The sequence below is a fragment of the Drosophila takahashii genome, chromosome X (assembly GCF_030179915.1).
Source record: "Drosophila takahashii strain IR98-3 E-12201 chromosome X, DtakHiC1v2, whole genome shotgun sequence".
Taxonomy (NCBI): domain Eukaryota; kingdom Metazoa; phylum Arthropoda; class Insecta; order Diptera; family Drosophilidae; genus Drosophila; species Drosophila takahashii.
Genome location: NC_091683.1, coordinates 21178728 through 21314988, shown reverse-complemented (window position 1 = coordinate 21314988; position 136261 = coordinate 21178728). Strand labels below are relative to the sequence as shown.

At 36.7% G+C, this 136261-nt stretch overlaps 7 protein-coding genes across 8 annotated transcripts; 3 read left to right on the top strand and 4 right to left on the bottom strand.

Moving 5' to 3' along the window:
- The first annotated feature begins 4739 nt into the window (after positions 1-4739).
- Positions 4740-8875, top strand: LOC108065466 (uncharacterized). Its single transcript, XM_044396161.1, has 2 exons — positions 4740-5298; positions 8772-8875. The coding sequence occupies exons 1-2, from the start codon at positions 4740-4742 to the stop codon at positions 8873-8875; spliced, it is 663 nt and encodes a 220-aa protein (XP_044252096.1).
- A 17031-nt stretch (positions 8876-25906) lies between these two features.
- LOC108065521 (accessory gland protein Acp29AB-like) lies at positions 25907-26822 on the bottom strand. The gene has a single exon (XM_017153527.2). It carries the CDS (start codon positions 26707-26709, stop codon positions 25927-25929), a length of 783 nt encoding a protein of 260 aa, XP_017009016.2. The 5' UTR covers positions 26710-26822; the 3' UTR covers positions 25907-25926.
- Positions 26823-40286: 13464 nt separating this feature from the next.
- LOC108065467 (C-type lectin domain family 4 member G-like) lies at positions 40287-41495 on the bottom strand. Its single transcript, XM_017153466.2, has one exon. The coding sequence runs from the start codon at positions 41493-41495 to the stop codon at positions 40287-40289; it is 1209 nt and encodes a 402-aa protein (XP_017008955.2).
- Positions 41496-44917: 3422 nt separating this feature from the next.
- Positions 44918-54749, bottom strand: LOC108065665 (transmembrane protein 120 homolog). 2 transcript variants are annotated; one of them, XM_070218855.1, is made up of 8 exons: positions 54402-54749; positions 53311-53497; positions 52382-52500; positions 47546-47675; positions 47087-47226; positions 46811-47028; positions 45987-46366; positions 44918-45358 (listed from the first exon to the last, which is right to left on the bottom strand). In XM_070218855.1, the coding sequence occupies exons 2-8, from the start codon at positions 53371-53373 to the stop codon at positions 45245-45247; spliced, it is 1164 nt and encodes a 387-aa protein (XP_070074956.1). In that variant the 5' UTR covers positions 53374-53497; positions 54402-54749; the 3' UTR covers positions 44918-45244. The 2 variants fall into 2 exon arrangements, with proteins under 2 accessions (XP_070074956.1, XP_017009242.1); XM_017153753.3 differs by lacking the exon at positions 54402-54749 and adding an exon at positions 53821-53967.
- A 345-nt stretch (positions 54750-55094) lies between these two features.
- On the bottom strand, positions 55095-64467 carry w (eye pigment precursor family transporter white). Its single transcript, XM_017153752.3, has 6 exons — positions 64244-64467; positions 59069-59342; positions 57638-58292; positions 56744-57059; positions 56335-56466; positions 55095-55847 (listed from the first exon to the last, which is right to left on the bottom strand). Exons 1-6 carry the CDS (start codon positions 64313-64315, stop codon positions 55233-55235), a joined length of 2064 nt encoding a protein of 687 aa, XP_017009241.2. The 5' UTR covers positions 64316-64467; the 3' UTR covers positions 55095-55232.
- Positions 64468-81368: 16901 nt separating this feature from the next.
- LOC108065506 (low affinity immunoglobulin epsilon Fc receptor-like) lies at positions 81369-82908 on the top strand. The gene has a single exon (XM_017153506.3). The coding sequence runs from the start codon at positions 81400-81402 to the stop codon at positions 82480-82482; it is 1083 nt and encodes a 360-aa protein (XP_017008995.2). The 5' UTR covers positions 81369-81399; the 3' UTR covers positions 82483-82908.
- Positions 82909-84494: 1586 nt separating this feature from the next.
- On the top strand, positions 84495-85559 carry LOC108065507 (RNA polymerase-associated protein RTF1 homolog). The gene has a single exon (XM_017153507.3). It carries the CDS (start codon positions 84622-84624, stop codon positions 85438-85440), a length of 819 nt encoding a protein of 272 aa, XP_017008996.2. The 5' UTR covers positions 84495-84621; the 3' UTR covers positions 85441-85559.
- The last annotated feature ends 50702 nt before the right edge of the window (positions 85560-136261 follow it).

Sequence of the window (136261 nt, the reverse complement as noted above, 5' to 3'; positions counted from 1 at the left end):
GCATTTTCCTTGCACATTTTCCCACAGGCAACACACAGAGAACCCCCTCCCCGCACACACACACAAATACACAGATGGAAGGACATAGATGTCAACACCCACATTTGCTGCAGGCCATCTTCAATAGTTTTGCTCCTTGTCCAGAATGGATGCACTGGAAAAAAAGCAAAGTTACCTACTCCAATTTCAGTTAAATATTTTTCTTAGAATTTTATAATTGAAATCTCTTATAACGGTGTCTAAATGTAGGCAAACATTTTTTTAAGTCCGCTTTCATTTTTTCCTGCATGCTTTTCATCATCCCAATATTTAAATGTGCATTATAATCGATAAATTGTTTTTAATAATAAGTAACGATCTGAGTTTTTATCTTTTATCATTAAATAAATATTAAAAACTGTTTAAAAATACCTAAAAATATTTTACCTTTAATTTTCATTTAAATTTAGCAAACAAAAATAGATATCAAAATATTATTTTTAAATAACCCTAAATATGCTCAAAAAAAATAAAAAATAAATATAACAAATGTAAGCCTTAAAATAAATCTTCAGTGCAGGAAAAGAGAGATGGCTAGAGAAAGAGAGAGCGAGGGAGAGCATTGCATTTAATGGCCAGCTGTGTCCAGAAAATTTTTAGAAGGCCAAAGGGGGACGTTCTATGGATCCGGAAACAAGCTGGGAAGTTGGAAAGTTTCTCCGAAAAATGTTCGATTTCGAAACGGAAGTTTTGCGCCTTTTTAGCTGCAAACATATGTCCTTTGCCGCAATTCAAAAGGATTTAAGTGCCTGCCTGCGAGTGCCAAAAATCCGAGTATGTCCATGTTCATTGATAATCTGCCGCACTTCTCCGGTATCTCTGTAGTTCATACATATATTGCGGGGACTCGGAGCTAGCGTAAATCAATATTTATGATTTATCACTGGCTTGCCAAATTGAATTTAAAGTGCATGTTTCAATAAGGCACTGGCCAAAATAATAATTTGATAACGTTGATTGATTAGATAAACGATGCAAGGCACAAATTCATTTTAAATTAATCCCAGTTTGTGTAACGCACATACAATGTGTGTGTTACATATTTTATATTATTCATTAGGCAAATGCATAACTAACCGATTATAAAACCAATTGGGATGCCATAACAGGTAATTAGGTAAACAGATGAAGGAGAAAGCTAATTTTTAAAACACATTCCCCAGATAATAGACTTCGAATTCGGCACTTAAACGGCCCACTTTATGAGCACTTGGCATTCTGTGGGCCAATCGTCCTGCCATTTGATCCTTTTCACATTCACTTAATCACCTTTCACCGGTGCTCCGTTTATCAATCGCTTTGTGTGTGTGTGTAACATCTAAAAATCAATGTTTGATGATTCCGCAGGCATTTTGCACTTAATTCTAAGGGGAACTTTAAACCGAAAGCTAAAGCTGAGGCTGAATATATATCGAGATGCGGGAACAAAGGCCTCGGGACAGACATTCGACTCGGGTTTTCCCAGCTCCTCCTGCCTTTCCATTTCCCATTCCTTTTCATTTCGCCTTCCATCTCTCGACTTGTTCATTTTTGGTAAAATTCCAAAATCATATCCCACTCACACACACACAAAAACCCAGAGATGTGCACACATATCCGAGCCATTTGGACATTTGGTAGTCTCTATAGGTCGCATTGCATTTTAGTCACGTACCGACGGAAAAGTTATCGAAGATTTAAACGCACGTACATGGGGCGAAGGAAAACTCAGACAGTGCGTTTCATAAGATTCCCAGGCTGATTTGGGAAATCTTTAAAAGGGAAATACCATTTAAGAGACAGGAAAAATTATAAACCAGTAGGGCTTAAAAATCACTTAAAAATGGGATGTCAAAAACACTACTCCCAAAAAAAACTTGATCTGAAGCGATGATCAATTAGATATTATGTGGGATCAATTTTGTTTGCGTGTAGAAATTTCTGTGTTAATTTATAGTAAATAACTCAAAATATATTGTTTAAACTTATTTTTTATTTTTATTATGGACACGTTAACATTTTTACCAATTTCAAGCCTTATTTTCCCGTTCCGCACCTTACAGTGATAAAGAAAGATAGGGAATACCAGAAGACGTCATCAAATGCCGTGAGTTATTGTAAAACGTCGAGTTCTTCAATTGCGACTCTAATGCGGACGGGAATATATCGGCGATGGGCGAAAGGCGGGAAAAGCGGGGAAAAGCGGGAAAAGGCGGATGGAGGAAAAGGAAAACTCCCCAGACTTCCGAAACGATTTGCACGTAGTCGAAGAGAGAGAAAAAGTGCCAACTGTTTTGCTTGTCAAATTGAAATTAAAAGCCAAAATGCCTCAACTTGGCTGCCCCCATTTTTCCCCATCTCCTGTTTATACATGTATATATAAGTATATATACATATATGCGGCCCGATCAACCAGCGTTCCCTGTTGGAGTCATAGATATAACCTTTTTATAAAATCAATAAAACCAAATAAAATATATAGAGGAGTATCTGCAGTCGGGCGGCAAAGGCACATTCAGAGAATTTCCAAGTGAAAATGCTTATTTAATTTTAATTTTGTTTGAAGCATATAAGTATTTTCTTAAACTATAATCCTTCTTTTAGTTTGATGTTTTATTTCCAGACAATAAATAATATATAACAATAACAATATATATTTTCTTTAATATAATATAATAATTTATAATATATAATATATTTTCTTTAACACTGTCTATATTTTCTATAAATTCATTTGTCAAATATTTTGGTGAACGATCAGTCCTCTTTACTTTAAATTAAATTATGCTTATGTATATTTTACTTATGTTTTAATTGGTCTTAAGTATAACGAAATCTGTTAAATAATTTTAATTAAATTATACAATTTTGGAAATCAAGAAAAATGGATTAGTTACGTTGTAATTTTGGGACTGATGTGTCTATTTTTTCGAATAGTTTTGTATAGTTTCTTCGAGTGCACGATGTGGGCACGTAGTCAGTTGTGGATTCCTTTTCCCAGGGATGGGGGCATGTCCCCGGAGTCAGACGCAGAACCAGACCGAACCAGAAACCGTTGCTGCGGTCAGCTTTTGGGAGATTGTGATACTTCTGCGGTCGCGTGACCTTTGCCCTCCGCCCTCAGCCCAAAAAAAGTGGCAACAAATTCCAAAAGAATGCGGCAACAACTTGAGGTGCCAGTGGGGGATTTTTCGTGTCTGGGTCAGTAGTTAGCAGTCAGTGGTCCACTTGGTCACTAGCCAGTTGGTCAGTAGTTCCTCTACTTTATTCATTTCATTCGAAGTCTGCGTGTATTTCCAGCATTTAACTTGGCACTTCTTCCACATTTTACCTTAAACTTCTTTTATTTATCGGTTTAAACCATTTTTGTAGATCTATTGAATTTTTATATAAATCAAAACCTATATATTTCTAAGTTCAGCAGTTAATCATTAGTTTTAATTTGCATCCAAAAATTCTGTACTTTTTCCATTAATGTGTTACTTAAATTTTCCTTATTTGCAAAAGCCTTCTTTTCGCAATCCTGAGAATTGTCCAATAATTCTTTAAAATGTCAAAAATGGCAAATAAAATAGGAAGCGAACTGAGAACCACTTAACACAACCGATTTTGGCATACTAAAATTATTTATTTAAAAAAAACGCACAAAACATATATTTGATAGTCATACTAAAGATAAGTGCATTTTAAATTGTTTTTTATTTTTGTGTGCATATTTTTGTGGTTTGCCAAAATATTTCTTTGTTTCGAAATGTTACTGGTTAGTTGCATTAAATATTGATTAGCATTACACTGACAATTACACTTTCCTAACATTTCTTTAATTTAAAGAATTATCAGGAGGAAATCCTGCTCGCTCATTTGGCCAATTGCCTTTCATTGCTCCGCATTTCATTTTCCCCTCATTCACTCGCTCACTCGTTCATTTGTTCATTCGTTCATTCATTGATGATTTAAGTGCCGTTTCGACTTTCGGCAATCCTGTGGGATCCTGCGGCCCCCGCAGCCCCTGAAGCCCCATCGTATTCCCCTCCGTATATCCTTCCAGTCCCCCAGTAAAATGCACCTCGCGGCCTGCGAAGCCAGTTTGGCAATTATTCATGCAGCCTAAACACAAAACAGAAGCTGCCTATGTGTATGTGTGTGAGTGAGATAGTGTGTGTGCGTGTGAGGGAGTCCATGTGGGTGCAATTAAACCAAACTGCCTGTCTGTCCATCTGGCAACCTCATCTCATCTCCGTTTCCGCCATTAAACACTGCAAAAAATAAGAAATATTACAAAATTCCTGCCAAGGACCGTTTTTAAACTAATATTGGAAATTTCCATATCTAAAATTGTTTAAACACCCAATTTATAAATGGTAAAATTAATTATTTTCCCAATTCATATTTTGTGGTTCCCACAATATAGGTTTTCTTTGTTTTTTTTTTGTTAATAACCATACAAGAATATTTATAATAAATAAATAAAATAAATATATTTATAAAAGCATTTTCAGTACTGTTTAAAAACTGCGCAATATTTTTGAAACAAAGGCTTACAATTAAACAAAGAAATATTTTGGCAAAGCCGCAAAAACATGCGATTAAAACACTGATTATATTCCATTATAAAAGCGCGTTTGTTAATTGGAATGTTTATTCCTCTTTTTATACCATAAGGTGATTACCTTTAGTTAGTTGGCAATATTCGCCCTGAGTGGTTAGAGAATTTGACGAGAATGCTGCAGTTTGCATCCTATTTTTTGGGCGTCCTTATAATCCTTAATTTGCGTCCATCCTTGGCCGCTTTCCAGGAACCCGAAATCCAGGATAAATTGGATGGTATTAAAGAGTCCCTCAAGACGATGATAACGAAGGAGGACTTCGAGACAAAACTGCAGGACCTTCAGAACCAGCTGGATGACCAGTTTTTGGCGCTGCAGAACAGTTCACAGGATATTTTGAACAAACTGCCGCAGAAGAAGCTCTCTAGGAATAATCTAAAACATATACCACCAAAGTTCGAGCAAATCGATTCGAGATACTTTTATATTGAAAACAACGAAATTCAGGATTGGCCCACAGCTGGAGAGACCTGTCGCCAGATGGGCGGCTATTTGGCAGCGATCCAAAACGAATCGGAACTGAATGCACTCAAAGTGAGACTCGCCACAAACTCATATTACTGGCTGGGCATTCACGATCGCGAGGAGAAGGGCGAATTTGTATCATTGGCCACCGGAAAGGCAGCCAAATTTCTGAAATGGCACATCGGATATCCCAGAAATTACACACAAGGTGTGAGCTGCGTTTGGCTTGCGAACGGAGAAATGCATGATTTCTATTGTAATTATAAAACACACTTCATTTGCCAGGCAGACAGGGAAATTTAAATAGAAAATATGTGTAATTTTTGATCATCCTAATAAATACGAAATGTAATGTTATTAAAGGTTTAGAAACAGAATATTGTGTTTTGTTACTTTCTTTAAAGTATATAAATATTTTGCCAAAAAGTCAAAGAAATTTTTTAAACAATTAAATTGAGTTTATCAATTGAATGTTATTACTAAGAAAACCTTGAAGTAAATTGCATTTTTATTAAACTATTTTTTGTCTTTTCTAAACACAAATTTAGAAATTTATTTCAGTGCGAGTTGTGTCGTCTTGCGTTTCTGTTGTTTAGTTGCGTTCGCGCAATTTTCCCATTTCCCGTTCGCTTATTAATGAATTTTCCAATAATTTCTGCCGCCAAAGGGAAGAGGGGAGGAGGGGGTCTCACAGATTGGGATTCGGTGAATGAAGGGGGGCTCGAGGACTCCACGTCCATGTGCTGCCGGAATTTTAGTCGCACTTAGACTTATTGTTCGGGCCTAGGCCATTAAATCATTTTATTCCGACGGCAGACAGATGGTGAGCATAAGGCAAAACACAGCTAGAAGTCTGCAGAAGTCTAGCTACACGTTTTCATATTGGATACATGTTAAGGAACATTTTTAAACCGTAAAGGAAAATGTTATAGAGTCTTAAATTAAATTAAATAAAGTGTTAAATGAACATATAAATAAACTAGAGAAAACTAGGGTTGGTAAAACGAAATACCATTATCGATAATATCGATGGTTTTAAAATTTAGGAAATTATGAAAAAACGGTATCTGTAAAGTTTAAGCTAAGTTAAACTATGTTTATTTTATTTTTATTGTTTTTATACAAATTTAGTTTCCTTTTTGCTGTTTATTATAATAGATTTTCATTTAATTTTCGATCTGAACGAGAGAGAGACCTGCATCCTGCATCTACACTATCCATTATCCCGAGGAGCTATAGCTCCAACTCAATCAGCGACCAACAACAGCTCGAGGCAATGTGTGCTTTTCTTTTCGCCACGCTTTTCCGAACCCGCTTTTCCACATTTTCCACAACCCTGCCAGGCGCAGCATCTGGGCAACTTTCAATTGTTTGGGGAATTCGCAGTGAACGTTTTCTGCCATTAGTTAAGGTTGAGGTCGATTGTTGGCCGGAAAAGGGCACACGCGGAAAAATAAATATTAAATCACAAGAAACTAAATCAACAAAACAGACTGCGAAATACTTTATTTTTTAGGAAACATCTAAAATATTCTTTTTAAATTGTTTAATGAATTCCTTCTAAATGCTAAAGATTGCAATAAAAAACATAAATTTAAACTGTAATGCGCATGCTATATGAATTCTTCAAGGCAATAAATACATTATACATTTACCAATATTTACTGTGTAAAATATATAAGAAAAGAGGTGTAGAAAGTGGGGAATCCCCACTTGAGTTCTTGGTTGTGTGTGTTAACGTTAATGCTGTTAAATGTTAACTCTGGGTCGGTAATGTATGTTTGATAAGTTAATTTTCGTCCTTAGAAGGGGGAAAGGGGCGGGAGAGTCGAAGGGATAGCCGGGAAAACTGCCAGCTTATCATTAAAGGCATTGGAAACGATTCTTTGGCTTGAGCACACAGCCAAAAGGACTCCCACGGCAACAAAGCCATTAAAGCGCTTTGTGTGGATGGTTCAAAGGGGGGAAAAACCGGGGGAAAACTGCGGGAAAACTGGGGAAGAACTGGGGGCATTCAAAGTTACAAAGACGCAACCTTCGCCCCCCTCTGATCTCCAAAAAATAACCCCCATTTCAGTCACTCATCGTCATTGATCCAATCATTCATTTTCTGTAAGGGGTCGAAAGGGCAGGACATTTTGATTGCCCAGTAAGTGGGTGGAGTGGGGGCAGTGGGGAAAAGTATGGGAAAGTCACCAGACAGACAAAGGCTGACAGTCAGTCATCCATTCGTTTAATACAGTATTTTTAAAAATATTTTAATATTACGAGTACATTTTCTAAAACAAATTTAAAGTAACAACATTTTTAATCAAAAGGCATTAAAATCAATAATTCCTTCAAAATGTGAATATTAATAAGGGGGTAAAATTCATAAAAATAGTATAAGTGTATTATAATTATATGTGTATCTAAAAATATGCAGTGAGTAAAGGTAAGTCGTCTTCCTGTATGAATTCATACAACTTTTGGGTTACAAATATATTGTACCATACTCTTAGACAACTTTTTTGACTTTTAAAAGAGATTTGAAAAAATCTAACTAATTTTGTGGCACCCCTATAAATTGCTTTTCATTATATTTTTAAAATCAATTTGAATAATTTTTAAACAAAAATGTGTAATTCAGATATTTTCCCAATACGAAAATATACATTTTATTTCGTGAAAATCATAATTTAAAACGCAATGAACAAATTATCAGAATGTGTAAGATTTATACTCAAAATATTAAATGATTTATTCACAACCTTATGCCAATGTGCGGGTTTCTATTGAAGTGTATAGATGATTTGTTTTATTTTTATTTGATTTACTTAAGAAATCGAACGCTTTACGATTTTGATTTGCGCTCGTTGTGTTTGCTTATGAAAGTGCTACTTACAGCGCAACAATGGATGCCATATCGGCATCCCCGACCATTCCGGAATAACCGCAGTGCTGGAACCCTCTCCAATATGCCAATGCCAGGACCAAAACGAGAGTCAGGATGAGCAGGAAGGACGAGGAGGAGGAAGAACCAGGACGAGGACCACGACCAGGACCAATATCCATTCCCCCGCCAAATCCCAAGTGGCTGGTGTCGTTGCTCGCTTCGCTTCTGTTTGGGTTCGGTTTGGTTATGGCTTGGCTTTTGGCTGATTACACTGCTCGAAAAAACGGCAATAAAGATGGAATTTTAATTTTAATTAGTAAAAAAATGTTTAAAATAAAATTGTATTATAAACAATTATTTAAGTCCACGATTCAAAACGTACAAAATGGTAATGCTAAACAATCTAATCATCTGTAAATAAAAATGTGTATACAATAGTAATAAAAAAACTTTTAGAATAATAAAAAATATATATTTTATATATCAAGATAATGGACCAAAGTAGCAGTCTTTTCCGATTAATTCAAATAATTTAAAGAAAAAGTTTAGTATGTTAATTGGTTTATTAATTTAATATACAGATCAACTTTTTAGTTCAATAATTCATTTATTTATCTAATAATATTTTATTATCGTTTAAGAACTGAGAAATCAAGAATTTGTATTTTGACTAATTATATTTTTATTTCGATATTTTATTAGCTTAAAATGTATTCAACAGTGTAGATCTTTCGTTTGGTAGCTGGCTTGGCTTGTTATCCTTTCTGCGCGAGGACTCGCTGGTAATCAATGAAATTACTTTTTAGTTCAAGGCGAGCCAATAGTGTTGCAAAATGAAATTATTGAGGAGCTGGATGAGAGCGAGGAGGAGGAGAAGGAGGTCCTGGCGCTTTTTTCCGGAGCTTGCTAATGAAGTGTTGCCAAGATTGGGGGGCGGGATCGGGCGTGAGATATTGGCGGGACATGCCAGCTCACATTTTTCAGTTATTTCAGCTTCAGTTTCAGTTCCAGCTCCTCTTTTTTTCCGGTTGGCTTGGGTGTTGCATACATTTGCGCTTAATGGCTTTGGGGAATTCCGATGACGTTTATAGTCGACGGCAGTCGGAGCTCCGGCTCCTTGGATCCTCGGGGAAATTTGCTTTTGAAAGTTTCCCGCCTCCCCCAACTGCTCCTCCTTCTCCTCCTCCTCGAACACTTAAAGCCCGGCTCAGAATAAATGGCAAAGAAATGGCCTGGACATAAAGCAAGGCACAATCTCTGCCCGGACAATAACTCCTTGATGGTCAATGATTTGCTGATGGATGATCTTCATTTTATCCCCGGTCTGGATGATGGGATAGCACAAAGCCAGAGCGGAGATTGTCAACTTGTCGAGCTGGATAAATGACAGCGGGGGTGGGGGTGGGAAAAAAAGGATACATCTATTTAGTTGCCTTAAAAGGGGGAATAATTTGGAATTATTACAAACCAAATATATTTATTTGGGAATTGCTGTTAAATTTACTTAACTGAATCTAAGATGGAAGTAATGAATTCCTTTAATCAAGTAGCATATTTATTTATTTCTAATTTCGAAAATATTATCGAGGCAAATTGTAACTACTTTTGTCTTAAATTAAAATAAATAAAAGTTAAGAACTTATTGATTTTTCTTCCTTTTTTGTTGCTTCAGTAAGCTGTTGCATTTAATTTAGCTTTACATTTTGCTTTAAATAAAGCTTAAGTGCTATGCTTGAAAAATATTTATTTTTAAGGTAAAGAAACTGTTATTTTTTCTATAATTTTCTTGCCTGCCTTGCTTGGCTATAGTTATTTCTATATTCCCTATTTTTATTTACACTTTTCTCTAGAATATCACCCATACGTACTGTGGACCGTTGGCCATAATTACTACGTTCCGTCGGTGGTTCACTGTACTAAAAACCGTGATGCCTGCCTGTCCGGATGATTGACTCCGGCCGCGGGGATTTCCGTGGAAGGATGGCGGAAGGATGCCTGCCAGGCAGGCGGCTGGGTTGACAGGATGCTTGACAGGAGGCGGATGGAGATGAGGATGAGGAGGCAGGCAGTCAAGGGTTAAGCGGGTCACAGCCGGTTGACAGTTGCAATTAATGCGGCAATTGCAGTTGAGTTTTTGTGCCAAAGATGATGCAGCATCATCAGTAGATGGATGCAGCAGGAGGAGGAGCAGGGAGAGCCGGCTGGCTTCATGTCCATGATGGTTATTCCCAGTTTACAGCTCCTCCTGCTAATTGGCATGCATCAATGCATCGATGACGTTTATTAGCAGTGCTCAGACACACTCGAGGGCGGATGGAATGGGAAAATGGGATGGCTCTGGGATGGGATGGCACTCTCTGATGACGTTATTGTGTGCGCAGTGCGGCAAATTAACTTAATTTGATTTAATGGGCAACGCGAGCCCCGGCCGACGGATGATAATAATAATAATAACAGCGATCTGGGGTTTGAGTTTTGAGTGGCCAAGTCGAGCACTTCGAGGACCCAAATGCCAACAATGCAGCTCAATTAAATCCCGGCCTAATTGCCAGCGACTTCTATTTCGAGAACCATTCACTTTAATTCTCAATCCCTCTTCACATCACATGCTCCATATATTTTTGCAAAACTTTCCATTGGCCATTTTACGCTTTAAAAGTAGTGGTTTAATATTTTTTTAAGTCTGTTAAAGATTTTTATGGCGAAATAATCATTATGGTAAAAAGGTGTCTAAAAGTATGCAGTGAAAATAGAACGACGTTTTCGAAATGAACCATTAGACTTTCGTATTGATAATAATTATTGCATACTTTTTGACACCTTTACAAGTTATTTCTTTGACACCTTCGAATAATTTATTTTGAGGCAAATAAAAGTAAAGTAAATTTCGCTTTAGTCATAAATATTTTTTGACTTTTGTAATCTTTAGTTTTTTTGGTATAACTATTTGTTATTTGATATTTATGCTAGGTCTGCTAGTCTAGATATTATCACATATTATGGTTAATTTAGCCATTTATTCCGTTTCTTGGCACTTTGCAAAAATTCCATCAATTGACACAACATACGATGCCCTGCAAAACGAGGATGAGGATTCATTAGCCCGCGAGATGTAAACACTGGCTCAGATTTCGCCCTCCTCCGCCTCAAAGGTCCTCATCTTGTCGGGGTTATGTAGATGTGGAAATGCTTACATGTCGTATTCTTTGGGCACTGATTTAGCTGCTGTCGCTTCTTGTTCCACTCGTTGTCGTCATCGGGTCGAGTGGCAGCATTTAATGAGGTGCAAATGAGCTTGTCCTGGCATCAGCATCAACATCAGTGGCAGCATCATCACACCGTGTAGCCCAAGGAGCCAGAGTCGCGCACTTTAAAAAGAAATTAGCTGCCAGGAGTAGGCCAAGTGGCAGAGGACCCAAGGAGCGCCCGGCTCAAAAGTACACTGTAAAAAAAGAGTGAAAGAAATTCCTGGACCTGCAGTATTTTTAGATTCTTCAAGATGGAATTTTTTAGATTTTTAAAAGCAACTTAAATTTAAAATACCACTTTGTCATGTCAATATTTTTCCTTGCTCTGAACTTCTTTATGTTTCTTTTTTTGTATTTATTAATAAGAATTTTCATCTCTTCCAAAGAATTTCCATTGTCGTTCATTAATACTTTACCAATAAATTTGTTGTTTTTATAATTTTTTATTGGCCATTAACTTATGTGGATGTTAACACATATATTTTTCTTAAGTAAAGAAAACATTTTTAAAATATTTATACAATTTTAGAGACAAAGTTAACAGTTTAAATTTTACAGCAGTACAAATATTTTTTAAAATTCCATGATTTTTAATTAAGTTATGAGATATTAAACATACCTTTTCATAAGGCCTTTTTGATTCGATTTGTTTTTTCTCAGTGTTCTTTGTATCGAGATGAGTGGCAAATGTTGTTGCTAATTTCCCCACTTGCTCTGCTCTTGTTTTTTTGTTTTTCTTTAACTGTCTGTCTGTCTGTGTGTCTTGGAAATTTTACATATTTTCTATGAAAATTACCATAGACACATGGCCGCCGTGCCGCCCCCTTTGAGGGGTAGGGGGGAGGATATGGGGGTTCCCGTTCCCGCTACCGTTCCCCACATGCCGGGCACGTAGTCGTGGGTGCACCCACTTAACATGATAAGCGACAAGACACCTAACATGTTCAACACGACACCTTCACGACAGCGTCGACGGAGCACCCGAGATCCCGGGATCCTTGGGGGGCTTGCGATGGAACGGGTATGCCGGGGTGGTTCTGGCCCCACAAGGGGGGCCATGACGCTGCAGGAGATGTGGGTGCTGAGTACTCAGCTCGTTTATGGCCAAGACTTTGATTTGATGGCTTACATTCACCACGTTTCTAGATATGCGAAAGTAATAGCAACAGATGAAAGCTATTCAAGGGGAAATTGTTTGATTTTTAAGATATTTTATTCACCTAAAAATTTAAAATATTACCAAATTTATGTTTTTGCTTGGCTGAAGGACATTCGTTTCCAGGATCATTTTCTTTCCATTAAATGAAGTCTTATATAATAGTTTTAAATTGAAAAAACAATAAAAATGTATTTGTAAGCCAGAATTTAAAAAAAAATAAAAAAATAAAATAAATGTGTTTTTTCTCGAATAAAAATTATATCTATTGAATACAATTTAAATTAAACTTTTATAGTATTTCCTTACAATCCTTAATAAATTATATTTAAACAGTTTATGATATTTTTGATGGGAAAATCCAGTTTGTATAGTACTTAGAATAAATGAACCAAAATATTATAATAATTGTGGCACTTTAAATTTACTTTGCAATATTTTAAAATGGGAAATTCAGCTTGTATAATATTTTCCAGCCCCCTAATAATAATATTCATTAATGTTTTTAAACAAATTTAAATCAATTGGTGGAAGTTAAAATGTAACCTGCATATGACAACTATGAGACAACTCTATTTACGTGGAAAAATCCAGGCTATCTCAGCGGGAAACTTGAGATTGGAGGCGATGAATGGGGTGTAGAGTGTTTGTGGGTGGGAAAGCCGCACGCAAAGGTGTCCTTCTACTCCATTCCACCCACCACCCCTTTGCTGTTGCCGACTTGCGGCTTCTCTGTCTGCGGCAGGACTTCTGCGGAACAAACCCGCCCACATGTCATATTAAGCCAGTGTCCTGGCGAACGTGTGCGGTATAAGTTGCCACAGCATTTACACTCGAAACCCTCGAAGCCCCCCGAAAACACCGCAGCTGCAATTATCTATTTGCTACAAACATTTGCCAACAATTTTTGTCTTTGACTAATTAGCGGGCTTAGTATTTTGCCACATTTTCGTCTTCGTTTGCAAGCGAATGGCATAAACGGCTGAGGAATAAAAAGGTTGTAGCTAATAAATGTAAAGTAATATTTGAATTTAAATGATTGCTGATTTAAATTATTGTTTTGGCATTATTTCGTTTACAAGAATAGATTACTGGAGTTTTTTTCTTTTAAAATTGTACACTTTATGCATTTCCTGATTTTCTGTATCCTTTGTTCTTTTTGTTTTTAAGACTCAAGTCTGCCTGACTGCAGATTTTGTTTTTTGAAATTGCCAAGGCAATGGAAAACAATTTAATTGTTTCGATTGAAATATTACACATACGCCTCGTTGGCGCATTTGTGCTTTGGAAATTATTTTCAACATATTTTGGCCATCTGTGGGCTTTCATGGACATACATACACTAAATAAAATGCATTGACACACAATTTTGTGGGCCTGCAAGACGATTTTCTAATTATTTTCGCAATGCAAATTTTCCTCAACTCGAATTTTTTTCCACATTTTTTTTGGTTGGGTGGAAAATGTATGGTCAGCTCCATAAATTGTCAAACCACAATGTGGGCGGTGCAGTGGATAACACAAACCAAACCACAAAACGATTGAATGCAACCGCGTAACGTTTTGCCACTTTTTACACTTGTCTACAGTATTTTAAATATACTTTTGCGGTCACTCGGGGGGGAGGGGCGAAAAACAAGAGCAATAAAAATATAAAAACAAAAAAATTAACTTTAAATATAAACAAAGAAATTTTACCCATTGTAACAGGGAAAATTCAAGAAAAGTAATAAAAATATTGTAACGTTTTGCTATTTATTTAAATTTTGTATTCCAATTTATTTTTTAAATATTAAGAAGTTTGAAAAATGTTTACTTATATTTTTTTTATATAATTATACCATTAAATCAAATGTTTTATAAATGAAAATTTGGTCATGAAAAATGTATATTTAGTAGACCCCATAGACCCCATAGACCCTTGATATCCTGTAGTTCGTAAAACATAACCACAGTGATATGTACAGATCGAAAGGCATAAAAACCATGTTACCTCCATTTATTTACCTCTTTTTTCCCGCCGTCGGTGACATTGTTTTTTTTCTGTGTGTGGTTTTTTTTTGTAGCTTTAAGCTACACAAATTGCATAAGGTCGGGGATTTTGGGGAGGGTGTGGAAATGGGCGGGGAAGCTGACGAGTCAATGACTCGGAATGAACACCTTTAAGCCGCTTAGAAAATTGCAATGCCCAAAAATCACATCACAGCGAAGCGGAGCAGCCAGCAACAACAATGGTTAGACATTTTTCCAGTTGTCAAGGGAGATGACATTGCATAGCCTCCACACTGAGAGAAAGTAGTGGTTGAATTGGAAAGTTAATACCAACCATAGGGGGTTTTCTTTATATTATTTTTTTAACATAGTCTTAATATTAAAAGAACATCCTCTAAAATAAAGAATTCAATGATTACAACTTGAAGAAATAAATTATTTAGGTAGGTACAAAATATAGAATACAATTTATTATAATTAAAATTATTTTAGGAAAAATACAACGTTTAAAGAAGACTATATTAAAATAAAAAGTATAAGTAAATAATAATAGCATAAATATATAATAAAAATTATTATTTATATTAATAACAAAAATAATAATCAAACTTAAGAATAAAGGAATCATACAGAAAATCCCAAATAAAATATTTTAAAATATATCATAATAAATTTAAAGAATATAAAGAAAATTCAAAAGTAATATATTCAATAAAATCTGATAATAAAATACGAATATAAGGTTTTCCCAGTGCATTTCCTCAGTATATCACCGCCCACCGACTCCATTTTTGCGACTCCTTTTCTCTGTTGCACTCGCTGCTGTCCAAAAGGATTTCCAAATCAATTTGATTTGCCAGGGGTTAGAGTGTGTGTGAGTGTCGGTGTGCTGGGAAAGCGGGGGGAAATTGTGAAAAAATGGGGGACAAGGGGAAGTTTCAGGTCTGCTGCCGTTCGCAATCAATATGCAATACTGTTGCCCATTGTCTCTCGCTTTTTGATTTCGTTTGCTTTTGTCAATTTCCACGGGCGGCCTCTTGGTCTTCTTTTTTTTTCTATTTTCTTTTTTTTCTGATCCCCCTGGTCCTAACTCCTTCTTTTTTGTTGTTGTATTTTTGTTGATTTTGTTTGCTGCAGAGATTTCATTGCTTGGTCCTGCTTTGTTTGCCTGAGCCCCAGTGCCACTCCCATTCCAATTTCCATTCGCCCAGCGAAATCACATTTGACTTGGCATTTTAATGACGTTGACAGGAGCGGAATTCCAATCGTAACAAGCCAAATTAATAGTATTTTTCGGACATAAGTTATCTCTGAGGAATCAGAACGCCAGAGCAATCAAATTATTTAATTGACTTTGAGTTTAGACAATTTTGCAAATATCTCGAACGATTTCACAAATTAAAGATATTTTAATTATTAATGTATATCGATAAAAATCTTGAAATGAAACGATGATAATTTGATGTTATGTGTTATTTAATATGCGGCATATCAATTCGAAATGTAAACAACTTGTTCTCAGTGGGACAGTTGGAATTTTGAATGTGTCTTTCTCCCTTCCACTCATGCAACTTTATGCGCTATCCCACTCTATTTCGAATTTTAAATATATCTTGATGTTTTAAGATGCTGGCTCATCTGTTAAACTACATAAAAATATACAATAAAAAATATTTCAATAAGCCCCAGCTGGTCAGAAACTTTATTAAATACATTTCCTATCTTGTCCTTAAAAGCTATAGATTCGCAGTAAAGCAATTTATTTTTCCCTGTTGCTCCTTTCTTCGGGGAGAATTTCCACAAATTATTCGATAATAGAAAATCAAATTGCAACAAATTCTCACACAATTGCAACACAAAATGGAACAAGTAGAGGACACAATGAAAAAACACAAAATAAAATAAAAAAAAAAACAGATGAAAACGATGTGAGATCGAAAATAAAGTGAATGCCATCAGCAAGACGCCATTGCGTCAGTTCGATTTTCCCCATTTTCACTTGAGGCGGCGGGAAAATGCTGGGGAAAGTCTGGCTTAGTCCAAAGGGCAACAATGTTGTCGCATTTTGTAACTGTCTTGCACCGGCCCCTTAACCCTTACCCTCCTTCCCCCTTAACCCTCAGACAGCCCGGAAAAGCGGTAGGGGCTTTTCCGAGCACATGCAGCGAGTTAAAGAATTCCAATCAGCAGGACCATTGTTCTTGAGACATTCGCCCAGCAAAATTGAAGATAATTGAAGTGTAAAACGTTGCAAGCGGAAGTGCAGCAGTCAGCAAGGGGTTTCCCCGAGAAAATGCCCCCACATTTTCCCCACCACCCCACCCACATTTTCCCACCTCCCTTGGCTGAGGTTGTGAGGTTGTGTTTGTGCTGCTGATGTCAAGGCATATTATGCAATACAATTTTGGCAACAGCAGATTTCCCTTCTCAAACATTTTTGAGTCACGTCGACTGTCGAATGCGGAAATGATGAGACAAAAGGTTGATGCCGCAGCAAGATGAGAGAAAGAGAAGGCTATAAAGGGCAAGAAAGAGAGGGCTTTATATGCGGAAGAGAGAGACGAGAGACCACAGCGCAAATGGAGGCCAGCAATAAAACTGTTTGCTGCATGGACAGCAACAACATTGACTGCCCCGAGTGCACTGAAAAAAAATTACTTGCACTCAAAAGTAAAGTATATTATTAAGAGAAATAAGTGATCAAAAATGTGAAATTTTTATATTGATTATTTCTATTAAAACTATTAAAAACCATTATAAAGTAAATATTAAACAGAGCCTCAAGTAATAATTAATAATTATTTGTTCAGTATTTTTTAAATAGTAATAATAGATACATTTTTATTTTTTATACGTTCTTATAAAATATGTGCAATCTCTCAAAATATTTGCAGTACTATTTAATTAGTAATAAAAGAGAATCGACTATTTATAAATAATTTCGTATCAGACAATTTATATCTTTGTATAAATTCTTACAAAATATTGTTGCAGTGCCACAAGTAAAATAAGAATCCGAACAATGGCAGCAATATGAAGTGGAGGTATAAGAACAAAAAGTGCAATAACAAAACAACGATATGCAAATCGCTGACAACGAAGTGAGCAAACAATCCTTGCACCGAATCCTTTTGTCCTGCCAATGCAATTGCCAAATTGCCAACGTAATAAGAAACAAGAAAAAGATTTTGGGGACAGGACTGGAGAAAAAAAATGGGTGGGACAATGCGAACAGCGATAGAGCAGAATGAAAACTTGGGCTATTTTCGTAGGCAATTTTCTAGTGGATATTGCCCACGAGTCGAGTTTTTATTTCCAGAGCCTTTTTTTTGGGATTTTAAACAGGAAGACCAAGGACACTCGTCTATTATTATTTTAAATTTTATTATTTATTATTTTATTCATGAATACATTTCCTTAAAAAACTAAAAACATCAACAAAATATGGTTCTTTAAACGTTTTCAGTTTTCAAAAGCAGAATTATCGGAAAATGCAACAAAAATATGCCGAAAATGGAATGTAAACGAAAATTGAAAGTAAATCAAAACAAGACACGACGAAAATCGCACAACGACATGGCATAAAAAGTTGCTTTGCTTTTGTGATTGAAGCGAATGCCATGGGTGGCCGGATGGTAAAAAGGGGGGTTACGTTTCGCTTTGGGCGGAAATGTCATTGGCAACGCGACTCAGATTGGCAACAGTTGTATAAACGATTGGGATGTTTACTTCATAATATGTAGAGGGGGGCTTGGGGGGCCAAACAGCCCGCCTGTTAACTCATGACGTTGTTGTTCCTCTGCAAGTGTAGGCAGAGCCGGAAAATCACAAAAAAAGGAGCTTGATTCAGGGATGGAGGATAATTAAGAAAAGATTGAACATATGTATGATCTAAAAGATATGGAAAATAGCATTTATAATTTAACTTTTACTGTTTTTATAAGAGAATTAATAAAGTAAAATCAGAAACTTAGCTTATATATTTTTAATAACATTTAATTTTTTTCTGGTCTCTTCATTTTATACGATTTAGATGTATTTTGACTTTCTGCAGCCCTGTAAATTACACTACACTAAATTACAATTAAACACTAAAATAGGGGAATCACAGCGTGGAGTTTTCGGTAGAGTTGGGGAAAATTGGCATCCATCACCTGGAGCGCATTACCAGCGGTAAAACCGAAAACGAATAAATGAAATTCCGAATGCATGTGAAATTGCATTTGTGCATGCAGATGAGCGGGGAAAATGGATGGAAATGTTGTGGAAAACTGGGCCGTGGAGTAGAGGCTCAAGTGGGCGGGGGGCAATGGGCTTAGAAAAGGTAGGCGTGTCAGTGGCCCTCCCTTGTTATTTAATAATTGGATGAAACATTTAGAAATTTACTCATGAAGAGTCTTATAATTCTTAGTATAAATAATTTTAACTTATACATAAAAACCAAGTTTTATTTATTTAAATATATTTTATAAACTTAATAATTGCAAATATCACAATGTTATATATACAACGTAAAAGATATACTTAAATATATTCCGAATATATTTATAAAATTTAATAAAACAAAAAATGCACACAGTAAATAACAATCTCAATTCTTTTTTCACTATTTTGTAAATATTCAATGATGCTTTTCATTTCTCTGCAGTTTTCTCAGTCTAATTTAATTCTTTAAATTTTCCTTTCGTATCTCTCTAGCTTTCCTGATATTTTCCCCTATATTCCGGAGCCACCTTTTTCTGTTTCTGCTGTGTTTTCCTTCAGCCGCCGGCAAATACCTCCAACATCTGTCACTCTCGATTGCTCCCAACCATCGCCCCTTAAATTGTGTCGAGCGTGTTATCCACTTTTGGGCGCTTGACGCCGCCTCCCCCTTTTTTTGGAGGAATTTTTCCCGCCTTCCTGAATTTACCCACCCATTCCCGCTTATCCGCCTTCCGCTCTTCCTTTTTATTTTTATTTGTATTTTTTTTCCTGACCATTTAAAGTCAACGATGCGTTGATGCTGCAAAGGATTCCCGCTGCACACAGGCTGCTGTCAGCAGGTGACTGCCCAAAGGGGCGTGGCACATCGGGACTCATGGACTCGCTGCACAGACAATTCGCTGACTGGCAGCCGAAAAACAGAAACCGAAATAAACACAAAAGGAAAAAATACGAAAAACAGTGAAATAAGCGTACTGTTTTCACTTTTTCCAACCCACTCCACAAATAAACAGCTGGGCTCAAAATAATAGTGCAAGGCCACCAAAAAACATTAAAAGCCCTATTTAACATAGTTATAAATTAAAATAACTGAACCCTCGCACTCTTTTTCTAAGTCAGAGAATCTTCGAGAGAGCGAAATCGGCAAAATTATATTTTTAAAATAAATTTTATAAGTGTTGCATGGTAAAAACAATATGGGTAAAAGTACCAGAAATTTACCATTCGCTTATCGATTTGATCTCGGCGTACTAATTTGTATGTTCTTATTTTATGTAGTATAATAAATAAGTAGACTACTAATATCCTCAACACATCTGTATACATGTATGTATGTACAGAAATAGTTATACCCGTTACTCGTAGAGTAAAAGGGTATATTAGATTCGTGCAAAAGTATGTAACAGGTAGAAGGAAGCGTTTCCGACCCTATAAACTATATATATTCTTGATCAGGATCACTAGCCGAGTCGATCTAGCCATGTCCGTCTGTCCGTCTGTCCGTCTGTCCGTCTGTCCGTCTGTCTGTCTGTATGAACGCTGAGATCTCGGAAACTACAAAAGCTAGAAGGTTGAGATTTTCCACGCATATTCTTGGGCTTCCTACGCAGCGCAAGTTTATTTTAGCCGAGTGCCACGCCCCCTCTAACGCCCACAATCGCCCACTAACGATTTTGAAATGTGTCTGGCGCCCACACCTTTTAAGATTTCCGAGAAGTATAAATGCAATTTTGTTGTGCATATTTATACCTATCGAAATGTAGAAGACATTTTTCAAATCGGACCATTCATTAAAAAGTTATACGCAATCAAAATTTCTATATCTATCTCCCTCGCACTCCCTTTAGCTGAGTTACTATTATTAGTCGCGACACCAACCCGACTACTGAGTGACGGGTATTAGATAGTCGGGACACGAACCCGACTATAGCGTTCTCTCTTGTTTTATATGCACTTGATTGTTTTGGCTTTATTTTTGATCAGCTTTTGTACTGCGGCTGTTTGTGGCAGCAAAGCGGAAATGCGATTTAAATTATTTGATTTCCGTTTTTGTGGGCGAGCTATTTATTTTCCTCTCTGGCGTTTTGTATTGCCTATTTTTTGGCGACATTTTTTCCCCATATGCAAAACTGTATACATATATGCATAGCTTGTTTTCTTTATTTTAAACATCTTATTTTGTGTTCGCTTAGCATTTATTCTGTTTAATACTGGTAAGCGAAACCACAATGAAATTGGCAAGAAAAACAAGCTTTTAGATATTAAGCCGGATTTTAAATTGACATTTTTGCCAGAGAATTGCACATATTTAATGCAAAACGATTTATAAATTTATATTAAAATTAAAAAGGGTTTTAAGCTCGATTGAAAAGAAAATCAAGTTCTTTCTTAGTTCTTCTCTAACTTGTAAGTCGTAATCTCAGTTCTTTATATAGTTCGCTTTTGTAAAGCGATAAGATATTCAATTGTAAATTCCTCAACTTCGATAGCGTATTACTGAATTCGATTTTTAACACAAACTTTTCGCTGTTTTTCACTTTACCTTCCTGTTTTTGTTCCCTTTTTCGGTGCCTTCTAATGATGGCCACTTCAGTGTTTCCGCCTGCCAGCGATGGTAAAGCGCAAAGGCTGGGAAAATGGGAAAAGCCAAAAGGAAAGCCATCGGCATTGGCAGCATCATCAGGGGCGTGCCGGGGGCGGTGGCTAGAGGGACGGGGGGTTGGCTGGTCTGGCGTGAATGTAGCTCGTAAATTTGTTAGTTTATTAGCGCAATTTCCGTTGCTAATTAATTTCCAGGCCACACACACAAATACACCAAAGAAAACGGAGCGGGCACTTGGAAAAAAACTCTAGAGCTTAAGAAATATTACAAATTTTCAAGCCCAATCAAAATGTTATTTAAATATTTACAAAATCTGTAATTGTAATAATTTTATATAAATCGATTCGACAATGAAAATTCTTGAAACATAAATGTTTTAATGTTTATTTGTATTTTTATTTATTATTATACCCGTTACTCGTAGAGTAAAAGGGTATATTAGATTCGTGCAAAAGTATGTAACAGGTAGAAGGAAGCGTTTCCGACCCTATAAACTATATATATTCTTGATCGGGATCACTAGCCGAGTCGATCTAGCCATGTCCGTCTTTCCGTCTGTCTGTCCGTCTGTCTGTCTGTCTGTCTGTCTGTATGTCTGTCTGTCTGTCTGTATGAACGCTGAGATCTCGGAAACTATAAAAGCTAGAAGATTGACATTTTGCATGCAGATTCTAGGAATTCCTACGCAGCGCAAGTTTGTTTCAAAAGGGTGCCACGCCCCCTCTAACGCCCACAATCGCAAATATACGATTTTAAAAATTTCAATATTTTGGAAAAGTAAAAATTCAGTTTTATTGTGTTTATCAATACCTATCGAAATGTAGAAGAAATTTTTTAAATCGGACCATTCGTTAAAAAGTTACGGCGGATCAAAGTTTTTCTCCATCTCTTTCGCACTCCCTTTAGCTGAGTAACGGGTATCTGATAGTCGGGGCACCCGACTATAGCGTTCTCTCTTGTTTTTGAATTATTTTTTAACACATATTCTTTTTTAATTTTTTTAAGCAGATTTAAACTAAAATGTCATTAAACATCCGAGAATTACTTTATTAAGACTTTAAATACTGTTTCATGATTTATTTAATTTTTTTGCTTATCTACTTAGTTATTAACACCTAAAACTTTATATTATTTATTTAAAATTTACGTTTTAAAGCTGCTTTTGTCAGTGTATTTTACGGTCATCTCGCTCTAACGCTAGAAGAGATATTAGTGACATGCAGCTTGCAGTTTTTAAAATGCCGGAAAATGGGGGAAAGTGAAGGGGTGGTTGCGCGGGGGTTGGAAGGACGCTTCAAGGATGCTGTGGTTTTGTTCTTGTGCCAGGCAATCTGCTGAGCTGCATATTTCTAATTAATTAACCTGCATGCTGGAGTGTACATACTTACATATATAAATATGTGTCTATATATATAAATAAATTCGTGTAAATATACTGCCACACACATATAGCCACCACTTATGCAAATTTTCAATTTCCGGCCATGTCTTAAGTAGAAGAACTGCTAAAAGGAGCTAGTTATCTTGATGATGCTCTCTGAAAGTAATTGTAAACATTTTTCTTTTCATATTCATTTATAACTCACTATGAAATTAAAACAAAAAGTTGCAAGTCGTTTTATTGGTTACCTAACAATTAACCTTAACTTTTATTAATTTCTTTTCCATAAACCTCTGTTTATTTATTATTTTTTAAAAAATAATATTGAGGGCCATTTTCCATTATTTAACTTCAGATATAAAGCTATCGAAACCAGAAATCTTAAACAAGTCTAACACAATATTATAATATTATAATAAAAAATAAGGAATAAAAATAAAAAAAAATTGTAAATAAAAAAATACTTTAATAAAAAATATTTATTTATTGGGTACTTATTCTATGGTTATAAATTAAATTATAAATTACCTATACCTTAGTTTGCTTTAAAACAAATTCAATTTTGGTCGTCTTAGCTAATTTCCTGTGCCTTTATAGTTTTTTATGTTAGAGTATTCTGCTCTATAAAAATAAAATCAGACTAAAAGCCGCTCCGAAGGAGGCCAGCGACAAGCTATAAATTATAATTTCCAAGACATGTTTTCGGCACATAGCGTGGGTTAGGGGTGCAAAAGGGGGGTATTGGGTGGGTGGGCCATGGGTTCAGGGGTCGGTGTGTGACTTTGACAAGTTTTGATGATGTGTGCCCCGACATAACCCCCTGCATACCCCCCAAATCTCCACCCATCCCCCCTTTGTGCCCAAAACCCACACCCTCTCGTGTAGGCAACATTTTTCAATTAACAAACGAACGAAAAATGTATGACATGCCACACATAGATACTCACTAATACTTCCATGGTAGCCACTCGACATGAGAAACGGTGCCAGGCACCTCCCAACCACCCCCTAACCACCCCCTTCCCGCCCATTTTCAACCTGATATACATCATTTTTCATAGGCTTTCAGCCATTTCCCTTGCTTTTTCCTCCACCGCAGCGCTTCGAATCAAAGCGCCAAAAACGTCCTGTCAAATGGGGAAAGGGGGGAATGCGGGGTGGGGGGTGCCAAACAGAGGTGTAGAGGGGGGCGAACCGGATCAGAGGGTAACTAACTAGCTAACTAACTAACAGTCAACGGACGAAGACAAGGGAAAATCACATCGAACGCAGATCGATTAGGAAAATACCCTATAAAAATATATAAAAATATACTTATAGAAATAAAAAGCAAGTAAGCATTAAATAAAAAATATATTTTAAAATCGCTAGTTTAACGCTTATTTTAAAATCAATTTTTTTAGAGTTTAAAATTATTTTTTGTAGAAGAATTACAAATTTTTAAATATATTATATTCCACAAAAATAAGTTTTAGAGATATAAATTTAAAATTCAAAGTAAATTACATAAAAAAAAAAGATTTTTTAACAAATTCGTTAAATATCATATACAGGGTATCAAAAGGATAGATTATGTACATACATATATATTTGTCTATATATCACCACATATAAATATATGCATGGGGATTTGTCGGGGCGCCTGTGTGATGTACTTGTGTCATTCGTTTCGCCTTGGCAAAATGACAAGCGAAATGTTTGCTGCCACAAAATTTCATTTAGAAAAAGGGTTATTAATAATATCAAATTTGACGCTGGGCGGCCATTACATGGAGGACCTCTCACTCGGCTCCTTCTGCTTCTCCTCCTCCTTCTCGTCCTTTGTCTCTATTTCGGGGCCGTGTCCTGGGTTGTCCTTTTGGGCGTTTTGTGGCGCGCTAAACACCTGCTATTTTATGATTTTATTAGGCACTCAACACGCCACACGAAAAGGGGGATCCTTTTTCGCAACAGGGGCGGGGACTCCAGGGGGGCTGATGGTCTAACTTGACGTGTGGAAAACGAACTACACTCGATGTTTACAGGGGAAAAAGAGTGCCAATAAAAATATATTGAAAAGCTCACATAAAAATTTGTTTAACTTTAAAGTAGTTTGAATTTTCGAGTTTGCACATTGAAAATCAACTAAAACTATTTATTAATACGTAGTTTCATTTTTAGTTTGTTTTATAAAAGTATTCAACGGACGCAGAACAAATTAAAAGTAAATTAATATTTATTTTTTAACTAAACACAATTTTATTTATGCTCTAAAATGTTTATATAAAGTTTTTACTCTTTATACATTTTTTGGTTTTTTTAAATGAATAAAAATCGTATTTATTTTAAATACGAATTACATTTAATAAGAAACTTCTCCGCAGTTTAATTGTTATTTCTAATACATGTATGCATTTTCATAGTACACAACAGTTTTCTTTTCTTTTCCCAACTTTTACTTTACTCTCTTCTGCCCCCAGAATTTCAACCTCAAAATCACTTTCCAAAAAGTGACAGGAAAAGCAACGGTCAAGTGTTTTAAAGGCCAAAAGTGTCACTATGCCCATGTCCTTTTGTGTACAATTTCCCAAGGGGGGGGCAGAGGAGAGGGCGTGGCAGGGGCGGGCACTAGCCAGCGGTTGTATAAACGTTTTCTCATAAATAAACTGCCAAACATAAAATATGCATATGAATGCTGGCCTCACTCACTCACACAAAAGGCGCAGCACTTACACAGGCACATGAATTTAAATTGATTCAACTCACACAGACACAATGCACTGAGCGAAATTGAAATAAAAGAATCAGAGCCTTAAAAGGAGGATTATAAGGCATTATTATTATGATTTATTATTGTTTATTATTTGTTTGTTTTAATTAAATTATCTTTTAGATCACTGTATACAATTTGTATACCCGTTACTTGGGTATATTGTATTCGGGAAAAAGTATGTAACAGGTAGAAGGAAGTGTTGCCGACCCTATAAAGTATAGTCGAGTCGATCTAGCCATGTCCGTCTGTCCGCCTGTCTGTCCGTATGAGCGCTGTGATCTCAGCAACTATAAAAGCAATGGAGTGGGCGTTTTAGATTTTAATTTCATAGCTTCGCAATCAGCGTAGTTTTGCGTTATGCCACGCCCACTCTAACGCCCGATAGATAGAGATAGTTTGAATGAATCTGTTGCTTTAGGAACCTCATTAAAAATAAAGGGCCAACACTCATCCTAATTGTTCAAATCGGATCATTTATTAAAAAGTTATGCGCTACCGACTATAGCGTTCTCTCTTGTTTTTTTCATAGTTTTTTTTATTGGATCATAGAATTCCTTATCATTAAGGTAGGACATTAATATCAATGCATTAAACAAATTCGGGATGTAAGTAATTTCTCTTGATCTATATTTTGTTATCTGCCTGGCACAGGAATACATGTTCTCTGCTGCAAAATAAGTCATTCATTTCTCCGTTGTAAAGATGAATGCATTCCTCAGCTCCGTCGAAATCATTGGGCTCGTCGGGCTTCCACTTTAAAAATGGAGCTCGTCTTCCAGAGGCAACAGATACATACTGGCCTTCACTTGCCGAATCGTTAATGCCAAGCCAGTAATCAGTATCCTTTCTGAGCTTTGCTGTGATGGCATTCAGTTCATCTTGGTTTTGAATCGCCGCTAAATAACCTCCCATCTGTCTACATTTTATTTCAGCTTCAGCCCATGTCTTTTTAGTATTATTTTCTATGTAAAAGTACCTAGTGCCGATTTTCTGGAACTTCTCGGGAATATTTAAAACGTCTCTTTTTAGCTGGTCTTGCATATCTCTAAGTCCTGACTGAAGTTTTGCCGCAAAGTCTTTCTGCATTTCGGTACGCTGTTTTTCCATTGTTGTCTGAAGACTCCGAAGTTGGTTCCGTACTTCGGAATTGACAGCTTTTAATTTCGCATCGAACTCTTCTTTTGTGATTGCCTTTTTGCCATATTCCTCGATCACATCCAACCTGTTTAGGATTTTATCGTTGTCGTCAAACAGCGGGTGCAATGCGGACAAACAGAAGGCGCCACATTGTGTTGGGGCATCATGCAGAATGCACACGGTCCCTCCATTTTCCTGCGAATGAGCCGAGGATCCCCTCAAATTTAGTACAATAAGGGAGCAGCAGAAAAATATTGCCAGCCTCAACATTTCGGATAATTAGAACCACTCAAAGGGAAGTTTGATATCGCACTAGAAATTAAATATAATGGGAACAACAACTGAAAGGGATGTATATTATTGAAACAAAAACAACCTTCTCAGTTGAGTTCTGTATTGAAACTGAATTTTATTTTCGAAGTCCCTGCTTAGGAAACTAACATGAAATTCTTATTCCGGTCTTATCTGTGGCCTACGCAGAGTCCGCGTCTGCCTGAGCGGGAGAGTTATCATTTGACCCCGCACAGTAACCCTTGGTGCAGTGTGAGAAACATCTCAACTGATTATTTTCGATAAGGCTCAAGTGGCCTGCACTTAAAGATTACAAGTGCTAGCACCGCTCCCTTGTGAGGTTTAAAATTACAGATCATAGTTTATGGCGCTAGATCGATTTACAACTGTCACATGACATGCACAGAGCTCATAAAGTATTCTATTTTATTTTTAGTAGTGTTCGTCTGAACAACAACGAAGCCTCAATTATTATGAAAAGAAACCGAAGTTCGTCATATTGCTGATAAGGGGGGCAGAGCACATGTATCATTTATTAGGTTGTCTAGAAACCAGGAATTAAAAAGAACTGTTTTTATACCCTTGCAGAGGGTATTATAATTTCAGTCAGATATTTGTAAGGCAGCGAAGGAGGCGTTTCCGACCACATAAAGTATATATATTCCTGATCAGCACCAATAGCGGAGTCCATCTAGCCAGGTCCAGTTTTTTATTGTAGGTAGTACATATGTATGTAAGAGCGAGGCGGATCGGACCACTATATCTTAAGGCTCCCATAGGAATAATCAAACAAATATAAGAAAATTCATTGTAACTTTGTAGGCTGGAAGTAGGCGTTTTGATTTTTGACAACTTAAAAACAAAATTTCAAATAGCCAAGCAGAAGAGTCTGAAAATATGTATAAATACACCAATATTTTTGTTAGCTATCGTCACTTACATATTTGCAATGATTTTTAACTGTATATTGTTAAGTTTTATAATAAATGTCGAGAAGTAAAAGTTACCACACCAAATACAAACCGCCAAATCTCGAATAGCGAGGCGCCTATTTGGTCGGCTTAAGGTGGCAAAGTGGAGTGTTAGTGCTTCGAGGACCGTTGACCGAGGATCTTCATGTCCTGTTGAATGCTATTTCGACTGGCCCCTTGAAGTATGCTATGTTGGCAAAGTCCTGACATGGTCGCCAAGGGGGTGGAAAACGGGCTGGAAAATGGCACGGGGCATGGAAAATGGTGACGGGAAGAGGGGGGATATGTTCTGTGGCAGATTCAACGAGCCAACGAGGACAGGCGGCAAAGCAAACAAACAAACCAGCCAAGCAAAATGAAAACAAAAACAAGACGACGGCAAACAGAAGCAACAACTGGGATCTCACACACACACACATGTACAGAGAGACCCGCATTTTCCTGAAATGGCATTTGATGGACGGGGAAATTTTGGTGAGAGAGGGAGGGAGTGGGGGGGCGCTGGAAAAGCAACTCCAAGTCCCTGGCATTCTCCATATCCTTGTTCAGGTGACAGCCGCCTCTCGCACAAATGATAATAACTGGGCAAGCAAAATAATGTACGAAACAAGTTGGCAAATAAAAGGCAGAGGGGCGAAAAAGAAATGCAAAAGAAAGGTAAAGGGAAATGGCCAGTGGGCATGGGCACTGCAAGAAAATAATTAGCCTCTTTTAAATCCAAGACCTTTATTTGGCCTCACTGCGTATGAGTAATATTATACCAGGCAGACATTACGCATACGCAGTATGGAACTTCACTCTTATTTTAAGAATAAATAATGGCTGATTTATTTGCACTATTTTTATTTATTTTTTCTTAATCTTAATATTTTTATTTATTTTTAATGTTAATATATTTTTTATAATTTTTTTTCTTTTGAACATTTTTAAATCTCACCATTTTCCATACCTTTTTCTTTTCGAGTGTTCCCAAAAAATAAATATGTTCCACGGCTTTACGCCATTTTTATACACTCTCCTCTAGGATTCACTTCCTATTTCTCCTTCTAATCCTTTGCACCTCACTTCCTTTTATCCCCCCTCCCTTCTTTGTATGTTTCTGTGTGTTTTTTTTTAATATTTTTTTCGGCTTTGTCGCGTCGTGTGTTTTCTATGTGTTTGTGTCATGCAGTTGACGTGCGCTTATTTTCTATTCCGCTCCATATGTCACACTCACACTTGTGCGCACACATGTACGGACAAGGAGAAAGCGGGGAGAAAGTGGGGAGAAAGAGAGCGGGGTGAGGAAAATGCAGAAGCGGCGGCGCTTTTGTTGTGCATCGCTTCAATTTTTCGTGTTCACTTCTTTCTTCGGCTTTTTACTTCTTTATTTCTGTACTCAGTTTTTGTTTGCCTTTAAAAAATATGCTCTATAGAAAAATCCCTATCATAATAGTTAAAGTATGAGCTATTCTCATAGAATTAGATAAAAAATATTATAACATAATTTCTTGATTTATAATAATGTATGGTAATTTTAAAAATTATTAAAACAATTTAATCATTCCAGTTTCTAGCATTTAAATTTTAAAATATTTAAATTCTAAGAATTATAATATTTGTGAACGAAACTCCCCAAAAAAAAAATATATTCAATTAGTAAGAGTATTTCAGGTGCATCTTAAAGTTTCTATTTTTAGCTTTTTTGGTCGCTGAGCGAGTGTGAGTGTGAATTGCATATGTGTGGATTGCATTTGTGTGCGACTGTGTCTGAAATTTTGTTGTATAAATTGCGTTGGGAATAAGAATTGAGTTCTAAAGAGATTTAATGGCACATTCTGTCTTACTCCCTTGCTCCCGCCATCTCTTTCCGTCGCCATATAACGCTCTCTTTCTGCCTTTCATCTTCTGTCTCTATCAGTTGGCTGTGGAACATCTTACTTGACTTCTGCTTCTTCTCCATCGCAAATGGGTCTAAACAATATGTGCTTATATAAAGCATTTTGGCTTTGTCAATTTTGCATTTTCATTCTAAGAGTTTGCGGAAAAGGGGAGGCTGGAAAAAAGGGGGAAAGGAGGGGCCGTTGGTCAGGGGATTTGAGAAGCATGCAATTCTGGTCAAATCACTCGAGTCCCCATTTCCGTGTCCTATTAATGCAATGTGTTTGCGAATCGTTTCATCTTTGTGCCAATATTGGAAGTATCTCTAAATTTAATTGCATAAGTATTGCAAAAGGTCTTTAAATAAATAAGTTAATTTAAAGGATAAATAAAAGTAATAAAAATATAAGTATAATTTGGAATAGGTTGAACTATTCAACTATTTCTTGCTTTGTTTTGAACAAAATACTACATTTTTTTAATATTAAGATTAGGTTTAAGAAATAAAACTAAATACAAGAAATTACAATATTTAATATTTTGATATCTATTTTTACACAATATATTCAAATTGGAACTAATAATCCAACAATTTAATGGACTTTAAATAAACCTTCTTTTGTACATTTTATACAAACTTCAAAAAGAATTTTTAAATATCTATATAAGTTTTGTTTTTAGGACTAGTACAGTAGTACAGAAAAGAACCAGGAAATTGTTGTAAGAATCTCCGCCAGACCAAAAGCTATGTGTGCTAGCTATAATCTGAAACCAAATCGTGTTAAGAACATTTCCCCCTTTCACATACAGCGTTCGATGGAGCCTCTTTAAACCATTTTTTCCCCCCGCTCGAAATGCGTTCAACGAACTCTGTGTGCCAACAAAGGGTTAAGGGGGGCGGGCGGAGGGGCGAAGGGGCGTGACCGGGGTCGGTTAAAATCGCCTGCAGTTTTTCGAAAGCCTGGTAATATGAAAATTGCACTGGCTGTTAACCCTATTTGCTGTTGCTTTTGTGCCATAAACGCAGTCCTTCCACACCCCTTCTTCTTTTTTTCGTACCCTTCTTGGCACTACGCCCCTGGAGCTCCTGCTCCTCTTGTTGTTGTTGTTTATGCTGATTTCGTATCATCAGAGATTTCAGCTTGATGGCCTGTCAGGCTCCTGGCTTTGAAATGCAAGCTGGCAGAGCGTAAAGGAGCGAGAGGAAGCTATTTCTGCATTGAAAAAAATATTTTAATATAATCTGGTTTAAGAAGCAATAGCAAGGAATTTACACTTTACAAATGAAATAATTTTATTTAAAAATAACGGTTATAAAACACATAAATAAATATCTACTTTTAATAAATAATGTTTATTATTAAATGGATTTTTAATAACTTATTTTCTAATACAGATTTTACGGTTACAAAATAAATAAATGCTTTTTCTGAAAGGCTTTAACTTACTTTTACTTTACTTTTACTTTTATTTTGTTTCTAAAAAATGTCTAAAAAATCAATCGAGTTGCACAAGTTGTTTGCGATTTTAATCACTTTATTTTTACAACCATTTGGAATCATTAAAAATAAGCAAATTGTATTTACCTCTACTGAGAGGACATTTTGGTGAGTGTAGTCATTGGGGGCAAAAAGTGTAGCATACTTTTCAGCGCTGCCTGATTATATGAAGCAGAGCCTCGCTGGCGGGCACTAAAAGGGGGTTGGGTGAGCCAGTGGGGTGTAGGGGGTGGGGGGGGGATGTTGCAGCAAGTGTGGAAGAATGTGGTGCAGCTGAGGGGCTAAAAGGTGGGGGGTGGAGTGCAACTGCTAGCCAAGCACAAAAACTGGGCTGCTATCTGCTACTGCCACCAGAGGTAAAGGGAAGGGGGTGAAAAAGGGGGGTGGAGGTGCTTTCCAAGGGGGTGGCACACATGCGTGCATCCTTAGACCCCATCCTCGTCCCATCCAGCACTCGTATTATCTTTGGCCAGCGGCGTGTAAATCATTTTGTATGCATTAAATCGTCTTCCACCTGTTAAGCCCCCCTTCTCAACCCCCTCTCAACCCACGCCCTTGAGCCAACTCATTTATATACATGGATTCCTCTTCTTCCATACATGTATTTTTATTTTTTTGCACCCATTTTTTGTCTACATTTTTCGAGTTCTCATCTCTGGTTAGTTTTTAAGCAAACCAAATTAGTTACGCATGTGTGCCACAAAAGGCGAATTTCCGCTAATTTACTGAGCTGCATTACAAAAACCCCCCAGCGATGTCAGAAGCAGTGTATTTTTAGAGAATATTAATAAATGGAAATTCTAAACGGGAACATTTTTCCACATATTTTTACTTGACGTTGATCAGTAAGTTAAAACCTGTTAGAAATGTACCTTTTATGGCATTAATTGAAAAATAGTTTTTTGTCTATAATCCTTTTATGCATAATAATTTTTTTTTATTTAATAGATATTTCGTTCATGGATAGGTATTATATTTCAAATTAACTATACTTTAGGTTATTTTAAGCACCGTATTTATTTAAAATACATTTAAACTGCAAATGCTAAATTTTACCCATACTGATCAAATTCCAAACCCCTGGCTACGAACTTCTCACTACTTTTGGGTGAAAAGAAAAGATTTCCACACACACTCGCACGGACACTTTAATAAAGACAAATGCCAAATTGCCTGCGGGCACATTTTTGGCCCGAGGAAAACTCCCAGTGTTGGCAAGTTTATTAATGTTTGACCAAGGGAACCGGAAGAAAAGCCCCGAAAAAACATTTGCGGTGTGTGCGTGTGTCAACTGCTTTCTGCTAATTTGTCTCCAAGGAAATCATCGCTGGGTTCGCGGAACTTTTTTTTATTAGGTTTGTTTTGAATATGCTCACTTTTTATGACCCGGAAATTTTCACCAGCAAAAATCATTATAATTTCCAGCGAAATTTGTTGGAAAAGTTGGAAATTAATTAGGTGAAAGGAACGGCAGGAGGAGAACACTTATTCCGTGTCGTTGGCCATGGATTCCAGTTGTTTTGTTTGTGATGTTTTTAAAAACTCCTGTGTTCCTTGAAATGTAAACAGAACACAAAAAGTATAGTAGTATATTAAGTAATTATGGGACTTAAAAAGATATGCATAATATTTGTCATTAAAATAATTAACAATGGGTACAAAATAAATGTAATGAAAATTCAGCTATACAATATGCGCGGTTGGCGTTCTTATAAGGTTTTTACTTTTTGGTGTATGTTATATATATTTTTATAAGAGATATATTTATGGTTCCTTCTACCTGTCGCAGGTACTTTTATCAAAAATACGTTGTATTCTTCACGTAACGGGTATAAAAATACTACAGGTGCTTATCTTTCGTATGTGATTAATTTTATTTGTTCGTAATAAATGATAAATGTGCTTATAATTTAGGTTCTCAGAACAAGAAATTATAGTCTCCAGTTTAATCAAACATACTTAATCTCTTTGAATCGTTGTAAAATTAGTGCAAATAGACGTCCCCTCTTATCTGCAATATGGCGAACTTCGGTTTCTTTTTGTAATAATTAAGGCTCTGTTGTTTGTTCTCATTATATTTCATTTCTAGTGCGATTTCAACCTTCCCTTCGAGTGGTTCTAATTATCCGAAATGCTGAGGTTGGCTTTCTTTTTCTGCTGCTCCCTTATTGTACTAAATTTGAGAGGATCCTCTGCTGATTCGCAGGAAAATGAAAGGGCCGTGTGCATTTTGCACGATCCCCCAACACAATGTGGCGCCTTCTGTTTGTCCGCATTGCACCCGCTATTTGACCACAACCGTAAAATGCGAAACAGGTTGGATGTGATCGAGGAATATAACAAAAAGGCAGTCACAAAAGAAGACTTTGATGCGAAATTGAAAGCTGCCAATTCCGAAATACGGTACCAACTTCGGAGTCTTCGGGCAGGACTTACAGAAATACAAACCAAAATGCTAAATCATGAGGAACTACTTGAGCGAGCCGCTTTTAATATTCCCCCGGAGTTCGAGAAAATAAGCAATAGGTTCTTTTATATAGAACGAACAACTAAGCTAACCTGGATAGAGGCTAAAGTCAAATGTCGTGAGATGGGAGGTTATTTGGCAGCGATTCAAAACCAACATGAATTTAATGCCATCAAAGTGAAACTCAGCCACGATACGCAATACTGGCTTGGAATCAACGATATACAAAAGGAAGGGGAGTTTGTATCTGTTGCCTCTGGAAGACGAGCTCCATTTTTAAAGTGGAGGGAAGGAGAGCCGAATAATAGTGGGGACGGCGAGGATTTCGTTATTCTGAATAACGGAAAAATGAATGATTGTTGGCGTGAAAGTAAAGAATTTTTCATTTGCCAATCAGATGACAAAATCTAAATGAAAACAAAAAACTATTATTTCAGCGAATGAGGCTCACGATAAATGAATAAAAAATTGTATACAGTGATCTATTTCAATAAAAACCAGAAAGTAAGCCCTTTCTCATTCCTATTAAATTAAAAATAAGAAAATGTTAAATTTCGTTTTATTTTGTTATTAATTTATCTATGTCAGCTATATTATACAGAAACTGAAATAATTTTTCGATAATGAAATTAAATTAAAAATGCAGAAATTAAAAAAAATGTAATCCGCAATCGTAGAAAGTTAGGTGTATATCAACAAACACTAACGCAATAATTTTTAAAACAAATATTTTCCGATCATTCCTATGGGAGCTATATGATATAGTTGTCCGATCAGCCTGGCTCCGACTTACCAGGAAAAAAAAGAAGGCTTTTGGGAAAATTTTAGCTCGATAACTTCATAACTGAGAGACTAGTTGGCAAGGGAATACAAATATATAATAGATATCCAACGAATAATGCTTATTTTAAAAAGATAAAATATAATATATATAAGTATAAAAAAAAATGTTACCATAAAATAAGAAAGTTAAGTATAATACTACTGTTTTTTGTCTTTGTTCAGCCTCAGGATCCTTAAAGCTCCCCCGTACGAAACCCAACTCTCCATCCTTTCGGCCTGTGGCAGGGAATTAATTTCTGTGCATATATCTCAAGGCTTTAACACATTTTTCACCAAATCTTGTTAGTTTGGGTTGAGCCTCATTGGATTGGGGATTGGGGGGCGGGCCCCAAATGAGGGGGCGTGGCGAACAGTGGCGCGTCAACATGATTAACGCTTTATTATGAAATTGTGTGCGCGGCTGCCGTTCGTATATACAAAAAAATATATATATATTTATATGTATTTATCCTGGCACATCCTTGCGCCAGCCGCTTCCTTCTGTTTGTTTTTCTTTGCTCCACTCCCATGGCGCTGGAATAAATGTGAATACTTTTTTATAATTAATTGACACATGTGTGCAGTGGCTCCTTTATCCTTTATCCTCGGGTTAAACTGCACAAATAATTAAACTAAAGGCGTCTGCTCAGCAACGGAAATCGCTGTCAATTCATTTTGCCGCATTTTAAATGCTCGAAAGTAATTTAAAAAAAAGGGGGAGAAAAGGGAAAAAAGACGCCCCGAAATAACGAAATGTATACAAGGATCGAAGGGATATCGATGGGATGGCTGGCTACTGGCTGTTGGATGCTGGATGGCTGGAAATTTATTGTTTTTGCCATTAGCGCTGCGCAAATGCGTGGAAAGTCGGAAAAGCGGAGGTGGAAAAGCGGAGGTGCCACGAAAGGGTCTTTTGCCAGAATTGATGTCGATGAGTTTTCGTTAATGTGCGAATATTTATTAAACGGAATTGGCGTCGGGCGAAAACCCCACCGAATGGCCACAGACGCGATCGTTGTGGGTTAATTGAAATGCGTAAGGAAGGGCTAAAAAGTCTTAAAGTTTAAGGTGCAAAGCAGTAAAAAATTGAAGATTTTTTAAACATGATAATTAAAATCAATTTGTATGTATTTTAATGAAATAAATTTAACCATTCAATATATATTAGGTATATTATTATATATATTTATTATAAATGCCAAAGGAAAAAATGATTACATTTGCAACAAAAATAGGCTTTTTGGAATTTAATAGCGATAATTATATATATTAAAATTTGCTACATATAATCTGCTAAAATAAATATAGCTATTTAATTTATTTCACTTCAATCAAATAACATGTTTTATTTGTTTTGAATGCCAAAGAAAATTATAATTAAATCAAAAATATTTCGTAAGTTTTCGTGGAATTCAATTATGTTAGCTTAAACAACTTGAACAAAAACATACTTCTGATTCGCATTATACATTAAATACCAAGCACCATTTTTTCAGCTTTTCAAGCATCCTTTTTTCATTTGAGGCAACTGTACTTTTTCCCCATTATTTTTCCCCCAGTTTTTAGTGTCTGCCTGGCATAATTTTTTTGTTCTTTGCTTTTTTATTGCATATTTGTGTATAAATTTGTTCGCCCAACTCTTTGGCGGCTGCTCATTAGCCGCTTGTCCAGTTTGCTCATTTGCCTGGCCATTAACCGGCTTCAACTTCAACTGCAGTTGGGTCGAAACGAAACCCTTAACCCTTTGACGCCCCCAGCTGACCCAAAAACTTTTGCCACTTGCCGGCCATTGTTGTCGTTTTAAAAATCCAGAAAGAGTGTGAAAGAGTGCGGAGAAAGGCGGCAAATATCGGGGGAAACTACAGCAATTAAATGCTGGGCGTGCGAAAACTTTAAGGCGGTCCAGGGGGGCGTGGCAACTGGGAGAAAAATATTGTAAGAAATTTAATATGTTTTCATTTTTAATATGTTGAATAATTTAAATATTTTTTTATATTTTTTTATGTTAAATATTTTGTAAATATATTATAGATATTTATAGTAATAAGCTATTTAATATAATTTTTAATTACCTAAACATTTCTTATTTAAATCAGATCCAATTTATTTTCTTCATATGGAAAATTCTAAATCAAATTTTTATTTTTATATTTCAATACTATGTAAATGTTTTAAGCATATTTATAATAAATAGCTATTTAATAAGTTTTGTAAATACCTAAACTTCTTTAGTACTTAAATCAGATAAGCTGACTATGAAGATTTGTTTTTGATTTGTTTTGATTTATTTTTGAATTTAAAAATATTTTATTATCTTTATGTTGAACACAAAAATTGATTTCGATAAATGCATTTTTCCAGTGCCCTTGCCTTCAGTTTGAGTTGAGGTGAGTTGACCAACAACCGTCGAAGTTCGTTGGCGGCGACAATCAATTTACCTGACGCCAGTGAAGAGCTGGGTGGAGGTGGGTGGTGGGTGGTTAGTGGGGGCTGTTATCCATGGCCATATAAAGGGAGAAGGTGGTCCGCAGGTCCCTCCATCGCGTGATAAATGAGAAAAGTTTTTAACGCCGCCCGCTCAGGTCGGCTCATTGGCATTTTTACGATGTCCCTGCGAAAGGGAAAAGGGGAGTGGAGAAAGGGAAAGCCCAGGGAAAACGCTGGGAAAACCAGGGGAGCCATGGACAAATAGGCAACAAATGAGACGAGCCTGGGATGCTTAATAGAAAAACTGAAGCGTATGGGAAAGCGAAGGGGGCATTGTTCGGTTAAGAACGTGGGGAGTGGTGAAAATCGGGTGGAAAATCGCTTGGAAAATCGGGTGGAAAAGCGACGTGCAATGAGTGGTGGGTGTTGGCTGGTCGAGCGGGGCACTTAAAACTTTTTAGCATGCAACCGCGAAACGTTGCAGCTGGCAAACTTTTTTCGGGTACCCTCAAAAAAAAAAGATGGAGAAAGCACAACCCAAAATTGTGTGTGTGACGGGGGGGCATTGTAAAAGGTGGTCCCCAATGGGTTGTCCCTGGTCATGACCAAAGCCTGTCAGCAATTAAAAGTACAGAGCCAAGTTATCGCCCTCCATTGACGACAATAAAAGTACTCTATTGGCGAAAATATTTTACTGACTTTTGGGAATAGCTATGCACACGAAATAATGAAGAATCATGATATATATATATATATGGTACCAATATTATTAAAAACCATTCTTTTTGGATTTTAAGTTAGTTTTAATAAGTTAGATTTCAATATGTTAGATGGATTTAAAAATTGTAAATTAAAAAATATATATTATTTTAGGTAGGAACTATTTGCAAAAGCTAGTTGTACAAATTGCAGATTAAAAATACTATAAAATCAAAGACTACATCGACAGAAATATTTTACTGCTCTTTAGGAAAATCTATGCACGAAAAAAACATTTAAAACCATTCTGTTTTGATTTTTGTAATTTATAAATATTGCTTAAATTAAATTTTGCCTAAAGGATTAAGCAATAAATGATTTTTTATAACTCTATATTTTCCTGGTTTAAGCAAAAATTATAAATAATAAAATACTATAAACCCAAAAACCAATCAGTTAAAAAGTAGTTATAAATTTGATTGTGGGCCCTAAGTGCATTTTATGGCCTTAATTAAAATGTTTAATTTTTAAAAGGCTAATTCAATTAGAATAAATAAGTTCCTCAGAATAAATTAAAATTATATGGAGTTAATATTAATATTAACAAATAGTTTTATACCATCAGGTCTCTATAAAATGGCAGAGAGTTCTGACAACTGACGATGGGAGCCGCAGAGTTGTCGTTAGATGCCTCCAACTGCGACAAAAGGCAAAAAAAGAAGCTGAATAAAACTAAAAAAAAAAGAAGGGAGAGGGGAAAGCGTCTGACTTTTGACCGCGGGCAGCAAAAGCGTGACAAAAAGCGTGACCCGAACTTTATTTTTTTTGTTAGAAGAAAAAAAGAGAGGAAAATAGACGGGGAGGAGTGGTTCAGTGGTGCAGAGGAGCTGCGGTCTTTTGTGGCTGGTTTTGTGTCTGCTAACAAATTTCAATAAATTACAGTTACATTTGCCAAAGTCCGAGTGGCCTTGGGTGGGCGGTATAGGACCACCCCCACCCCCTGATGCTTGTCTGTCTCTTTCGCTCCTTCAACCCTTTCTCCCAAAAAGTGTCCTTTGTGTCTGCGACTGGCGACTGCATAATTCAATTTGTGTGAAAGTTTGGCGAGTGCGTGGTGGAGAGTTTTTAGAACCAGAACTCCACCGCCTCCCCCTTTTTTTTTTACCACCCCCTCATTACAGACGCCACCCAGACCATTTTCCGCCAAAAAGGAGCAACTAATGCGGCACATAATTCAAACCAAAGCTAGGAATTGCGGGTTTTGTAAAAGGGGCCAAATGTTTGGCAGTCAGGGGTTAAGAGTCACGTGGGCGGAGACACCAGCGAGTGTAAACCGTAATTATAATTGGTTTTTGCAATGCCATCCAGTGATTTCAGAGACTCAAAGAGGTGAGAGGTTAGTTGCCAGCATTGCTCAAAATATTGTGCCCCTAAGGGTATAGAAATTTAAAATTAAAACATATAAAAGTAATATAATACGTTTTATAGGGGAATTCTTTTAAATTTAATTTTAAATTTAATTTGAAGTATGTGGATGTTATTACCTGTTTTGAATGGGGTTAACATGGTGGGGTTAACCCAATCCTAACCCCACCCTAACCCCTCCCTAACCCCTTTCGTAGACCTCCCTCGATCCTTTCGAAACTCTTGTATCTCGGTGCATTGATCTGATTTTCAATTGTTGCCGGCGGGCCAAAGGCGAAGAAATGCTGCAAACATTTTGTTGGCAACCGAAAATCGTGTGTCGGCTATAAATCAGGCTCAAACAGGGGCGGCGGGCCAAGGGGGTGGCCAAGGGGGTGGCCAAGAGGGGGTTAAGGGCAGAAAGGCGACTGATTACGTGGTTTAAAGTCCCGACCGGGCCAAAACGAAACTAACGATTTCACGCTACATTTGCTGCTCGAAGGAAGCAAAAAAAAATAGAAGACGAAGTGGGGGTTTTTAGGGGGAGACAATGTCTGACCAGGGACATTCCAAAAACACACACCACCCCCTTTTGTTGTTGGCCATATTACATAGTTGAGTGCATTTATTTATTTGCTTGTATGTCAACCTGTTTGTCTCCTTTTCAATTTTCCAAGGGAAAAGGATAACAAAAAATACAACAACAAAAAAAAGCAAGAAAAATGGAAGGGCCAGAAACTGACCCCATTGATCCTGGCCAAGTTCTTGATTAACTTATTATGCTCATTTGATTGCTCGATTTAATTTGCCATTTCTTTCATCTCTTTCCATTTTTCTCCTCTCTCTCTCTTTCTCTCCTTTGCCGGGCGGCAAAAGTTTTTCGGCTCTTTGGAAAATTGAATTTTCTTTTGATGACTTTTTCCGGCCTTCCCATTGTCGTTGTCCACTGCCGCTGCTGCCTAAATTCATTTCCATTGTTGGCAAAAATTTAATTTCAAAATTAATTTCATTTTTTATTCCGTTCAATTGTTAATAGCCCGCATATGCATGCGTTTGTATTCATATTTCAAACGGACACAAATTGCCTTTGCCTCTATTTTATTATTGTTTATTGTGCTCGTTTGATTTGATTTGGAAATTTTCAATTTCATTTTGCGATTTTTTTTTGTTTTGTTGTGTTTTTGTTTGAGGACAATTTTTTGTCAGTGGATAAAGGAGAATATAAATAAACCACATACTTTTCAAAGAAACATTTAGTTGTTGACACATTTTCTTTATTCAAAAATAATATAAATCATATGTAAGTATAAATATATAAGTATACATTTTCAAAATGCTATGGTTTTAAAATATTATAAACGTGTTGGTTTAAAATATATATTAAAAATTCTATGAGTTTCCTTTAATCTACATTTCGCTGTCAAATTTGCAAACAAACATATACAGGGGTGTCACAGAAATCTCTTCCAACCGAAGACGGTTGGATTTTGCATTGATGCACGTACGAACTTTAACGGATTTCGGTTGGAAATAATTTCTGTGACACCTCCGATAACTATTGGAACATGTAGTTTCGTTTATAAATCCCTCATTCGTTAATACAACGCAATCCTCATTATTGTCTTTGTTATTGGGTTCATCCTTATCCCAGATCATAAATATTTCCCCCCATCCGGTGGCCTCAGATTTGTAATAGCCCTCGTCTTCCTGATCGCTGGAGCCAATCCAGTAAGGACTATGTAATAGTCTCCCTTTGACGGCATCAACTTCCTCTTTATTCCGGAATGAAGCAAGATAGCCACCCATTTGACGACATGTGGATGAAGCATTGTCCCAAGTTTGATAATGAGTTTTTTCGATGTAATAGTACTCTTTGCCAATTTTCTCGAACTTTGGCGGAATGATGTTTACTTTGGTAGTGGAAAGCGTTTCACGAAAGGCAGCTTGAAACTCTTCTCCTTGGCTCCCCAGTTTGTCCTTTAGGTCCTGTAGAGTTGACTGTATTTTCAGATGCTGGTCCTCCATTCTCCACAGTCTCGAATCGAATTGTTTTTGACATTTTTCAATATCTTGCCGGAGTTCTCCATTCGTTTCGGTTTGAAAAGATTCATAAGAACCTGTATGCTGACCACTCAGCATTGTTTGCACCACCTCAAGGACATCCATGATTAACTTCAACTGGTTTTCCAGGCTGCTCTGTAGAATCTGATGTTGGCTCTGCATTTCTAACTTAATGGCCATTAGTTCTGCCTGAGTTTCCGTATGTTGGTCTTCGATTCTTGATTCCAACGCCTGCAATTGACCATCGGTTCTATTTAATCCAGACTCGAAATCCTCTTTCGTGGGCATCCTTTCAAAGGAGTTCTGGATTTGTATTTTCTGGGCCTCCAGCCTGGACTGCATTGCCAGGAGTTTCGTCTGTGTAGACCGCTGCTCGCCTTGGATTCCATCCAACTTAATCTTTGTTTCACTAATTAAATCGATCATCGGATGGAGTTTGGTGAGGCAGTAATGGCCACACTGACTAGCAGGATCGTTCAGTTGACAATCAGCCAATAATCCTTGCAAGTTAAGCAGAATAAAGGAACACGAGATGAGAAATGCAAGCTTTAGCATTTTTAAGAGTTATTACTACTTGAAAACAGGTCTTAAAGTACAATGAATTGGTTTTTTTTTTTTAATAAATAACGAAGACTCTGTTTTTACTGATAAGGCACCATGGCTATTCAAAAACTACACACAAAAAAATTTGCTTGGTAAAATTGACCAAAAAAGATAGTTACGTAACTATTAAAATAGTTACGTGTATTTTGTTTTTGCTTTGGGTTTGTGTCTTTGCTAATTGTGTGTATTTTGTTGTTGTGAAATGACTATTTGCTTAGTAGAATTGACAATTTTGCTGGTTGGGGACTGTTTGACAATTATTACAGTTGATTTTACCAAGTTTTTTTTTTGTGTGTACGTGGCCTTATAAAAAACGGGCTAGACTTTAAAGAATGAAGAATATTTGATTCCACGAAAAATAACGAACGAAAAATTTAATTATACAGAACGCTAAATAATAAAACAAATGGATTATTTTAATCCGTTGATCGAAGAATCAGGGTATTCTTGTGCTAGAATCCATAAAAATGATTTTTCATAAGAAAAATGATAATAGCTCTTTTATGTTTAGGAGAACTTTGGGTGCGTTATATTGAATATTAAATATTTGTAATTTTTATATTTTACGATTTTATTAGTAATCCAATGAATGAGTCTAATTTCATTTAAAAATCAATAAACATTTTTGTTAAGGAGAAAAATGAAAAAAAAAATGATTTGGAAAATGTGATCAAAAATTGAAAGTAAGTATAATATAAATAAATCATTTTTATTATCCTAAGAATTACTTTAATATTAAAAATGATCCTATTAATATGGTAAAACAGCCGTTGAAAATTCCTTACTTATATTTGACTCATCAATAATTTGTATACTTCAAATGAATAAAAGCAAAAATAACCAAATTAAATTATTTCAAACAGGTAAAAAAGTATCGAAATGTTAAATACAACATTAAGCTTAATATTAAAAATTACAAACAAATTTTTTAGCATGCTCTAGTTCTGCTTTTTATACGCCGTACGATGCGTAAATCAAATGCTGATTAAGTGCGATTTTTCGCGCATAAATTAAATCAGAATTATTGGCCGAAAGCGGACTGTCAGCGCCCACGCGTCCTGTGGTTTGGGCCAATGCGAATTGCTTTCGGCCAATTCGGGCCGACGCGTTGTCATGGCGTTCCAAGGACCACAAAAGTGCGAAAAGTTCAGCAGCGACGCTAGGATGTTTTTTCAAAAATTTCCATTTAACAAATAGGCTTTTTTCCCAGAGGCGAAAAACCTCAACTAATAATATATTTTATATTGTTTTTTTTTTAACCAAATTTAAATGGTTCCTTATATTATATATCAATAATTATTATTTTTTTTTAAAATAATAATTTAATTTATCTAATGTTAAAATCTATTAATTGTTAATTAAAATGAATATAATAAATTTGGATAGAAAAATTGCCAAACTTGTCAATCAACCCACTGGTGTCCAGGAATTGGTATTATCAATTTTCTGCTACTCATTTGGCATTATTTTGCTTTTTTCCCCATTTTGGTGCTGCGTGATTTTCAATCGGTGGCGGTGCAACATGGCGTATGCTTATCAAATTAACGAATTACCCACTTTTACAATGGCCCCCGTCCGGCATTTTCCGCTTTCCGCGAGCGTATGCGGTTGCAATAAATGATAATCGTGCTGGGGACTCCCCTTAACCCTCGTGCGCCCCCCACTGCCCGCCTTAACCCTTGCCGCTTCCTTTTTGATGGTCGCTGCGGCTGCGTTGACCAAAAGTCGTAAATTCCGTTGTTGCCATTTGCCGCAGAAAAACAGTGGGTGGTGGTGGTGGTGGCTCAGTGGGTTGGTAACAACAATGCAAACAGTGCCACAAATGCACAAAATACGAGGAGAGCCACCCAACCACCCACCACCCACTGGGCCAAGCCCACCGCTCAACGTTCGACATAATTAAAAGCGCGCGCCGTTTACGCAATTAATGAACTCTCGCCAAATTAGGCTGCGGCAGAGCGCAGACAAGCAAAATGGCCAGGATCCCGGGATCCTGGATCCGGGACTCGGAACTCACTGCACGGACCCACATGCACTGCGCGAAAATATGCCCTATCTTTGAAAGCAATCAAGCAGTTTTATAGTTCAATTCGATGGGAGAACTGTCTTGGGTTTTTTTTTTTTTATTTTAATTTTATTAGTTGCACAAAATATGAATAATTTAATTTAAAGATTTTTAAAAATGATTAATCAATTTATTTAGTTAGATTTGATTTCATTTGGTAAATAAATAAATAATATTTGTAAGAAATATGTATTTTTATATTTTTGTATAAAAACCTAAAAATGTTTAATAAGAAATTGTTATATTCAGTATTAAATATATTTGTATTTTAAAAAATATATAATATGCCTAACATTATTGATAAGAAATACATGTTTTAATTTGAAAAACCTAAAAATGTTCGATTACAAAATTTTAAATTATTAAATTTATTTGTTTTAGTCCAAAAATGGCTCCATAAGTTCCTGTAATAAATAATTCTCCGAATCGTGATTGAGTTGCAAAAACCAATGGATACTCGCTAGCCTTTTTTCTCTCTGTAGGAACGCACTCATACAGAGACACTGGGCTTGCGGTTTTCGCGGTCGAGGCGGGCGATGGCAAAATGGAGCTGCAAAAACCGCGCCGCTTTTTGCCGCATTGCAGGAGGCGAACCTTTGTTGCACCAAATGTGAGGGGGTGTGGAAAAGCCAGGGGGATCCCCCTACCCGGAAGAGGGTAGGGAAACCCGGGGAGGCGGCCAACAGGGAGCCGCATTAATGGTCGCCAGTAAAACAAGGCGACATCACCTAAGCCTTGTCACCACCACATCGCCTGCCACTTTTTGGTAACATTTTCACCCCAGGGAAACCGCTTAAATTCTACATTTTATTTTATCCAACTAAAAACAAATTCATTTGTTAATTTTGAGGCATTACAAAAGCAATAGCTACCAAATTAAAAAAAAAAAATGGTTCATAAAAACACTAAAGTAATGTGAATAAAAAAATATTTAACGCTATTTACATACATTTAATATTCAGTATTTTTTGCTCACTTCCGAAAAAAAGGAATTTAATATTATCAATTAAAAAAGCTAGAAAATTATAAATTACAACTTGTGAAATATTTTAATCTTTTAATTATTATGAAACAAAACCGAAGAGTTAAATATTTCCGATACAAATGAGCTACTTATTAAAATGCATATTTTCTACTATTTTTTTTCGGATCCTTGCGCTTTTTTTTAAGAACTTTTCCCAATAATACACATCCGCAATTTTAATAAATACAAACAAAAGTCATGTTTATTTACCACTTGTTCATTTATTTGTCTTTTTTAGCTTCCATTTCAATCTTAGTCTACGCATAAAAAATAAACAAAAACGGGTCACTTCAATTCCATTTAATATTTCATCTTCTCACTTTTCATACTTACAATTAGGCGAAAAAAAATGTGTACTATGACTATATATATTGTTGTTTTTCTGCTTATGTTGTGTTTTTGCTTCAAATGTACATCAGTTTTACATTATGTGTATGAAATGGAAAAATCATAGTTCAAAGTCGTTTTTTGGGGGAAAGGGGTGGAGAGTGGGGGGAAGAGTGGAACAAAACCAAAAGGGGAAAAGTTAATAAATAGGAAAAAAAAAATAGTAAAAACAGTAAATATATATGTATAATTGAAATGCCAGGCTAAACAGAACCATTGATTTGTTTAAATTTCCTTCTTATCGGCGGGTGTTTGCGTCGCAGTCGCAATGGAAGTAGTCGTAACGGCAGTCGGCGAAAGTTTCGATCCACTGGACAGATCCAAGTCACTGGCACTATTCTGTAATGAAAAAGGGAAATAAAAAATAGGGGTTGTTCAAAAGAGCAAGCGATATTTTCGATATTCTGCCAATATTGATTCGATAACGTCGATGTTTTGAAGGGAAACGCACAAATTAAATATCGAAAAATAGCAAACTGTCGATACTTTGTCAAGCTCTAGTTAATATGCCTGCGTCTTTGCTCTTTAATACATTTTATTACTTTATTATTTTGTTGCCCTGAGCAATAATAACAAAATACTTGAAGCGAATGCATTTGTTTATGGCAAATAAATTGCTGTTAATTTAGCAACAAAATATGCAGAAAAAATCAAAGGAGTGCCTCTAACATGCACAATTACAAAACTCATATACAATTTATATCAAATGTAAAATATATATATATTACTAAAACCTGTACTTAAACCAAGCCATCCGAATATTTAAGCCTCGCCTTTGCAATTTATCATACTTTGTAGGTTTTTATAGAGGTTTTTAAAGGGCATATTTTAAAATATAAATTTAAAAATATAAGTTTAAAAACGCTTCGAAGTTGATTTTCCTCATTACTACTTTCTAAACGACATATGAATATTTTCTTAATAAGTTATCCGGCTAGAACCGAGGTCATAGGTTCAGAATGCTCACCTTCATCTCCTTGCGCAGCTTCATCGACTTGCCCATGCTCTGGAGGCGGTAGCGCTCCTTGGCCCGCTCGCGGATCTTCTCGGGCACCACCCACAGCGTGGTGGCCATGTTGCCCACGAAGAGCAGCAGGAACAGTCCGCTCATCACGGACACGTGCCACGGCGCATCCGCCGGGCTGTAGGCCAGCTTGTAGAGCGTCCAGGCGTTGTACGCCTGAAAGCCGTAGCCGATGAACAGGAAGGGCAGCAGGAAGCTCAGGCCGCGCCACATCCACGAGTGGAAGCCCTCGATTGTGATGTCCATGTTGTGGCGCTCGCCGAGGGCCTTTAGCCGGTAGAGCAGGCCCTTCTGGTAGCCAAACTGCAGGTATTGGACGATGCCTGTAATGGAGAGTGGGCGGTTAAAAGGCCGATTACTTATAATGAACTCAAAATAAAAGGATTTTTGGAGAATAAATCATAATAAAATCTGTGAAAATTGATTTTATATATATTTTATACCACGTTCATATAAATTATATTGGCCGAAAGCCACGCAGCTATGGCTGTCATTTATAACGGTAGCTTAATTTTTGTATAAATAAATATTTATAATTATTAATATAAAATGTATTTTTTTATTCTCTGGCGGCGTTATGACACTTTCATGTGTCAATTAATATAATTATTTTAATATATCATTATTTTAATAATAATTAATATTATTTTTTAATGTTTATTTTCTGTGGGCGTTATGACACTTTCATGTGTGCCATAAGGCCCACAAAAAAAGTGATAAGAAATCACTCCATATATATATTAAAATACTATTATAGAATAACTCACTGATGTAGACGTTGAAGTACATGAACTGCATCCGGAAGATCTGCCAATGTTCGCCCTGTGGCCAAACCAAAAGAACGCCGGCGGCCACCGTGGAGATGAAGTGATGCGCCCGCCACCAGCCCTTGATCCTCGAGCCGTTCACCTTCAGGATGGACTCGCGGATGGTCAGGGTGCAGTAGTACCAGACCAGCAAGAATATGAATGCCAACTCCAGGGCCCTGCGGAAACAGAAATAAGGAGGAAAACTCATTGGAATTTCTGGGGGCAGCCACTTACCTGTAGTTGAATATCAAATTGAAGAAGGCCATTATCAGTCCAATTACGTTGAGTATTAATTTAAACTTTTCATAGTCATCTTTATAGCGAACTTTGTCGTTTCTGTTCAGAATCGAGACATTCACATCGCCCAGGATTATCTGCAAAGGAATGCGGAGAGCAGAGGTCGCCGGTGAATTTCAGTGGGTCAACTTCAAGTCAAGTCGAGTTGAGTTGAGACGACTCGAGTGGAGTGAAGTCCAAGTGAAATACCAGGACCAAGAACAAGTCTCAAGTCCCGGAGTCCATAACAAGACGCGCAAATTGTCGCGAAGGAAAAAACTTTTTACTTTTTACTTTACTTATTTCCCGTTTCCACTTGGAGGCAAAAGTTGTCGTTTTTTATGGCGTGGGCGTACATTTATATGAGGGACCTGGGACTTGGGACTGTGGACTTCGGAATGGGGGACTGGGACTCACCTGCAAATAGCGGCCGGATTTCGCTGGCAAGGATTGCTCAATTTCGTGCAGTTGCGCCTTGCGCTTCAAGGTCATCTTTTGCAGGTCATCGACCTTCTCCTTGTCCTCCGCCGGAACGGGACCTTTGAACCTGCAAATATACCATAGATAGGGGTTAGTATATAACTAAATCGTGTAACAAAAAATTACATATGACTCTTAAAGCTTTCACTATGATCAATAATAATTTATTATATCTTTAAAATATTGAATACTTAGTTGGTTTCTATCGCATTATTATGACTTTATAAGTTTAATCACCAAATAAAACTATTTCATTTCATATTTTATTCTATTTAATTGTCTTAATTTATCTACATATTATTGATAAATATCATATACAGATTTCTTACTAAAAATTATATTATTGTAAAAATAATATATAAATCTATCTATCTATATCTATCAATATCTATCTAAACATCTACTAAATAACTCTGTTGTAAATTAAATATTTAGTTAGGTGGAAAGCACAGAAGTCAAAATATACTTGAAAGTTTTTAAACCTCTGTAGATTAGATAATATTCTCTTGAACTCATAGTCCAATCGTAGGATTACAAAATCACATAAAACTTTAGCTTGTAAATTATTATAAAATACATATTTTTATAGATTAGATTATTTAGTTTTTAAGTTGTAAGTTCTCAAAATCATATGTTATTTAGTAACTAAAATTTATTGCCAATGTTCTATTTATCTATAAATTTAAAGCCATAACAATCTTTTACTCGTGGTTTGGATAGACTCAAGGCGATTAGATAACGTATTAATAACGCACTTAAACTATCGTTTTTAGTTAGATTCCCATAAATTAACATATAATAATATTTCGGACTTTGTTCGAATTTATGTTTATTGTTTTATTGATTGACGCACGCTTGATTTTTAGCCATATTTTTGTAATTTATTCGCTTATAATTATTTGTTTATGGCGGGGCAAAAAAGGGGAAAAATGGGGGTGGAATAGTATGGCAATTTCCAGCGTCAAAGTTCAATTTAGATGCACATAATTGATGGCCAAAGTGGGCGGGGTTTATGCGGTCAATTAACGGTAACCATAAACGTGGGTTCCGCTTTCAGTATATAGGTATTCAGTATAGTACATCTATATGGCGCTTCAAAGGTAGATTTATTATGGCACTGGCCTGGCTGGTCATTTATCAGGCCGCCTCCATAGTTCATGTTTTATTTTTAAACACCTCTAATACCCCGTTGAAGCCGATGGATAGATAACGATTCCCCATAGCCACGGCGATACGGTATAGTGGTACAATGGAGGTGACCATACAAAGTGGTACGATTATATTAGTTTCCGCTCCATTTGCTTATGAGAACGCTACCCCTCTTTCCACCAATCTCGCCCGGGATGATGACTTGCCAATCTCCTCCAGATTATTTTGTGCCAGATAATGGGAAATTTCCATAGCAAAGAGTCCAAAAACTTTGGGAGTACAAACCTTTTCAACGATTTCCGATTAATCTTTTCGCATTGGAAAAATTCCAAAATTACTTAAAAAATATTTACATTGATATCGTAAACTAAATTACCTAAAATATAACAGAGTAATATAAAGCAAACATTCTTTAAATTATTGAACAAAAGGAATTATTCCTATTTTAGAAATAGAAATAATAAAAAATTACTAAAGTCAGTCAAAACGTGGCATAAAGCACACCCAGAAGTGAAAAAATAAATTATAGAAAATCAAAATACTGTAGTATTCCAAGTTGCCACTCACAAATTCATAGAGCAATGAAAACAAAAAACACTTAAAAATGCAAACAAATTAAAGGCTTCTTTATGTACACACACCCAACTCTACAATTACAATTAACTGAGATATCTGGCCAACAAAATCGTTACAAAACGAGCTTACCCAACTCTATTTGATCATTAGTGTATAAACAACATTTGAGTTTTCGGTGAAGCTTGGCAAATGATGATACTAAATGCATTTGTCATGTTTGCCATTGTTTGCATTCGAACCTTTTTTTTGCGACAAACACAAAAAAAAGGAGGGAATTCCGTAACTCCGACACCCAATTTGCATGTCTCAATTAAAATTCATTTGACTTGGACAAAAATACGGAAAAAAGCATAAAGCAGCGCGAAAAAAACAGGTTTTTCGTAAAACACACCTGGAAAATTCTAAATTTTATAAAATAAAAAGTGACATGAGTTCTAGATATTGTAGCTTTAATTCAGAAAACAAAACCATAAATTATAACTCTAATAGTATATAAGTACACAAATTTCATATTCATCTTTAGTTTTATAAAACAAAATATTAATATCAATACTAAAAAATAAAATAAATAACTAAATACTAAAATTTAGATTGGGAATTATCAAAAAACATTTTTAAATCCAGCCTTGAGATGAAACAGGTCACCAACAATCATAATAACTTGGAAATAATATTTACAAATTATATTTTTTTAAATATTTATTTTGCGCTGTAAAGCTTAGGTTACATAGGTTTTTTTTTAAGTGCATGGCCTCTCGGTTCAAAATGGTAATCAGTCGATTTTAGCTATTACTCCGCGAATCGCATAATTTATGTGACCGACTGAATGCGTTCACGAGGTTGCAGGGTTCATCAAACGACTGCAACGTGATGCTTAACACGCGACATTAAAATACAAAACAAAAACCAAACCAAAAAAAGTAACAAATAAAAACATGAGGAAATAAAAGCGCGCGCGATAAGCAATTATATAAAAATCAAATAAACAAAAAGGCGCTCAATAAAAGTGTCAAGAATCTGATGTTTCATCATCGCGTAGATTGTGTATTTGTACACCCCACATTCACATTCGAGAGCGTTTAAAAACGCGCCAATGCAAGCGATTTCTACTCTACTCTACTCACTGCGAAACCGCGCTCAAAACAAATAAACAAATAAAAAAGCAAAAGCGAAAAGCCTTGGCCGCACAGTGGGTCAAAGTTGAGGCGGCGATTTGCATGCGAAGCAAAAGCAATTCACGATGAGTTAATTTTCACCCCGGGGTTATTTAACTCTTGCTCTTGGTAATTTCAAAGGAAAATTTATAATGTATAAAAAGATTTCATTTCGAAGAAAATACATTTTAGTTAATTGACTTTTACATATACAATTTATTATTTATTTAATTTATGTCATATACATATGTAAGCTATTTGCACATTTCTAACTTCTTGGCGGAAATTACTAACCAGTGAATCATCAAGTTTAAACAGTGACTTGACAATTAAAATTCTAAAATATTTACGAGTGTTAGTTGTTTAGAAATAAATAAACCATTTTTAAAAGTTCTTAAGTTTTGCTTAAAAAAGTCTATATATTTTTTTGAAATGAAAAAGTTTTAGTTAGCGACTCCTAATAAATCGTAAAAAAAACTTATAATTTTTAAAAAATTCTTTGTAAATACAAAAACATTTTATTTATCCCCGGAAATTCTTGGTTTAGCCTAATAGTATAAACCAACTTTTTATTAAGTCACATTTTAATTTATCTGGAGATATTTCCTTAATTAAAATTTCTCTTGCGTGGCGCACACCCTTTGCCCCACGGTGGCCCCACAATTGTGTTATTGTATTTGCTGGGATTGCGTGTTGCGCAGGTGAGTGTGTCAGTTTCTCTGTCTGTGCGATTACGACGGAGGGTCAAGGGCAGCTGGTCAGCTGGGCAGTTTTTGGTTTAATTTGCAGTCCGGCAAAATAGCTCCACTCCCCCTTTTTTTATACCCACATTCTGTGTATTTACTCGTACCTATTTTTTCCCGAGCGTATCGGCCAAACAGTTATTTTTATGAGGCAACCATAAAACGGAAACCGTATAGTCGTAGTCGTAGTCGTAGGTGGACGGAGAGCAAAGTCTAGGGGCTCTGGGGCTGTGGCTCTGGTTTATCAGAAGTTTTATCATGGCCAAGAAAAAAAAAAACAGTTGTAAAAACACTGTTTCCGAGCGATCCAACCAACTGTTGCCAGTTCCCCGATAAGAACTGATTACCGCCTGACTAATTGCCGCAAGACCTGTGTTCCCTGTTCCATCCACTTATCGACGCAAGTGCTTGAGTGCTGAAATGCGTGTGTTCGCCTGATTAGACGGCTCTAATTGATTGAAAGTCAAATTCCAATCGGGCAAACATACACTGAAAATCCCCGCGAAAGGGGTGGGAAAATGCCCCCGATTTTCAAGGTGCCAAGCGATTCGAAGCCACTGCTCAAAAGTCATATATGGTTTTTAAGGAAAATATGTAATACCAAATTATTAAAACATAATAATCATAAAATAATATAATAATAATATGTCTTGTTATAATAATGGTCTAGTCTTATTTTATAACATAAACCTGATTTGCAATAAAGCACAATTAACTAACTTTATTTTTAACAAATTATTTCAGAAATGTTTCACAATTTTTTTATTCTTTAAAGAAATTTCAAGCTTTTACTTTCATTGGGTTCGGTTAATAATTTCCTAAGAATATTCAATTTATGCTAGTAATCTTATCTTATATTTTTTTTACAATGCCTTGGAAAATGTACTTTGACGTATTTCAAATAAATAAAAATAAATAACTCCTTTAAAAAATTAATATAATAATATTACATAACATAATTATAAGCTGTCTTAAGTATCACATTTATCAACTGTCTTATGCTTATGCTTATTTATGAAACCCATTAAATGTTAAATAGTTAATTTTATAAAACAAAAAAAATCTAACAGATGTCTTAAGATTTATATAAGAGAATACCTCTCCAAAGAGGCTTTTTAAAATATTCAGGGTTGATGACCTGCAGTACTCACTGTCGCAGAGACGCCGTTATCTGGTTCATGCGGTACCGTTGATGCTTGATCTCATTGAAGCAGATTTGTTGGTGGCTGTGCAGCTGTTCCAGCAGCTCAATGTACCGCCTGTTGCAACTCTGCGATCGGTGGGAATAAAAAAAGGGGTAGGAAAAGTATAAATAAAACCACTCAGAACACGGAATATCAAAGAAAATAAATGGGGTGGCGCTTCGGAACACCGAAGTATGAAATAACTTTACAAATGTTATAATATCTTTGCAATTTTTAAGATAAAGTAACCACAACTCCAAAGTTCGATTTTAGATTAACTTTACATGCTTATCATAAAACATGTTCAATGATATAATATTTGAAACTGACCAAAGTTGTTCATGGCCGTAATAAACAGCCCCATATACCAACTTTGGGTTCAATAATCTTTGAAATCAGGCGATCGTTTCTATTACTGATATCAGATATGGGGGTTTGATATGACCAATCTTGAAAGATAAAACAGCTGCACAACATTTTATTACTTTGTTCTACGTTTCAAAATATTTGAAAATAAATTTTTTTTATAAAAATTTGTTTTGTTATGTGTAAAAATATATAATTTGAAATTGGATATATATAAAGCAGAATTAAAAAAAAAAATATGTATGAATAATTATGAAATGTTTAATTTAATGTAATAATGTAAGACTATTTTTTCCATAAATAGTTTTAATGGTTTGTTTTTTTTCGTTTTGAGTTCCAATACGCAGTCGGCAAGGGTATTTATAAGAAAAAAAGCAGCTGTTTTTTTTTCAAGGTGAAAGCGACACAGACACGCGCGTGGGTGTGTGTGTGCGTGTGTCACTTTCGTGTTTTCGGATATTTTGTTTTGATATACATAAGTAAAAGAATTTATTTTGAATTTTACTACTCGATATTTGTTGTATATTTACCTCCAGTTCGGCATACTCCTTATTGAGTTCCTCCCACTCGTTTTTCAGTGAATCGATATTCATGTTTATTGTTTTTACTTTTTGCGGCTTTTCTCGCCGATTTTTCCCGTTTTTACTCTGCTTTTTTTCGGTGTGCTTTTGTTTTGTTATTTCTTTTTGTTGTTGTTGTTATTGTTGGATGCAACAGCTGGCGAAGAAGAGGAAGAAGTTGAGATTTGAGGTTAGGTTCGGAAATAAACCGGTGAAAAATCAATTAAATATTATTCTGCGATTTCCCAACAAACAAACACGCACGCACCGACACACATGCACAAACTGACGCACACACACAGACACACACACACACGTTGCCACGTTGGAAAAGCGAGTGGGCAAAACAAAAAACAACCGCAATTTGCTTTTGCAATTGGGAAATTAACAAACAAAATGCCAAAAAACAAAAAAAACAACAGAACTTGTGCCGCGTTCTCTGGGGTCTCGCTTGAAATTCTTTTAAAAATAAACTCGTACCCGCGGAGAGGACGCAGAAAACCGCACCGCCACCGTCGACTAATATTTTGTTATTAACTATTTCCGCTGCACTTTTGTTTTAAATACTTCGGCCAAATCTAAAGTACACAAAATACAAGCGCAAAACAACAAAAAACACAGCTCACACGGGCAAAAGCGTGAGAGAGCTAAAGAGCGGCAAGAGAGAGGCCGCGAACTAGTTCCGCAGAAATCACAAGCATATTCAACAATAAATGGGCTTCGAGAGTAAATTAATTCAATTTATAGAGTCCCATAAAAATAAAATTAAAATTAAAAAATTATAAATATGTTTTTAAAAATGAATAGAAACTTTACCTTTAAATTATGTATATTAACAAATTATCACACAGAACCAAAATATTAAAAAAAATTAAACTTAAAGCACATGTAAATATTTTATTTGAAAATAATTAATAACTAAACTTTAAAACCTAAGGTGTCCAAATAAAATAATGGTTTCAGTTCGAAAACTTAACGGTTAGATAATAAGAAAAAATAATTCTTTAGAGCATCCAATGAATTTTCATAAAGCTGATTGTTATTATATTTGCTGCACTCACCTCTTTAAACACTAGTGCCACAAATAAATACGGCAATAAAACAAACAAATTTAAAAAAGAAAATCCATCTTCGAACCAAAAGAACCACTGGGAACTATTTACGCGAACCGAATCGTGCGGAACTAAAGAGCGCCGCTCCAAGGTCGTCGAACAAACGAAAGACGGTGGGGGAGGAGAGCGAAAGAGAGAGCCCGTACGAAACGTGGTGTGGTGAAGGTAAGTTCACGTGGCGCCAAGGTGAACTTCGTGCCTATGGTGAGACCACAAAGCGCGCGCAATTTAAATATTTTGTATTTTTTTGTTGTGTTTGGTGTGAAAACTGCTTTGTATTTGACGTGGAATGACTGGAATTGGAAGTGAGCTGAGTCGAAGTAAATCCTTTGGTTTAAAAATTTAGGTTTTAGCTAAAAGCTCTGAAAGCGCAGATTTGGGTCACCTTTTTTCTTAAAATCGAAAAAAGGCATCTGTAAAATTAATAATTAGCATACTAATTAAAAGGGAATTAAGCCATGATAATTTTCAAATATCTTACTATAAAATCAAGATCCAATTGTTCAATTTATGATATTAGAAGTAGAGTTTTGGGTCACCTTTCTAAGTGCTGTTAAAAACTAAAAACGTTAGGAGACCAAATCGATCCAAATTTTAAGACCAATTCACTAGACTTATCAAAATGTAATAGGCCCCCAACGCTAATATAAGTCATATCTTGTTTTTATTGACACAAATTGAATTACAATGGCTTTTGTGGGGGGCAATAAACAATAAACACGATGGTAATTATGGTAAAAAAAAATATGAATTAACTATGGGATATGAATGCTTGGGGATCTACTCCTTGCGCCTGGCCCGAAGTCGAAGGGCCAGATAGGCGAACACCCGGAAGCTAACGATGAGGATGGCCAGACCCACGTAGTCCAGCGGCAAATCGGCGGCGGAGAAGTTGAGGGTCTCCAGGATGACCTTGCCGGAACTGGGGCACGTGGTGTTCGACGAGGTGCAGCTGATCTCGCCCGGCTCCACGTCCGCCCACTGGTTGATCAGCAGGCCCTCGTTGGCGTACCGGAACCAGGAGAGATACGACAGCCACTTGAGGTAAACCGGCACCGATCCCGAGTTCAGGAAGAAGCCGCCGAACAGCAGGAAGGGTATGATGACCGGCGGACCCACCGACAAAGCCATCGAGGTCGAGGAGCTGGCGCAGGATATCAGGTAGCCGAAGGAGGTGGACACGTTGGCCACCAGTGTGACCAGTGCCAGGCAGTTGAAGAAGTGCAGCACTCCGGCCCGCAGGCCAATCATCGGATAGGCAATCGCCGTGAAGACCAGCGGCACCGTGAGAAAAAGCGGCAGTTCGGCAATCGTCTTGCCCAGAAAGTACGTGTCGCATCGATAGAGTCGACTGCGCGCCTCCCTCATGAAAACTGGCAGTTCGGAGGTGAACACCTGACCGAAATAGGGATAAAATTAAGAAATAATAAGTTAAATATTACTAGGGAATAAAAATTGTTCAAGTTGGTTCGTTGTTAGTATAGAGAAATTTTTAGTAATACCTTGTTAGTATCATAAAAATCGAAATACTTTATCATAGATATATTATGCCTAATTAAAATTAAATATTATTTATAATGCCTTGTTTTTAAACCAATTTCATTTTGATACAGTCGTCAGATTTGTATTAAATTAAGAAGGTATTATTGAAACCATAAGAAATATGAAATTGTTAAACTAGGTTATTCTATATAATTTAATCTTATTATAATACATTTTTTTCCGCTTTTTTATATTTTTTTAATACTTGAAAAGGATTTTGCTAGTGAATGAGTAATGCTCAAATCATTTTTTAAACATTTCTACCAAACCAGCTTTTATCTAAATTAAAACCTAAGTAATAATGTACATAAATTAATAATATGTAGTAACAAAAACTCACATTAATCGTGGCAAAGACATTTTGGAAGGTCATGTTGGTCAGGAAGAGGAAGATGGCTCCGTTGATATTCATCACACCCACTTGCGTTAGTTGTTGGCCCAAAAAGATGAGGCCAATCAAGATGGCAACCATCTGAAAATTATAATATTACTTGTAACTTATTAATTCAAATATTTAAAACATTTTTGTGTATTAAACGATATTTATTAACATTTAGAAAAGCCATTACAATTATAACATAATCTACTTGTGGAAAAAATATAATCGGAATGGAAAGTTTTAGACTTGCAAATAATACTTAAAAAAAATAAAAATTTAATTTATTTATCTACTTAAATATTCTAAAAGATTTCTGACAAATGCATATATTTTATTTCAGACTTTATTCGTTTCCCCTGGAACCACTCACCGTTGTCTGAATGAGTCGCACTTTGACCAGGAGTGGTTCCTTGAGCACCGACAGCCAGGATCGCCACAGGACTGCCCGGAACTGCATGAACCAGGTGGCCTTGTAGGTGTACCCATTCTCCGGCTGTTCCAGTGGCTTATCCAGATTCTTGGTGGCCAGCAGCTGTTCCATATCCCGGGCCACTTTGCTAATGGCGAAATTGTCGCAGATCTTGGCGATGCGATCCCGAGATTCAATCTCTCGTCCGGGAACCACGGCCAACACCTGAACGTAAAAGTCCGCCGGATTGTAGTTCGTGGGACACTGGGCTCCCACGCTGGAAATTAAAATTTAAAAAAAATTTTTAGCACTTAAGAAGCAGTTAAATGATTTTTTAAAAATATTTTCGAGGGATTTAGAGCTATGTAAAAATAAAATTAATTGATTTAAATAAGTAAACTTAATTTAAAATTACTTTTTGTTCAAAAATGTAACATTGAAATTTAGAAAATTGAAGCTAAATTTCATAACTAATATCTAGATGGATTTAGCTTATTTTTGGAACATCCTGGATTAAAATCCAATAAAAGTAATTTTCAATTTGGTGATAGAAAAAGGTCTTACTTCCAAAACCATAAAGCTTTTTATTCCAAAAAATGATTATCAATCAGTAGTTAATATATTATTTTTTTTTGAGAGCATTTTTCAATAAATTCAGTAATAAAATCCATAAGAATTTGGATTATGGCTGTTGTTAATCATGTAAAATAGTCATTAATGATTATATGATATTAAATTATTTTTTCTAAGAACATGAAAACTGACATTATAAAATTCTAAAAAAAATGTTTAAGGTTCTCCGCGTTATATATAGTATTTTGTTATAATATCAGACTAATAATATATTGTACTCACTAGGAGAAGAAGTCGACGGCCTCGCTGGGAGTGCCCAGGAAGGCGACCCTGCCCTCGGCCATCAGAAGGATCTTGTCGAAGAGCTCGAAGAGTTCGGAGGACGGCTGGTGGATGGTCAGGATGACGGTCTTGCCCTTCTGCGATAGCTTCTTCAGCACCTGGACGACGCTGTGGGCGGTGAAGGAGTCCAGGCCGGAGGTGGGTTCATCGCAGATGAGCAGCGGCGGATCGGTGAGGGCCTCCGAGGCGAAGGCCAGCCGCTTCCTCTCGCCCCCCGAGAGACCCTTCACCCGGCCAGGCACTCCGATAATCGTGTGCTGGCACTTGCTGAGCGACAGCTCCTGGATCACCTGGTCCACGCGGGCCACCCGCTGGCGGTAGGTGAGGTGTCGTGGCATCCGCACCATCGCCTGGAAAATCAGGTGCTCCCTGGCCGTCAGCGAGCCGATGAAGAGGTCATCCTGCTGGACATAGGCGCACCTGGCCTGCATCTCCTTGGCGTCCACCGGCTGTCCGTTCAGCAGTCGCATCCCCGACGGCGACACCTGGATGCCCTGCGGCGACCGGAAGGCCAGCGCATTCAGCAGGGTCGTCTTCCCGGCCCCCGAACTTCCCATCACGGCCAGCAACTCACCCGGATAGGCCACGCCGCAAACTGGGGACAAACATTTACTATAAGTATTTAATATTCTTTGAAAAATTTATGAATAATTAATGCAATTTTTATGACAAAATATGGTAAAAAAAACCCTTAACATAACCATTTATTATTCTTAATATGAGAACTCTTGATGCAGAAAAAATAATACAAACCATTTTAATGTTGTATTCCGAATTTTCAAATATAGTAAAATATATAAAAATGTAATTAATTAAATATAGTTTAAAACTTAATGTATACAAAATAATATTGCATTGCAGTAGAAATATTTAAATACGGATTCACATATGTATGTGTTAATCTGGTTGTTTAAGTTTTCAGAACGTTCATTTGCTGAACACAAAAAAACTGGAATACTACAAATAAATATCAGCATAGTGTATTAGAAATTTCTTATTTAATATTAAAAATAAATAAAAAAGCAAAATAAGTATTTAACTAAAAATATATTCCATTTTTTTAGTTCATTTGAAAGTAATCAAATGAAAATAGAAAATATTAGATACGAAGTTAGTCATATTTACTTCTAGCATTTTGTAATTTAGTGCACAAGGCTTTTATATTAAAATCAACGTGTAAAATCCTTAGGTATTCTATAATTGTTAAATGAAATATTTCTAAACATTTAAAATTAATGATACCGCAGCGGATAAAAACAAATCGAAAATATTTCAATTGAATATGAAATTAATAAGTTAATTAAATAAACAGTAAATCATATTGTTAATATTAATCTTTAATAATACACTTTGCACTGGCAATTAGCTCACCGTTCTTCAGGAGATGCTTCCTGGGCGCCGGGATGTGTCGCTCGTTGCAGAAGAGTCCGCGTGTCCGGTTGACCAGCTGCCGCCATCCGGATCCCGGCTGATTGACCGCCCCGAAAATGTCCAGGTTGTGCCAGGCGTAGGTTAGGTTCTCGGCCAGCTGGCCAGTGCCCGAGTTCGAGTCCTCCGGCGGACTGGGCGGACGAAGGGTGCCGTAGTTCTTGGCCTGCCCGAAGCCCTGGCTAATGCAGCTCTGCGAAGCCCCTCCGCTGTCACCCTGTAAAAAAAAGGAAAAAGGGGGTTTGAGTGGCCTGATACCTCATACTCCAATGTAAAACGACTTTAAATACAATGGAAGACTTGTTTTAATTAAAGTTACAATAAATTGCATTTTTAGTAAAGTTAAGTTTAGGCTAAATGAAAAATAAATATATATAAAAAAAATTTGTTTAAATCGATTAAGATATATTAAAATCGATATTAAATTGGTTATAGGCTTCAATATATGATGAAAGATTTTTTTAATGCTCAAGTTTATTTTAGGCCATAAAAATAAAAAAAATAAAAAAATTGAACCCTATTAAAATATACTAAAATAAATATTAAACAATTATTCTTATCAAAAGACAAATATTGGCATATTAATAATTTTTCCGAGTGCATCTCGAAAAGGTTGCAAGCTAAAAACTTTTCAATTTCACGGCGTTCGTCCATAAAAATGATGGCGTCTGTGCATAAATCTTGGCTAGCCCGGCTAATCCCTGGCCTCGCCACCCCTGTTTCCGGGCCCAAATAACCCCCCTCCCCCCTCTCTGTTTTCCAAAGGCGCCCATCTGTTAAATAAAAAAGCGCCCAAGCACCGAGTTTTCCAAGTTTCCCGAAAGAGGCGATGGCAAGGCCTATTTAAAATGTGCAAATTAGGCCTGTTGGCTGGCGGCCTTGAAAGTGGGCGGGGGGTGGGGGGCGGTGTGAAGGGTCCACCATGTTGCCACTTCATAAGACAATTGCGAGTGTAAATCGCCGGCATCTTTGGCTTTCGTTTGGGGACTTTGAGCTCCGTCAGCTTTGTTTTTATTAAATATAAAACTTTAAGGATACTTGGCCATATAAATGGGTTCCTTTTTTTTGGCGATGGGGGTGCAGAGAGCCTCAATCCTTATAAATGAGTGTTCAACGAGTAGTTCGGCCATGAATATTTACTTGCCAAAAGTTGTCGGCGAATTGAGTCCTTTCACTCGATTTATATACTTTCAAAGGGGATTTTCCATGCGAGTGCTTCGAAATGAATAACTGATTAACCATTTAAAATAAAAAATGTATGGGTTTTCTTGGGGGAAAATGTTATATAAAATCTGTATAGGTAAATAAAAAATATATAAAAAATTAGATTGCCTTTCACTTGGTTTTTCAAGTACTTCTGCCTCTTAATAAATCCAAATTATTAAACTAAAGCGAATAACAAGTTAACATTAGTTATTTATGGGCGAAGTGATTGCCAAACCCACTGAGCTGTCAGTTTTCGCCCAGGTGGGGCTTCCCTTTTGAAAATGCGGTAACCGAAGACGTTTGCGGTATGGTCAAATCAAACCTCCCCCACTTTTCCGACCCCAACGCCCACACCCACACCACTTCCGCTCTCCATATTCCGCATATTTTCATTTTCATAAACAATTTTCTGTTTTCCATTTGTGGGGTTTCTTGCCATCGCGTCGGCCTGCGGCAAAGCATAAATAACAGGGATCCACTAATTGGCGTCCAGGCAAAAAAGGAAAATAACGGGAAAAAAAACGGGAAAAACAAGACAAAATGATGGCCACAATATGGAAAACATTTTATCCACCGCTGCTCTCATAATAATTTGTATAAATAACACTATGCAGCATCAAAAATAAACCTCGATGAATGCTATATTTTTGGATTCGTTACGAATTCCCAAGTTAAACTGCGTTTTCCAAAGAGTTCCCCGACGCAAGGATTCTTAGCAAAAGGACCTCAAAGTTTGAAAAATGCTGAAATTGACCAACTTTGCGGAGCTCTCGGAGACAAATGGATGCATGGCTTGGTTCGAAGTTAAAGTTTTTTAAAAGATACACCCTTTATCTTTCGAACCCCATACATAAAAGAATTTTAGGATTTTTTTTAAGACAGAAATAAATTCCAAAAAACAACTGAAAAACATACAGCTGAGGTCAAAATAGTAGCAGTGTTGCCGCCTTGTGTTTTTAAAAGTTTCATGTTGTAATTTTTTTTTTATCCAATTAGTCTAATAGTAAAATTATAATCAATACAATATTACCAGGAAAAGATCAATTACAACAACAAACTTTTAAATACACAGGGGGGCAACACTACTACCATTTTGACCGCAGCTGTATACTTTTATGTTTTTTGACTATGTTTTCTAGAATTTGTTTCTGCCTTAAAAAAAATCTTAAAAATTTTTTAAGTATGGGGTTTAAAAGATAAAGGGTGTATCTTTTAAAAAACTTTAACATCGAATCAAACCATGCATCCATTTGCCTCTGAGAGCTCCGCAAAGTTGGCAAATTTCAGCATTTTTCGAACTTTGAGGTCCTTTTGCTAAGAATCCTTGCGTCGGGGAACTTTTTGGAAAACGCAGTTTAACTTGGGAATTCGTAACGAATCCAAAAATATAGCATCCATCGAGGTAAATTTAAAAAGCACTAAAAATGCTGCACAGTGTAATCATAAAAAATTAAGCAAAAGAAGAAGAAAATTGCAAGCAAATGAGAAAGGCAAAATCCAAGGAAGGAGGGCCAAATAAAAAGCTGACATTCAATAAAAGCCAGAAAAAATGTTAAGAAATAATGTCCACCTTGCACTCAGCGCCTGGCGATTCTTACTACAGTAGAGCCTGGCAATAATGTGTTTAAATTGAATTGGAAAAAAGTTATAATAATAAATTATAAAATTGCTAACAATATATTCAAAAAGCTCAATTTACAGAGCTATTATTTTATGAAATTTTGGCAAGGTAAATCCTGGCGATTTAGTATACGAGATAAAACAACACACACTTATATTTGGCATTACAATAAAAGAGTTAACAAAATAATTAACATATTTATTAAAAATTAATAAATGAAATAAATAAAATAACCTGTATTGAATTTTTGGCTTTATAATTATTAGAATCCTTTTTAACGGGTCTTCACTGCTAATCTTCTGCTGCGATGCTTTGGCAGCTTATTCTTCTAGGCACTCAGTGTCCAGTTTTTGGGCTGGCTTTTACCAGAAAAAAAGAAATTGGGTGACGTCGCGAGAGGTAGACGCGAAAAAATGTAATATCCGTTTTCAGGCACTTCCCGACCAGAGCGAGACGGCTAGATGGTGGGGGAAAGAGAGGGGGAGAGACAGAGGCAGTCGAGAAGGGGGAGTCTCAGACCTGGCAAAATTGTTTTCACAACAAATGAGGCCGAAAAATGTTATTAAAAAGTTTTCCTTTTCTTTCTGTTTTCACCGTCCCTTTCCCACCGGGTTTTCTTATCTTTCTGTCTCTGGTTCTTTACTTTCTTATATATATATAATTTTTTTTTTTGGGAATAAGTAGCGAAAGATGCTACATTTCATATTTATTTAATTTTTTTCGCTTACTTTTTACTTTGCGTGCTATTTTTGAATTACTTACGAAACAAGGAGGCAATTCGAGAAGAAGAGTGGGCGATAGACTGTGTTTCGCCCCGCCAGATGGCGCTGTTCGGGGAAAGGGAGCGCTTTTTTGATGAACTTGACAAATTGAAATGACTGAATGAAGAAGCGACTCAATTTGTTGTACTCCTCCCCACTCCAGCCTCCATCCTCCTGCGTTTTGTCGAGTGTGCGAGTGGCTAATGAGTGCACTCAAAAGTCATTCACTTTGATGCGAACAAAACACTGAAGGAGGCGCAATTATTTAGCGGAAAAGTTCAAGAACACTCAATAGAATAGCATAATGTTGTTGAATATGGGACAAGAATATTTTATAAATTAAATGAAATTGAAATATCATACATATATTTAAAGAGAATTAACAGATAAATATTTAAGGTACACGGAACATTCAGTAATTCAATTACACACAATTTCATATCATTTTGTCATTTCTAATTTCTTTTCTCCCACAACGATATAAACTTCTTATCTCGTGTGTACATTTTTGAGACTTTTCAAAGTTGCCATGAAGAGCCTAGGGGAAGACAGACCCCACTCACTTATTTGCTTGTTATACAAGCCGAGGTGCCAAGAATTTGAAGCAAGTCACAAAGATACCAAGATATCAGATGCTGCACCCGAAGCGTTCGTCTAGTCAAATAATGACCCAGATAAGACTAGATTGTACATTTTCAGACCAGCGAGACGGGCAAATAACAAGGCCTAAAGATCATGTAGGAGATGTAAATACGCAAACAGAAACAGATACTACGGATACAGTATCTTGTATCATGTATCTCGAATCCCCCAGAGCTATAGACACCCAACTATGTTGTTGGCCAACTTAAGACGATAATCCAAGCCGCCCCCCTCCTCGGGTTATGCCTCACTAATTTAATTTACTATTTAAATCTATTTTGGGCTAGATTCAAGCAGCAAAAATAATTTATAAGATCATTTTAATATTAAAAAGTTAAATTCATTAATTTAAATCAAAATGTTTTCTATCTCCAAAGGAAATTCATTAAAAACCACCTTAATTTGCAGATGTATTCAAAATATTAAATATTGTTAGGCTTTTAAGGCCAATGAAATAAAATACAAAAATTTTAAATTTTAATCATACATAAAACTTAATTATTCTAAATTCTTTGAATAAAAAATAATAAAAGAAAATAAAAATAAATAAAAAATTGTATTTAAGATCTTAAGATTTATTAAATTACAATAAAACATATGATTTAGAAGAATTGTTAAATTTAAATAATTAAACCATTTATAAATTTTTTTTTAAAGAAATACTAATTAAATGGTTTAATCTTCCTGTTTTAGTTAAAATATCTTTTTTAAGCCACCCAAATCTGCTATTATTTCGAGCACATCAGTTAGCGCTATTTATTTTATTTTAGGTCTTTATTTCCTTGCGCAATTTGCGGTTTTGAACTTTTGTGGGCCGCCGTTCTCACGCTGCAGACGATTGGATGTCGCAATCGCAGTTCCTATCGAGATCTATGGATCTATACTCACATTGTTCAGATGTTCGGCGGATGGGTGCTTGCTGCCGCCGCGAATTAGTAGCTCCTGATCCTCTTGGCCCATCGCAGGGATTTTCGCTGACTTTCCCCGGCGCTTTCCCACCCAAAAACAATCACTCAAACAAAAATAAGTAAATCAGAACACCGAGCGACGTTTTGGCACTGCAATTCGTGTTTAATTGATGGAGTAAACCGCTTGGAGCTTCGTCACGAAACCGCTGACAAAATGCAACTGAAGGCGGACATTGACGCTAGGTAATGCGACAACAGAGGCGAGAGAGACGGCAGACCTGGCGGCGAAAGAGACGGGACTATGCCGGTGGTAAGGAGACGGAGGCGACCGACGTTGACTTTGAGTGGAATGACGTTTTGAGTGAGAGATAATCGGAGGAGACCCATGGCTCTGGTACTCCAAATACCCTTGGGTCTTCTGAAAACTGTGGTAAAAATATTGTATAAAAATTGTACAAAAATATAATAGTGATCGTATGGTTTTTGCGGATATCAGTTGAATGTCCTTTGAGCTTACGAAAAATGTAGTTCTATAATATTCAGATTTAAACTGTTAACTAAAACTTAATAGATCCGTTTTTGAAAAAATAATTTTATATTGAGGTATATTGATGTATTTTTATAAAAAAATAAATAATGAATAATAATATAGTATAATTTTTAATTCTCTTAAATGAATGTACTTTCTTAAATATATAAATATTTATTATAAAACATTTTTAAACAACTTTAGGCTTTTTCTTATCATGCATTTTTGATTTTTAAAATTAATGTAAAGAAATTATAACAATAATTACTAAGGGATGTCAAAAATCTGGCCACCTTTCCGCGATTATGATAATACCCGCACCTGAAGAGCACTCGAAAGCTGGGTGGTGCCTCTATTTGAATGCTGATTAGGGAGAGTGGGAAGCGTCTTCTTATCGTGAATAAGAGAAGTCATGTTAATCCGCCTGCTGTCGTACCGTTTCGGGGGTTTGCACTGTACTTTGCATGCATGATTTATCAAACGACCGGCTACTGTTGATGATGCGAACTGCGGCCCCCCAATCTCCACTCTGTTCTCCGAGTTCCATACTCTGTACAACGGACACTCTGGTCGTTGTCGTCATCGTTAGCACCTCATCTCAGGTCCCAGACTCCCGCCATCAGCTGTCCGGACATTATCAATCTTCATCATCGGGGCCAGTTGGCCCAGGATCCAGCATTCAGGATATGGATACGGACAGGGAAGGCCTTTCCGGGGGTCTGTCAATATCATTTTCATGGCCGATGGGCGAACAGGTTAACGGTTAACAGTTGCAGTTGCCGAATTTCCGAGAATTAATTTGCTAACGACGATTAAGTGAATTACAAATGAATACGCTTTTGTTTGGCAGTTCGAGGAGCTCATTTTCAAAGTTTCCCTCAATTTATATGGATTATTACGACGCCGAGGAATATTGATTCAGTTTAATTTGCCTATTATATTTCATTTTATATTTTGAGGGCAAAATTCGAATGGTTTCTGACGAATTTGATTTGTAATTTTAGGTGTTTCATTGCGTTTTAATATATAGTTTTGTAAAAGTAGGTATATAATTCACTTAATCATTTTAAAAAGTTTAGTGTTCTCAAAAGAATTTATAGTTTTATTTAACTTTTGTATACTTATTTACTTAAATTAATTATTTAAATACATTTAATTTTCTCTAATCAAATACATTTAAATTTCTCTAATCAAGTCTTTTATGTGTTTCTACATTTTTCTGAACGTTACTTTAAAATGGCCTTGCTATGCTTATTCTTACAGATGAACAAAGTGTTTAATAATTACATTTAAAATTACCTCTATATATATATAAATATATATTGAAAATCCGAAAAATTGTTCACAATGTTTTTTGAATCTTTTGAAGAAACATTTCATTAGTTTCATTAGTATGTCATTTACTACTACTTTGCGTACCATAACTACAGTTCTTTACTGTTTCTGAACCACATATAGAACCCATCTTAAACCTCTAAGAAGTTTCTATTTTTACATCGAATAATCTTTTTTCTCCCATTTTATTAAACAAAAGTGCGCTGTGTGTTCGTTTCGTGAGGGATTTCGTTTGTGCAGCGATCTACAGCCAGACAACAAAGAGGCGGCAATGTCCCACTCAGTTTCGCCTACTAACTGAGTTTTTCGCTCAGTGGCACTTTTGGGGCTTCCCCCGATATTGTTCGAGCGGAGCTTAAAGCGGGTTTCGCCCGTCTTAAACTTCGTGTTCGCCGTGTGTTTGCCATCATTCACTTCACTCAAAGGCTATAAACTTTTTCTGCACTTAACAATTTATTGTCACTCGGTTGCCGTTGCAGCGAAAGAGCAAAAAAACCGTAATACAGAAAAAAAACGTGCTTAAACCGATTATAAAATGCTCTTAAGGTTTTCAGCAATTAATTGATTTGCGCTTTTTATGCGCTTTAAATTAATCATAATGTTGATTACATGAATGAAAATTGAGTTTAATTTTTTTATAGCTGCCCTAACTTAATTTTCTTCTTAGCCAAGTAATTGAGAAATATGTTTTTTATGAAATGTAATTAAATTTTTAACACATATTAAAATGGATTAATTGGTTTATGTAATTCTTTTGATTAGTGTGGGTCAAACATTTTTTAACATAACTTATTATTTTATATACCAATAGTTTTCTAATTTTAAAGGTGTTTCAAAAAAATCTTAAAATATTTGTGTTTGCTGGAATATCATCTAAACATAATTTTTAGAAACTTGTAAAGTGATTTAGGTACTTAACCAAATAGTTTGTGGCATAAATAAAATACCCTGTAAAAAAACGAAAAATAAGTAACTTGAGCTGAAGTGTAGAAAGTTTTTTTCAAACACGCTTTTACACTCTCTCTCTTGGACTCACACACACTTATGCAGACACATAGGTAAATCCCTGGCCATTGACACAGGAAGTCAGGCATGAGGGGGTTAAGGGGGTCTAGGTTGACTTAACCCCCGGATTTTCTGATTTTCTTCCCTCTTATTCGTTTAACCCATGCAAATTATTGACGCGGACAGCGGGCTCAATAAATCTGTGTGTGTGTGAGTGTAAGTGGAGAAACTTTTCCTAGCTGTACGCTAATCAGACAGCTTTCTAGTTCATTGCTTTAGACCCCCTTTCGACCCACCCACCGCCCACCTCCCACTTTCATCTCAGGCACTCGGTTGGCTGTAATTGCAAAGTAAATCAGCGCTGCCATTTGCCATGCCCAAAAAGTATGCTCCATAGGAAAAAGTGGGGAAGGGGGCCTTTCAGTATTTTCAGTTTTTCAACATGGGACCAGGGAAAGGGGTCGTTCGAGTTTTTCGGGGGGCAAAGGTTCTCCCAGAGCCGAGGATAATGTAAGAGGGCTGCTGCCAAAGTTTGGGCAACTTTTAAAGAGAGGAATGTGTTATGGGTTCGGGTCACATAGTTAGTTAGTCCCACAACTTCAGGCCAAATGACGGCGAAGCCATGGAGTTAAACGTTTGTCAGCCATCGAGGCCAGAGATTTATGGGGAAGTGCCAAGAGAGAGATGTGAGGCAAAAGTTTTCAAGATTCTCCCAGGTTTCACTCGATTTAAATTAGCAGAGATCTGTTGTGAAAAAGTTGGACACGACACGAATTTGTTGAGACAGATTTCTACATTTCTAGACTTTCAAAGCCGGCTATTGGTTATTTATTTCGAGACGAGGAAACTTTATTAAAACAAAATCCTATGCTGGCTTAAAGTAACCCCTTTTAGACGCCCCTTCCCCGCATTTATGGGCAAATAAAATTCTACGAGCATCTTGGTCCATCTTTTTTTTTTCTTTCGCCCATCCTCCTTTTATTTTGCTCCCACTTCGCTTTTATGTGTCATCAATTCGAGTTCCTTTTGCCAACTGCCGATGAATTTGTTTATGCAAAGGACCGACTTCCCTGTCAGAACCAATTTCGACTTCATGGCAATCACTTCAATCTTCGCCTAGTTGGTCGCCCTGCAATAAATGCGAAAGACAGTCGGGCAAATATTTAGATACATGCATATATTTCCTTTTTTTAGTGCCCTTTCTGGGGGTGTTTTAAACTAGATGGAAAGTTTAAAAGCAGTGAGGAATTCGCCTGAAATTGACTTTAAAATTAGACATTAGAGATGGCAAAACATTTTTTTTTAATGCATTATAATTTATTATTTAGGTTGTGGGGAATCAGTAATTACCTAAGAGGTACCAGAGAATAAATAAATAAAAAATTTAAAAAAAAATCATAAATATTTATATTCACCAAACATTTAATTTAAAATAAATGCAAAATATCCACTAACAAAATTTGTATTTAAATATTTTCTTAAAAATAAATGACAATATTTATTTTACAGAAAACAAATATGGCAACACTTGACTCAAAAAGATTTGTACTTTATTTATCAAATGTATATAAATTTAATTTACATATAATTTCAATAATAACATTTTTATAAGCCCGAAGTTTAATATATATTTAAATTGGGGCATTTTTTATTTTAAATTGTGTTTATATATTAAATTTTTATATTATATATTTTTTAATAGAAAAAGTATTTATTTTTAATTCCAGGGCATTTGAAGTAAGTGATATTTTCGGTCGCATCTTGTTTTCGATTTCCCTGCCGTTTTCTATTAGAGAACATCAAGCAAATGCTCAACAGTGCGATAAGGCAGTGTCAGTTTGTTGGATGAGAAAAGGGGGCGGGGCCTGGCAGGCTGGGCTGTGGGCGGAAAGCGGGCGGAAGGGGCGTGGCCGGGAGTTATAGACGAGGCCTATGGCGAGCGGAAGTCGCCGTTCGCTTACAGCACGCGCGCGTCTCATAAAAACGTATCAAAACATCCGCTGGGAGTCATAAAAATTTTGCACTCTGACTTCGCTTTTCCTCGCTTTTTCTCGCCTCTCCCCGCCCCTCACATTTTCCGACGCCTGATTTTCCCAGCGATGCAGTTGCCTCCTCCTTCTCCTGCTCCTTCTCCATGTGGGACTACCCGGCGTATGTGTAATCTAATAAAATTTGCTGTTTATGTGGCAACAGGCTCTGCTGTTTCTCTCTCTAGCTAACTAGCTTCCTCCAAGTGGCTTTTCCCGCTTTTCCGGCGCTTCTCCCCAAGTTTTTCTTTCTCCTTTTTATTCTCATCTGTGCAACAGTTGCGCTGCTTTATGGCACAATGGCTGAGGAGTCAGGAATGCCAGTTAACTGCCGCCTATTTGTTGCAGTGTATGTGTGTGCAAAGGCACAAGGACGAGAAAGTTGAAATGGGGCAAAAGTTTCAGTCTGTGGAAATTTCCTCATTGTTCTTAGGCTCTTGCAAATATTTCTAGAGCATATATGTATAACCACGTTATGGGATTTTATATTGGCTAATACTTTTCAAACTTCTTCACGGAGCTTTAAAAATAACTTAGGAAATTAAACTTATAAACAAGAAGTGTTTAGACGTTGCGTCTAGCAGTTCTAACTATTTAAGTAATTTTTCATTTTCAAATTTATATTTTTTATAAATTATATTTTATTACTTATTTATTTTACTTTTTACTTTTTTATTTTATACATATTTACTTACATTTTCAACTTCCTAGTTTTTTATATATCATCGAACAAATTGTTAAATGTATATAATCAATAGGCGATAAACAAAATAAATCGGAATAATCGTAATTAGGTATTTCATATTTTATTTACTTACTTTTTAATTTCTAGTTTTTTATTCAACACTGAATTGAAAAAATTATATATTTTTAATTTGAGAGTACCTAAATATTTAGGGATCGGAATAAAAAATTCCACTTAAAATAAACCAAATAAAATGGCTTAAAATAAGTCGTAATTTATAGTATATTTAAGCGTCTTAAATATGGTTCCACTTATAACTGAACCGATTTTCGCAGTGCGACTATTTGAAAAAGAAGCGAGATAGCAAATCTGCTTTTAAGCGGCTTGTGCCTTAAATGCAATTATCGCATAACAAGCACACAGCTAACAAAAAATAAAAATAAAAATGAAATCGGTTATGGGAGCACACACATAAATACATAAATATGCATATTTGTCCATGGTTTGAGCTTATCGCGAAATTATTTCCAGGCCATGTTTATAGGCGGATATTTAATGGCTGGCCAAATCCCGCGAAATGATGATAAATCTGCCTCTAGGCTGTTTATTTTTATTTTATTTCGCACTTCTCTTACAAAATCCAAAAAATATGAAATTTTTATTTTTAAGTAAAGTGGGATTTCAATTTTTGCAGCCCATTTCGGAATAGTTAGGAAAATCAAAATGAAAAATATGGCGGATAAAGATGGGCTCTTACCCCAACTACAGACATCTTACAATTATTTTCTGGCTTTTTTTTGTAACACCCATTAATCATGGGAAATCGGAAGACAACGGCAATAATAACAGCAAACAGCAGCCAGTGACATTTGCCGCCTGTTGCAATTTAATTAGATTAAAAATGCATATAATTTATCAAATTGTGAGGGAAAATGGTTCGGGGGCTCTCGCAAATGGCACATGTCACAAGACATGGGCTTTGTCTTTCTGTCTGTGACACAAACATATAGCAAAATAATTAAATTGCATTAAAAGAACGAAGGGACACAAGGCGAAAAACATATATAAATACTCGCGCGGAGTGGGTAAATATGCATATGAAAGGAGTTTTAACGACAATGAAAATGCGTAGCTAATTAGCAAACTGACAGCACAAAGAGGCGAAAACGTATGTGTGTGTGTAAGTTTATGGGGGAAAAATGGAAAAGCTCAAGGGGAAAGTGGGGATAACGCATACGCACCGTTAGACAGGCCAATGAATTATGCAAAAATATATAGAGCCAAGGGAGCGAGATCCTTTTGTTATTTAATGTTCACTCTCATTTCCCTTTCTTTTTGCGGGCTTTTCTTTTTCCCCTCATTTTTGTTCTTTTTCGTGCCACAACATTTGACATTTTGTCGGATTTAAAAAGTAAAAAATGAAAAAAAAAAAAAAGAAAACCGTATTACAAAGGCGGTAAAGCCACGTACTAATATGCCATCTAATTTGTTATTCATGTGATTTAAGCGCGTCAAAGAAGATTAATGGCTAAAAAGCGCCTGGCACCAAACTGAAAAGTGGCAAAAAGCCAAAGTAAAGCTCATAATAACAAAAGCCAAGACTGTCGGAGGGGTGGGAAATCCAGGAGGGGTAGTGCGATTGCGGTGTCTAAGGGATAATTTAATAATGCCCAGATTGGTTAACCCACTGCCCCTCCCTTCTAACCCACTGCCACGCCCACTGGGGCGCTTTAATGCGAAATGAAATTCAATTAGAGCACTTTGCGATTAACCCAACGAGAGTTTAAAGCGACGTCGGTTGCTGTGTTTGGGAATTTCGAAAGGTATTTATAATTAGTCTAATTGAATTATTACATGCTGAATTTTATTAAAGAAAATTCTATTTTTAATGATTTTTGTAGAGCCGTGGCTATAAGATTTAAAAAATGTATTTAAAATGTAAATATTATTTATTTTAATAAAAAAAAAAATCTAGTCTAATTTATATTTATAAATATTATAATATAATTTATAAATAAAGAGTTGCTTTAATCCCTTCATTAAAATATATTTATTATTTTATTTATTTATTTTTTAATGCAAAAATTACCCAAATCGGAATAGTCACTCAATTTTAAATTTTTAAACATGAAAAATATTATTTGGCGTAGAATAGGTTTTAATTATTAAATGAATAACTTTAATTTCTATTATATTATTCTATCCAAAGCCTATTAAATTTGCATAATACCACAGTAAAGTTTTCCTTATCTTCACCGTTAAACCGACTTACTTGACATGCTTTTTGCTTTCTGCGAAATTCCTAATTGAGTCAAATGGAAATCTTGCGAATAGTTGCAGAACAATGGGAAAACGAAATATTATAATGAAACCGGAATTAGTTGAGATGAGGAAGTGCAGGCTTCATTGTTGGTTGTTGTTGGTGGAAGTTTTCGTGCCGCAGCTATTAGCTTTTGTCTGTTTACAAATGGCCCTCGCAGTGGCTCTTTGATGCGGTCACTCGGGTTTCTGGGCTCCTAAGGTTGGAGAAAAACTTTGCGAGTTCTGCTAACCGCAAATTAAAGTGCACAAAATGCTAAAGTTCTCACTGAAATATTTGCGAGACAGCGCCGTAGAAAAATGGCTTTGTTTCGATGGCAATGGGGCAATGGGGTGGAGGGGCGGAGGAAAGGGAAAACTGGCCGAGGGATTTTCTTCTGCGGTTTTTCACCCCACCCTTTTGCAAAGAGCAACAGTTCGAAAAATTGCAGGCGGCTGCAATGGAAACGCCCCCCGTCCAACGAAAGTCTTGAGAAAATGTGCGGTTTCTGAGGTTCCCACTTGAGAAATCTAATTAAACAAATAGCAAAAGCTAAGCTTGGCAGTAAAATTCACACTGCAGCATACTAAAGGATATTAATAATAAGTTTCGGTTGACTGTACACGCAAAACTTGCCAACCGACCGGCAAGGAAGCCAAAATAATTCCAATCTATGAAAACTTTCGGCATGCGGTCAATAACTTTTGCCAATGGAATTGTACGGTTTTCGGTATTATCATAATATTGAGTTTATATGGAGCACCGCAACAGATGGCAAAGTGGTTTTGTAAGAGTCCTTAAAAGCTCCACTGTACTGCACTGTACTGTACAGCGGGGGTGAATTTATGCTGGATTTATTGAGTGTGCAAAATAACTCAAGAAAATTAAAAACTACCTTCTGGCAAACCGTTAAAATGAATATGAAAAAGATTCCACATTGAATATAAAAATAGCATTACTTTTATAGCTGAGGTTATTTTTAATAATTTTATGATATTTTTATTTATATATCTCAATCTCCTTATCAATAGACTTCTTATTATAATTTAAAAGTTATTAAAGAGGATTTAGAACTAATAGGACTAAGACTCGGATTCTTAAGCATTCTTAATCTTAAATAAAGAATCTTAAATATGAAACAGAAACACCTCTTAAGGAGGTAAAACATAGTAACGATCTGATAGCAAATTTTGTGACGAAAAATTATTTTAAATTCGACTAAATATCTGCACTTTCTACAATTTTTTTCTAAGCTAGAAATCAAAGCGCGAATTCTTAAGCTTTTCCCATTTCTTCTGGCTGTGCCCATGTAAGCAATCTCCCTTAAATTCGACAACAAGATCGCTAAACTTGTCGCAAAAAAAAGAAGCGGGGGAAATATAAAATAAAACTCTAGGCTAGGTTACATCAGTGTGCGTGTGACACATGTCGCCGCGGGTGTGGGAAAAATCTTGTGGGTTGAGTGGGGTGGTAAATCCCGAAATTGGGGAAGAAGAAGAAGGGGGTTTCGGGCGACAAAGGACAACTGTTGCTGCCGTACCTTTGGCACTTTCCCGCTTTTCCCGCTTTCCCGCGTCGGCCGGAAATGGCGTCAATGTCAACGTCGACGCCAAAATGCTCCTGTCATATAGATGTCCCTGTGTGGGCGTGCGTGTGTGGGTGTGCCGGCATGTGCGTGTGCGGTTGACAGCAGCACGTTTATGTCTATGGAATGTCCTTGGCTCCAAGTTCGGTGCCCCACTCCCCGAACTCCCTGTACTCCCCATTCTACCCTCATCTCACGTGCTCGTTTACAGTCATTTATCATAAAAATATTTTTGCACTCTCATTTTTATAAACTGTATTGTTTCACACCACCCAAAAACTCAGTGGCACTGAGCGAGTCGACATTTTTATGAAGCTAATTTGATGTTGTCATTCTTCATTTCTCATTTTTGTAGCGCCATTTTCATTTTTACAGCACATGTGTGTGTTGCTTTTTCTGCGAGTAATAAGTCAAGTCGGAGGAGCACGGCAACTCCGAACTAAGCACTGCGCCAAAAACGGCAGTAGCATTAGGAATATCTTCTGAAAATTAAGGGAATTCTTTTATTTAAAACTTTTAACAACTACACATTTTATTTAAAAATTTTTAAATTACCGATTTTAGCTCTTAACATATCTTAATAAATAATATTAATTATAATATTATAATCAAATTTTGAGGGAAGTTAAACATTAAGAAAAAATATAATTTTTAATGCAAAATTGTTGAGATTTTTTTAGAAGGTATTATACATTTAAAGAAATGGAAAATTCTTATTCCAATCAATAAAGAAACCCAGAAATTTTTTTAGGCTAATATTTGAAATATAGATCTTTTCCCTTTTGACAATGTTTCGAATTATATTTCTGGGCTTAAGTTACACATTTTCTTTCAGTGCCTTAAGAACATATGGAAAATGCTGAAATGTGCCCATAAAGCTCCACCTAACGGCCGTGCACTGAAACTTAACGACAAACGGAGCACAACTTTTAACTGTTTTCCACACTTTCTGTGTAGTTGGAAAATGCGACTGGAAAATAACAGGCCCCAAACACAAAATTATAATCAAAACACGTGGAATGAAGCAGAGATAAAGCCACAGACATGGTGTAAGTAATTGTATATTTATGTAATCCCCAAAGATTTTTCTTAATAATTTTGTATTTTTAAACTTCTACATAGTTCTTTTTAATATTTTTTTATGCCCGGTGAAAATCACCTGATTGTTTTTAATTAATCGATTAAGTGCTCGGGGAAATGGCTCACAATTTCCGAGACGAGAGATCTGCCGAGAAATGGAGGATGCTATATCAAAAGGACAAAGGCGGTTTTGGTAAGCCGTCGCTTTTCCGGCCACACCCACCATTTTCGTCGACTTTTCCTTTATGAGGGCATGTCAAAAGGAGCAGCAGCCGATGTGGAATGAGATTAAGGACAACGGCAACGACAGCGGCATTGCGGCAATGGAGGTGGGGAATGCGAGTATAAAAAGGACTTCCTCTTAGACGACGCTTTTAGCTAAATTGCGACAAAAATGGCAGGAAGATTCTGCAGGGGGTGTGGCGATGAGGGGGGGAGTGGGGCGACAAGGACTAAAATAATAAAAGAACAATGTCGAAAAGAAGTTGGGCACATAAATAAGCTCTCAGTGTCCTGCGTGCGTGTGTATGTGTGATTAGGATAAATGTCCTGTGGCTGTGTGTCTCTCTGTGTGTGTGTGTGTGTGTAAGAGGGGGGAGGGGGGTGCCTGTACCGGAAGCGGATATGCGCTGCAATTGTCATCCAAAGTTGGGCCAAAATGCGTGCCTAGGTGGGGCGCCCATCATAATCATTATCCGTGCTCCGCTGTCCTTCACGCTCCCGCTTTTCCCACTCCCCCATATTTTCCACCCACTTTTCCCGCCCACCTGCCACTTTTCCCATTCCCATCCCCCCCAGCTCGATTTATTTGCGCATTTGTTTGCCTTTGTCGGCACTCATTCATATCACAAAACTCACACTTACGCACTCATGCCCCCCCAAGAAAAGCGAAGGAAAAACTCTCACATATGCTCCAATTTTTCCATTTTCTTTATTAATAAATACAGGGAAGCGGGAATACGGAGAGATAGAAAAAGTTCCCTGGTCAGAAATCATTTATGAATCATTTATTCACTTAGCTTCGTTCATTTTGCTATCTAATTCATTCATAAGGCTGAGAAGTGAATGATTAAATGTCCTTGTTGCTCTTTTTGCTTAGATGGATATGCGTTGTAAAAGAGTTTGTGGGCTCAAATTATAAATAAGTTAGGATGTTGAGCTACTTTGGTTAAATTAACTTTATATAATTGCTAACAAAAATCTAGTGATAATTAATATTTTCTATATGGAAAATGGAACTTAATATTTCTCTAACTCATTTATTTATTTATAAATAAATTAAATATGTATTAAATAACCAGAAAAAGACAATTTTTATATAAATTTGTATTTAATATTTATTCCCTTTTAGCTGTACTTCGTTTTCTTTTTGAGGAGTATTTCTCTTGCTAACTTATTTATTTACAAATAAATTAAATATTTATTAAATGACAGTATTTTTCTCTATTAGCTGCACATATTTTTCTTTTTTTTTTATTTATTCAAGTGCTAATTTGTTTTTTTTTTTTACTTTACCCAATTGTTTTATTCTGCATTTCATTTCCTGGTGTGTTTTCCTTGCCCCACTCGTTGGCCTTTTATTCCACCTTGACTTCTGTCCTTAGCGACTGCTTCCGGTGGATGCCGCTTTCCCTCGTTTTCCCACCCCCTTTGGCCCTATTTTCCCCAACCACCCACTCGCCACCCGCTTTTCCAGCTGTCATTCAGCGTATTTCCGCCTGTTCACAGTTAATTGCGGCTCAGCAGTTAATCGTCATTACGGACACATGTGGGACACCCACGCCCCTTGGGGGATTTCCCACCGCCCACCGCCCCTGGAAAATCTCCGCCCACCAGCCAGAGCACCCTTAACCCCCCAGTGCCCCCACCTCCCACCCCACATATCACTTACAGGCTGCTCTGGGATGCCGTTTGTCTGTTTGCGGTTTTGATTGTCACTTGATGTGTTGTGATTATGATGTGTGTGTGCTCCTATCTGCCACGCCCACTGCGCCCACATCGCCCACTAATGTGGTGATTTGTGTAAATTTGCTTGTCGAATGCCCGTCGATTATGTTTGCCCTTGTTTGACAGGCGTAATTTTTTCTAGCCCAAATCCTAAGTCCCCACCCACAAAGCAAGAAAAAAGCAAAAAAAAAAAACTTTTTCGGTGGCAACAAATTTATGCTCTCACCTGCTGCCAAACGCATAAAACTGAGCCAAAGGTAAGAGGGAAATCATAATTTGGCGCGTTTTACTTCTTTGTTTTTAAGCCAAAGTCAAAAGCGGAGGACAGGTGTAGCAGGTGCGTTCAATGCTCTCGACAACTTTAACACTTGCACCCCCACCTCACGCCTTCAAAAGTGGGTTAATATTACAAAAAGGTTTATGGGCCGTGCTCGAATTTGTCACCGGATTTTTCCAGCTAATTTTGTATAATTTTTGGAAATTTAAAGAGGTTTTTTCCTTCCCTTAAAGGGAAAATCATGTTCCTGCAATCGAATCAGTGTGACCCTAGCTCCAGAAACATAAAAGGAACGTGTAGTGTGACCATGGTTGTGAAGTTCAGGGATTCTTAAATTTAAACCGTGGCAATAGGATTATAAAAAAGAAAATCCAAAACAAGTTACGGAAAATATCGAGTTTTAGTACAGTGACACTGCAATAAATGCTTCCATGTTGCCTGTCAAACAAAAGCAGTGCAATTGAGCAACTTTTTTTTAGCTTCTTGCAGTTCGTGTTTGCTATCTGTGCCATACTTTCCCCCGCTCCTTTTCTCTCCCTCTCTCTCTCTCCCACACCGACTGTCTCTTTCTTTTCAGGCTGTCCCTGTCTGACAGCTTGCCTGTGCATATTTGAATACCCAACATGGCTCATATTCAACTAATTAGGCGAGTTTTGCAAATACATTTTCATTATTGTAATTCTGCACTAGAGTAAGGGGGCGTGGCAGGTTGGGGAGGCAGTAGGAGTCCGGAATCAGCAAGAAATGAGTGCAGGAAAAAAATGCAGTAGGCAACATGCTGGCAAAAGTTTCCCATATGCTACGAAAAAAGGGGTAGCGAAAAAAGGGGCGCAGTGCAGAGGGGGTTTTGTGGGGTAACAGACACCGACACATGTAGGCCGAGGCATTTGCATATGCATACGGAACGAAAAATTCCTGGAGGTAAAATGCAAAAAGCTGCAACTGCACAAGGCAAAAAAAAAAATGTACTGGCAAAAAAAGTAGCAAAAAAATCCAACTCAAAATAGCAAAAGAGCTCACGTCACAGACAGAGACAGGGGCGGAGTGAAAAAAAGAGTGCAGAGGGGGCCGGGAAGTTGGTGCAAGGGTCTAGTGGTTGGGTTTTTGGGGTTTTGCGGGGCAGACTGGTGGTTTCACACTGAAATTGGCCCAGACTGAGAAATCGGTAGGCGAGAAGCGGGGAAAAGAGACTGCAAAAAATAAAAAAATGGCGAGGGGAAAAGGGGAGGGGAAAAGACGAGGCAGAGAAAAGCCTAGGAAAAATCGGAAGTAAGACTTACACGCAACCAGAGTTGATTGTCATAAAGGAAGACCACAAATTAGCTTGATAAAACCATCAAAGGGGAATAGGAAGCAAACAATATCTAGACTGGTCTTTAACTTCTGTATTGATTTTTTAAATTTTAAAAACTTTAACTTTGCCTTGATCAAATTAATCAAATTATTTAATTTTTTGTGAGTCGATTTCTAACATAGTTTCTTGAAAAAGTGTGACCTTATTGGAGTATTTTTTATTTTACCACTAGATTAATTTTGGTTTCTGATAGGTAATCCAAAAAAATTATTCAAAAACAAGAAAGGAAGCTAGCTTCGGCCAGCCGAAGCTTATATACCCTTGCAGATCATTCCTATTAATTAACAAATCGCAAAAATGTTCAATTTTCTAATATTTTGCATTAATTTTCCGATCGTTCCTATGGCAGCTATATGATATAGTCGTCCGATTTTGATCAAATTAAAATTGAAATTCGGAAATATTTAAAAAGAGTCATATCCTAGAGTAGAAGATAATACAATAAAAACCAAAGAAGCTAGAATTTATTTCCTATTACTTTTCCATTAATTTTCCGATCGTTCCTATGGCAGCTATATGATATAGTAGTCCGATTTTTAAATAATTAATTCGAAATTCAGAAATATTTAAAAAATAACATCCCCAAAAGTAGAAGGTTATATTTCAAAAAACACCGAAGCTAGAATTTTTTAAAGTTTTTTTTTTTTCCGATTGTTCCTATGGGAGCTATAAGATATAGTTGTCCGATCCGGTCGGCTCCGACATATATACTACCTGCAATAGAAAGAAGACTTTTGCGAAAGTTTTGTCCCGATAGCTCAAAAACTGAGAGACTAGTTTGCGTAGAAACAGACAGACGGACAGACGGACAGACGGACGGACAGACGGACAGACGGACATGGCTAGATCGACTCGTCTTGTGATGCTGATCAAGAATATATATACTTTATGGGGTCGGAAACGTCTCCTTCACTGCGTTGCAAACTTCTGACTGAAATCATAATACCCTCTGCAAGGGTATAAAAAATATTTTGGCATTAACAAATTAAACTTAGTTCTACCTCATTAGCTTAAATTTGTGTGCAGTGTGACCTTGCTTGCAAACGTTTTTAAAATATAGTTTTTGAATTTAAGGTTTTTATATTTATATATTTGTGATAAAAAGAGATTAAGTCTTACATATAGCTATTTATCATGTGTACATTGTACATTTATAGCTTATAGCTACCCCAAGATTACTTAAAAAAAAGTGACTTTACTTCTCCTCCAGCATACCTTTAATGTGATATCTAATCTGCCTGGACTGCACATTGTCCAGCCGTCCTTTATCCTGCGTCCATCGTCCTTTTTCCTCGCATTCGCGCTCGGCGGCTCCATTGCCTTTTGCCTAAGCCCAAAACCATTAACACTTGTTTCTGTCATTTTACATGAAAAGCGGAAGCGCTTTTGTTTCTGTGCAACAAACAAGTTTCCTTGCCGCGCTGCCAACTGGCAACTCGCAACTGGCAACTGCCCCTGGCCTAGTCACATTTCCCGCTTTCCCACTTTCCCACTTTCCTTTTGCCAGTTTCTTTTTTTGACATGGGTATCCGTATCCTAGATTCGTTCTCAGCCAGCCTGCGTCCACCGCCATTCGCTGTATGGGAATTTTCCAGCACTTGAGCTGCTGAATTTTGTGCGTTTGCATTCTGCCACCTCTCGCCATCAAGTTTATTTCAAATATTACCGAGTAAATGTTGCTAAATCGAAATCGCTGACAGCTCAAGGGATAATATTCTACGGGTGGCTTTAGTTTTTATTAAATGTTTTATTAAATTTATTAATTTTTTAATTAAATTATGACTGCTAATCTTGTTTATACAATTGTGAAGCTAATTGGGTTAGGTTTTTAAGTTTTTTGCTTTTAAAGCTTATTTTGCAACTTTTTTAAAGCAGCAGTGTGACCATGAAACCTAAAAACTAGGTGTAGTGTGACCTTGCAATCAGCTAAAAATGCTGAGCATTTAATAAATTTTCTTGCATTTAATTAAGTTTTAAAGACGAGCCAGTTAAATACTTGTGTGTACATTACTGGACAGCCCTGTGTGGCAGCATGGGAATGGGTTATGGGCCATGGGCTTGGCATGTCAGCCAACTGGATGAGGGTTCCGCCCCCCTCAGAAGCTCCTCCCTCGCTGGTCATTCTTCTACTCATGGACGCAAACTTTTTGCACTGCCTGTCAACGTCAAGGCGTGGCTCACTCGCCTCCATGGCGGTGACTGTACTTCGCCCCCGGCCCAAAGGTGTTCGAGGAAAAGTTCTTAAGCCTCGCAGACTTGATGTCGGGTCCTCACCAGCTGATGCCCTCGTGATGGATGGGTCTCATGGCATTCAGCATTTTCTAGGATTTTTCACACTCATAGCCACTCAGTTCAGATTATTTGCATGATGTTCGGGCTAACGGCGTTTTAAAAACTTCAACGCCCCATGATTTTGTTTAAAAGTTAGCCAAACGGATTATCTTGTTTTACACCGGCCTCATTACATAAAGATTTCTGATCTGTAACACCAAGTGAGTCAATTTACACATTGTTAATTTAAATATGTTATCTGTCCATTCCAAGAAAAGCGATCTATTCTTAACTAGCCATGGTAGAAAAAGTCTCGCTGCCTTATCAAAATTCTTAGAATTCAGCAAGTCAGATTAAAAGGCGTTAAAGAGCTAGATAAACCAGACAGTTTGTATTTATCATAAACAGTCGAACTTCCATAACGTCGACATTCTTAAATAATAATTTTAAATAGTTACGAAAATAATGATAAAACTATTTTGTTTTGCAAAAAATGCAAATACATACTTTTTAATGAAAACATTTTTAATCAAGCAATTATTTAAATGAGAATTTTCTTGCTTGAAACCTGTACTATTTATGTATGCATCATATTTTATTACTTAATAAACCCCGTTGTAAATTCTTTTTTTTTAGATGTGATTTTTATCAGCAAAATTGTCTGTTTCTTGTTTTCTTCAAGAATTGCACATATTGCAGTGAGTTTTTAGAGTTCACGTCGTTTGGTTGTATCTTTTTCAGAATGGAGAAGCTAGCATACCTTTTCTTGGGGTTTCTTCTCACATTGGCGAACTGCCAGGATAATAATGGATACATTTGTGCACTAAGCGATCCTGCAAATCAGTGTGGACAGTTCTGCCTCAGTCAACTGCATCCGGTACTCAATATGATTCCTGAAACGGAGATAAAGCTGGACAGGATCCAAGAGGAGCAGCAGATTATTCAGGAGAGACTTCAGGCAGTCCAGTTTTGGCTGCAGGTCCAGTGGACAATAATCAAGGGAAACCTGAAGGAGATGACCCCCGAAGTCTTCGAGGCGAGGCTAAACGAAACGGAGAAACAGCTTTTGGCGCTAATTTCCGAAACTAAGATCCAATTTAATGGGCTGCAGAACATGATTAAGGAACAGAAATCAGTTATTCAAAGTCAGTTGGATGGCCAGCTCCTTGAAGTCCAGGCAAAACTGGATAAACAGAACCAAGCGCTTGAAGAGTCCTGCAAAAGAGCCCCAGCGTCCGAGGATTTCGAGAGGATTTTCAACCGAACGGAGGGACATCTGCAGGACCTTTTGAAACCCCTGGATTCCGCACTGAAGAACCAACTCCAATTGCTTCAAACCAAAATGGAAAGCCAGATGGTAGAGCTGAAATCCGATATGGGAAGCCAATTTGCGGCTCTTCAGGATTCCCTGAAGGCAAAACTACAGGTACTGCCGGCCAAAATGGAAGAGCAACAAGCAGCCTTTCAGCAAATCGGAACTCGGTACTTCTACATAGAGAATAAATATAAGCTCAACTGGGTTTCGGCTGCCTCCACGTGCCGCAAAATGGGTGGACATCTGGCATCGATCAAGGACCAACGGGAACTGAATGTCCTGGAGCCCAAACTCAATGGTCGCTACTGGCTGGGCACCAACGATCGGGAAAAGGAGGGCCAGTTCGTATCCGAAGCTTCCGGCAAGAAACCATATTTGAAGTGGTGGCCCGGAGAGCCCAACGATTTGAATGGCAACGAGGATTGTGTGCAACTGGATAGAGGACTAATGAACGATATCGATTGTGCCAGGGAATCGTATTTCATTTGCCAATCGGACAATGAAATATAGATAAAACGAATACTAATTTCGAAAGGTGGCTCTTTAAATAGAATTATGGATTTTCATTCCTCGCTCTGCTTTTTTTAATTTTCTCGATTGCTGTCCCAGTTTTTACATTTCAGTAGGGCATTGATCTAACAAACTGGATTTATAAATTTATTATAAAACAAAGCCCCACTCTTATGGTTTTTTTTTGGTTGGTACCTCTTGCCCCAACTTTTCCCTCAACTGCATCGTATCCTTCTTCAACTTGAATCTTTATCCACCTCTATCATCGTTGGTGCACTGAAAAATATCCAGAGCTCAAAAATCAATAAAAAAATATATATTTCAAAATTCAATAAATAATTTCAGACTTAATAAAAAAATATGCGTTAATTGGTAAATTTTAAATTACAAATTAGTTATTTTAAAAAATAATAACGTTAGAAAGCACATCAAAATGTAACATAAATTAAATATTAAATATTTCATTTATTGAATTCTTTTTAATAGTGGTTGTTCAGTTTATGATTTTTAGCTTCATTTTTTTGTTAATAAAAAATTTTTGAGTAGTGTATTCTTTTGCTTTTTGGCCAAAAAAGAAACCATCATCGAAATCGAAGGGAATTTCTGTTGGTCAGCTCATCGAAGATGAGGAGGTGTTGCGCACTAATGGGGAGGGGTGATGAGGGGGGTTGATTGGGGGGAGGGGCTGAAGGATATGGGATATAGGATGGCCTGGATAGTGATGCTGTTGTGCCGGTGGATGTGGATGCCGATGATGATGATGATGACTGAGCTTGCATAAACGAGTTTGCCCTTAAGTGTGTGCGCATGTTGAAGGATGGGGCGGAGGATCCAAAGACTCTGAGGTAGGGGGTGGTGCAAAAAAGAGAGAGGGAGGGGATGGAGGATGGGTTGGCAAGGCCGAGGAGCAGCGCAAGGAGAATTTGTGCGTGAGCAGCATATTCGATGTGGCACACATACAACCAAGTTATTTATGCAGACTCACATACAAAGCATGCAAAGATTTTGCATTACCCCTCCATCAGGCAAACACCACCCACTATCCATCCGTTGGCCCACCAAACACCACCCACTAACCACCCACTGAATGGGCTCTGTGCCAGCATCAAAAGTAGCATCTGCCCGGGAGGTCCGCATACAATTAGCTGCAACTGTAATTAAAGCAATTGTATAATAAATCTTTTGCCAAATGGGAAAAGATCCACCCCCTTCCGCCGCTTTTACTCCAGCAGGTATATATAATCGGCAAGTGGGGGCAATAGGGGGTTAAGCAGCGGGTGCCAAGTGAAATGCTAGCCAAGGAAAAACTGCAAAATTAATATAAATTTAATAGTTTTGGCCCCTGGCATTTATGGAGGGCATAAAGCGAAGGCGGGTCGTTAAATGCATTCAAATGGATGAGCTAGAAAAAAAGAAAGCAAGTATACCCTGTAATAAAAATTAAAATATTTTATTATTCAATAATAATCATAAAAAATATAACATTTTTAAAGACAATTTGTTTAGTTATAGTTTTTTTAAATAAAAATCAAAATGTACATACTCAATTTTATTTCAAACGCAAGATTTAAAATAAATTGTATTTAGAAGGCTTAAGCTTATTATTTGTTTTGTCGTTGGACCTAATGCAAAATTATTCAATTTAAGAATTTATTTGTTATTAAAATAAACAAAACTTGTAAACAAGACTTTTTACAGATTTTAAATAGGGTATATTTAAATCCTTTACCCAAAACCACATATAAGCTCGTAAAATCCTTTTACAATTTGGCCGCCAAAGACAATTGAAATGCCAAATTAGTGCTGCACAAAACACTGAGAGAATAATAAAATAAAATAATTTAGAAGCTGTATAATAAAATAGGTATTAATATAATACAATTTTCTTTAAAATTGTTAAATTTTGATTATAATTTAAATATTGTAAATTCTTTTTAATTTACCACTACAGAAAGAACTTCTGTTTCCCAGTAGCCTTTGAATTATTTTCTTTTATGAATTTTCTCAAAAACTATTTCCCGTCTCCCCGATCCAGTTGTCACTACTCATTTTTTGGTCCAGGCAAATCCTAAAAGTCACCGAAAAATTATTTAAATGTTTAGCCCACCATTTGGCGGCGGAGTAAAGCAATCCCTTTGAATGTCCGGCCAGCGAATCCGGCGGAACCGTCGTCCGGCGGCGGAAATAGTCCGTGAACTGCGCCACCTTCGCTCCTCTCCGCTGCGAATCGACGACGAGGACGAGTCCTGGATGGAGGGCCACGAGAGGCCGCCCACTCCGGATCTCCCGGTGGCCAGTCGCGATCAGTTGGAGCAGCTGCGTCTGAGTCGCCATCGCATCGGCCTGCTGCTGGTTCGTCCCGCCTTCGAGCAGGCCGTCTCCGGTTGCTTTGTCCGGGTGAATGTGAATGGGCAGGAGGAGTTGCCCGACTATCGGATTGCCGAGGTTCTGGGCCTCGGGGAATTGGACTATGGCTACAAAGTCGGCGAGATACCCACGAATTTGGCCCTGCGCCTGCGCTACGAGGATCTCGTGATGCTGCACGAGATCAACGATGTCTCCAACTTGGTCTTCACCCAGGAGGAGTTCGAGTTGTGGCGCGATAATTGCGTTAACCAGGCCCTCAGTCCACCCACCAGCCACATGGTGACGCGCAAGAAGATCGAGCTGTACAACGCCCTGCAGTGCGAGGCCAAGGCATTGTCCTTGATCCAAAGGACCTTCTCCTTCGCCCTGAGGCCAGCGCAGAAATGTAGCATCGTGGAGCGCCATGGCGCCGTCTATCCTTGGCGATTGAAGCATCCGCTGCCGTTGATCCCGCAACCGCCGCCATTGCCACCGCCTGAAAATCCGCCCAGGGGTCTCACCTACCGCATCCAACCGAAATCCATAGCCTCGGTTCTCCAGGGGGAGGAAGATGCACTGCCATTACCAAGATCTGAACCGGACGGAAATTAGCCAACAATGTTATATATTAATACACATTAATACACACCATAATCACATTTATTTTACAAATATTTCTGGCTGCGAAACCTGTTCGTTTAATGCCATTAGTTTTTCTGAGTGTATTATTACTATTATCTTAAACCAAAAAAAAAAAAGGTCTACATATAAAGCAAAGCTTAAGAAAACGATCAGTTTAATTTTTTTGGCGCCCCCGGAGGGACTTTAGTCCAAATAAAAACTTAAGCTCGCATGATCAAAAAAAACCAGACTAACTTATTTTCTTTAAATTCCTAAAAGTAATTAATTAGCTTTAAAAATATTTTTATTCACAAAGCTGAAGATGGACTTTTTACTACCATATAAAGCCAAGAAATAAAATGTTAAAAAAATACAATGTACAAAACAGCAATACAAAATGGGGACACTAAAATGCTGTGCAATTAGCAGTGAAAGGGCCAAGTTGCAGATGGAAAGGTGGTTAGTAATTCGACCCCTTCAATACCTTTTGTCCCCTTGGGTGGCGCCACCTGCCGGCCAGCCCTCGCGGATTTGGAAGCAACTTTGGTACGCTAATGAACAGCAAACTTCGGGGCCAACGCAACGAGAAATGGCAACAAAATATCGTCAATAGGGCAAAAGAAATTACGGAAATTAAATGAAATGCAATTAACCAGCTAAATGAGCGAGGACGCCGCGAAAAAAGGGGGGTTTTCCAAAAAAGTGGGAGTGGGTGGGTGGTCAACAATCAAGCGACTGATGAGCAATTAGGAAATGTAAAATTAGCAAGTGAACTTGGCCAAAAAGGAGAGAAGACAACAAGCCAATTAATTAATATTTAATTGATTGCAAAAATTCCGGGGCAAATTCGGTGGGTAAACTTTTCTCGGATTTTCCCATATTTCTTTATTATTTTTGTTGTTGTTCTTGTTGTTGCGTAATTAACGTTTGTCCAGCAAATGTTTTTCTCGTGTTTACGTTGTTTTATTATTATATATTTTTCTGTTGGTTTTCTTTATGATTATGCCTGTTTTTTGCCTGTTTTCTCTTCTGGCTGCTTTATTTTACATACACAAAAATGTCACTTAATAAATTTTACGACTGTTTTATGTTGTCGCTTTGGCCCTAAAAACCTAAAAAGCGGCAGCGAAATAGAAGGTGGGATATGGCCATAACACGCCCACTACAACACGTAGTATCCATAAATATAAAAAAAGGGGGAGCCCGGCCACGCCCACACATGTGGGAGGCTGGCTGGCGCCGCTTAACCCTTGTGTTTGCATGCGCCTTTCCCCCATTTCATTCTATTCTATTATTCCCCCCTTTCGTCACGCACATGTCCTTTTTTTCCTTTATATATATTTTTTCTTTTTTTTTGGGCCTACTCCTGTTGATTCCCCATGATTTGGCTAAATTAATTTCGGCCCATTCTGATGTTGCCGGGGCTTGGGCGTAATTAAAAGCCCAATGGAAAGCAGCAAAAAAAAAAGAACAAGAAAAATAAAAAAGATTTAGGGCCAAGGAGGGGCCCAAAACATCATGAGTTATGAGCGAGAGATGCTTTCAAGTGGCTTTACGGGGAGCCTCGTAAATTTGGCATGAAGAAAAGGGGCAAATAGCTCACCCCACCAAGTCCCGAAATGTCCTGGAAAACTTTTGAACATTTTAATTTGCCCTTGCATTTTTTGTACAATTTTCCCTCTCGGTGAAAAGTCATTTTCATTGTTTAGAGGCGGCACATGTTTGGTATTAACCCCTCGACTTTGAGTCCTTGACTTGACTCTTTTTTTTGCTGTTTTCTGTTATATTTTTTTCCTTCTGTTTTCTGAAACAGTTTGGCTGTTGATGTTAGGACTTTCGGTTGGATTAAATGCGCACTTCCACCTGGTGACATATCCTTTGGCTCCTGTTCCTTGGGCTTCTTCTTCTTTCAAAAATCAATGCACTTCGGAAAATTTAACCTCATATTACAATCAATTTTCAGGTTATTCAAAATTAATTTAAAATACTAAATTTTGGGGTATTTAGGGGTAATATTTTTGAAAAAAATGTATTTTATAAGAAAAGCCTATATATTTTGTAATGTTATTTAGTAAAATAGTTCTTTACAATTAAATATGGCTTAAATTAAATAAAATTGTATTGCATATATTTCTTATTTAATCATTTTTCTTTTACCAATAACAATCTTTATTATCTTTGTGCTTTACATTTTTCTTTCAGTGTTTATAAAAGGGAATGAGAATGAGTTGTTCGGCAAGATGGTCGGCAATCAGCGAGCATCAGAATCCAACGTTGAACTTTTGGCCAAGAAGTCATGGGAGGGGATGGCAAGGGGGCAAAGGGGGCAAAGGGGGATCGCTTGTCATGGCATCAGTCAAAAACTTTGCCAGCAACTGAATTATGTCATTTGCTTGACATGGTCCCCCATCGCTCCACATGGGAAAATATATATATTTCTATATATGTGGCTCAGGGGCAGGGGCGTCCTTTGCAAGGGGTAAATAGCAGCACATGTATAGCATAAAAATAGAAAAGAAAAAAAACAAAACCGAACGAGCCAGGTACAAAAGGAAAATAAACTTGAGAAAACCGAATTGGAATGAAGACGATGAAAATGCCAGCAGCAGCAATCAAGCACAGTGAATCGAGGAATGGGAAATAAATAAAAAAATATGTTTTGCCCTCTAAGGATTTTTTCAACACATCAGAAATGGTAAATTAAACCTAAAAAATATAAAGAATGTTTATGTAAATCGTTATTATTACTATTCATAAATATTATTAGTCTTATAAGTGAGAACTCCACTTTTCGATCACTTTGGGCCCACTGTGCCTGTGACGTGGCCGCTATTACATAGCCGCATATTTTGCGTTTTCACATTTTCCGCTTTTCATTTCGCCGTCGTCCGCTGCTGTCGCTGCTTCTGCGGCACTGCCTTGAATATTTTTCTTCAATTTTATTAAAATTATGGAAATGAATGAAATATCTGCTGCATCCCATTCTGCCCACTCCCGCCCTTTTCCCATTTACCCAGCGCATCTTTTGAGCAAAGAATTTATCGAAAATTGCAGCAGCTGCAAAATTGTCATCCACTACTTTCCTCCCCATTTTCCCCACCATTTTCCATAGCTTTTCCCAGTGGCTCTGGTGCTCGGTACACACCTGGCCAGTGGCAAGTTTAATAATCCGTTTCGCATTTTGCGTTGATGCGAAATCAATCGATGTGCATCGAAAATGCCCGGAAGGAGGTAGCAAGATGGAGCTCCAAGGAGGGGCAACTGGGATGCATAAATCCAACTCATTTGCATGGCCAAGGAATCAAGGATGAGCCGCCGGCAATGCCATCCAATTGAAGGAAAGTCCTGTGGAGGTGGAGCTCCCTTTCACTGCACTCACGAAAAACATTTCTTAACCTTACCATATACATCAGAAATATGAGTAATATTTTAAACTTAATTAATTTAAATAAACTGATAATTAGAATTACAAAATCTACTTACAATACAAACTACTATAATATAATAAATAAATAAAACAAATATCTTAATAAATAATAAATTAAATAATAATAATAAATTAGACATACTAAACAATAAAAAAATATTTACTTGGCAGCATTTTTTAAATTGGATATTCCATATAAATAAATGAGACAAATAAGATAAAAAGTAAAACACGTAATTAAGTACATTTATATTTAAGTATATTTGTCATTTCTTTTTCTACTGTTTTTAATTTATTTTAATTTTTTTTTAGTGAAGAGAAGATGTAAATTTTTTATTGTGCGTCCTGTAATTTTGCATTTGCTAATTACCTTACAGAAGCGTGATTCCTGATTCTAAGTTTACAAATCGGATTCGCTCGCCTTGGCGAAAAATCCCCCAGCTTTTCCGCAGACTTTTTCATTTTCCCACCCAATTTTCTCGCATTTCCCTTCCTCGAGGGCTTCGCTCATTTAGCTGGTTAATTGCATTTCATTTAATTTCTGTAATTTCTTTTGCCTTATTGACGATATTTTGTTGCCATTTCTCGTTACGTTTTTGCTCCCCTCCCCCAGGAAAACCCTTAAGTTTGTTGTTCATTAGCGGGTCCGGAGCTGCGGGGCTGTCCGCCAGGTGGCGCCACCCGAGGGTACGCAAAAGTGTTAAAAAAAATCCATCTTTCCGCTGAGCTCAAAGGGAAAGAAATCGTCTTCCGTTTCCGTTGTATTTTCGCCCGCTGGCTGCTAATTGCTTTGCATTTTAGTGGAAAATTCGCTTTGCTTCATTGCGATGCGTTGACAATTGGATTTCTGGCAATATTTTTCGCATTTTCACACTCGGGCAAGGGGATTTGGCAATCAATCACAGGAGGTCTACGTCTATTGCATATGTTACGGCAAATCTATTTCGGCCATATGTGCACACGTTTTTACAGACCTGTTTTTTTTATTTCCTACCCTGACATGTTCAAAAAAATATTGTATTTTGCATTTGGCTAATGGCGATATGCATATTCGTTCAATTTTCATTTTAAGCTATTTCATCTGGGCACTTAATTTGTAATACGAAATTTAAGTAGATAAAATGATAATTAAATAAGATTTTTTTTCAAATAGTTTATCATTTTCTTTTTTTAAAGTCCCACATATTTTTAAAACTTTTCTAATCCAAAACTTTGAATTTCCTGAATTTATTTAAATGCCCTTAAATTAATAATTAAAAACATTGGAATTTTGAAAGGACCCAAATCTCCGCATATATTGCAATGGCTTTTCCTTGGTGAATTTCCTGGTGAATTTCCGCCTACGAATTCGGGAAACATCCAGTTCCAGTGCCTGGGGCTTATGGATGACAATTAGTATCTCTGCTGGTTGGCTGCTGCCGCTGCTGCTGCTGATGATGATGATATCCTGGCCATGTCCAGTTCCCAGGACCAGTTGCAGTTGACAGCTTAGAAAAATCACCGCAGGAGCCTCAAGTGTTTTCCTGCGGAACTTTGATGAAGTATTTGTTGGCTAGACAAATGTGACATATCTGTGGGTGGCGGGAATACCCGTCTCCCAAACACCTAAACGGTACTCTATACTGGAAAAAATTGGTACTTATTAATATTATTATGTAGCCTTTTTTATAAACTATATCTATTTTAATTCGAAATTAAAATTTACTTTTCTGCATACTTAAATTTGTATTTGGTTTTAGAAAGCGCTAAAAAGAAAAATAAAGTCAGGATATTTGTTGATTTATTTATTTATATATATATTTATTTGTTTTTCTATTTTTTTTTTAAATTTTATTTTTTGTCACAGCATTTTATCAAAAAAATGAATTTGCAAACATTATCAGCAAATCAAAAGGCATATTATTTGTAGAATTTTTCTCAGTATGACTGAACAATCTGTCATTAGTCATCTTCAAGTGGCGTTGAGTGGAATTATGTAAAGAGCTCTCCTCCGCCTGCTGCCACACTGAAATTAATCTTATTTAATTTGAATTTTTATTTAAATAATGAAAACGCGTCCCCAAGAAAGTTTTGTTCTTGGCAAATTTCTCCCTTTTTGTTCGGCCCTTCCTCCTTATTATTATTATTATTAAATGGCCGCGGACAGTCCAGGGGCGTTGGGGCAGGGGGGGGGGGCGTGGCACGCGCTACTTGTGGAACACACTTTCCAATTTGTTGGAACCCCGGCAAGCTCGAAAACAATTTGTGACCCCGAGAACTGCAAACAAACCCAACAATGAGAACAAACAAACTTCTTGGGCAGGGACGTAGAAGGAGAAGGGAAGGGGGATCATATGCCACCTGCTGAGGGGGGGTCGGTGTTTTGTGGGTCCTGAGGGGATGGGCGATGGGCGGTTGGGCGTGGGCGGCAGTCGTGTGTCATTCTGCGGCAGCGCGCGGCACGAAAATGATTTATGAGTGAGCTGGGCCAATGGTCTCCTTTTGTAAAAGCGGGCCAAGGGGGATCGGGGGGCTGGGTGACCCCAGAGCAGCTTTAAATAAATGACAGGGTCAAGGGGATGGCGGTTCACAGGTCCCGGACTCTCATCACATTTGTCGCGTGAATGCGAAAAGGTTTCATAACTATTTAAACAGACAAACAAAAGGCGAAAAGCGCTACAAATATTTTAAAATATTTATTTATTAAAAATTACTGCAAATATTTATTTAATAACCACCATTTTGGAATACGTTAAAATAAATTATTTAAGCATTATGGTGGACAATATTTAACTCTTATTTCATCAGTTTGGCTAATGAAATACAAAGGAAAATTCAACGACGAAGGGCTACAATATTGTTAATACAGAAATTCCATATATTAAAAAAAGAGCACGCTAAAGTCGAGTACCTCGACTATCAAATACCCGTTAATTAGCTGAATGAGTGTAAGAGAAATGGAGATATGCAAGCAGCAAAGCAAAGAAGTCGCTTGAAAATGCAGCCACCTATCGGAAACTGGATTTTTTGCTCATAACTTTTTAATGTATGGTCCGATTTTAAAATTTTCTTTTCCATGGCATTTAAATTTTTACAAAATTGAAAGCTTTAAAGAAGATTTAGGTCTCAAGGAAAATATTAAACAGTAGAATGGGGACATGTACGTAGATCATACTGGATCATCTTACTGGATATTCCACAAATTTAAGCTCCGAGGCCAAAGTCTCCACTCTATTGTTTCTTTTCGAGGCTGCTGCGAAAGTGAAAGCATTTTTAATTTAATTTCTTCTTCTCGTCCGAAGATTCATTGTCCCGGCAACCTATTATTTCTTTTTCGGGTATCCTGTCGCCTTGAGCCGACTTTTTAATTGCATTAACACGCTAATGTAAGTCGCATAATGCCGACAGCTGTCCGCCGCCCCCGATTTCCCCCTCCGCCCCTTACATATTTATGTTTATATTTTCCCTTATTTTTTGGACATTCTCCTCTCGAAGAACGTTGAATAAATTTTAATTGTCTTTGGGTGTCCTCTTGTGTTGTGCTTTTTTTATTTTACGCCTCCGGGCGGGGCATTAAAAAATATTGCTTTGGAACATATGGACAGCGTCGGTTCAGTTCAGTTTTCCCTTATTTTGCCCACCATTTTGGCTGGGAAATAGTAAAAGCAGGACGAAATTAGCAGGACGCCAGGGGGACAGGAGAATTTCTTACCTGTTGGCCATAAAATAAATTCCATTATACGAGCCTTTGTTGTTCGAGGGGCGCTTTTCGGTGCCCGACACCCGGTAATAATAATAAAAGCCCAAATGACAGGCAGAAAGGAAAATGGGGAGTGTTCTTTGGCTATGCGAATCGAAGGGGGCGAAATAAGACGGAATGACAACCAGATGATGGCCGACAAAATTTAATAAACACAAATATTCTGTATATCTGATTTTAATGGTGGATACTTGGATTACTTGGAAAGTCGAGGGGAAAATAACTTAAGTTTTACGGGCAACAATATTGCAGAGATAGCATTTATAACAAACAAATAAGTAAATAGGCCTTGTTATTAAATGAGTATAACAATGAGTATTTATTAACGGAATAAATACATAAATAAATTTAATATTTTAAAAGCCTTGTCTTGGGAGACATTTAAATCTTGCAGAAAACTGGCCCAAAAGGTAAATGTCCTTGAAATATCGCTTGCTACCAAAAAACCAGAAAAGTGAGACCCGCGGGACTAGAAAAGCCAATAACCAAGCAAACACGCACGGGAAAAATCGCGAAAACAAACAAAACTTTGTCTGTCAAAAAAAAGGAGACTAAAAAGTGCCACTTTTTCCCATTTTGTGTAAATTTAATTTTATCCGCGCCCAGGGCAAAACAAATAACATACGTTTGGGTCTCCAGTCCACTCATTCTATATCTTTCCCGGCAGCCATCCCTTTCTATTGCCCCGATCAGATTTACGCAACTCACTGGACAATCATAAAGAGTCTGCCACACCCACTTTTTGGGGGCAATTGTCAAGTCTTTTTGGCTTCTTGGCAAGACGTTGTACCGCTTATTTTTGGCACTAGCCAAGGCCACGCCCCCAATTTTATTTTTGTGTGCAGGCCAAAAAAAAAACAAGAGGCAGGCCAAAGGTCAAAGAACAAAAAGCAATTAGACCTTTTCATAAAAGAATAAAAAACTGAACTAAAAGTGCAGAAATTAAATTTTTCAATTATATAAATTGTTCAATATATATAAAATATTAATAATATTTTTATTCGTTATGCAAAAAGTATTATTCTTAATGAACTTAAGTGTCCTGTACAAAAATTCAATGGAAAATGTCTGAAAGAAAACCTTAAACCACAAGCCAGGTTTTTGCGATGGCTTAATTGACTACATTTTCTTGGCCTACGAAAATATTTAAGAAACGTTGTCAAAATATGAAAAGAATTTGTTTAGCTGTAAATTAAATCATTGGCAGCAAAACAAACTTTTCAGGAATTTCAAAAATTGTGAAAGGACTCACTCCGTTTTTTACCTAACACAGTCGCATCATCAAAATGGGTTATCCTTTTTCCAGCAGCCTGGAAAATTCTAATTGAATTGCCAAGATATGTGCAATGTATTTCGGCATTTTTGTTCATCACCTGGAAATATTCTTACAAAAGCCGAAAAGAAAAGGTTTCCCAAATCTAATGGACTAAAAATGTTACCATTTATTTAATTTTAATCAAAAATGTTAGGGGAAAACCCCATTCGGATGGAAGAGTTGGCTTCAAATGACAGTAAACATTTAATACGAAATCATTTGCATACATTTGTATTTTTTCTCAGCCCCTTAGACTTCAAAGAGCTGAAATGTTTTTGGCAAATTTGCGAATTTAATTTTCTAAAAGTCAGGTGCTGACCTGCAGTGATGAAAGTACTTAGCTTTTTGTATTTAATTTTCATTTCTGCATTTGCATTTCAACTTTTCACTCTCACCGCACAAAAACACAGAGGAAAAGCTTCGGGGCGTCTAAGCACGTACCTATATATTTTTGTAAAGCCCCAGTCACACTATTAGTTTGGCTGAACTAGTAATTAAATATTTATAAATTATTTATTTTAATTTTTTATAATTTTAAATCCGATCGGTTTTAAAATTATTTAAAATTTTAAATGGGCAAAAATAAAATTGTTTAATACTTACTTGATATAACATTTTGCAGAGACAGTTGAAAATATTTGAGTGCCTAAGTTTTTTACAAAAATAAAAATAATAAAAAATACCTCTATAAATTTACGAATTAAAATTGCCAAAACCTTTATTGTTGAATATTGACTTATTTATATTGACTTATTGATTTATTTTTGTAAACTAAGACACTTATAGTAATTTGATTGGCTTAAAATCTATAAAATTGTTAATAAAATCTATAAACTGTTTTTCAAAAGTAAGCATTTTATGAGAACTGCACCTTTTTAATTTCACTTTGCACTTTGCACATTTTTAGTTTGAGTGTATTTTCTCTTTGAATCTTTAAATAGTAAAATAATGAAATGCATCGCTTAGAGTTAATTTCCGCAATGGCACTAATATTTTAACCACAGCTGTACGAACAGCAGGGCGATGGGAACAGTTGATGTGTCATAAAAACTATTTTCCATTGAAATTTTGTTACACGAGACAAAAACGGAGTCAAAGTAATCAGGCCCCGGGTGGGCAGGTGGGGGTTAGGGCCCCCCATACGACAGTTTTTGGACAAATTGCTTTGGCATGGGCGTTGGTAGTTGGGGTACGAGTAGGGGTTAAGTGCAGGGGCGTCGAGTTCAGGTCGGCGAAACTTTTTACGGCCGAACATGTCCGGGCATGCAAAACATTTGAAAATGTTAATTAAATTTCTCCGTGCACTTCGTCTTCTAATTGGTTGGGAAATTGGCATTCGGGTCGGGTTCCGTGGGGGGAGGGGGTCGGCAAAAACACGTTTTCCCAGGCCCACAATTATATTTTTGGGCCACTAATCAGGTTGAGTCGTCCTTCTGCGATTAATTAATGCGAAAATTTTGTTGCCACTGCAATGTATGTTTCCCATTTATTTGTGCCAAAAATACATATAATACATATATATGTTGCGATCAAAGTACATAAATATGAATGGTTTATTATTTAAATTTTGGTCTATTGTTATTGTTATTATGGCCAAACATAATTTTGGCAAAATCGAAAATGTTTCGTGCATAAATTAAATGCAATTTATGTCGAAAGTTCAATGTAATCAATACAGGAAAAAGACGAAAATAAATCAAACACGTTCGAATAATGTTTTAATGTTCTTGCTTAGTGTTTTTCCAGAAAATATTCGAAATATTTAATTTATTTGGGAATATTTATTTATAGTTAATTGAAATAATTTAATTTAATTACAGGATTTATTTATTAAATTAAGGAAAAAATTTAACGAAGTTGCTGTTGTTTTATTGGTTTAATTTTATATTTATTTCTCTATCTTTAATATTTTCTACCGATCAAGAAAACAAATAAATCCAGTTTATATTGTTTTTTGCCGTCCTGCACCGCAGGCTAATTAGTTTTATGATCGGAAGTTTCGTTGACTTCAATTAGAACAAGTGGCACGGGAATTTCACCTGTTATTTTCCTCCCCATCGGCTAGAAAGTTGCAAAGGACGAATCTTAGGCGGCGTTTCTTTTTTTTTTTGCTTGTGCGCAGGACGTTGGTCAAAGGATTTTATTAGTTTTTCGTTTATTCGCCGACTGCCTTAACTTTTCCGCTCTCGCTCCTTCTTGGCCTGTGTAATTTCTTTATATTTGTGGCTTTTATTACCCGGCCACACAGGACCAAGTCCAAGTCCGAGTCCGAGTCCTTGTTGTTTGCCTTCCGCCGCCTCGTTGTTGGTTTTGCTAATTTTTATTTATGTTCTTAAATGCTCCTTGCCGTGCCAACGGGCCACGCATTTTTATTAATTTTATTTCAGCGTGATTATTGTGATTAGTTTGCCTCACTCCTTCTTGCAGCCGTTTTATATATTTGTGCGACGACTTTGTCGATGTAATTTTCATAAATATTTTCCTCCTCGTGTTTGTTTTTGGGTGCGACAGGGGAGTCGCCCCTTTTCGTTGGCCGTTGGTTTATTTGTATTAATTAGGGGAAATCCTTTTTCAGGGATCGAAGGAAATTTGGACTAATAAATAAAATTAGCATATGTCTTTCTTGAGCGGCGGAAAAAATTTAATACCCACCATATTAGCAATTCAAAATGCCCAAAGGAAATGCGAGCTTAATATTTATTGTCAAATTTTATTAGGAAAATATAAAACTGAGTTTATAAATCGTAAATCCTATTTTTTTTATCCATTTTTTTAATTTTTTTAAATTCAGTGGGCCTGTTTCCGGTCAATCGGTGTATTCGGAAATCCGAAAACTCAACTAGTTGCTGACCTATAAACTTAAATATAGTACAATGGTTCACAGAATGGCTTAGGAAAGTGGAAAGTGCATTAAACCTGCGATGAAGCCTGTTTTGGCGAAGAGTAAATCGCCTCAATTTCCACCTTTCAACATGTCTCGACATGTCCGCGTTCTTCGTCTTCGTCCTGCCAGTGCGTGTGTGTGGGTGTGTGCAAGGATATGCCAGTATGCGTGCGTGTGTGTGCGTGCTGAGTAGGCTCTCGAGCCGCACAACACTTCCGGTTGCCACTTGTGAGCGAAAAGCTTTTCAGCCTTTGAGTGTTTTTGTGGCAGGAACAAGCAGACATTCCAGACATCCCCTCCTCCCACTTTTCCACCACCTCCTTTTCCCCAGTGTTTGTGTGTGTGTGTGTGCTTGTCGCGCAATAACAAAAATAAGTGGTAAGCCCAGGGGGTATTCTCCAACTGCCAGATACCCTTAAATTCATATTACAATTGAAATAAATAATATTTTAAAATAAAATATATTTTATTTTTTAAGACATTTTTAAGATTGTTTTAAATAAACCATTTGGAAGTAATAATTATAAAATAAAATGTTATCAACTTAAACGTTACAATAAATATTAATTATAAAGTATTTTGATTTTCACTTTCTTAGGACTAAGATTCTAGGATACACTTTATTAACATTTTATAAAGCAACCTTTTTGAATTTACCTATACAATTAATTATTTAATTAATAATTTTAACTGGTAATTGCCAAAATAATATAGTCGGTTTGCCTTTATATCACAGGGTACCAAAATTTTCCAAATCCCGTTGCAGACCACTTCCGTCTGCAAATCCTAATGGACTGCGAGTCCAGTACAAGTCCTTTAGGGCATCTTTTCCTGACTAATTCACCACTCGGCTTAACCATTTTTAATTCATTACAGCCGGTTGTGTAATTCCTTTCCAATACTTGCAAAACGCTTTTATTGTGGTTTTGCGGCTTTTATATGAATTTTAAGTGGAATTTTCAAACGCTGCTCTTTTTTTCAATATATTTGGATTTTTGTTTAATGAAAAAAAAATTAAATAAAACAGAAATAAATTAGAAAGTATATAAAACAACACATCCAACTTTTAAATAAAAAGCACTTCTTGGGACCTTTCTTAATTTCTTCTTTTTGTTTATTTATTTTTCGAGGGGTAGGTTTTTTGGTCAAAGTGTTTTTATGACCAATTTGACGAATGACCCCCGCTGGAATGGGTTAAGCGGGAACTCTTTTTGGTTCGTGGAATATTGGAAAGGTCGAATCGGCCGATTTTTGCCTAATTTATTCGCTCGTATCGCTCATAAATAAACGAAAATTGGTTCAAAGGGAAGCGAAGACGGAGTTGACTTATTGAATTTGCCTAAACGGGGAGAGAAAATAAAAGAAAGCCGGCGAGGCCGCCAATAAAAACATAAGAGCGGCGCATAATCATCAAGGGGAAAATGCCTGAAGGTCGTCGTCGCCAGGGGGCGGTGGCATGGGAGGGGGCGTGGCCGGGTCCTAGGAAACGCCTTAATGCCCCATCTAATGGTGCAAATAAATTTCAACTAAGGAATTTTTATAGAGAGAGTCATAAAACCAAATGGCTGCCAATGTTTTGCTTTCCCCCGTCGTAGTAACGTTAATAGCCTTAATTGAGCGTCTGCCACGCCCACTTATTTGTTTATTAGTGCGCCCATACCCATCCCCATCCCCGTCCTCATTCCCAAAAACAACAACATGGGTACCGAAATGTGCGGGGGGAAAAGCATCATGCTGGAATTTTCATTTGCCGTTGACAATAAAAAGACGTGGCCAAATAGATAGGTGGCTGCACTCGGAGAAAATAACATTTTTAGCAATAAAAAATGTTTGCTATAACAGATATTTTATTTAATAAAAAGTTAAAATTGTTTTTTGGAATTTTAAAAAGGAATTAAAAAATTATAATAATATTTTTAGAACTTTCACAGAAATCCCAAGAGCTTCGTAACCCCTTTTAAAAGTGCCTACAAGTATGCAGTACCAAATTAGTTTTCGGAATAAATAATTGTATTTATTTATAGATTTAAATTTGAATAAAACTATTTTTTCCAACTGCATTTAAGACTGATTTTCTTAAGAACTTTCCAGTACTCAAAGATTCCTGCAGCTTTCGTCAGTCGAATAATTTTCCACCTGGAATTCGCTGCGATATTTTTTTAAGGGTGCTTGCCACGCCCACCGCATATAATTATATGTGTATGTGTGTGTTAAATCTTCTGCTGCGGGTCAAGTTTAAAGATTCAATTTCCGAGGCAGCGGGAAAAAATCCATTAAAATTGTTAAATGCACCGTTGGCAGTTTTCCACATCCTGTCTTCTTCTTCTTCGCCATTTCCTTTGCACTAATTTGCGTGTGTGTGTGCGAGTGTGTGCCTGTGTGTGTGGATCCTGGTCGGTGAGGTGTAACGATGTCGCCTGAAGTATGGCGCTGCAATTTGCTCCGAGAGTCAAATGGATTTGACCTTAGCCACATGGGCGAGGTGAAGTGAGGGGGTGGTTTGGGGTGGTGGGGCAGCTGGGCTCCCCGGTGGTGCAGTATGCTGGACCAGCACTAATGCTTAAGCTGATTTTAACAGACACACACACACGCGCGCGCAAACACCCTTAACCACACACACACTCACATCGCGGGCAGACTTCATTTGCAGACAGAGCGCAAAAATTTCTCGAGCACTACCGCACAGTGGGATAAATCGGTAAAAATGTAAAATCAAAAAAATTGATATGGGTCTTTCCAGGATGTCGGACGTGACAAATTTTTTAACTTTAACTTTAATAATACGAGTGATATATTTTGTACTTATTATTTATTTATTTTTAAAGTAAAATTAAAAAACTGTCACGTCCGACATCTTGGAAATGCCCATATCTCATTTCAACAAATTCCCTATTTTCTTACTGTTTATTTTAATTATAGCTCTGACGCTTTCCTTTTTATGGTGAAAAAATGAAGGGTATATGTCCAGCCAGTTCTTAAAAATAAATAAAATAGTGAATTAGGAACGCGACAAAATCCAGTGATGTTTGTGATTGATCTATATATTATTTATCTGTTTGTGAGTAATTGTTTTTGACTCTTAGTCAGCCGAAAAATAACGGAAATTACTTTACTAGATTTTCGATATCTTGTATCTTTAATTTGGCACAAACAGAACATTAAGAGAAGAGGGAATTTGTTAAAATGAGATATGGGCTTTTCCAAGATGTCGGACGTGACAGTTTTTTTTTACATTTACTTTAAAAATAAATAAATAAAAAGTACAAAATATATCACTCGTATTATTAAAGTTAATATAAAAAAAACTGTCACGTCCGACATCCTAGAAATGCCCATATCTCATTGTGCCAAATTAAAGATATACGAAAATCTAGTAAAGTCATTTCCGTTATTTTTCGGCTGACTAAGAGTCAAAAACAATTACTCACAAACAGATAAATAATAAATAGATCAACTTTATTCAAAAATGTTTAAAAAAATGAGATATCACAAAAATAACTTGTTTTTGTCGCGTTCCTAATTCACTATTTTATTTATTTTTAAGAACTGGCTGGACACTTATACCCTTCATTTTTTTACCATAAAAAGGAAAGCGTCAGAGCTATAATTAAAATAAAATGTAGAAAATTCATACTCCGTCAGTTTAAAGTTCAAGTCAAAAAATTGTCACGTCCGACATCCTGGAAATGCTCATATTTTATTGATATTTATTTTTTATTGATTTTTTTGGTGATTTTATTATAAAATCTTGAATGAAGAAAGTAATCAAGAATGAGGAAAGGAAAACTATTAAGAATAAATATAGTTTAGGAAATGCTGTTTTTATTGGTAATTTTAGGCCTTTTAAAATGTTTGTAATATTTGGTTTCTTTATATAAGTAGGTATTAGTTTGGTTTATTCTTATGTTTCATAGTTATGCATTCCCTTCATAAGAATTACTTTATCCATAATTTACAAATAATTAAGCAAACTATTTTTTATTTGTTGGCCCAATAGTTTGTAAGTCAATTATCTTTCTTAAAAAATGTATACACACGTATAACAGATTTCAATCTTTTAATATTAATATTCTTTAAACAATTTTATAGTTTTAAAATGTTTAACATATTAAATTGATTCTTCAAGTTTACAAATATTTGCCTACAATACTTACTAACTTTTGATGACAATAAAAGCCACTGTATTTTTTAAAGACTGGGGACAGTGGGCAAGTATCGCGTAATACAGTGCGGAAAGCGCATTAACACATTTACACGACAAACACACACACACATGCAGGTGAACAAAGAAAAAACAAATAAACAAAGCAAAAGGAGAAGAAATTTTTGAAAAAAAAGGAAACACGCGACACGTTTAAAAAATCTTTGCAACTTTCTTTCTGCGCCAAAAGCTGCAAATTTCATTTCACACCCAAAAGACCCCAGACATGCCGGGCGAATGAAAGAGACGAAAGTAGTGGGGGCAGGGGGTGCAAGAAAGAGACGGCCACAGGGCGCTAGAGGGAGACAGAGACAGCAGGCGGAGAAAAGTGCATGGCCACGAATTAAAAAGGTCATTTGGTCGCACTTTAGACAGTTTTTCCCCAGCCCCCCTTCACTTTTTAGGGCATTTTTTCCACAAGCATCGCCCGGTGGATAAATAGGGGAGCTCGGGATGGTATAGGGACATAAGGATATAAGGATATACCTTTCGGTTTGGGGACTTGTAAAATAACTTTGGCGCCTGTCCAAATGAGCAGCCCAGCGGCGCGTGGCGAATCCAAAAGGAAAAGAACAGCGGTTCAGAGGTGGAAAAATGAGCGAAAAAATGTGCAAGTGGAAGTGAAAAAGCAGGTGAGCGGGGAAAGCGTGGAAAATCACGTGGGCCCAAAATGAAGAGGAAATTGCTGAGCCCGGGATGCTTAGATCCTCCGAAATAAGTTAATTCAAAAAGCCTTTCGCCGTAAACATAAACTAAAGCTGGCGCTCAATTAGGAACTAAATACGCCACTAATATGGAGTCAGAAAAGTTTATTAAAAAATCCAAAGGTTTTTAGAATTTTTTAAAAATAATACCTTTTTATTAAATTTTATGAAAAATTTATTTATTTAATGAGAACATCCTGGTGTATATTAATTTTAAAATATAAACTTTGTATCTTAAAAAAAAATGTTTACAATTAAAATTAATTTACTGTTAGCACTTGCTAAAGATTTATTAAAAATAATTATTATTTATTGTTATATCTCCTTTAAAATGTGTTAAACATGATATACAATAAAAATTGTAATATAAATCGTTTCGTTTCGATAATTCAGCGAATTAATATTGACATATTTATTGGTTGCCATGCTTTCATCAAAAAAACAATACGTTGAAAGTACTCCATAAATATATTCAGTGTATATGTATGTATATGCGATTAAAATGTAATTTTTTGTATTAAAATTGCTTTTATTTAAAATCAAAACAAGTTGCAAAATACTTAAACTTTAATCTTAAATAAATAATTAAATCGAAGGATCTAACCTAATTAAATTGGCAGTTGAAGTTCAAGAAATCGAGCTTTCGCTTTAAATTTAAATCACCTTTTAAATGTTGCCCTTAGGCAACTTCCACTGTATAGCCTCGTTGCTAAGGACTATGGAAAGAAACCGTAGGGGCACAGTAAGCCCCAGCAAAAGGGAACTTTGATGCCGTTTTAAAGTGCATCAAGAATTAACAAAACGCAAAGCGGGGGAATGCCAGGAGGAGAATAAGTCCCCGAGTAAAGTGGAAAACAACAACGGGCGGTTGGGAAAATGCCTGGGAAATGCCAGGAAAAGGCAGGGGGCGGAGGGGGCGTGGCTGGCGGAAGGATAAACAGGGCTTAGTTGACCAGGTTGGCTGCATGGCGAGATAAGAAAATTGCAATTTAATTAAACTAATTGAAAGACGATAGGCGGCGAAAGGTGTCTCCTTCGGGTTTCTCCAGGGCTTCCTTGGCCCCGACTTTCCACGTCCGACTTTAAGTCCTGGCTTTATCCTTATCGCCGCCGCCACACACCCAACAAAAACAACAATAGGTGTACGGTACACTGGGCAAAACAGCTAAATTTATTTTGTGTTTAATTAAAAGAAAAATATTTCTGAAGTAAAAGGAAATTATAGTAAGTCAATAGATGTAAGATTTAATTAAGCAAAAGCCTTAATTGTTATATTAATAACATTTTTCGCCCAGTGTATTTGGTGAAAAGAATAAAGTGAAGCCATTCAAATTGCTTCTCATCTTGCCATTCGCCTTCGTCTGGACATTTGCATTCAAAACCAATGCGTCGTTGACTTTTGCTTGAGAATGCCAACGAAAGAGAGGGCCGTATATCGGCGAGAGGGAGACGGCAGGCTGGCAAATGAAAAGCAAACAGTCTGCGAGCGAAAGAGAGGGGCTGAGTGGGCAGGGGCCTGGGCCAAAAGGAGACGCATTCAGGCATACAAATGAGCCCAGGGACTGGAAGTGGAAGTAGAAGTGGAAGTGGAAGTGGGTGGTAGTTGTGGCAGTGGAATGGGTAATAGGCCAGGCAAAATGCACATGGACTAGTGCCAATGACAGGGACGTGCCAGCCAAGAAAATTAACACATCGCCCTCAGGATCCCAGTTCTTCGTCCATTTCTTCTTTTTGTATTTTTACTGTGGCTTCAGTCATCGACTGCAGGAGGCTCCCAAGTTACCGGGTTCCATCTTCATCGGTAATGAGTTCTTGCCTGCAAATCAATTTTTAAGCAGCAAATCCAAAAGCAAGGCCATCAAAAGGCGTTTCGATTGCACAGAAAATAAATATGATGCATATTTTGGTATTTTCGTATCCTAAATATAATAAAAATTAATATGAAAGTTATTTCCTTAAAAATAAATATGAAAATAAATTACAAAATATTCTATTTTAGATATTATAAATGTTATGCTATGTTATATATTTAGTATTTATTATTTAAATTTAAATACATTTTATTATTGTAATACCAGTATAAAGAAATAGTAATATAATTTTATGGCACTTAAATTAGTAATAGAATATATTCAAAAAATATGCAATATAATTTACAAAAATTTATAAAAATAACATTTATTTTCCAGCATCCAAAAAAAGGAATAAGCAGATTTGCTTGCCCATCATAAGCGGGCTCCCTTCTCTATTACCAAAAATTGTTACTTAAAAAAATGAAGATGGGAAAATTGCCGCACTTAATGCGCTTATCTCGGTTTGCAGTTTTGAGCCCTGTGTGCCATGGAATATTGCAATTAAGTGAAGAGGCAGCTTAGGCAGTCTATCCATCTTCTCCCTCTGTCGAGATTCCCAGACACCAACTGCTCTTCACATTCTTTGGCAGCGAAATAATTTTTGTTGCCATTTTTCCTTGCCTCTTTAGTGTGTTTTTTTTAGCATGTTTTTTGGCCCACTGCTTAACTCGGTTGCCGTCGTCTCAAGTCTAGCCATAAATATGCTGTTACGCATTTTCTTGCACATCCTCTACACAGAAAAAATATATAATATGATATATAAATAATATATGAGAAATTTAGGATTTTTGCTTGCCAATTTTTTTATAAATGATAAATACAATTTTACTACAAAGTTATTCAAATTACCACAGTAAAATAAGACTTTATAACTTAATAAAACAATTTAATTAACAATTAACACTTTTTATTAGTTGCAAATTTAAAAGTAAATTAAAATATGTCTAATACTAATAAAATATGCAATATTTTATTGAAAGAATGGAAAGAACATTGCTTATAGCTTATAGTTTTGGTAAGAAAGTCCTTTAAAGGGACATAAAAGAAAGCTATCTCTTTTTTTCCAGTGCATCCTGCTCTATCTATCTGTCTCTTTCGCCCCCGTTCACACGCATAGTTAGTTCATGCCAAATTGAATTGCCGTTGAGCCAAAGTCAACGTTCTCAGGCTTTCAAACACTTTATAGTTTTCCTTTGCGTTTTCTTCTCATGAGGTTTTCCTTTTTCATTTCTTTTTTTTTTGGCCAAGTGTTTGCCTTTGCCGCTTGTTGACTCACACACACACAGCCATATAAATTATGACGTGTGTGTGTGTGTATGGGCTAAGCAAAAGTGTTAAGTTGGCAACACGAAAAATGTGCGCGCCGCAAAACTTTGGTTTCCTTCGAAAAATGTAAAAAAAAGGACGAAAAAAAAGTTGCGCTACAAGCCAACACACATACACAAAACACATACGCACTTGAGAGCAAGGCTACAAATTTTCTTGAATGCACATTGATTCGTTTTTCGAAGAAAATGGTTCAGGAATAGTTTTTTTAAAGGTAAAGAACATTTTAAAAGTATTCTTTTTAATTTAGAAAGAGTTTAACGAATGTAGGTACGTATTTGTTATTCTTATACAAAAAAATGTTTCTTGCTAAAAATGTGTGTTTATTAAACACTGTTTAAAAAATAACATTTTGTTACAAAAATATTTTTTTTTAAATAAAAAATAGATTCGTCTTTTTAAAATATTCATTTACAAAACATTACCCGTATTTGGCCCACTGTGCGACTTGCGGTTTCTTCCACTTTTGCTGTTGGCATAAGTGGATTACCGTATTAAGTTTTTATTATTAGTCTAAATGGCAAAGTCCTCGTTGACTTTCCGGGACTTACGAAACTGGCGAAAAGTGCGAAGTGGGTTAGGCAAACCCTTGAAAGTGCTGGGGCTGAAAATTAAGCGTAAAATAAGAAAATTAGCTTAAAATAAATTCTCTTGCGGTTTTGTCGTTCTTCAATATTCATTTGGCTTTTCCTGCTGCCTTTCCAGTGTTGGGATTAATAATTAGAGACGACAGTGTACAGCACACATATGGTGTAACCACCGAGTCACCCGAAAATAAGCCACCCAAAAGAGCCACCCCAAAAATGCCAACCGAAAATGCCACCCACCGAAAAAACCACCCACCGGAAGGAGGAAGAATCGCTTTCTGGTTCGCACAATTCTCAGAGCGTTCATTTGCTTGGCCAAAGACGGCATAACTTTCATTTATGACAGGCCCAGTTCGCATATTATGCGGTATTCCCTTCACTTACCAGTCGTTACACTGCTAAAAAATATATATAAAATTAAAAAAAATAATTTTTTAAGATATTATATATATAATACATACTTTGGAAAACAATCTAACTTATAACGAATTTAGGATTATTAATAAAGTTTGAAGTCCGAAATATAATTTAATTTCGCCTTATCTACAAAACAAAAATATTTCAGAGATATAAATCTTTTTTAATTAAAATTAAATTATTTCACTAGCTAATTTTACAAATTTCTTGATTAAATATTATTAAAAATAAAGAAAGTATACTTCTTTCTTTCTGCTAGCATATCCTTCAGTTCAAAAAAATAATACTTATGGTGTACATTAAAACCTAAGGAAAATTATGAACAGAATCGAATGCCAGTATGAATTTCTCGCCGTGTAAAACCCTCTCCCTGGCTCCCTTGGCCATCAGTGCATATGCATAAAGTTTATGAGGCACTGGCGATTGCAAAACTTTTACCAACAATGGCGACAGAAAGTTTCCTTTCCTGTTTGCCGTTCTTTTGCCATCTCTGTCTCACCTTCCGTCTCCCTCTCTCTCTCTATCCAATCTTTTTTTTCAGTACCTTAAGTTAAAGACAACAGCAAAATAAGGTGAAATAATCCAGATGAAATAAAAGCCAATAAATATTTAATATTAAATACAAAAAAATATTAGATATACTTCAAAGGACCGAACGTGTCTTCAATGGATTGTAAAAATATAAAAACCTAATAAACAATATTTATTTCAATGAAAAGTCAATAAATGACACAAAATCTGAAAGGAAATGTCCGGTTAAATTGTAAAGTTTATAGCTCATCAAATTGAAGTGCGTTTTACTCTGCACTCTCTGCAGTTTAAAATACAGCACACTCGAACGCAAAAGGAAAGAAGCGAAAAGCCAGAGATAAACATTCTCAGCTGCAAAAGCCGACTTTATTAACTCAACTGCAAATCCATGGCCATTCTATTATCTTGAATTTAAGTTGGCGATTAAAGTTATCCCTCGGTCTGCTTCACACCAACCGAAATGCGTTGAGAGTCTCAAGTAAAGTCCTTTTCGCCGAGCAAAAGATTTAGAATCAAATTAAATGCTTGTTGACATGTCATCCACACATACACATGCACAAGAGACCGGAAAAAGGATTCAAGTTCCTTTTTTCGGGTGCGGGGTTAAGCGGTGTGGGTTTGGGGTGTCGGATGTCGGAAGTCGGGAGTCTGGTGTTTCTGGGGTTAAGGCTAAGCTGCTGCATCAAGTGTCATGCAATAAATATCACTCAAAACTTTCTTCTTTTCGGTCCATGTGTAGCGATAAAATGTATCTAATTTAAGATGTTTTTGCCGCCCGAGCAAACTGCAATCCAAGCCATCCATCCGAACTCTTTGCCCAACTGCGTGGAGCAGTAAACATTTTTAATTTGACAAAACTTTTTACCTTTGACCGCAGCTGGCTTGGGTGGTTCTGGGGTGGTTCTAGGGTGGCTCTAGGCCACCTTTCCGGCAACAATGTGAGGTCAATGCGGCAGACTGAAGTCTGAAGTCTGACATCTGATGGAGGGACGGAGTCGGAGGCACTGCAATAAAATGAAAATTTTCAAAATTGCAGCACAAGATTCTAGCCTCTCCTTTTGGGCATCAGTGCTGCGAATGTGGCTAGTTTGAATATATAATGTAATCTTTTTCTATAAATCATTCTGGGATAAGAAATATTATCGACAACTTGGAAATCACTTTGAAAGATGCCCAAAAGTATACAACGATATATTTTCAATGACTTTATTTTTTTACTGCATAATTTCGGACTCCTTTGTAACTAAAATTTTAAAGACAAATTGGAATAATAAAAGGCGCTTAAAATATAATTTTTTTAGAGATTAAAATAAGATAAAATCTTTTTATACGTTTATATATTTTTGTTTTTAAATATACAATTTTATTATGTAGGTATATAAAGTTCCTTAGTCTTACAACTACATTTCTGGCATCAATGTCCTTTGTATGTACCAACACATATGTACATATCCTATCTCTGTCGCCACCCTACCACGTCAAGTATGAAATTGTTGTGTTCACACTAAACTTAAGTAACTGAATTAAAATGCGGCTAATAGAGTAGTTGCAAACACATGGAGATTAAATGGGGAAAAGGGCTGCTGGAGGCGGATGACGGAGTAAGATGACCAGATTAACTGACTAGTTTATGGCAATCCCTGAAACCGAAGGACCATCCCAGTGTGTGGGCGTGTGCGTGTTTCTGTCACTTGGCTTCTTCTTCTTCGTCTCTTTTCTTTTTTTTTTGTATTTTTTGCCTTGCCTCTGCTGACAGTTTCTACAGGTGGAAGACAGATGGTAGATGGGGTGGGGTGGGTGGTCTGTCTGAATGTCCTTGATGGACAGGCCAAGGAATTTCTGGTTTTGATAGGTTGGCCCATTACTGCAGAGGAATTTTCATGCAGCGTATACGAGGTTTTTGTGGTAGTAATGGCATTTCTAAGGAATAAACTGGCGGGGTATTTGAATAATTGCAATTAAACATTATACTATTGGATCAGAATAAATACAAAAAAATAATAAAATATATTATGAACCAATAAACATCTCCTTTCGCTTTAAGTTGAATCTTCCAATTTGTTCCCCAATTCCTTCAGTCAGTTCTTTCAGCGATTTTCAGCATTGTGGGATGTCAATCAAGTGCAGGAGTTTTCAACTGCAATTGCGAATGAAAAAGTGAGGCAAAACTAAAAGGAAAAGTGCGGAAAAGCTCGCCAAGATGGGTTGATGCCGTATATAATGAAATAAAAGTGAGAGCAAATCTGCGTGGGGAATGCAAATTAAAGTGCAAATTGAAATCGAAATGACAGATCCCAACCAGCCTACCCTAGGGTCCTTCTGCTTCCCTGAGCTCCTGCTTCGCGTCATCATCATCATCATCGTCCTTATCCTCATCCTTATCCTTATCGTCATCAAGCTGAGACACTCAGATCCTTAAGTGGGGGACCCTACACATTCGAAATTCTCCCCTCTTTTCCTTAGAGAAAACAATGCATATGCATTGTCAGCGGAAAACTTGCGAGGGGAGGTCCTCGCAAAACCTGCGAGACAGATGCACTATAAAAATGAAGAAATTATATAGCATACTTATGGGCGATGCAGCACGTGCACCTCAAGAGTGGATTGCGCTGAAGGGTGGATTTGGGGAAATCTGCGAAAAGAATTTAAAGCTTTTTTATCAATACTCTTCTCAAATTGATTTCCGGAAAATTGTACATTTATTTATTTATTGTATTTTTTAAAAATAAAAACAACGATTTTAAATATTTTATATAATATTTACATGTACACTTATAATAAAAAAATTACCAATTTCTTTTGATCTCTTAGATTCGAAAATTCTCTTTAACTAATTTAATTAGTTAATTTGAACTACCTATAGAGTTAGTGAAATCATGCATTTTATATCTGAAAACTTTTTGGCATTTGCCGGCATTTTAAAGAAGACTTTTAATGAAAAATCTCTGTCCGCGCTTTGGAAATTCCAATAAACCCACCTGAAGCATAAAAAATGGGTCGTAAAACTTGTGAAAAGTTTTAAAATAGCGAGGAGAATTTAAAATATTTTCGTATATATCTGCTTAGTTTTATTGCGTATACGCAATGTCGGCAAATGCGGCGTATACGTAATCTGGCACAATGTGAATAATCTCTGTTGGCCATTAGGGCAGCCAACAAGTTTTGCTTTTGGCCTTGTATGTGTGTCTCTGTGTGCGTGCAATACATGCACAGGTGTAACTGTGTGGGAAAGAGAAAGTTAAATTAAAAAAATGTCAAATTGCATACATTTAGGAGCTAATGAAATAAGTTAAGCGACAACAACAACTGAAAGCGTTGCCTAGTGCTGAGTACTGCGTTAAGTACCTCTGTGTATGTGAGTGTGTGTGCTGTACATGTGTGCTGTTCATGTGTGTGTGTGTGTGTGCATTGCAATTTGAATTAATTTGACTTTTTTATGAACTTTAAGTATGCCAACAGCAGCCCAAAGCTAAGCTATGCTCCTGTTTTCCTAGGTCCTTGTTGTTGCAAGTGTTGTAGTTGTAGTTGTAGCTGTTGTTGTTGTTGTTGTTACTGCTGCCACTGCAGCTGTTTGGTTGCTGTAAGCTTGTGGCCTGTGTTTCACAGTATATGTAAGTATATGTGTGTGTTTGTTGGCCACGTCGAGCGTTGATGAGATGCCAGTTGAGTTAATCAGGAAAACATGGTGAGCCAAAGGCACCGACAGAGACAGATATATATATATATAGTGCAGCCAGAAAGGGAGAGAGAGATGTAGGTATATACCAGTGGCATTAAAATGGGGAGAAAAAAAGGTGGAATATAACCTTCAAGGCAGCCCTCTCTAGGCTCCTTTCGTTGGCCACTTAAAAAATCATAATCATAACCAATTATGATTAAGCCAGATGAGCCAAGTTGCCAGCTTTGGCTTTGGCCATTAATAAATATATATCAAAGCTAAAAGGAGGTTTACTTTATAGCACATTTCACGAGAAATGAAACAGTAGAAGAAGTGGAGGTGGCTTGAAGGTGAGGAAATTACTAATTCAGTTACTCAAATATAACTTAGTTGGAACTAAAGGAAAATGTATAAATATATTGGCACCTAATATATTTTTAAATATAATAATATATATTGTAGAAAATTAAAAAAGTGTATTAAGTCGAATTTTAATATTGAAACGAAAGACGCAATACTACAATTTCTAATATTTTCTAAAATCATAAAAAGGGTACTTTATACTTTTTTGAACATAATTTGTATTCAATGTGAATAAATGTATAATCTTGTTTCTTTGATATGATTTGATATGATAACATTTGTATATTAAAGGTTATTGCCTGATATATGATATACAACTAATTTATATGGTACATATTTCTATTATAAATTAAAATGCAACTAAGTGTTGAAAATCTTTTCAAAAAAATTATCGTTAGTTAATTATCTTCTCATTTAAAGTATGGATTGTGTTTTCTTTCCGACAGGTACGATTACACATGGTTTTTTTTATTTTCGAACTGAAATCGATTTCCTCGGGCCCCGACCGACGACCCATCCTCCTGACCATCCACCATTTCTGGTTGCGGCCAACTGTCCATCATCTATCTATCAAAGTATCTATTTATCTTTTGTATCTTTCTATCTGCTTAACTGCGTCATCATCATCGCCATGATGGCATACATGTGGATGTGTGGGTTTGTGGGTGGCTGGGTCGCATGGGTGTATCCATATCTGTATCTGTATCTGTGCCATTCCCCCACAGCCACTTCCTTTTCACTTCCCTTTCACTTCCGTTCGTTGTCTTGAGCTTCCTGCGAGGCTGCTTGCTGTTGTTGTTGCTGTTGTTGTCGATGGCGTTGATTGCTGTTGACTTTGATTTTTGCAATCTGCTTTCGATTTATTTTATATTTCTTCCAGGTCACTGACATTTCTGTGTGTGCAATGTCCAGTGTCCTTCGTCCTTGGTGCTCTCTCTTCCACTCCTACTTCATCCATTTTCCTCTGTTTCACCCACACATGTCCATCATCGTCATCGTCATTTCTGTTTTTTTCGTCGAGATCGTGCAGCTTCACATTGCTTTTGATTTCTAATTTGGTTCATTGGCTCTGGGCATATCCTTGTCTAGTCCTGTATCTTTATCACCCCCTCTTTTCCACCCCCTCTTCTCCTGCCTTTTCCGTGATTTTTCCACTGATTTTCCACTGCTTTCCCACCCCAACATCCCATTGTTGTTTCTGCATGAAATTTGAGTAAATAGCTAAAGCAAAGCGGAATATGTCGACACATGCGGGCAGCTCTCCATTGTGGCTGAGTGTTGGTGTGTATTGGCTGGCCTGAGTGTGTGTGCGTGCCTGTGCATTCGTGTGAGTGTGAGTGGGCCTGGAAATGCACATTTCGGTGCCCGCACTTTTCAACGCCAAGTGTTTCGATTTGGCCTGGTTAATTTCCCAAAACATTTTCATAAAAAGTCCCTTTCTTATATAACTGCAAGATTTTAAAAGGAATTTAATTACTAATTTCCCTATTTAATAGTCAGACAAAAGGATATATAAAGCTTTAAAAACGTATGTGATTTTAAAAAGTAATTTAGGAAAAAAAATAATATTTTTTTAAAATGACAAGTAATAAATTTAAAAAAATTATATATCTTAGCAAAAAAATTAAAATACTTACAAAAAATTGCAATTACCCGATATAAATTACACTTTTTCTATCGATCTTTCATTTATTTTGTTTATATTAATAAAGTTAAAACAATTACGAATTTTGGCTTTACAATTTTTGAAATACATCTATTTGATTACAATCAATTAATAAAAATGGGCAACAATTTCTTCATATTCCACATAAATTTTCGCTCACTTTTTTCGCCTCCAATCAATCAAGCAGGCTGGGTATTCAAAATTCGCTTAAACAAAAAATGAAAATGTCAGAGTTTTTGGCCCCGTTTTCAGTGCTCTTTTTCTGGTTCAGTTCGGGTGTAGAACTCGTTATTGTTTCGCCTGATGGATGCCATGACAAGGTTTTCATAACTTTTTACAGCATGCAAAAGCGATGCCAAATATTCTCTAACCCTGGCCCAGAGATTTTTCCAATTTTCCCCCCTTTTCCTCTTACTGGCCCTTTTGGAAAACTCTTTTATTTTGGCTGCCAATCAGTAGAGAACCGAAAATGTGACCCCGAAAACAAAACAAAAAACAGAAAAAAAAATGAAATATATATAGATGCGGGAGGAGGGGGGAATGTGATGTGTGTTTTTGGCATTAATATAAAACGCAATCAAAATCAAATCAAATGAAAATTGTTCGAGTTGTTTTTGTGTGTGTTGACAAGTTCATTATGTTTGCATTGCTTTTCGGTTAGAGTTAGAGTTCGAGTCCCCCTTTTGTTTGTCCACCGATATGACCAATAATCAATGGCCAACACACATGGCTAAAAACACACACACACACACACGGACACTCACACACTGAGAGGCTGAGACGAACACAAACAAATGCTTGGGCGCACATTAAAAGCGACTTGGGCTAGCCGCAAATTGAACTAATTTGATGTGTGAACAACGGCCAAAATGGAGCAGGGGTGTCCCTCCATCTGCCCGAGTGTCCTGATGCCATTGATGAGCCCCAGCCAGATGGAAGGCATTCCCCGAATACAAACAATTCGAACCGCGATGCTAGCAGTATTCTCGGGATTTCCAAGAAACCATCTTTACACCGAAAAACATGAAAATATTATTAAATAATTTGTAAATATTACAAATAGTAGATTTGACTTTTATCTGGTCTTCAAAGACATTTCCGGTACACAAACAATCCTAAGATAGCAGAAAAACATTAAAATCTCATTAAATAATTATTAAATATCAGAAATAATTATATTTCATTTGTATCTGATTTTCAAAGCCATTCCCCAAGTACAAACAATCCGAACCGCGATTATTATAGTATTCTCGGAACTTCCAATGACCCATCTTTACCCAGAAAAACAATAAAATTTTATTAAAAAATGTTTAAATATAAGAAATAATTTTAATTTTTATCTTTTTAAAAAACCCAGACCCAAAAACCACACATTCACTATTATTTTGACTTCATCTGTACATAACACATTGATTGACAGGCAAAAGAAATTGTTTTTGGGATCTCGGCCAAGCCAAGGAAAACATGGACACGAATTCCTTGAACGACCAGAGATCCAAATCCATATCCATCTCCCAATTCTCTCTGTTTCTGTGTCATGATTTCGTGATATATATACCACATTAATTCAATTTGATGTGGAAGTCTGCCTGCCTGCCGAATTTCCCCTGAATTTCGATAAACTGGCCGGGCAGCTTCTGCTACTTAATATGGATTCCATCTGTCTACGAATTAGTTAGAGCGACTTGGGCGGCTAACGAAGCTGCTCGGTTTTAATAACAAAAACAATTTGTTTATCAAAAGTCTTGGAGCATCTGACTGCCACTGGAAGTCCACAAGCCACAGCAACATACACGGATGCATGAATCAAAAATAAGGGGGAGACTTTAAGGCGAGTATTGCACTGGTGAATTGTGGGATTAGCCTGGGACTTGTTAACAATGTTGTGCCGTTGAGGCGGTGGATTATCAGCCAATGTGTGAACAAATGCCATATTGATTGGGATATGGCCTAAGGAACTACAGATGTATGTTAGAAGAGGTTTGTTAAGGCTAAATCGCAAGTTTGTCTGTGTTTTAATTAAAGATTTTTGAAAGTTCGGGGTCACCACAAATGCAAAATATAATGTCATTTATAAAAATAAATAAATAAATGCTAAAATACTAAAATAAAATATTATATTGATGGGGATATGGCTTAAAGAGGCTAAATAGCAAGTTCATTAAGTTTCAAATGAAGAATTTCGTAAGTTTGGGGTCACCGCATGACAGAATATAGTTTTATTTCTTTAGCCAAAAAAATAAATATTAAAATAAAATACTATATTGATGTGGATATGGCCTAAAGAGGCTAAATCGCAAGTTCATTAAGTTAAAATGACAAAATATTATGTTATTTATAAAACAATGTAAAAATATATATAATAAAATACTAAATTAATTTTGATTTGATTGAAGAAAGACTAGATCGCATGTTGATCGCGTTCATAAGTTTGGGTCACCAATTAGGCAGAATATTATGGTATTTATAAAATAGTTAAATTCAAATTTTTAGGAAATTATTATATCACTTAATTTAAGAGTATTCCACTTAGAAATCGGTATCAATCAGTGCAGAAAAATAAGTCAAGTTATGGTCTGTAGATCAGACTGATTAAATATCCCCAGACCTCTTCGAATCAAGTCCCAGAATAGTCCGGAATGAAATCAAGTAGCTGCGCATTTGGGGCCGAGACAAAATGAATTCATCATGTCGAACAAACGTTGAGTTATTTGCAATTATTCCTGCTGGCTCCCAATTAAATTAGCATACAATCAATCGAATACATTTAGTATTCATACGTCGAGTGTGTTGGTGTGTGTGTGTGCTTGTTCGATCGAATGACCATCGTTCAGAAATATATATATATATATGTATACATACAGGCATCACAATGAGTTATCCTTACGCTCATTACATTTGGATTAACATGTTAATAATGCCAACGGGCAGGATGCCATACTCTCTACCGAAAGGTGGGCTGTCTTTGTGGGTAGTATGTAAATGCGGGCACTAGTCCACTTGGGATAAGTCCTACTCATCCTGACTCCTGCTATGCTACGCACTTGACTGAATAATTTAACAAATGCATATAGCTCTGGACCCCCGAACGAGATGGCAAATCGATGTTTGGCATTGATAGTTGGAGTGTTATAATTGTATGTTTGACAATCTTCATAACTGTCAATTAGATTGCCATATTGCCGATGCCGATTCTGAATCCGATGCCGATGCCAAGTTGGCCATTCCCCACGCATCCCCTGCTAATGTAATTGTTTAACACACTGCTGGGCATTATTATAAACAAATGCCTGTCTGGACAGACAGACAGATGGATGGATGGATGGATGGACATACGGGTGGGGGATTGGGTTTGGGATTGCAGTAGCAACACGATTGCCTTGATTTTATTGACTGCACTGCGATTGCGGTGGCCATACTCTTAGTCAGCTTATTTGCATATGTGCCAGGTTTTCCATTCGATCTAAACCATATCCTATACCATTTCCCATCCCAGCCATCCCAATGGGCCAGCTATTTTGATTTATGGCAGCAAATTGTGCTTTCGACTTTTTGAGTGGCTCAAGTGGTGCAGTATCTCTATCTGTATCTGTATCTCCATCTGTAAATCTATCTCTGTGCCAAATTCAAAATAACTCTTGAGAGAGCCGTATTAGTATTTAATTGAAGGATTGCCAGGCCGTTGAGGGGAATTAGTCTTGCTAATCGAACATTGTTTTCAAATTGCTTGCTTCATTGGCAGCAGTCCGGCATAGTAAATAATTCATCTTTTAATTACTTGAAAGTGGAAATTAACTGAGATTAAATGGGTAGATCTTGGGTAATCATTTTAGTATATGTAAAGCTAAGCTAAATGGAAAACATTTTCTTTTTTTCATTGAATTTCCTTTGTTATTTTCCCTTTTCCGAAACTGAGATGCCGAGACAGGTGACTGAAAAACGCAGTTTGTCCGCCTCAAAAGTTACTTTGCACTTTGTTTTTTGGGCAGGAACAGGACAACAGGACAATGCGACCAGATGATGTCGCGCTCTCGTCCTTTGGGCCGCTCGTCAATGTCGCCCCTTGATGGCCGGCAATGCAATTTGGCTAAGGAAAATGGCCAAAAAGGATGTCGGCGCTGGGAAATACGCAGAGTGCAGAATGCAGACTGCAGAGCACAGAAAGCTAACTGCCGGCATAATGCATAATTATACAATGGGCCACGACGCCAAGGACGATCCAAATGAAGCGAGCTTCAGGGTCCTTATCAGGACATCCGCTTTCAGCGATTTTTAATTGCTATTGTTACACTTTATTGTTTTATTATAAAGGCCAAGTGAATGAATAGACAGAGATGGCTGAACGAGAGAGAGAGAGAGAGAGAGAGAGAGATGGAATGGTCCCGAGAATATTTTCATTTAATTTCTTTTGTCGCCGCTTTTTTGTCGCGTTTTCTATGTATTTTTTCAAAATAAATAAGCCAACAATTAGCCGGTCGAGGATAAGAAACTTCTGGCCAACCATAATTGCAAGAAGTCGCAAATTAATTATGTAATGTCAGCAAGTGGTCTTGCAGTTGGCTTGCATTCAATTTACAGTAATTTGCATTTGCAAAATGTCCTCAAAGATTTATTACCGAACCGAAATTGGGCTACATATTTGTTGGATTTTTTAGGATTTCATTTGAAGAGGAAAATGTGAATGTTTTTGGGATTATTGTTTTAAATAGTCGCGTTAATTAAGGTCTATAATCTAAAAAATCCTCTTGATGTGTTCTTTCTTATCAATCTCTTATATTTAAATGATAAATATTTTAAATGTTATGTTTACATGTCTTGAAATTGAAATGAGAATGGGAAGAAAATTAAAGTAGTATCTCCTATTAAAAATAAACAAAAATATACAAATATACCAAAATTCCAAATTTTCAAAAAAAAACCAAAACAGCTTTTTCGCTAAAACCAAACAGTTTTTTCTCTAAATCAAAGGAAATATTGATTGTCAAATATGGATTGTCATACCTTTCTGAACTCGTTATTAAATTTCCAATCGATTGGCATTTTTTTTTAATTTTTTGCAATAAATCATGAGGTACACCCTTATAAAAAAAATGAAAATTGGCGAAAAATTTATTTTTCCAAAATCACACGGAAAGTGTTATTTCACGATATTTAATATGTATTTTTCCTTCAAAAAATCGATATTATCGAATAGTATTTTAGGAATGTCAAAATCTTACCAAAAATCCAAGGAATTTCCATTTATATTTAATAGTATACGAATAATTTGTGAGACATTTCAAGAACTTACCGAAAATCCAAGAAATTACTGCGATTTCGCTAAAAATGTTCCCCATTCAAAGTAACAATGCCCTCGAGGCGTGCAGCTCCTTCAGATGACAAAAACATCAAATTAATATGCACTTTTCCAGCACTTGATCCTGTGGAGTGCCTGATGGAAAGCCGGACACACAACCACGCAGCCTGGCTGTGAATATATCCTTTATGGAAAATAGAAGAGCCCGGCGGCGGCAGAGTGCGCAAAAAAACGTAAAGGAGCGAGAGGGAGAATGGGGCAAACGGAATTTGTATACAAATATGGCGAACAAATATAGTTGGAATGAAACAGCAGAGTGCACTTGAAGGGCACTGGAGAGAAGGAGGGCCAAAAAACACGGGCATAAGTGCCAGAGGTCCTGCAAACAAGGACGACGTCGACGACTACGATGCCACTACAATAATCATAAAAGCGCAAAGCAACAGGAACAGGAACAGAAACACCACAACACACAGCACATGTGCTCCTCGGGATTCTCGAGACCCGGGGCGGAAATAATGTATTAATCCTGTTGAGGCCATATTTTTTATTGGCATCCCCCCTGCCTTACGTACGTACCACCTTGCGTATACGTAATTTGCATTAGCAATCGCTGTCAGCCCAGCGCCACGCCCCCTTTCGCCTTTCGGCCAGGTGATAAACCGCATTCTTATTATAACACCACAAAGAACCAAAACGTAGCAAATGTGCACGTACTTGTGTATAAAATACATGGAGAAAAGTCTCTTTTACATGGGGACAAATATTTAAAAATATTTTAAGCCAGTTTTGTAATAATTTAAGATTTTTAAACGGTTTACAGTTAAAAAAAAAATAGCTTAATATTTAATATGTGTCATTTTCATAATCTTACAACTTCCTGGACGTCAAAGTTTAAATATATAAATATACATTATCCCTTTTTTGTTCTCTCTGTTGATATAAATGTATTAAAATATATGTTGTACAACCGACAAGGACAATTTAAAGCCTTTCATAAATATTACTGCTTCGGCGGCTCAGCAGCACGGCAACGGCAACGCGTCGCGTAATTATTATTACGCATACGCCCCGTTGCCCGGCGGCGGCCCAAAGCGTAATTCACCGTTAAGCACGGTGGTCATCGGATGGCAGGAACTGCGAACGGAAATAATTGTTATGCAATTTAAATTATTCCCTATTTAAATTTGCGCACATTATTAACGCACACAGAAAATTTGCAATTATATATTTGCCATGAGAAGGCCAAATGACATTTACTTTGATTTAATATGTACAATGTAGGTACATATAAGCTGTGCACGTTGTATTGAGTTCAATATACAGGGGAATTATTTAAATCGGGGAAGTGGGCTTTCATAAGTATGTTTTTAAAAATCAAACAGTTTTTGACGGAATTTAAACAAAAGAGTTTATATGTTCTTTTCAACATATAACAATATTGTTTATTTATTTTGTTATTTATAGCTATCGTTTGAATTCAAATAAATGTTATGTATTTTTGTATTTTATCTTGTATTTACCTATATTATTTTTAGTTCTAGAATTTTGTATATATTTATAAGATTTATATTTAAAATAAGAAAAAAAAGTTACTCTATCCAGAATAATTGTTATAAATTTTTTTATGAATCGTTTTAAAAAATTTTAATTTAAAAATAAATAGTTAAACAATAACCTTGAGGTTTTCAAATTAATCTTGAGACACTGTTGACCATGGCTGACCAAGAGCAATTTCAGGGGGGTTGGGCCAGGGGCGGGCTGTGGCTATGATGTAGCAGGGGGCGGAAGAGGAGGAGGCGGAAGGTACATGACGCTGGCGACAATTATGCGCATGTTGGCGGCTTAAGCAGCCATTATTCCTGCTGCCTCACTTAGCCATTCTCTTTGCCACCCCCCTCCAAGCCCACCACTCACCCATTTCCCATCCCCTTGCTCACCATTTTCCCCCCATTTTTCCCCTAATTTCCCGCCGTCTTTCACAGGACTTGCACTTCCATTGTTACCGCTTGCTTTTTCATAAATTTAAATACAAAACATATTAAGTTTTATAGCCCGGGAGGGTTAAGTTGTTCGCTGTCCCCGGCGCTTAACCCCCTGTCGCCCATGTCTGCATATGTTTGAAATCCAGCTGAGGATTTACTAACTCCGGCATGTGTAGGACCGGGAACTGCATTAGAGGAGCGAACGGAGGAGCACAGGGAAGTAGATGAAAAAATGCTCGAAAAATGGGGATGGGGGGCCAAAGCAATTGCCGGGTAACGTTAAGCACTCGAAAAGCTTCCGAGGAAAAACGCTTAGCAAACAATTTGAGCAGCAGATCCTGAAAATGAATGAAAATTGGAACGGAAAACGGGTGACGGGAAAATGCAGTGGCGTCGGGGGGTGGAAAATTCCCGCGGGAATGCCGGAATGCCGTTAAATCAGTGGAATGAAATCATATTAATATCCGCATGAGTTACTATTATCGCCGGCATCACAGGGATGTTCAAGTTCACACAGTTCATCATGGGTTAAGTCCGGGTATCTGATTTAAAATATTTCTCTTTTGGGCAAACAAATTAAACGAATTGTGTGCACATTTCTTTATAATATTTCCCCATATGCCAATTTTATAAGGTATATGTTTTTCATCAAGTGTTATTTCTTAATCACAGTATTTTTAAACATTTTTAGAGCCTTTAGAAATTTATATGGTTTTAAAATTAATATTATATTTAATTTTATAAACTGGTTATGACTGAGTAGTTTAAATTTAAATAAAAATACAAGTTTAAGGTATAATTTTCTTTTTGTGTGTTATTTTCAAAATAATATTTTATAATAATAATATTTTTTCAGAGCACTTTTAAATTGATATGGTTTTAAAATAAATATTTATTAAATTGCTAAAAAATATTCTAAAATGCTGATGTAATATTAAATGAAATTAAAACATTTTAAAAATCGATGTGAGGATTTTTGGCGGACTCAAAACATCTCAAAATATTCCTTGTTTTCATACTTTATTATTATTGCCAAGTTTTTCCTTATTGCGCTAGCTGAATGTTTATTTTTCTGTTCACATTTTTTCCCCCAACTCGTCTTGGATTCCAGCTATTTTCTTTGAGTCTGAAACGGTTCCCCTCGATGGCTGAATGATATCGGAATAAATGCACAACCCGAGATGCATTTAAAGACGACTTAGCCCCCACCTTAACCCCCTCGCAGCCTTTCCTCCGGCTGCTTCTTATGAAAATTTCGTTGGGTTTTCCTTTCACACGCAAACGGAACCAGAAATATCAAGTGAAATTGCATTGCAATTCCCTCTTGTGTCTGTGTGTGTGCGTGTGTGTGGGTCTGCATCTGTTTGTTTGGCATAAATACAGTTTACTAAAATTGAATTCATTATGCTGAAAATACAAAAACAGACAGACCGAAAGACACAGCAAAAGCACACAGCAGTCGCCCCACATAAACCATATGAGATAAATATATATATCTATCTATCGATGAACCTCCATCTATATGCGAATATAATATATAATGGAGTCAAAAGCAAAATATTACCATGCATAAATAACGGATGGATATATATATATATATATATATGTATTTGAATGTATATATAAATGGGAGTATGTGTGTGTCACAAACAAGTTTATCCGTTCCTATATCTATTTGTTTATCTTTATGTGGGGACCTCGGAATTTCTATATAGTGAAGGCACACAGGAAATAAATTTTAGATTAAAGATATATTTCCATAGGTTTATTAAGCACGAAAAATGTATAATTAAAATATTTAAATTATTTTATTTCCATTATCACATTTTTAATTTTAGTAAAACCTTTCTAAATTCCCAAGAAATTACATTTCTTTTCAGTGCATCATATAAATACATATAATGCACCAAAAATGTGCATGAAATAAAAAAGCAAAAATTAAAAGCGTGAAACACGCAGAAAGAACTAAGAGCGGGAATGAAAGGCGACTGCCATTGCAATGGCCCCATTTTGAATGCGACGCCATTTTTGTTTGGCTTTCGGCGCCCACTGTCATTGATTTACTATCCACTAGTTCCTCTCCCCCTTCCCCCCCTTTCTCCCTCGAACAGCAGTTTCTCGTCCGCCCAAGCTAGCCATTAACTAAATTGATTTGTTTTCAAATAAAAATACACATAACCGAACAAAAAACGGTCACCCCTCGGCAGACCAAAAAAATAAAAAAAAGAAGGGGAAAAACATACACATATCCCGATGCATTGCCAATGGAAAACTATCGAGGGGCCAATGCAATCCCCTCTTCAGATAAGAACTCCTCTGAAAGCATTCGCAAAAACTAACAGTATGGATATCGGGGCGACCGTATCGACGCTTTTTTACGACTTTTCCCCGCATGAAAGCCCCTAAAATTACATCATTTCGAAATGGATTTGCATGGGTCGACTGCATTTTTGATTTCAGCTGAAGTTTATCTGTAAAAACATTAAATTAATTTTTAACTGGTTAAGAAAATGCAAGTAAATGAAACTCCTCGTAGTGAGACCATCATGTTGATTTTAAAAGCACTAACGCATTTATTACCGCTCACTTGTTGACATGGCCACATTGAAAAATCACTTATCACTTGGTTTCCCCCGTTTTTTTGGCTTGTCTTCTTGTCGCATTTCATTAATTTAACTGCATAAATGCAGTGCACTCCCACCCTCTTGGCTTTCCCCAAGTTTTCCCTAATTTTCCCCCTTTGCCATCCCTTTGCCTTTCACCAGCTTGCTTGTAAACACTTTACTAAAGAGTTCATTTCCGTTTGCCGTTTCGCAAGCCAACAAAAAAAGCAGAAAGAAACGGGGAAAATCCCGGGGAATAAAGAATGAAAAGTGAAGACAGAAGAGCGAGTGTGTGGCTGAAAAGGGGCTGTGGTACGTGTGTAAGGGGGCGTGGCATGCTTAGTTAGCTTCGACCCCTTGACCACAGAGCCCCAGGATCCAGCATCCTGCATCCTGCATCCCGAATCCTGCATCCTGGTCATCAGCCCGTCTCCGGTTCGTTGAGGGCTCGAGATATTTAAAAATTCTTTTGTCCTCGCTCCTTGGTCTTAGTGGTTGCCGCATTTTCATTTAGTTTGCATTATGTTTTAAATTGTCGCACTTGGCGCAGAGCAGCACACAGTCGCACAGGCATTGCAAAAAAAAGGTGACACTCTTAAATTTATTTTCTATTATTATTATTATTCTTATTATTATTTGTAATTTTTTTATGAAAAATATTTTTTATATATAAATTGATACGTTAATTGTTAAAGTTTAAAAAATACAGAAATATTTGTTATTTCGCTTGTTGCAAGTTTAAGTTAGTTTATATTTTGATTTGATTTTTACGAAATCATCATTAGACCAATTTTTTTTCTTCAAATTAAATCGTAATTAGAACTTATTACTCTGTACCATTTTTCCCAGTGTACGGACTCAAAGACACATACTTAATGAGCTAGAGCAGAACGTGTTGCACTTCTTTCTCCTATCTGTGTGTGCTTGTATGTGTGTGGTTGGTGGGGGCAGACAACCCCTCTTGACCCCTGACCCCCTTTCCCGCCCCCTCCCCCTGCTTGCCCACCCTTCGAAGGCAATGCAGACATCATGACCAAACAACTTTCATTTGCTTACACAGGATTTTCAACGAGAATCCTTGTCGGGTTGACAAAAGAGTCTTCCTCGGTTTTCGCCTTCTTTCATTCTATATTTATTTTGGCTTTTTCTTTGGTCGAAATCAGTTGCGGCTTTCACAGCAGTCAGCTAGTGAATGTGTGGCCGCTGAGCTGGAAGAAATATTAATTGCACTTGTCGATGGGGAAATAAAAGTAACAGGACGTTTGCCAAGGAAAATACTTGTTAGTAGAAAATATATAAATTGGAAAAAATGTGCCAAAATTGCACTATTTCTCATTATTTTTAAAAGTTAATCTTAAAAATTAAAAACTTAATAAATAAATTTCTATAAAGAGTTTATTCAATATACAAGTTATTTGAAGTACATTTAAATAACACAAATAAAAAATCACGTACGTATCAAGTCAAAATTGATACCACATAATATCAAATCTATCTTCGTTTTATATCAAGTTTGTTTGGGAGAAGTAAAGCAGACTTTACCTAACTGCTCAGGGGTTTTCTTTAGCTTTTCCCAATTTTACTGCCCGATCCGCAAGTTCATTAGTCCTACGTGTCGGCTTAGAAAAATTCCAAAAATATTAACGCCATTTCCAGGTGCTCAGAGCAGAAGGGCAAAGATATTCGCTGATTCAGAGCGAAAAAATGTACAAGAGGCAAAATTGCAAGAGGGAAAGCCCAGGAAAACTCATGGCGAAATGGACGGGAAAAGGGGGAAAATAAGAAGAAGAAACACTGGTAGGCAAATTCAAGGATCCTCTCGCACCTTGAGCCCAACTTCAGCAGCCTCTAGTTGGGCTATATGTGTCATGAGCCATTTAAGCTCATTACGGGCATCAATTTGGGCGGGTGGAAATGCGCGGGAAGGCGGGAAAAGCGGGGAGAGCTGCGGGGGAAAAGCCCCCGAGAAGGCGGCAAAAAAATGATGCCTCGAGACCTTAAGTGCTTGCCACTTGCTACTGAGCCATCTGAGGAAGTGGTAAATTGTTAATTTAAGACCACCCACCACTCTCCCATCCACTTTGGTTTTTTTTTCTGTGAATTCAGCAAGTTTTGCATTTCGCCCGCTTTTCCCTTTTTTATGAGTCGCTTTCATTAGCCGACCAGGTGACACCGATTTTCCTCCGCTCGCGCAATTAAATTCAATTTTCCCAGGGAAAACCCTTCATATGCATAGCCATATGCAAATGGGAAATGCAGTTAAAAGTTATAAGTATACAATTTAATTAATATTTGTATTTTTTAAATTAATAAATAAAAACAAATTTAATATTTTATACACCCAAAAAAAAAACTTGATATTTTTATATAATGATCAATTTGATATGCTTAAATTGTAAGCAACACGCCAATTCGAATTTCAAATGTGTCTTTCTCCCTCCTACTCATGTAACTTTAAGCGTTATATCGCTCTTTTTGGAATTTGTTCTTTTCGCTCCCACTCACGTAATTTAAGTCATAATATTGCTTCTCCGAGGGAGGAAATTCGGCAAAATAATATTATTTAATATGCATTTTACCAGTATTGCATGGTAAAAACAATATGCATAAAAATACCATAAATTTACCATACGCATGTCGATTTGAACCGGCGTGTTTTGTTTGTACTTAGGGGGAGATTCAAATAACTATTAAAGTGCAGGCTTATGAATCGTGCAGAAGCCACTACTATTTTGAACCCTGCTGTCCTTATGTATTTCAAAAGATATGTGGGTATTTTCGGTCATGTAAGAAGGAATAAGAAATTGAAATCCATAAAGCGCAGCAGCCATAACAATACTGAGAAAAAAATAATAAAGGATGGTGGAAAACTGAGGAGGAGGAAAGAAAAACGCGAAATGAATTTCACTTGAAATGTGAAAACATAAAAATTGTTTATGACTTCCGCTACGCTGCCTGCATCTGTCTGTCTTTGTCTGCGGCTCGGAAAAGGGGGAAAAGCGATGGGTGGGCAGAGAGGGTAGAGCGGGGAAAGTCGGGGCGGACTGCCTTATCAATTGGCGGCACTATCGGGAAAAGTTTTTGGGTTAAAGTCTGCAAGTTGCATCAAACAGTAAGGAGATCCTTTGGCTCCCCCTGGAAAAGGGTGAAAAGAACTAAAGGAAAAGCAAAGAAACGCGAGAAGGGTTGGCCTGTGTTCGGAAAAAAACTGAAAAAAGCAAATTAAATAGAAAATGTGTTTAAAAAGCAAGTTATCAGTTTAAAATGCAAACTGTGTATTTTAATTAAAACAAAATATTTAAATATTTATATTATATAATATTGTTACATTTATTATATTTTTTAAATTTATTTTATTTATTTTGTAAATATTTTATTTATTATATTTATTTTAATTACCAATTTTAGGTTTTTAGATTTAGGTTCCTAATATAATTTTAGGGACCACCTGTAAATTGCCCACACATATTTCGAGTCCGTTTGCCACTTTTAATCAACTGATCAACTGCGACAATAGAATCCTCAGCGCTTGGACGCTTCGAATCGCAGGTGGCGGTGGCCAAACAGGCATTCGCACACTCACCTGTCCGTCAGGTGGGATGCATTGCATTCTGGTCTCTGGATTCTGGATTCTGGCGGGGATTCCCCGCTCACCCCTCCTCCCTTCACCACTCCATCGAGTGTTCTTTCGGTTTGTTCCGGCTTATTGCAATTTGCAGCGTTGAATGTTTCATTGAAGGTTCGCACAGCGGTTGGTTTCGAGACACCGAAAGAAAATTTGATTAGCTGTAATCATTGCATTAAAAATGTTTTTGTGTTTTTTGCATATTGATGATTTTAAGGGTATGCCAAACTATTCAAAACTATTCTTTACAAATTGTCTACCAAATATTATTATTTGTATATTTTACAATTTAATATTTACATTAATTTCAAAATAAACCTTAATGTTAAAAAAAGTTTAAAATGAATATGTAATTTAAATTAATTAATTGAAATGATAACAAATGGTATTTACCTTTATTTTAAATTTGTAAATAAAGGAGATCAAATTGTTATAAAATCGAGCTTAATTTTTTCTTCATTTTTTCCCGTGCTCTCAGTGGGTGGTGATTCAGGGGGTGGTGGTGCATTTAGGTGGCTCTCCGGTAGGTGGCGCTGCGTTGCCTGACTACGCGACAATGCAGCGTCCCTTGCCAGTCGCTTTTAACCAAAAATAGCCGCATGCAATTGATTACAGCAAACGAATGAATGGCGGAGCAAACGGCAAGCCGGAAAACAGTGGAAGAGCTGGGGGGAAATGCGGAAAATGGTGAAAATGGGTGCCAATGGGAAGGCGGGAAAGTGGCGCATCCAGACCCATGTATTCGATATTTGAATGGAGGATGCTGCGAATTAAAATCGAAATAATGCTCAGAAGCTCTTTCAGCTTCTCTATAAAAAATTACTGCCCGAGGAAGTGTTTCAGCTAACCAAACAGATTTTATTTACACTTGGAATATGATCTCACTTTTTCTCTTTTTATTAAATATATATTTCGAATTTAAAACCAAACAAAAGCTACAAAAATGCAAGTATTCCGACATTATTTGCAATTGTTGTGCTTATAATTAAAAAATACTCCAAATAAGATTTGGCATGTCATTATTGATATACATTTCAATTCCTTGTCGTAGCTTTTTGAAAATATGTTGGCATTTTTCCAATAACAATGCACTTTGGCATGTGTCAATCCAATTATCAAAATTCTATTATTGTGCTTTATTTTCTAGTTGTACGCCTTTTGACCTTTTGAAAACATGCAATAATTAAAACAATTGATCCATTCATTGGACATTGGAATTCAGATGGCCACTCGTGGAACTTGTGTCGCCCACCTCGAATTAATTAAATCCATATAAAAACCTGAATAAGTGGATTTAAAAAATAAAAATGAAAATATTGAAAATCCAGGAAATGCCAACCTGAATTAATCAAAGTTGCCTTTTTCGCAACAAATTGTTATTAATTCGCTCAGTCATAATTAAAATGCACACGAGAGTGTGTGGGTAATGGTATGTACATATGTGTGAATGAATAGCGTTTTAAACGATTTCAATTCAAAGCAATTCAATTTGGAGCCATAAAAAGCGCCCCAAGACGACGGAGATTGCATAACACTTTAATCGCCTAGCGGAAACGGAAGTCGTGCTTCGTCTGTGTGCGTGTGTGTGTGTGTGTGTGCCGCACACTTAACCCATGACAGCCAAATGTTATTAAGATCGATTATACGCCTTCCTGGAGTTGCGACTTAAGTCATTTAGAACATTAAGCTAAAAAAGTGACATCCACACGCCATTAGAAAGTTCCCCTTTTCAAGCAATACTGCTTGTTTATATTAATATTATTTGAGTTATTTAGTTACTTAGCTAAATCTTAAAATTACCATTACTTTTTTTGAAGACCTAACTTACTAACTTGTATTTTGGCCGTTTAAAAACTGTGAAGCATTTAAGAAAAACAATCTAGAAAGTGGGACTCATCAAATTTTTGTTTAATCTTTTATTTTGTGTGTTTACATTGTTTTTAGTTAATCATAACTGCATATTTTACTTGATTTAAATTTCGTTATCTGCCTGGCAAATGAAATGAAATTTGTTGTTAGGGTTAATATCATATAAATATCCGTTAAGTATAAAAATAAAGTCGGAGTTTGTATTCTTTTTGGAAGGATGACCTGTTGCCCAGTTTAAAAATAAATCTTTTTTTCCAGAGGCCAAGGATACGAAGTCGTTCTCTTGAACCTCATCGTTGATGCCAAGCCAGTATTTCTGACTTCTTTCCAGTTTCGGGATGATGGCCCTATATTCCTCTTCATCTTTAAAGGCAGCTAGATATCCACCTTTCCGATGACAGCTGACTGCAGCCTCAGCCCACGTACGTTTCATCTTGTGTTCAATGTAAAAATATCTGCGACCAATTTGCTCAAAATGCGATGGAATGACTTTTGGTTTGTCTGTTGGTCCTTGAAGGCCTTCAATTTTGTTTAGAACATCCTGAAATTGGCTCATAATGTCTGTTTTACTCATTATTTCTGGCGATCTGGTTTGCCATCTCTGTTCGAAATCCCTCTTCGTGACGATTGTGTCCAAGGACTCCTGAAGAATTGTCTGCTGCAATTCCAGCTGATTTTGAACCTCCATAAGTTGCGCATCCATTTTGATTTGTATGGTCAGCAGGTCGTCATCTATGCCGTTCACTTTGTGCTTAAGTTCCGGAATGTAATTGATTACGGATTGAATAGTTGAGTGGCAGTATTGTCCGCACTGTTTTTGTGGGTCGGTTAGCTGGCAGACGGCTTGGAGGTAACCATTGTTCTGTCCATTCGTCCACGATCCTTGTATTTCAAGGATGAAAAAGAAGGATCCCAAGAGAAAGATTTTCAGCCGCTGCATTTTGATGAATTTAAACCACTCAAAGCGAACTCTAAAAGCGAACTGAATGAATTTACTTGATGAATAAACAAGGAAAATAAATGTTTTGTTGATAAGAACGCAAAAAATGACTGGGCTGTATCATCACATTCTTATGAACGTTTAAGAGAACTTTATAATATGGTTCCCGAGTAAGTAAAATATAAAGATAATGTTTTTTTTTAGAAATATGATGATTCATTTGAACATTCATGCATAAAAATCTGATAAGCTATTTTTCTCTTTTTGATACAACAATTATGAAAATATATAAAAAAAATGTATATATATTTTTCATATAAAAGAAAATAAAATTGTCAAAAATAGCACCAGCTTACAAAATTAAATCTTAAATATGCTGTAAAGAAATAAACAATAAAAAACACAGAACACATAAATCTTTAATCCTTATTCTTCCACCAAAACAAATTTATGAAGTTTAAATACCTTAGAACTCTGAATAAAATATGGTTGTGGCGAACACATAAAAATATAATATGGATATAAAATTTAAAAAAAAAATGAAAATCATATGTAGTATAATTTGCAGTATCTTTGAAACTTAAAAGTCTTATTTACAGTCCCCGATTTTAATATTCCCTTTGGTTTTGGGATATATATGTATATACATACATATATGTAGCAATTGCTGGATATAGGACGGCTGGGCGAGGGAAAAATCGGAATTGGAATGGTTTGGGGTGCAGCGTCTGGCTCTGTGGGTGGGATGGGTGGATGGGGCTACGTAACGACCATCATTTGTTGCAAAATGATGTATAATTTAATACCCGCCAAGCCAACTCCCCGATGGCGAACTCCCACTCCAGGGTGACCTCCAAAACAAGCCAGTGCCGGTCGAAGTCAACAGTGTACTTCACTTCACTTGGCTCCCATTTCATCTTCTCGCCGACTTCTACTTCGTCCTCCGCCTCAGTTCCATCCTCATTGCCCAATCCCCATCCCATATATATCCTCATCCACATCCGGGACCCGGCCACGGACCACTAACGCGTCCCCAATGGGCAGCCAACAAAAACCGAGCACATGTGTATATAAAAAATACAACCCCACAAATCGCGGAGTGGGAAAAGAAACTCTGAGTACTCGTGCATTTAGTGGCCACACTGGAAAAAACGTGGCATCACCCGTGGCTAATAAAGGAATTTATCTATATTTATATGATTACCGATGTGTCTTTATAGATTTTTTGGGGGCCAAAAAAAAAATATTAAATAATGTTCTGTGAGATATAACTTAAAAATAATTAAAGGACTTTACAAAATATTCTTAATAAATGTTTTTAATGTAATGTAAAATTAAATACCAAGAGATTTTTGGGAACCTATACATTATATTTTCTATTATTTCTTAATTAATTTAATTTATTAAAATAATAATAAAAATAGATTTTTGGGTATCTGCAAATGATTATAATTTAAATTACTATTTATTATTATTTTGTTGCTTAGAATAATAATTATTAGCCCAACCATTTTCTTTCAGTGCTGAACGGCACTGCTTTTTGTGTTCGCCTGTCGCCGGAGGACCCAAAAGCTACAGCGCGGGCCTGTGGAAATGTGGAAATGCGGGGAGCTACAGAGCTACAGAGCTATAGAGCTATAGGTATCGGGGCTACAGGGGCCACGCCCGGCGGTTGTTTAACTCGAGTGCTGCACATAATTCATGTGTCCACTTGCAATTTTTCGTTTGCTGCGACATTGTTATGCTGGCCATGTTGTAAAAACGCCAAAAACAAAGGAGAGCCATTCGCCAAAAAAGTAAAAATAAAAAAAAATCAAAATGGAAAGAGGAAAACAGGGAAACACCCGCCCACCGAAAAAAGGCAAAATGTGAGGAAAAAAGAAAGCCAACATCCAACATCCAGCATCCAAAGAGACGTGTGCGAGCGACTTTATATGCCATTATTAGTGTGTTAGAGACACACACTTTTTTTTGGCTGGGTGGCCGAGTGGGTGGCTCAGTGGGTGGTTCAGTGGGTGGCGGGGCTGCCGAGTGGGTGACTGGCTGACTGCGCGTGCGAGTCTCGCACACAAAATAGATTACTCAGTGTCGCGGCACTCTATCACGGCGCCAGATCGACTGGAGGTGAAAGAGGGGTGAAAGTGGAGTGAAAAGGGGGTGAAAGTGGGGTGACGGCCATAGGTGTCGCACGGACAATGCTGCCTTGATGTGAATGCTAAGTAAATCAATTATTTTCCAGTGGCCAGCAGATCGCTGCAAATCGAATGAGCTGAAATTCGAGTGGCAGTGTTGATCTCATTTATTTCTGAACGAATATAGAGGGAAATATGTCTCACAACGTGTATATTATAATAAAAACCAGTTAACTTATAAATTAAATGAAATACAAAATAAATAATAAATTAAATAATAAGACTCTATTTCACTTGTATAACTAACATCTTTGAATTTTTTTGGTCACAATATAAAATAATGGTAGCTCTGCCTTGAACTAATAATTAAAACTTAAAAAAATATTATTTTTTAAATACACAAAAATATATTCCATATGTTTAAAGCGTAGAAGCTATTCCATTTCATTCCCTTACTTTGATTTAAGTCTCTGAAGCAGTGAAATAAAAATAGAGTACATTTTTTTTGCTTGATTGGGACAGTTTTTCGGCCTAATTTCCCCCCTTTCAAATAAATGGTGATCCAATGAAGTGACGGCTCAGACCTTTTTAAGCCTTCAATTCCCAGCGAATGCCAGTTGATTCCGCCGGTTGGCCATCAAACATTCAAGTGACAGTAAAGTGCATTTTCACACATGTCACCCGTTGGCCAAAAAGCCCACTTTCCCCGCCGTTAACCCATGTTGACCACCCTTAGCCGCATAATTTATGGCCCGACATTTATGGCTTTATGGCCTGCGTTTGTCACAAGAACTTCACCACTCCTCTGCCGCCGAACGCCATTCAGCGCTTGCGTTTGCCTGGTTTTTAAACCAATTTTTCCCAGCTCTTTACTAATAGAGAATATCCTTTGAAAAAAAAAAAGAGAAACGAGAGAAAAAAGGGGAAACACTGATTAGGCCTCCAGGATCATTAGTAACTGCTGCAGTGCGTCCTTCCTCCGCTTATCTTTCACTTTGCTGGCAATTATCTAGTCAATCAATTGATAAATGGAACTTTTACTCAGTCCTGTCCCCAATGACTGACTGAACGAGTCCTGGGGAAAACTAGGGGGAAGGAAAAGGAAAACGAAAGGATAGAAGAAAAAATCAAGGAAAGTCAAGAAAATTGTGGCGATGCAACTACAAGTTACCCTGTGTTATTAAAAAATATATATGTTAATATTATTTATTTTTATAATCTATTAATTTCGTTACTTACTTTCAGATGGATGTGCTGAAATCATCGTCCACGAAACCGGTATTTTACTATTTTTAGCATATCAAACATAAGAATAGTCAAACAAAATACTTTTCCCCTGCTTGAAGCGCTTTAATAAACCTGAAAGATCTTAAGATTTTTAAATTAAAATAAAAATTCTTTTAAATTTTTAAACTTATTTCGTGTCACTTTAAAAGTTCAATATAGCCTCAAATACCCTGTAGAAATGAGAAAAAAAAGGGTCCCAGTTGGGGGAGTCGACTCGTCACTTGACAACGACATTAGGCGACACCCTTCAGTGCCTTTGAAGACGGTCTTCACCCTTTTTAAGTGCCAAATTATCCCAGATTCCTGGGCTGTTGCATCGTTCGCCTGATTAATTGCCGCGATATGCGATACATATAACTATATATATTGTGTATAAAAATATATTTGTAGTCGGGAGGGGCAGTGCATAGATTTCGCAAATTAATGTTGACATGCACAATAAATTTCAAATCGAGCATTAGCATTAAATGTGATGTCACTCGATGGCTGTCAAACGTATGCGAAAATTGAAAATTGAAAATCCCCCCATCGATTTCTGGCCGTCTGTCAGGCCCTTTCGCCTGTCACTTTGGACCGGAGGCTCATCGAACTGGAAAATTATTTGGTCATTATGTCAATTTAGTGAATGCAATGCGTACGGACAAGTGGACGGACACATGGACGGACGAACACCACTGGGCACGCAAAACCCGAAACGGAACTCCGCCCGTGAAAAACAACAACCGAAAACAAGGCAAAACATTGCAAAATTCAGTGGATATGCATACCTACATACATATATATAAATAAATGCGACCACGAGTGCATTATAAAATTAATTAAATTTTACAGTTTCGATGGCGCTTGTTTTTGTTTTGCCCTTTCCCTCGCCCACTTTTCAAGCGAAGAAAATTTCCACTATTTAATTGTCGTGCGCATTTTTAGGTAACAAGTAATTCTTATTTTTAAAAAGAAGTGCAATGCAAAGAAATAATTATTAAAAAAGAACATTTACCAGTTTGTTTATTGTTTATTTATTTTTATTTGGAAAATAAAGTTTTTTTAAAAAATTTATCGGACGCTATATTTTTTTTCGACGGCATGACATCTATTTATTTTTGGGGAATAATTAATTAATTTTGTTTTTAATAAATTTCATTGAGCGTACACATATACTTCATCTAAATTGTATCGTCTGATTGGCAAATGTAAGGATATTTTCCGAACCCAAATTCGTCAACTATGATTCCATTAATAAGTAGCACAAAGTCCCTTTCGGTCGATCCCTTATGAGGTCTACCCTTCCCCCACTTCACAAATGGAGCTTTCTTTCCGGAGGCCAAGGATACGAACTCACCTTCTTTGTTTATATAGTTAATTCCAAGCCAGTAATATACATTTTCCTGGAGTTTCGCTGTGAGTAAAATATGTTCTGCTCCGTCTTCAATAGCTGCTAGATATCCACCTTTCTGACGACAGCTGTCAGCAGCCTCTGCCCAAGGTTTCTTAATATTACGCTCAATGTAAAAATACCTTGAACCAATTCGCTGGAAATCCGGTGGGACTTTTAAGTATTTTCTGGTAAGGAAATTTTGAAATGCATTTTGATGGATTTTTTGACTATGTTTTCTAAAACTTGTTTCTCTCTTAATAAAAATCCTAAAGTTATTCTAAGTATCTTTTAAAAAACTTTTACATCGAATCAAACCACGAATCCGTTTGGCTCTGAGAGCTCCGGAAAGTTGGTAAATTTCTGCATTTTTCAAACTTTGAGGTCCTTTTGCTAAGAATCCTTGCGTCGGGGAACTTTTTGGAAAACGCAGTTTAACTTGGGAATTCGTAACGAATCCAAAAATATGGCATCCATCGAGGTAAATTTAAAAAACACTAAAAATGCTGCACAGTGTTATCGGTCCGAGTGCGGCCAAACAAAAGGCGCCACACTGAGCTGATGCATCCTCAAGTAGGCAAATAGATCTATTATCCCTAAAATCAGCCAATGATGCTTGTAAGTCGAGGACAACGAATAAGCACAGGAAAAATTACGGTAATTTCAGCATTTCGAATAAATATAACCGTCCGCAGACAAATTTAAAAATATACTGTTTATAATCTAAAAATTCACAAAACCTTGAAAACTTTAAATTATGATGATAAGGAAGCGTCATCCATAAATTCATGGGCGATCTATGAACTATGAGATGGTTGATAGGGCTCCTCAATGTGAGGGCTATTGCCAAGCTTAATATGCAAAGTGTGCAGGTATAATAAATCTTAGTGTACACTGAGGGAAAACCCCAGTCTACATTTAAGAAAAAAATTATTAATTTAAGAAAAAAATAATTTAAAAAATGGAAAAGAAAATACAAAAAATAATACAATTTTTTATTTTTTATTACTTTTATGACATAAAAAGCAGTCTAAAGAAAATAAGAACATTTAAGAACATGTTAGGAACAATCGTTCAAGACTCATTCCTAAGAAAAAACGTTTTTAGCTTCAGAATGTTTTTCTTAACTTTAGACTGTTTTTTTTTCTCTGTGTCTTATAGACAAAAAACTCGAAAATATTGCTGATAAGAAGCATGGTCTGGAATTAAGTGGCACAGTCATTCGTTCTCTCAAAGTCGAGAAATAAGTAAAAATAAAATGGTTTTAAAACAATACACCAATAACAATATTAAACAATATTTATTATTTTAATTTGTATATATGCAACTGTTTCTCTGAGCGTACCTAAGTAGTCCAGCTCTTTTGCAGTTTCACAGTTGGAATTGTGTGTTAAATAATTTATAATTAAATTTCAACATTATTCACATTGCAAGGAGAAAATCAGCAGCTGTCACGGCAAAAGGATTTTCCAGCTTGCATCCGTTGGGTGTAAAGTTACAAAAATATAAAATGGCATCATAGCAACAACAGAAAATGGGTGGGAAATGGCCAAGGTGAGTGGGTGGTGCGATGGTCAAGGGATCCATTTTTCATTACTTATAAATAATAAAATGAATTTCTTTATTAAAAAAATCTATTTTTATATTTGTGAGCTATTTAATAATTCCAGAAAACCTTTAACCTTAGCTCGAAATCACTTTATTTTAAACTAAATGTAAGTTTCGTGAAACTCCCATTAGCCACCTTATCCTTCCTTTAGAAGGGGCTAACCCCCTTTTTGGGGTCTGGGATTAGGGTTACGCCGCTCAGAACCGATTTCCCAACGTCACTTTGCACTAATTAATTTATCGATTTCGCATCGAGTGACGAACGCCGCGTTCTTGGATTACGCCACCCAGCCAATCGGTACAATCGGCGCAATTGGGAGAATCAGGTTTTGGGAATCGGGCATCAGAAGTCGGAACTCGGAATTCGGGATTCGGGCCGACAGAAGTCATAAAAGTAAATATGTCTGGGCATATGTTAAAATATGTTTACTGTTTCAATTTCGCTGTGTGCACAAGCACATAAAGCAAATATCAATTACAGTTCTCTTTGTTTCGTCTTTCGCTGCCTTTTATTTCCCTGGGTTTTTCTGTCCTGTTTTTTTACCATTTTACCATTTTTCACTTGTTGTTTGTTGTTTGTCGATCTGCCCACCCAGGAAGGTATTAAGCCAATTTATGGGCGTGGCATAGGCCCGGCATAGGCCCGGCATATCGATTGTATCGCTCATCGGGATATCGTAAGAGTGGGCCCCGATTGCATCGGCGATTAATTGAATTTTCCTTGAAAAACTCAAAAAAGAAGCCTATTTATTTGACATACTTTCATAATAGTCCTAGTGCCATTTTGTAGACAAATAATATTTTCCGAAAAGCAAATGTTTGGCCAAATGATACACAAATGGGAAAATGTAGAGCATTTTGTAATTCATAATTTTCGCTGCACATAAATCCGAATTTGTTTTTGCTCTGGCTGGCCATTATTTGTTAAATTAATTAAAATTCAATAATAAAAATGTTGAATGCAAACTCTTGGATTAAAGCCACCGGAGGGGCGGATCGGAATGCAAATTACCAAGTGGAAAGTGCAAAATGGAAAATGTTTATTGGCATAAATAAATAATTGCTCACAAATGGTGCGCAATGGCAATTTGTTTACAAATATGATTAATAAACATTTATTAAGCGCTGTCTAAGCGAAGTCAAGCAATAATTGCATTAACATAAATGCGTATTTATCTATATATATTTATATACATTTCTGTTGCCTCTGAATATTTGCTGATTAATTTTTTCCGTACACTTGATTTGTGGCTAATTATTCGATAATTCAGAAATAGTATCGACTATCTATTGTTATAAATGAGACTTGCGTATTTATGGCAGTCCCTCTATGAATTTTTCCAATAAACGTATAATGAAAAATATTTAAATAATGGGTATAAAATATTTGAAAATATTTTATTTAACTTATAAATCAAACATTAAAG

Bases quoted from the DNA above. Each gene is read 5' to 3' on its own strand.
- w (XM_017153752.3), bottom strand. From the start codon at position 64,315: ATGGGCCAAGAGGATCAGGAGCTACTAATTCGCGGCGGCAGCAAGCAC. The intron at 58,293-59,068 runs GTGAGCTAATTG...GTTTGTCCCCAG, and splicing joins GAAGCATCTCCTGAAGAACG to TTTGCGGCGTGGCCTATCCG. The intron at 55,848-56,334 runs GTGAGTTTTTGT...TATTTCGGTCAG, and splicing joins ATGTCTTTGCCACGATTAAT to GTGTTCACCTCCGAACTGCC.
- LOC108065665 (XM_070218855.1), bottom strand. From the start codon at position 53,373: ATGAATATCGATTCACTGAAAAACGAGTGGGAGGAACTCAATAAGGAG. The intron at 52,501-53,310 runs GTAAATATACAA...CACCGATCGCAG, and splicing joins AGGAGTATGCCGAACTGGAG to AGTTGCAACAGGCGGTACAT. The intron at 47,676-52,381 runs GTGAGTACTGCA...GTATATTTGCAG, and splicing joins ATAACGGCGTCTCTGCGACA to GTTCAAAGGTCCCGTTCCGG.
- LOC108065466 (XM_044396161.1), top strand. From the start codon at position 4,740: ATGCTGCAGTTTGCATCCTATTTTTTGGGCGTCCTTATAATCCTTAAT. The intron at 5,299-8,771 runs GTGTGAGCTGCG...ATTACTTTTTAG, and splicing joins TCCCAGAAATTACACACAAG to TTCAAGGCGAGCCAATAGTG.
- LOC108065506 (XM_017153506.3), top strand. From the start codon at position 81,400: ATGGAGAAGCTAGCATACCTTTTCTTGGGGTTTCTTCTCACATTGGCG.
- LOC108065507 (XM_017153507.3), top strand. From the start codon at position 84,622: ATGTCCGGCCAGCGAATCCGGCGGAACCGTCGTCCGGCGGCGGAAATA.
- LOC108065521 (XM_017153527.2), bottom strand. From the start codon at position 26,709: ATGTTGAGGCTGGCAATATTTTTCTGCTGCTCCCTTATTGTACTAAAT.
- LOC108065467 (XM_017153466.2), bottom strand. From the start codon at position 41,495: ATGCTAAAGCTTGCATTTCTCATCTCGTGTTCCTTTATTCTGCTTAAC.